The 144,179-nt window shown below is 38.4% G+C and overlaps 4 protein-coding genes and 2 long non-coding RNA genes across 14 annotated transcripts; 4 read left to right on the top strand and 2 right to left on the bottom strand.

Moving 5' to 3' along the window:
* The first annotated feature begins 40,444 nt into the window (after positions 1 to 40,444).
* LOC110895293 lies at positions 40,445 to 49,218 on the top strand. Of its 9 annotated transcripts, XR_004874223.1 has the most exons (11): positions 40,450 to 41,666; positions 41,839 to 42,088; positions 43,638 to 43,711; positions 43,964 to 44,055; positions 44,415 to 44,482; positions 44,567 to 44,941; positions 45,317 to 45,423; positions 45,776 to 45,832; positions 47,385 to 47,615; positions 48,530 to 48,586; positions 49,050 to 49,211. It is a non-coding gene; the product is annotated as an uncharacterized LOC110895293 (long non-coding RNA). The 9 variants fall into 9 exon arrangements; XR_004874220.1 differs by having other exon boundaries at positions 40,445 to 41,666; positions 47,385 to 48,586; positions 49,050 to 49,218; XR_004874222.1 differs by lacking the exons at positions 48,530 to 48,586; positions 49,050 to 49,211 and adding an exon at positions 47,726 to 48,523.
* Positions 49,219 to 53,431: 4,213 nt separating this feature from the next.
* LOC110896836 lies at positions 53,432 to 55,952 on the top strand. Its single transcript, XR_002568207.2, has 3 exons — positions 53,432 to 54,085; positions 54,914 to 54,970; positions 55,788 to 55,952. It is a non-coding gene; the product is annotated as an uncharacterized LOC110896836 (long non-coding RNA).
* A 24,826-nt stretch (positions 55,953 to 80,778) lies between these two features.
* On the top strand, positions 80,779 to 83,200 carry LOC110895295 (transcription factor HHO6). The gene is made up of 5 exons (XM_022142581.2): positions 80,779 to 81,170; positions 81,604 to 81,860; positions 81,972 to 82,365; positions 82,457 to 82,533; positions 82,619 to 83,200. The coding sequence occupies exons 1-5, from the start codon at positions 80,951 to 80,953 to the stop codon at positions 82,868 to 82,870; spliced, it is 1,200 nt and encodes a 399-aa protein (XP_021998273.1). The 5' UTR covers positions 80,779 to 80,950; the 3' UTR covers positions 82,871 to 83,200.
* Positions 83,201 to 96,664: 13,464 nt separating this feature from the next.
* On the bottom strand, positions 96,665 to 100,321 carry LOC110893084. The gene is made up of 2 exons (XM_022140204.1): positions 98,764 to 100,321; positions 96,665 to 98,565 (listed from the first exon to the last, which is right to left on the bottom strand). Exons 1-2 carry the CDS (start codon positions 100,319 to 100,321, stop codon positions 96,665 to 96,667), a joined length of 3,459 nt encoding a protein of 1,152 aa, XP_021995896.1.
* A 23,101-nt stretch (positions 100,322 to 123,422) lies between these two features.
* LOC110895297 lies at positions 123,423 to 127,856 on the bottom strand. The gene is made up of 4 exons (XM_022142582.2): positions 127,700 to 127,856; positions 124,831 to 125,250; positions 124,226 to 124,459; positions 123,423 to 123,779 (listed from the first exon to the last, which is right to left on the bottom strand). Exons 1-3 carry the CDS (start codon positions 127,841 to 127,843, stop codon positions 124,253 to 124,255), a joined length of 771 nt encoding a protein of 256 aa, XP_021998274.1. The 5' UTR covers positions 127,844 to 127,856; the 3' UTR covers positions 123,423 to 123,779; positions 124,226 to 124,252.
* Positions 127,857 to 134,422: 6,566 nt separating this feature from the next.
* Positions 134,423 to 135,523, top strand: LOC110893085. The gene has a single exon (XM_022140205.1). It carries the CDS (start codon positions 134,423 to 134,425, stop codon positions 135,521 to 135,523), a length of 1,101 nt encoding a protein of 366 aa, XP_021995897.1.
* Positions 135,524 to 144,179: the final 8,656 nt, after the last annotated feature.

Below are 144,179 nucleotides of genomic sequence, written 5' to 3'. Positions count from 1 at the left end.
AACCCAATGGGAGGTAACACTTTAAATAATTATCCTACCACTAACCATGGATTCATACAGGATACAGGTACCAATCACGCTATGGCCAGGGAATTACAGAAACTAAAGGACATGATCTCAAGTGTTCCAGGGGTAGTCAAGCCTATCCCAGAGATTGCAGATGGAAGCCACAAGGTATCTCGCTTTGCACCACCAATTTGTGATGCAGAGGTGCCCAAAAGGTTCCATATCCCTACCATGAAGCTGTATGATGGCACAACGGATCCAGAGGAGCATATAGCACAATACAGGGAAAGGATGGAAATCAATCCTATCCCAGAAAAGTTGAAGGAAGCATGCCTATGTAAAGGATTTGGATCCACTCTAACTGGATCAGCTCTTAAGTGGCTGCTAAGTCTTCCCCCTTACTCTATTACTTCATTTGCTAATTTAGTTAATTTATTCAATAACCAATTCTCTTGTAGTAGAAAATTTGAAAAATTAACTAGTGATTTGTACAGGATAACTCAAAACAATAATGAATCATTAAGGGATTATATAACTAAATTTAGTAAAGAATCCTTGGATATTCCCAACTTGGATATGGCTACGGCTGTTGAAGCCTTCAAAATGGGACTTCTTAAGGATTCATTATTCTATGATGATCTTGTTATGACACCTTGCAGGAATTTAGATGAAGTAAGAACTCGAGCACTCAGGTTTATCCGGCTAGAGGATGACAAGAGGATCCAGGAGAGACAAGTAGGATCCTCAAAACAAGATAAGCAAGGATCCTCCTTCAAAAACAACAAGTTCAAATCCTACCATAGAAACGAGAACAAGAATGTGCATGCTGTCGACCAAGAAGAGGATGATGAAGAATATCCTCCAATCTCAGAATATTGTTTTTCCGTTGATAATCATGAACTAATCCTTGCAATGCAGAATCTAGGTGAAAAGGCTAGGTGGCCCAGGAAGAATGATAAACCATCCGGGACTAAAGACAAGTCCAAATGGTGTGCATACCATGAGGATTTCGGCCATCTGACTGAAGATTGCATAGCCTTAAGAAAGGAAATTGGATACCTGCTAAGCAAGGGGCATCTAAAAGAATTGCTGGGGAGAAAAAAGCAAAGGACCCAGGATCCTGAAAGGATCCCCGAAAAAGCCCCAGCACCTCCGGCAAATGCACAAGTGATCAACTTCATATCCGGAGGATCAGACATTTGTGGTACATCCTTTTCAGCGGCCAAAAGACATGCAAAAGAATCAAAAATGGACAATGGAGAAAGGCCTATTAGAACATCAAGTGTTTCAGAAGGGAAAACGATAACCTTTGATGAGGATGATCGCATCAACATCCAGGATCCTCATCATGATAGTTTAGTTATTACTCTCTTTATTTCTAACCATTTTGTCCGCAGGATCCTTATCGATGGAGGAAGCTCAGTGAACATTATCCAGCTTGATGTACTGAAGAAAATGGGCATCCCAGAATCAGACATCACACCAAGATCCTCCGTGCTTGTAGGATTTAGTGGAGAAACGAAGAAAACTCTGGGGGACATCAAACTCCCAATCTACGTGGAAGGATTACATAATTACCAAAAATTTTGTGTTATTGACTGTTTATCTTGTTGCAACGTTATCCTTGGCAGGCCTTGGATACATGACATGAAAGCAGTTCCATCTACCTACCATCAATGTGTGAAGCTCCCTAGCCCATGGGGGATAATCAAGATCGACAGTGATCAGCAAGAGGCTAAGGATTGCTATACCTCATCCATGAAGCCAACCTCGAAGCCAAGAGAGCAATAGCAATTACAGTATCCTCCGAGGAATGTCTTGGAGGCAAGGGAACAAGATGTAGATGAAATCCTCTTGGATCCTAGTGATCCAGAATCAAAAATCTATATCGGATCAGGGATCCTTGGCAACATGAAAGAAGACATGATATCCTTCCTCAAAAGAAGAAAATCTACCTTTGCTTGGAAACATGAAGATATGACAGGTATATCTAAGGATATTATTACTCACAAACTTGGCATTGACAGGTCTATCAAACCAATCCATCAAAAAAGGAGGAAGTTTGCACCAGAAAGGAATGCCATTATCCAAGAAGAAGTAGAGAGACTACTTCGAGCAGGTATGATCAGAGAGGTAAAATATCCTAAATGGTTAGCCAATGTGGTTGTTGTCCAAAAGAAAAACGGAAAGTGGAGGGTATGTGTCGATTTCACTGATTTGAATAAGGCATGTCCCAAGGATCCTTTCCCATTACCCCACATTGACTCCATGGTGGATGCAACAGCGGGGCATGAACTGTTAACTTTTATGGATGCATCATCCGGATTCCAACAAATCCAGATGGAACCATCTGACCAAGAGGATACAGCCTTTATGACCCCAACCGGTTTATATTGTTATATTGCCATGCCTTTTGGACTAAGAAATGCAGGTGCAACATATCAAAGGCTGGTAAATATGATGTTTAAAGATCAAATTGGAAAAACTATGGAGGTGTACATAGATGATATGGTGGTCAAGTCAAAGAAAGCTGAGGATCACCTAAGGGACTTGGAAGAAGCATTCGATATCCTTGATAGTTACAACATGAAACTTAATCCTTCAAAATGCCATTTTGGTGTTAAGGCAGGAAAGTTCTTAGGATACATGGTAACCCAGAGGGGCATTGAAGCAAGCCCGGAACAAATCAAAGCATTAATAAATATCAAGTCTCCTGCCAATGCCAAGGATGTTCAAAGACTAACAGGCAGGATAGCAGCTTTGAACAGGTTCATATCGAAATCCTCAGAAAAGTGCAAAGAATTCTACGATATCCTAAGGAAGAATAAGAAGTTCGAATGGACTGAGAAGCATGAAAACGCTTTACAAGCCCTAAAAGAGTATATGTCCTCAGCACCAGCATTAGCAAAACCGGAAAAAGGAGATGTGTTATCCTTATATCTGGCGGTATCCTCAACCGCTGTAAGTGCTGTCCTCGTTAAGGATCACGAAGGTATACAATATCCTATCTACTATGTAAGTAAAAGTCTACTTGATGCCGAATCCAGGTACTCACACCTCGAAAAACTCATCCTTGCATTAATCATGGCATCCACGAAGTTAAGGCATTATTTTGAAACTCATACTATTATTGTTAAAACTAATTTTCCAATTAAGAATGTCCTCAGGAAACCGGATATGTCAGGGAGAATGGCTAAGTGGGCAGTGAAGCTTAGTGCCCATGATATAAGATACGAACCAAGAACAGCCATTAAATCTCAAGCACTAGCTGACTTTGTGGCTGATTTCAGTAGTGATCTACAAAAGGAAGCAGAATTGGAGGTCCAGCAGCTGGATGAGACCAAGGATCCTTGGATACTACACACCGACGGATCCTCAAATATCAAAGGCACAGGGCTAGGGATCCTACTAAAATCGCCACAGGGGGACATAATACCCCACTCCATAGCTTGTGAGTTCCAGTCAACTAACAATGAGGCTGAGTATGAAGCCTTAATTGCTGGCTTACAAATTGCTAAGGATATGGGGGTAAAGTATCTCGAAGTATATGTAGATTCATTATTTAGAGATAGTCAAAAAATTGGCACTTTCTTTTGTTTCTTTTAGCTTAACACAGGTACCAAGGGAGGATAACACGGAAGCTGATGCATTGGCCAACCTAGGATCATCCTTAAAAATTCCAGAAAATATAAGTATCCCTATCATCCACATCCTGGCTCCTGCTATTGAAAACCAAGTAGCCATGGAAATAGAAGAGGATACTGCAGTAATCCCTAGTGAAGAAGCTCGATCTTATTCAGGATCATGGATCCCACCAATCATGAAATACTTGCAAAACGGAGAGATCCCGATGGGAGAAAATCCTAGAGCTTTCAGGATCAAGGTATCTCAATTTACAATCCTAAATAATATGCTATATAAACGATCCCTTGCAGGACCATATTTAAGATGTATTGAAGATCCTGAAATCGAAGAAGTATTGAGAGACTTCCACGAAGGAGATTGTGGAAACCACACTGGGGGCAGGGCATTATTCTCAAGGATCCTTAGAACAGGATACTACTGGCCAACCATGAAAAGGGATGCTGTAGAGTATGCTAAGAAATGTGATCCTTGCCAAAGACATAGCAATATCCTTCACCAACCAGCTGAATTACTACACCCCATACCATCCTCTTGGCCATTCATGAGATGGGGAATGGATATAGTTGGCAAGCTCCCTAAAGCACCTGGTGGAAAAGTATTTATGCTTGCCATGACTGACTATTTTTCCAAATGGATAGAAGCTGAAGCCTTCGCTCAAGTCAGAGAAAAGGAAGTCATATCCTTCATTAAAAGAAACATTATAACCAGATTTGGCATCCCCTCTGAAATTATATGTGATAATGGTTCTCAATTCATTGGAAGGAGAACCACTAACTTTTGTGACAGTTGGGGAATCAAGATGATAACATCAACACCAGTTCATCCACAAGCCAATGGTCAAGCAGAATCATCCAACAAGATCATCATCAACAATCTGAAGAAGAAGCTAGGATCCAAGAAAGGAAAATGGGCAGAGGAGTTACCTTATGTGCTATGGGCTGATAGGACAACTCCCAAGAATGCCACTGGCCAAACACCTTTCTCTTTAGTATTTGGGGCAGAAGCAGTGATCCCAACAGAGATGGTGATCCCAACTGCTAGAACAAGTGCTCGTGATCCTGAAGAAAATGCTACAATCCTAGCTCAGGATTTGGATACTATTGAGGAAAACAGGGATCTAGCTAGGATAAGGATGGCAAGCTACCAACAAAGGATGGCTGGTGCCTACAACAAGAATGTCAGGATAAGGAAGTTCCAAGTCGGAGATATGGTGTTGAGAAAAGCATTTCAAAACACCATCAATCCTGCTGACGGGAAGCTAGCACCAAAATGGGAAGGTCCCTACTTGATTGAAGCTGAAGCAGGAAAGGGGGCATACAGGTTGCTAACCATGGAAGGAAACTTGTTACCAAGAGCCTGGAATGCTGTTCACTTAAAGAAATATTTCATGTGAACATGATCCTTCCTGCATGTGATCCTTACATTGAAATATCCTTGAAGGATCCTGGAGGTATCGGTGATCTTTACTCAGGTAATATGCTTATCCTAAAACTATTGCATTTTCTTACTTTTTGCCTAAGGATAAGGATCATGTATCCTTCATCCTCTACTCACAAACCATTTGAGTTATGATAGTTCAGGTATCTTCAGCATATCATCAAAGATCTTCAAAAGCATCACAGATCCTCGGGTCCAACCCCAGTTATCCTTGGGATTATCCCCAGTTTCCGCCAGCAGCGCACGATGATCCTGATATAGTTCACGTCTTTGGGATCAGTACCCACTTTCGGGGCTGGCGACCTCATCGTACTGGCTATACTTGGGATCCTACGTATAATGGTGGACGCACCATACATCCGTTCCTAAGGTTTCTAACGTTTTCACGTTAGCTAAGGTTTTGACATTTTCATGTCACTAAGTTTGGATAGTTGCCAGAAAGGGCCATACTCCAGTTTACATACGATCCTTTGGGCTTGTCCCCAGTTATCCTTTGGGCTTGTCCCCAGTGATCCTCCGGGATCATCCCCAGTTATCCTTTGGGCTTGTCCCCAGTGATCCTCCGGGATCATTCTCAGTTATCCTTTGGGCTTGTCCCCAGTTACTAACTTATCTTTTATATTGGCTTAGTCCCAAGTTATATTCCATTTTTTCAGGTTTTCGAAGTTAAACGATTAAGGATCCTTAATCCTTATTATCCATTAAAGTTTTACCTACGGTTGTTCCAATTAAAGGTTAGGATCCTAACGTGGATCCTCAGGTATGATCCTTGACTATTTTTGATTATACTCTTTATCCTAACCAACCCTTATACTTTGACAACCGAACCTATGATCCTTGAACTAAAACACTTTGAGAATTTTCAATATAAGGATATTTGATCCAGGATCATATCCTAAGTTTATTAAACACTTTGTCAACTCTTGTTATTTTAACAAATATAGCAATTGAGAAATAAGAGGATTATTGAAGGATAACAACACAAAATAAGCCAGAAAATTTAAGTTATATTAAACAAAAGGATCATTAACCCTTTCAAAAAAGTTGTCAAAATTGCCAACCCACATTTCTACCAGCAAAACGTGGCCCGTCCACATGGGTTGGCAAAGGGTGTCCATTGTCTATGCGGTCTTAGCATTTTTGCAGGAAAGTAGAAGCGGCAGGATCACAAAGGCTTCATCCCCCAAACAGAGGATCCCTCCACCTTTTGTAATCCTACCTATTGTTCAAAGGATCCAGGATCCTCAACCCTAAACTATTGTTCAAATACAGACCATCATTGTTTTAAAAACATCACAACCACTAAACAAAAAAATTGGGCTCCGGCTATGTCTAGAAGTTTCCATCATTGCCCAATCTTGCAGCTCAAACCTTCGCTGCACCATCACCACCAGCTCCACTCGCTTCACCCTGATCCTTGCCAGCATCACCACCTTCCAGCATGGGGATCTCCTCAGCCTCATCCTCGTCCTCCAGGTCTGCCAGCCTTGCCTTCCAACCTTCAACATCCCACGAGCCTTTGTCAAAGGTAGGATCCTGAGCTTCCTCGGCCATCTGAAGTTGAATCTTATACATAGCAATTGCCGCGGAGACCTTAGCATCTTGGGTGATCTCCTGCTTCTCGTTATCCATATCAATCAACCTCTGAGCAGCCTCAGCCTTCATGACCCGGAGCTCCTTCTCAAGATCTCCTATCTTGAGATCCTTAAGCACGCCCATTTGTTGAAGATCAGCAATCTGGCTCTCCTGGTCCTCAACATTGCCAAGATAAGTTTCGATCTCAGCAAGTTTCTGCAAACAAGAGAATAAAGACAAGCTCAGACTCAGGTGATCCTCAAGAGAAGCAGGATACATAAAATATGATAGGCGGATAACCTACAGGGGCAGTGATCCTTACCTCATTCACGTAATCAAGAAACTGCTGGCGAAGGAGAGGGAATCCTTGGAGTTCATCAGAAGCTTTCCTCTTTTTTCCTTTGCCCCGAATGGACGCTTTAGGAGCTGAGACTGAAGGGCTAGCAGCGGGAGCTTTCTTCTTTGAGGAAGTGACGTTGGCAAGGTCACTGATCCCAAACTTGGAGGCAGACTTAACGGACCTGGCAGACTTTCCGGCACCTACACCATTCAAAAACAAGATAAGTTCCCTTGTTAAATTAAATACTTTCACATAAAACTTATTTTCTATGAGGATACTTACTTGACATTGTGGCAGATGCAGAGGATATCTCTTGAGAATCTTGGATAATAACCTGGAAACTTCGAACTTCAGGGTCAAGCTTCTTGAAGGCTAACACTCTCTCTCTTTGGCAGCAGGGGTCAAGTTTAAATGAGCAACGGAGATAGCTGCATAAAAAGACAAAAAAGAAAAGACATCAGTGATCCTCATCATACGAGACAGGACTGATAGTGATCCTTCAAGGATCCTCTACCCTACCATGAGTGACCCATTCCTCGGGCAGATCCTTCCCATCCGGGATGGAATCCCTCTTAACAAAGAAAAACCGACGTTTCCAGTTTTTATCATTCTTGGTAACTTTGAAGATAGGGTGATCCTCCCCAGATTTCCGTTTCAACAAGTACCGGTGAGAACCAAAGGTGGTGAGATCATAGAGCTCAGCTAACTCTGACATCCCCAAATCAATCCCTTCTTGCTCGATGATCCTCTCAAAGGTATATAGAACCCTCCAGATCATCGGCATAGCTTGGATAAATGAGATGCCGGTAAGAGAAAAGAAAGATTGGGTAAATGTCGGAAAAGGATATGAATACCCGATGAGGAAAGGAGTAGCAGGAAAGGCCACCCAAGTGTCCGAAACAAAATCACTCAGAGCAGTAGGGTCAAAAGGCTTAAAAACAACATTCGCCGGGAAGCAATGGCGAATCTTGTCTATCTGGATATCGGTAAAACAGCACCTCTCCATAGGGGAATCCTTGATAATCCCCTGGCTTTTCAAGGGACTATCCTTCTTAGAGCCTTTGAGCGGTGAATTCCGAAGAAGCATGTTCGAGACAAAAAACAGAGTAAAAGCAAGAAAGAACAGAGCAAAGAAGAGAAAGAGGAGGATGATACCTGATCAAGAGTCTTCAATGATGGTTATAAAGGGAGATACTTCGAATTTAAATACAAAATGATCCTAACCCTATCTCCTATTTATAATGATGATTTGCAGGGATCGTCACATCAGTGACGTAAATATCACAACGGCTAGTCCATATGTAACGGCTAGTAACCCGGAATCGTCCGTTAGAGATAAGCTCAAAACAAAATATAACTCATCTATTTACAATTAACTCCTTATATTTTGGGGGCAATTGTTGGGGCTGGATTTTACTATAAATGATCCTTATACGTGATCCTGACAAGTGATCCTTGTTTCTTTGGCAGATAGTGATCCTCAGCCAGACTTCAGGATCAGGATCATGGGACGATATGGTGATCCTTATACTAACGGTCATTTTCGATTACTACAATATTATTTTGCAGGAATATCTAGCAGGATATGCCCTACATATCATGATCCAGGGACGCGCTTTTACAAATATGGCAAGAGCTGAATTGAAGATGAACGTTGTGCCGGATATGGAAACATGGCTTGATCTAAGGGCAGCAATTTAGGCTAGATTATCTTTATTCCTAAAGGGGTAATGAGCTGATTAGTGGTCTATCTACCTAAAATAAGTTACCTACACATGTATAAATACCCATCTTCCTCATTCGGAAGAACACACACAACATACGACACAACTCTCAACACTTAGACACTCAGTGATCCTTGTACTCAGCTCATTATCATCCGAAGTTGTAACTACATTTTTATTATATTGAAGTTGGTGATCGGTAGTTGCCATCACCCGAGGTTTTTTATGCCGGAGATCATACATTGATCAAGGGCTTTTTCCTCGTATAAATCGTTGTGTCTTTGCATATTCATCACAGAAGTGATCCTTTACTTTCATAGCTAACCAAGCATCATACCCCGTTTACATATAGTTTGGTTACATTATCCTTGTGTGATTTTTGACCAAAACACCTGCCTTAACACCAAAATGGCATTTTGAAGGATTAAGTTTCATGTTGTAACTATCAAGGATATCGAATGCTTCTTCCAAATCCCTTAGGTGATCCTCAGCTTTCTTTGACTTGACCACCATGTCATCTATGTACACCTCCATAGTTTTTCCAATTTGATCTTTGAACATCATATTCACTAGCCTTTGATATGTTGCACCTGCATTTCTTAGTCCAAAAGGCATGGCAATATAACAATATAAACCGGTTGGGGTCATAAAGGCTGTATCCTCTTGGTCAGATGGTTCCATCTGAATTTGTTGGAATCCAGATGATGCATCCATAAAGGTCAACAGTTCATGCCCCGCCGTTGCATCCACCATGGAGTCAATGTGGGGTAGTGGGAAAGGATCCTTGGGACATGCCTTATTCAAATCAGTGAAATCGACACATACCCTCCACTTTCCATTTTTCTTTTGGACAACGACCACATTGGCTAACCATTTTGGATATTTTACCTCTCTGATCATACCTGCTCGAAGTAGTCTCTCTACTTCTTCTTGGATAATGGCATTCCTTTCTGGTGCAAACTTCCTCCTTTTTTGATGGATTGGTTTGATAGACCTGTCAATGCCAAGTTTGTGAGTAATAATATCCTTAGATATACCTGTCATATCTTCATGTTTCCAAGCAAAGGTAGGTTTTCTTCTTTTGAGGAAGGATATTAAGTCTTCTTTCATCTTGCCAAGGATCCCTGATCCGATATAGATTTTTGATTCAGGATCATTAGGATCCAAAAGGATTTCGTCCACATCTTGTTCCCTTGCCTCCAAGACATCCCTCGGAGGATACTGTAATTGCTATTGCTCCCTTGGCTTCGAGGTTGGCTTCATGGATGAGGTATAACAATCCTTAGCCTCCTGCTGATCACTGTCGATCTTGATTATCCCCCATGGGCTAGGGAGCTTCACACATTGATGGTAGGTAGATGGGACTGCTTTCATATCGTGTATCCAAGGCCTGCCAAGGATAACGTTGCAACAAGATAAACAGTTAATAACACAAAATTTCTGATAATTATGTAATCCTTCCACGTAGATTGGGAGTTTGATGTCCCCCAGGGTTTTCTTCGTTTCTCCACTGAATCCTACAAGCACGGAGGATCTCGGTGTGATGTCTGATTCTGGGATACCCATTTTCTTCAGAACATCAAGCTGGATAATGTTCACTGAGCTCCCTCCATCAATAAGGATCCTGCGGACAAAATGGTTAGAGATAAAGAGAGTGATAACTAAACTATCATGGTGAGGATCTTGAATGTTAATGCGATCATCCTCATCAAATGTTATCATCTTCCCTTCTGAGACACTTGAGGTTCTAATAGGCCTTTCTCCATTATCCATTTTTGATTCTTTTGCATGTCTTTTGGCCGCCGAGAAGGATGTACCACAGATGTCTGATCCTCCGGATATAAAGTTGATCACTTGTGCATTTGCCGGAGGTGCTGGAGCTTTTTCGGGGATCCTTTCAGGATCCTGGGTCCTTTGCTTTTTTCTCCCCAGCAATTCTTTTAGATGCCCCTTGCTTAGCAGGTATCCAATTTCTTTTCTTAAGGCTATGCAATCTTCAGTTAGATGCCCGAAATCCTCATGGTATGCACACCATTTTGACTTGTCTTTAGTCCCGGATGGTTTATCATTCTTCCTGGGCCATCTAGCTTTTTCACCTAGATTCTGCATTGCAAGGATCAGTTCATGATTATCAACGGAAAAACAATATTCTGAGATTGGAGGATAATCTTCATCATCCTCTTCTTGGTCAACAGCATGCACATTCTTGTTCTCCTTTCTATGGTAGGATTTGAATTTGTTGTTCTTGAAGGAGGATCCTTGCTTCTCCTGTTTTGAGGATCCTACTTGTCTCTCCTGGATCCTCTTGTCATCCTCTAGCCGGATGAACCTGAGTGCTCGAGTTCTTACTTCATCTAGATTCCTGCACGGTGTCATAACAAGATCATCATAGAATAATGAATCCTTAAGCAGTCCCATTTTGAAGGCTTCAACAGCCGTAGCCATATCCAAGTTGGGAATGTCCAAGGATTCTTTACTAAATTTAGTTATATAATCCCTTAATGATTCATTATGATTTTGAGTTATCCTGTACAAATCACTAGTTAATTTTTCAAATTTTCTGCTACAAGAGAATTGGTTATTTAATAAATTAACTAAATTAGCAAATGAAGTAATAGAGTAGGGGGGAAGACTTAGCAGCCACTTAAGAGCTGATCCAGTAAGAGTGGATCCAAATCCTTTACATAGGCATGCTTCCTTCAACTTTTCTGGGATAGGATTGATCTCCATCCTCTCCCTGTATTGTGCTATATGCTCCTCTGGATCCGTTGTGCCATCATACAGCTTCATAGTAGGGATATGGAACCTTTTGGGTACCTCTGCATCACAAATTGGTGGTGCAAAGCGGGATACCTTGTGGCTTCCATCTGCAATCTCCGGGATAGGCTTGACTACCCCTGGAACACTTGAGATCATATCTTTTAGCTTCTGTAACTCCCTGGCCATAGCATGATTGGTACCTGTATCCTGCATGAATCCATGGTTAGTGGTAGGATAATTATTTAAAGTGTTACCTCCCATTGGGTTCAAGTTAGGGAACCCATATTGCTGGGATTCTGGAACAACGGAGGGACCAGTGGAAGCAATGGTCTGCATTGGAATGAAGTCCCCTTGACGGACATCTAGACTTCCTGTTTGCAAACTTTTTAGGGATCCTGGCATCTGGGAGGATCCTGGTATCTGGTAGGATCCTGGTACGAAGGAGGATCCTTGAACCTGGAACGATCCTGGAGCAAAGGAAGATCCTTGACCCTGGGATGATCCTGGAATAAAGTAGGATCCTTGAAACTGCTGTGCTCCCGGATAGGCTCCCGAATTTATGAAGGATCCCATATGCTGGGGATAGGATCCTGCTGGCTGAAAGTGTGAGGCTGATGCCTGAGTCATTGATGTCGAACCGAGGTGCAATCCTCTTGATTCTCCCATAATTTGCACGTCTGGAATTCCCGATGGCTGAGAAGTGATCATTGGAGTATTAAAGCTCAAGGATTTGGGCATCAGTGGGGAATGATCCTCTGCCGTCCTTTTTTGTCTTTTGAGATCTCCAATTTCCCTGAGGATCCTGTCATTAGTCTCATCCTGCCGCTGCATACGATCCTTCATCTGCAAAATTAAAGCAAACACATCACTAGTACTGGGAATAGAAGAATTCATAGCAGAAGAAGATAGAGGTTTAGAGGAAGTAGGAGTTGGTCTCTTTTCAGTATTTTTCTGAGATCCTGCCGGTGGAGGAGGCAGAGTGGTCTGTGATGAGGTGACTGCAGACATCGCCGTGGACGTGTTCTTCAATGATGAAGCCATGTAATTCTTTGAAATGATTTCGAACAAAGAGGTTTTCTTATGAATGAAGCACCAATTGCCCCACGGTGGGCGCCAAACTGTTTTGGTCAAAAATCACACAAGGATAATGTAACCAAACTTCATGTAAACGGGGTATGATGCTTGGTTAATTATGAAAGTAAAGGATCACTTCTGTGATAAAGATGCAAAGACACAATGATTTATACGAGGAAAAAGCCCTTGATCAATATATGATCTCCGGCATAAAAAACCTCGGGTGATGGCAACTACCGATCACCAAACTTCAATATAAGAACAAAATGGTTACAACTTCGGATGATAATGAGCTGAGTACAAGGATCACTATTGTTTCGAGTGTCTAAGTGTGTGAGAGTTGCGTTGTATGTCGTGTGTCCTCTTCCAAATGATGGAGAGTGGTATTTATACAAGTGTAGGTGACCTATTTTAGGTAAAAGGACTAATTATCAGCTCATTACCCCTTTAGAAATAAAAGACAATCTAGCCTAAATTGCCGCCCATAAATCAAGCCATGTTTCCATATCCTGTGCAACGTCTATCTCCGATTAAGCTCTTGCCATAATTGTGAAGACGCGTCCCTTGATCATGATGCTTAGAGCGTATCCTGCTAGATATTCCTGCAAAAATAACATTGCATTAAGCGAAGATGATCGTTAGTATGAGGATCCTATAATGTCCCATGATCCTGATCCTGAAGTCCTGCTGAGGATCACTGTCTGTTGGTGCAGTTGTCTGTCGACTACATCTTAGTTCGAGTCTTACGGCAGAGCTGATTGTATAGTGATAGGAAAATGAGAAAGCTTGTATAGAATTGAACTTGTTGGACCGCTCATTAGTCCAACTAGGTTTAGGATCGCTCGAGTGTCAATTAGATTAGGACCGCTTTTAAGTGCATGTTGATGGACCGCTTATGTGGTCATCATAGTCCGCTTATATGGTAGTCACTTGGATCGCTCATATGGACATGTCCATATGAGCGGCCCATAACTCCTATATAAGTGGTTCTAATGAGCGGTTCCAGAGTTAGTCAGATCAGAGTACGGATGAGTGTGTAAGCATTAGGAGTACGGATGTGTGTGTGAAAAGGCGAAGCTCTGTCCGTTTGTCTCCACAATCTTGTAACTTGTTAGCGGATCAATAAAGGAGACAGTTAAATAGTGAAATCAAGCTTTACGAAGACTAATTCAATGAATTCCGCCTCTGAACTAGTCTAAGTGCTCTTCTGATCGACTCATCGGGTCAGCAAACGATCCTACATGTGGTATCAGAGCTCAGAAGGAAGAGTTCTTGCCGTTTAGCTCGATTTTCGCTTGAAGTTCTCACTTCTACACCTTCTTTTCTGGTTCGATAAGATTTCACGGTCGAAATTTGTTCAAAATCTCAGGGATTGTGCGCAATAGTACTGTGACAAACCCTGGAAAGTTTCAAATCAAAACTCGAAGTTTAAGTGGGTTAAAATTGGAATTGATTGTGGACCGTTCGTTCGAATGACCTTGGACCGCTAATTCGGACAGTTCTGAATCGCTCATTCATACATTGATTGAACCGCTTATCCGGACGGATTTAGAACCGCTTATTCGGTCGAAGTGTTCTTGGACCGCCCATTCGGATATATTTGAATCGTCAATCTGTACATCAGGAACCGCTCGAACGAACAGTTGAAACCGCTCATCCGAACAAGCTCAAACCGCTTGAACGAACAAACTCAAACCGCTCGAACGAACAAGCTCAGATCGCTCGAACGAACAGCTTGGACCGCTTATACAAACGGTTGAATTCGCTTATTTGGATTAGTGATTTGAACCGCTTATTGGACAGTTTGTTTAGACCGCTTATTCGACAAACTTGTCTGGACCGCTTATTTGATTGAGTAATCTGGATCGTTCTTTCGGTAGATTGAGTTTCGGTCTGCTCATTCAGTTCGCTTGTTGGTCAGACTGTTTGATTGCTTATTGGACATCCGTTTATCCGAACAGTATTTTTGAAAACATGAAAAGAATTCCGATATTTCCAGATCTCGGAAGTGATGTTGATACTGATGATGAGGAAGAGTATCTCAACAAATGCAGAAAAAGCACTGATCCTAACAGTTTTAATTTTTTCTATGCAGACAAAGTTGAGATGCTGAATCAAAAGAAGATTGCTCGATTGCAGAGAGAGCTTGATGCAGCAAAGTCACTGGCTGATGAAAAGGTGAAAACTGAAGCTGTAGAAAAAGTAGTGGAGAAAATTGTTGAAGTCGAGAAACTAGTTGAAGTTGAAAAAATAGTTGAAAAAGTAATTGAAGTTGTTAAGCCTTGCGTGAAGTGCTCCAAATCTTGCAAAGAATGTGATGAGAAAGACAAAAGATTTGTTGAGTTAAAGAAAGCTGAAGGACAGAAAACAGAAAAAGAATTTGTGAAGAATGAATCTTCAAGTTCTGCCTCAGTGTGTTTCGAATGTGACAACTTGAAAACCTACAATGACAAACTTGTCAAAGATGCGGAGAGTTTGGCACTGGAGATCGAGAAGTTGAGAAATGAGAAACAGACTGATGATAAACAGATTCGTATTCTGAAGGAAAATAGTGCGAAGTTGAAAGCTGATAATGACAAACTGTTGGATGGTTTGAGCAGTTTGACTTCAGAAAACAAAGTTTTGATAGAAAATATAAATGGTTTTGAAAACAAACAGAAATCATCAGAAAATGAAGATTTCTGGATAAAATTGGAAAACAAAAATCTGAAAACAAATGAATCAAAGCTTCAGGAACAGATAAAAGTTCTGACGAATGAAAAGTCTGTTCTTGAAATTTTGAAAAATGAAAATGAAAATTCAATCAAGTCTCATCTTGAGAGAATATCTAAGCTTGAGGAAGAAGCTAAGAATTCGAGGATCAAGATTGATGAACTTGAAAAGAAGTTGATTGGTTTTGTGAATTCATCTGACAAGCTGAATATTCCTTGTCCAAAACCAATTAACTCAGTTCCAATAAGTGACGATGTCACAAACTTTGACTCTGTCAAAGTTGAAGATTGTGATGAGACACCTGATGATGAAAATATTAAAAAAGAAAAACAAAAATTGTTTTTAAATTTGAAAGAAAAATTTCAGAAAACTGTTCTACAATCGACTGAAAAAGGTGAATGTTCTAAACAGAAACCTTTGAAGAAGAAAGTGGAACAGAAACAAAAAGATAATAAAAGTTCATCGGGTCGATCGTCCAATCAAAAGAAAAAATTAGAAAAAGTAAAAAATGAAAATTCTAAAATTGTTGGTAATAAGTGGTGCAGATCGGACCACAGTGCGTCAAAGCCAAATCCAGCAAATTGGAGGAGAGAATATCACCAGGCCAAACAATGTTACGACTTAAATGTTTGGTACAATAATGGTGATAGGTACGATAACAGGGTATGCTACAGCTGCGGCTATCAAGGGCATATTGCTGTTAACTGCCAGTATTGGAGGTATGAGACCAGAAGGTGCTTTAATTGCAATATCAAAGGTCACATTGCCAGAGATTGCCCGAGGAGATCAAGTGAAAGATTGAGGGCTAAGTCTCAGAAATTGGCAACAATTCCAGTCAAAGTCAAGCCTCAGGAACAGAAGGTTCTGAAACCTAAAGTTCAAGATAAGTCAAAGCAAGAAAAGAAAGTCAAGCTTTCACAAGGGCAGAAAGACAGACTGAGGAAGAAAAGGAAGAAGGCAAGAGAGTATTTAGAGAGAATTTTGTCCTCGGGTTCACCGGACAGACAGAATAACAGTTCTGATGAATCTACTCCCTCAGTTGCAAAGACAAGCAAAAAGAATTCATCAGATACAAATCTGGGGACAAAAGAGGAGAAGAAAAAGAAGAAAGTGAAGTTTTTACTTCCTGGCGATGAATCTGTTTCTTCGGAAACAAAGGAGCCACGTGTCGGCGATGAATCTGACAGGTCAAAGTCAGACAAGCCACATTCAGGCAATGATTCTGGTATGGTAAAACCAGAGGAGCCTTTGGTTGAGGTAAAAAAGGAGAATTCAGGTTTAGCAATGGATGATGCAAATTTTCCACCATTGTTGAACAAGAATTCAAAATCACCCAAGAACAGTCAGGCTTGGGTGAAACTGTTTAAATGAAAAACCTGACTTGCCGGAGATCCCAAGATGGTATCGTGGATCATGAATCGGCACATTTCTTGAGAAATTTCACTTTGGTGATTGTTTCGCCTCGTACGTGGTAAATCAGGGACATTAATTTGTACTTGATTTTCTACTGATGGTTTATGATCAAACTGGAAATGATAAATCTTTAAAATGTTTGAAGAAAACAAGATGAAGAGATAACCCCGAATCTACAAATGATTGTTACACAAACTAATTTTTCCGGAAAAACCATTCTGATTAAAACAAACTTAAGTGTTTTGAAATCATTATGGGAAAATAGTTTGTTGTGAGGGGGAGTTCTGATTGTTTATGCCAGGTGGATGGAGAATTGATGTGATTCTCATCATGTTGTCATTTTTTTTTGTACAGTTTGTTTCAAATTTTCCCAGAAAATCAAAATTGAAACATATTTTGATTTTAGGGGGAGTAAAATTTTAAAAAAATTAGAAAATTTGAAAATGTCAAAAACATTGAAAAATTGTAAAAATGAGTTTTTGTTGCAAAACAAGAGGAAATGATAGTAAATCAGTTAGAATATCACAGCACGCTAAAGAAATGTAATGCAAAAGGTGATAAACGATCTCACTAAAGATGTGATGATAGGCTCTGCTAGACTAGTAGATTTGCGATAACGATACAAACTTAAATGTAAAAGCCTAGTTCTAGTGGGAAACATGGTTGAAAGCATAGTACTTAGTTTTGTCCTTCTTGACTGTGTGCCTACTCGGTAATCGCTGAATGCCAAAAAGCATAAAACTGGTTGAGTTTGTGAACTTTCACAACTTTGCTGAAAAGTCGCTGTGTTTGTGCATTTCATTTTGCAAAGATTTAAACTTGTTTGATTTCTTTATTTTGTTTAAGCATCGGACATCCTCTGCGTATACGGGAGTATCGACCTGGATGTTGTTGCCTAAACGTTCTGCTTTATTTTCTTTGGTGTTTCGTTTAAGCTTTGGACCTCCTCTGCGTATACGGAAGTATCGACCTGGTGGTTAAAGCCTAAACAACTTCAACTTGTTTTATTTTTCTTATTTTGTTTAAACATTGGACTTTCTCTGCGTATACGGAAGTATCGACCTGATTGTTAATGTTTAAACATTCTGCTTTGTTTTCGCACAAATCACAGTTGATGAAAGTTTAAAGGCATTACTTGAGTTAGTGTATTGCATGATGAGGGGATATGCTGAGATCGTGGGGTCCATAAGAACTTAGTGCATAATTAATATACCTTAACGTATCGGTAAACATTTCGAAAGTTTTAGATTGAGCTTAAGTGGACAACAATATCGTCAATCAACGTGAATCGTTTAGAACTTAAAACGATTAAAAGCTTAACGGTGCTTGTGTTATGTTTCAAAAACTGATATGATCCTCGTGCACAAACTCACAAAAATATGTTTGTTTGCATTTAATTTCTGTTTTTGCATTTATGTTTCATATTTTCAAAAATCCAAAAAGATTTTCGACAACTGATGGTGAAGAGCTGATTTTCAAAATCTCAAAGGTTAAACTTGATGAACAGTCAGTTTGGCTTGGGAGAAAGTGTTAGATTGTGAAGATTTGAAATGCAAAAGTGGTTCATTAACTTGATGACTATGGTTAATGTTAATCAACAGTTTGATCTTCATAATTTTTCTTATATGATTTGCTGATTCATTAAGTTGAATTGCAAATTGTATTAGTTTGTGATAGTGTGGTTAAGTTTTGCAGGTTTCTGATCCTGTTGCTACGAATAGCCAGGAGACACATCAGAACCAGAGGAGAGCTTAAACAGAGAAAGCCAGGAGTTGATTTCAATGGTGATAACGATTTCCAGACAGAGATCCCAGCATGATGATAGGGGGAGTCTGATGAAAGTTAGAGCCAGAGAATGATCCAGGCATGTGATTCCAAGAAGAAATTCCTGAAGAAAAGAGTTAATTCCAGGCAGAGTTCCTGAAGAAGATCGAACAAGAGTGAAGAGCTGGAAATGATTGAAGACTCTCACTGAAGATTCCGTCAACATTCAAGGGGGAGTCTGTTGGTGCAGTTGTCTGTCGACTACATCTTAGTTCGAGTCTTACGGCAGAGCTGATTGTATAGTGATAGGAAAATGAGAAAGCTTGTATAGAATTGAACTTGTTGGACCGCTCATTAGTCCAACTAGGTTTAGGATCGCTCGAGTGTCAATTAGATTAGGACCGCTTTTAAGTGCATGTTGATGGACCGCTTATGTGGTCATCATAGTCCGCTTATATGGTAGTCACTTGGATCGCTCATATGGACATGTCCATATGAGCGGCCCATAACTCCTATATAAGTGGTTCTAATGAGCGGTTCCAGAGTTAGTCAGATCAGAGTACGGATGAGTGTGTAAGCATTAGGAGTACGGATGTGTGTGTGAAAAGGCGAAGCTCTGTCCGTTTGTCTCCACAATCTTGTAACTTGTTAGCGGATCAATAAAGGAGACAGTTAAATAGTGAAATCAAGCTTTACGAAGACTAATTCAATGAATTCCGCCTCTGAACTAGTCTAAGTGCTCTTCTGATCGACTCATCGGGTCAGCAAACGATCCTACATGTGGTATCAGAGCTCAGAAGGAAGAGTTCTTGCCGTTTAGCTCGATTTTCGCTTGAAGTTCTCACTTCTACACCTTCTTTTCTGGTTCGATAAGATTTCACGGTCGAAATTTGTTCAAAATCTCAGGGATTGTGCGCAATAGTACTGTGACAAACCCTGGAAAGTTTCAAATCAAAACTCGAAGTTTAAGTGGGTTAAAATTGGAATTGATTGTGGACCGTTCGTTCGAATGACCTTGGACCGCTAATTCGGACAGTTCTGAATCGCTCATTCATACATTGATTGAACCGCTTATCCGGACGGATTTAGAACCGCTTATTCGGTCGAAGTGTTCTTGGACCGCCCATTCGGATATATTTGAATCGTCAATCTGTACATCAGGAACCGCTCGAACGAACAGTTGAAACCGCTCATCCGAACAAGCTCAAACCGCTTGAACGAACAAACTCAAACCGCTCGAACGAACAAGCTCAGATCGCTCGAACGAACAGCTTGGACCGCTTATACAAACGGTTGAATTCGCTTATTTGGATTAGTGATTTGAACCGCTTATTGGACAGTTTGTTTAGACCGCTTATTCGACAAACTTGTCTGGACCGCTTATTTGATTGAGTAATCTGGATCGTTCTTTCGGTAGATTGAGTTTCGGTCTGCTCATTCAGTTCGCTTGTTGGTCAGACTGTTTGATTGCTTATTGGACATCCGTTTATCCGAACAGTATTTTTGAAAACATGAAAAGAATTCCGATATTTCCAGATCTCGGAAGTGATGTTGATACTGATGATGAGGAAGAGTATCTCAACAAATGCAGAAAAAGCACTGATCCTAACAGTTTTAATTTTTTCTATGCAGACAAAGTTGAGATGCTGAATCAAAAGAAGATTGCTCGATTGCAGAGAGAGCTTGATGCAGCAAAGTCACTGGCTGATGAAAAGGTGAAAACTGAAGCTGTAGAAAAAGTAGTGGAGAAAATTGTTGAAGTCGAGAAACTAGTTGAAGTTGAAAAAATAGTTGAAAAAGTAATTGAAGTTGTTAAGCCTTGCGTGAAGTGCTCCAAATCTTGCAAAGAATGTGATGAGAAAGACAAAAGATTTGTTGAGTTAAAGAAAGCTGAAGGACAGAAAACAGAAAAAGAATTTGTGAAGAATGAATCTTCAAGTTCTGCCTCAGTGTGTTTCGAATGTGACAACTTGAAAACCTACAATGACAAACTTGTCAAAGATGCGGAGAGTTTGGCACTGGAGATCGAGAAGTTGAGAAATGAGAAACAGACTGATGATAAACAGATTCGTATTCTGAAGGAAAATAGTGCGAAGTTGAAAGCTGATAATGACAAACTGTTGGATGGTTTGAGCAGTTTGACTTCAGAAAACAAAGTTTTGATAGAAAATATAAATGGTTTTGAAAACAAACAGAAATCATCAGAAAATGAAGATTTCTGGATAAAATTGGAAAACAAAAATCTGAAAACAAATGAATCAAAGCTTCAGGAACAGATAAAAGTTCTGACGAATGAAAAGTCTGTTCTTGAAATTTTGAAAAATGAAAATGAAAATTCAATCAAGTCTCATCTTGAGAGAATATCTAAGCTTGAGGAAGAAGCTAAGAATTCGAGGATCAAGATTGATGAACTTGAAAAGAAGTTGATTGGTTTTGTGAATTCATCTGACAAGCTGAATATTCCTTGTCCAAAACCAATTAACTCAGTTCCAATAAGTGACGATGTCACAAACTTTGACTCTGTCAAAGTTGAAGATTGTGATGAGACACCTGATGATGAAAATATTAAAAAAGAAAAACAAAAATTGTTTTTAAATTTGAAAGAAAAATTTCAGAAAACTGTTCTACAATCGACTGAAAAAGGTGAATGTTCTAAACAGAAACCTTTGAAGAAGAAAGTGGAACAGAAACAAAAAGATAATAAAAGTTCATCGGGTCGATCGTCCAATCAAAAGAAAAAATTAGAAAAAGTAAAAAATGAAAATTCTAAAATTGTTGGTAATAAGTGGTGCAGATCGGACCACAGTGCGTCAAAGCCAAATCCAGCAAATTGGAGGAGAGAATATCACCAGGCCAAACAATGTTACGACTTAAATGTTTGGTACAATAATGGTGATAGGTACGATAACAGGGTATGCTACAGCTGCGGCTATCAAGGGCATATTGCTGTTAACTGCCAGTATTGGAGGTATGAGACCAGAAGGTGCTTTAATTGCAATATCAAAGGTCACATTGCCAGAGATTGCCCGAGGAGATCAAGTGAAAGATTGAGGGCTAAGTCTCAGAAATTGGCAACAATTCCAGTCAAAGTCAAGCCTCAGGAACAGAAGGTTCTGAAACCTAAAGTTCAAGATAAGTCAAAGCAAGAAAAGAAAGTCAAGCTTTCACAAGGGCAGAAAGACAGACTGAGGAAGAAAAGGAAGAAGGCAAGAGAGTATTTAGAGAGAATTTTGTCCTCGGGTTCACCGGACAGACAGAATAACAGTTCTGATGAATCTACTCCCTCAGTTGCAAAGACAAGCAAAAAGAATTCATCAGATACAAATCTGGGGACAAAAGAGGAGAAGAAAAAGAAGAAAGTGAAGTTTTTACTTCCTGGCGATGAATCTGTTTCTTCGGAAACAAAGGAGCCACGTGTCGGCGATGAATCTGACAGGTCAAAGTCAGACAAGCCACATTCAGGCAATGATTCTGGTATGGTAAAACCAGAGGAGCCTTTGGTTGAGGTAAAAAAGGAGAATTCAGGTTTAGCAATGGATGATGCAAATTTTCCACCATTGTTGAACAAGAATTCAAAATCACCCAAGAACAGTCAGGCTTGGGTGAAACTGTTTAAATGAAAAACCTGACTTGCCGGAGATCCCAAGATGGTATCGTGGATCATGAATCGGCACATTTCTTGAGAAATTTCACTTTGGTGATTGTTTCGCCTCGTACGTGGTAAATCAGGGACATTAATTTGTACTTGATTTTCTACTGATGGTTTATGATCAAACTGGAAATGATAAATCTTTAAAATGGTAAATCAGGGACATTAATTTGTACTTGATTTTCTACCAAAGGTACCGTGATGACCTACTCATTTTTATCGACATTTCGATAGTTGTCTTGGTTAGTATTGTTGTGCGGATTAAAATGTACAAGTAGATGATGCATTAGTGTACAAGTGATTAAAACGATGTGTCCTATCACGTTTTAAATGCTCAAGACTTTCTACGTTGTTGTCATTAGTATCAGTTTAATAATATTCTAACCCTTTTCACTCCGATTTTCGTTGGATTAAAATCGTTCACCAATTTGTTTCGACGACTAGATTAAATTTCGAAACCTCGCACCTACGGGTTTGATATGAGCTTTGTTCATATTCTGTATGTTTGTGTATTTACTTGGTTGCGTGCACACACTTACATGGATTAGTAGGTAGTAAATTGACATCAAATAAGCTCACTTGTTTATCTAATTGGTTGTATTAAAAAACTTTATATAATACCATATTCAGTAAAATGGAATTTTAGTTTTCATTAAAAAAATTATAAAAACGTTTTTAGAAGCATTTTCGTTTTCATAAAACTTTTTTTATAAAAACGTTTTTTTAGAAGTTTGGTAAATAAGTTTTCCACCAACAAACTTTTAGGAAATAAAAACGTTTTTTTAGAAGTTTGGTAAATAAGTTTTCCACCAACAAACTTTTAGGACAAACTCCATAATCTAAACATAATACATCTCAAAAACTGAATACCAGATTCTGTTGCATTTTTTAGGGATTATAAGTATATAAATAGACTTATAGATAATATTAGTTAGTTGAAAAAAGATACAGGTTATTCAATTCGTTGGTTTTTATGTTTTATATATAGTATAATTCATTAATTTTTTTTCATTTCAAGAAATTTTTTGTTCTTTAAAATTTTTTGTTTACATGTATTTCAATTTTCTGTTGTGTATAACTTTGGTTTTTTCTTCTATGCTCACACTTAACATTCATTTTATTTATTATTCAGTGGTTTTGGAGCTTCAATATTCATCCTTTCAAATCTTTACACATGTAGTATGTTTCTAAAACGTGATATACTGTTTTTTTTATATTATGTTTAACTGTGAATGTTGTTTTTATATTAATTATAGATAGTAACATGATAAAATATGTAACTAAAATACTTAACATTTTTTTTTCAGTTCCCCAAATTACTCTAGCTACTACTGTTGTATCAGTTAAAGAGGAGAACAGAGAAGAAACTTATCATCCAAAGGATGTAATAATCAAACAGGAAGAGATACAATAAATTCCGGAGGACGTTGATCTCGATGATGACAAATGGTGGTGTCACAATATAGATGACATCCTTGATATGTTTAAGTCGTATGATTACTCAATTGATCTCATCATGATGCAAAGTACTTGACACTTGAGCTTTTAGTTTTCAACTTTTATATTTAAGACTTATATTTCCTTATTCATGTACTACTTTATATAACTTTTATTTATGTTTAAAACTTATTTTTTTATTCATGTGTTACTTTATTGCGTCAATGGTTTCTTGAAATACTTGATAATTTAAATTCTAAATTTAATAATTACTAGACATGTGTAATACTTATGACATATATCCACCACAATAATGCTACCATAAATATTATACGAATAAGAAAACTACCAAAAACGATTACTGCAATGCAAAGTGTCACCCCCGCCGCATCGCGCGGGCACCCTACTAGTATATATATATATATATATATATATATAGGGTTAGGATCATGTGAGAAGCATTAGGCTAATTAAGAAACTTGAGAAACATTCTGAACCACACATTTTCTCTAAGCTTTTCGCAATATACACATATGTATAGTTGAAAACTGACTATATACATATGTGTATAATTCAAGATTTGACAATATACATATATCTATATAGTCAATTTTAAACTATACATATGTGTATATTAAGGTAAAGTTTAAGGAAATGTATATGTATATATATATATTAAAGGGGAATTGGCCTGTAATAATCCCAACTACACGTCATTGGCCATTTCCAGTCCCACCTTTGAATATTCCCCATGCCAGTCCCACCTTTCACCTATTTTTCCTCCACCGGTCATCAGTTAAAAAAACTTAAGTTAAGTTTTTTTCTGAATTACAAGCTGACGTTTTAGGGCTTTTGATCAGAACGAAGATACGAGTCGAATGATGTAAAACTTACCTTGAAATTGTGCTCCAAGCGATGAAAACGGTGCTTCAATTCGGGTGTTTAAATTTCCAATTAACAAAAATCAAGTCGTTTGGTGCTTTTGAGGTAAGTTTTACATCAATAGACTCGAATCCTCTTTCTGATCAAAAGCCCTAATACGTCAGTTTGTAATTCGGAAAAAAACTTAACTCCGTTAAGGTTTTTTAACTGATGACTAGTGGAGGAAAAATAGGTGGAAGGTGGAACTGATATGGGGAATATTCAAAGGTGGGACTAGCAATTGCCAATGACATGTAGTTTGGATTATTACAGACCAATTCCCCTATATAAAATCTATATGATTTTTTAATAAATAATAAATGAGCCAAACTCGTATTTAAAGAACTACTTATGAGCTGAACTTGAGCCATTGTAAGTTAAATATAACAAGCTTGGATTTGACTCGGCTTGCTTAGGGTGGAAGGGGCACCATTCGGTGACCCCTTCGGTGAGTGTATATGCCGATCGGGGAGGCACCTCTTGGGTGGATTCGGTGTTCGGTGAAAACTTATTACGGTGAGTAGTCATCGAGTGGGGAAGAGGAGAGAGAAGGAAGAGAGAGTGGGTTAATGGTAGGCCCACCCTCTTTCAACAAATCACAAATTTATCTTTTAAAAAAATTGTTTACCACTCTCTATATGTTTCAGCACCCCTAGTGTTTGAGTGCAAAATGAGAAGTGAAGGGGAAAGTTGAGATGACATGATATTATTGGTTAAAGAAAAAGTTTACCACTCTCCAGTTGGAAAACACCCCTTCCACCCTTACACCCTAAAAATAGACCAATGCAAAAAATATAAAATAATAAACAACAATCCCTAAATTTCTAAGTCAGATGCACCACAACATTCACCCTACAGTCCCAACCTTTAAATTATAGATTTTATCACTTTACCATCCGGATGTTACACTAAAACTCCATAATATACTTCTACGAAACACTCGAGCACATCTAAACTTTCCTAACGTTTTAATGCCTGTTTGTGTGGTCAGGCGATCCACCACCAAATACTACTCGGCTAGTGTTCCCACTATTCCACAATCTCAAAGGTATAAGTCAAGAATGGACAACCATAATGGAACCTTTTTAGGTTTTGGCCATTTCTAAATAGTTTTAAGGTCATTTTCAAATTTAAATTTTAAAAAGTAGAAACTCAGATTTTTGACAAAGATGTCAACGATTCTCAGCGTCGTCCATATTAAAAAGTATAATCATTAATTAAAAAATAACATATATATAAACTTAAATTTTAATATTTATTTATTTATTTTAAATTAATAGATCAATTATAACATAATCTGGTTATGAAAACATTGACATAAGTTTAGAACCTGCAGTTCTAGCAAAAGAGAACCCGAAGTTCTCATACAATATACATTTCATTGGAAGGCTTATTTTAAAATGCCTTATTCTTTCCTTTGTAAATAATATGTCGAACTTATCAAAACTTGAATTTACCGCACTTGACATCTCGGGTAACAACTACCTCCCGTGGACTCTTGATGCTAAAATCCATTTGACGGAAAATAATTTGGGGGAGACAATTATTGATGGTAATCAAACTTCGCCTCAAGATAAAGCGAAAGCTATGATATTCCTCCGCAAGCGGGAATATCTAACTGTTGAGGACCCCCTTGAATTATGGACAACCATCAAAGAACGTTTTGACCACCAGAAGTTGGTCTTACTCCCCAAAGCCCGCTATGAATGGCTTAATTTACGACTACAGGATTTTAAAACTGTCAGTGAATATAATTCTGCCTTGTGCCGCATCACCTCTGAAATAAAATTATGTGGTGAAAAATAACCGATGAAGACATGCTTGAAAAAACTTTCTCAACGTTCCATGCCTCAAATATGCTCCTGTCGCAGCAATATAGAGAACGCCAATTTACTAAATATTCCGAACTGATATCATGTCTTCTGGTCACGAAGCAAAACAACAAGCTCCTACTACAAAACCATCAATCGTGACCCGCCGGTGCAAGCCCATTCCCTGAAACGAGTGTGGCCAATTCTCAAAGCGGACGAGGTAGAGGTAGAGGCCGCGGCCCCAGCAGAGGTCGTGGTCGTGGTCGAGGGCGGGGATGTACATGGCATCTAGAGTCCCAGAACACTAAAAAAAATAGCGGTGGTTAATCGAGTCGACATAATACGGGGCGACATTCAAAAGGGAAAAGTAGCGGGAACCAAAGCAACATTTGTTATAGATGTGGGATGTCAAATCATTGGTCCCGCACATGTCACACCCCTAAACACCTCATTGAGGCATATCAACGCATTTGTTATAAACTCTTGCAATGTTTCATTTTACTTCTTGAATTAACTTTTATTTATTTTTATTTCCTGAAGAAATATGTATACTAGCTCCAGTAGAGCTATTATTGGTGATGAATGTCTGGTAGATAGCGGTAGTACTAACATTATTCTCAAAGATATGAAATTTTCCTCTGAGTTGTCTCCGGCAGAGACACCGATTTGTACTATATCTGGTGTCAGTAACCTTATCGAAGGCTCCGGCAGAGCACACATAACATTATCTTCGGGTACCCAACTCATTATTGATAATGCATTATATTCAAGTAAATCCAGAAGAAATTTACTTAGTTTTAAAGATATTCGTAAAAACGGTTACCACCTAAAAACAATATCTGAAAATAATATTGAATCTTCAAATTACTTCAAACAAAAATGGCAAAGAAACAATTGTTGAACAATTAGAAGCCTTATCCTCTGGATTATATTGTACTAATATCAATCCTATCAAATCATACATGGTGAGTAACCAAAAGCTATTAGATAAAGAAACATTCAATATATGGCATGACCATCTAGGTCACCCTGGTAGCATAATGATGAGACGAATAATCAAAAGTGCAACCGGGCACCCTCTCAAAAACTTAAAAGTTTTGCTACCACAAGACTTATCATGTGCAGCATGCTCTCTGGGCAAACTTATAACTCGGCCCTCACAAACTAAATTGATACATGAAACCCCATCAATTTTAGAAAGAATCCAAGGGGATATTTGTGGGCCTATTCATCCTCCGTGTGGACCATTCCGCTATTTCTTGGTCTTAATAGACGCATCCTCAAGGTGGTCACATGTGAGCCTTTTAGCTACTCGAAATGTAGCATTTGCCCGACTTTTAGCTCAAATCATACAATTGAGAGCCAAATTCCCCAATAATCAAATTAAAAACATCCGGATGGATAATGCGGGAGAGTTCACATCTCAAGCTTTTAATGACTATTGTATGTCAATTGGGATCAATGTTGAACATTCAGTACCTCATGTTCACACACAAAATGGTTTAGCTGAATCTCTGATTAAAGGATTACAAATAATCGCTAGACCACTCTTAATGAGATGTAAATTACCATCTTCTGCATGGGGTCATGCTATTTTGCATGCCGCTGCACTGATTAGATTGAGACCAACTGCTGATCACGAATACTCCCCATTGCAACTGGTCTCCGGACGAGAACCAAGTTTATCCACCTTAGAATTTTTGGTTGTGCGGTATATGTACCAATACCGCCACCACAACGTACTACAATGGGACCCCAAAGAAGACTGGGTATCTATATTGGTTTTAACTCCCCATCCATAATTAAATATTTAGAACCAATGACGGGAGACATGTTTACAGCACGGTATGCTGACTGTCATTTTATTGAAACAATATTCCCAGTCTTAGGGGGAGATAAGGACAAAGAAAGACTAGTAATACAAGAAATAACATGGAATGCATCATCGCTATCAAATCTCGACCCCCGAAGTGGTCAATGTGAATATGAAGTCCAAAAGATTATACAATTGCAAAGAATAGCGAATGAATTACCAGGTGCATTCACAGGCACGAATATAGTGACAAAGTCACATGTACCAGCATCAAATGCACCTGCTCGAATTGAAGTAATCCCAGAAGCGATTACTATACAACGAAAGCGTGGGAGACCAATCGGTTCCAAAGACAAAAACCCACGGAAACGAAAAGAGCAAAGTAACGCAGTTGGTGAAAACTCACAAAAGATTATAAGTGAAACCCCGGTAGAGGTAAATGTCCCAGAAGAGACAACTATGAATCCAGAGGAAAATGAAGTTTTAGAAGAAACACTGGCACCGAACGAAAATGAGATCTCTATCAATTATGTACAAGATAGTCAATGTGGAACCGGAATAAAACAGGTGTTGATGATATATTCGCATATGCTATAGCAACAGATGTAATCAATGAAAATGATTACGTACCAAAAACTTTAAAAGAGTGCATGCACAGAAATGATTGGCCAAGATGGCAAGAAGCCACAAACGCCGAATTGAATTCGCTCGAAAAGCGACATGTTTTCGGACCTGTAGTCCGAACACCCATAGACGTCAAACTAGTAGGTTATAAATTGGTGTTTGCAATAAAAAGAAATGAAAAGAATGAGATTGTACGATATAAGGCTCGACTTGTAGCACAAGAGTTTTCCCAAATCCCAGGAGTTGATTATGAGGAAACGTATTCCCCTGTAGTGGATGCGATAACCCTTAGGTTCCTTATCGGCCTCACAATCTCTGAAGGACTTCATATGAGACTAATGGATGTCGTCACCGCATACTTATACGGGACACTTGAAAATGACATCTACATGAAAATCCCTAAAGGATTAAAATTGCCTTAAGCATTAAAATCAACACCTCGAGATATGTGTTCTATAAAGCTCTAGAGATCTTTATATGGTCTCAAACAATCTGGTCGTATGTGGTACAATCGACTTAGTGAATATCTCGAAAAAGAAGGATACAAGTCTGATGTAATCAGTCCATGTGTCTTTATAAAACGATCACTCTCAAATTTCACTATAATAGCAGTTTATGTTGACGATATCAACATCATCGGATCTCCTGAAGAGATAGAGAAAGCTGCTCAGTTGTTAAATAAGGAATTTGAGATGAAAGATCTTGGTATGACAAAAGTATGCATGGGACTACAATTTGAGTGTCTGTGCAATGGCACATTTGTCCATCAATCAAACTACATCCAGAAGATGTTAGTTCGTTTCAATATGGATAAAGCACATCCGTTTAGCCTACCTAATGTTGTCCGACCGCTAGATCCACACAAGGATCCTTATCGCCCTCAAGAAGAAGGCGAAGATGTACTTGGTCTAGAAGTACCATACTTAAGCGCGATCGGTGCCCTTATGTATCTCGCAAATAACACAAGACCTCACATTGCATTTGCAGTACATGTACTAGCGAGATACAGTTCGAATCCAACACGTAGACACTGGAATGGTGTAAAACATATATTCTGGTATATTTGCGGGACACAAGACTTAGGTCTTTTCTATCAGAAAGATCAAAAGTCCCAGCTTGTTGGGTATGCTGATGCCGGATATCTATCAGATCCTCACAAAGCAAAAACTCAGACAGGTTATGTATTCACATACGGTGGCACAACAATTTCTTGGAAGTCAACTAAGCAAACACTTACCGCAACGTCATCAAATCATGCCGAATTGATAGCACTATATGATGTTGGTCGAGAATGCGTGTGGTTGAGATCAATGATTAATCACATACAAGAAGCATGCGGATTAGAACAGATCAAGAAGGAGCCGACAATTATTTATGAAGACAACGCTGCTTGCATAGCTCAGATCAGAGAAGGTTACATCAAGGGTGATCGAACAAAGCACATCTCACCAAAGTTCTTCTCAACGTATGACTTGCAGAAAGAAGGGGAAATTGATGTTCGCCAGATCAAGTCAAATGAAAATTTAGTTGACCTGTTCACAAAATCTTTACCAAGAAGCAGTTTCGAGCAACTATCACACAAGATCGGTCTCCGCAGATTAAAAGATGTTTGTTGAATTCAAGGGGAGAATTATACACATTGTACTCTTTTTCCCTTAACTAAGTTTTGTTCCAATGGGTTTTCTTAGTAAGGTTTTTAATGAGGCAGTACAATTGATCCAGTAGTATCAATTTATTTATTCAGGTCCTGAAGTACCTATTTAACATCATCCTGAAGTATGTTGTTAAACTGTGTATAATTCTAAATGTCTGAGGGGGAGTGTTATAAACCAGACATTTTAGGCCCAACCCAATACTTATGGGTTTTAGGGTTTACACTTGTGTTTATCTATATATTGTAATGTTGAATAGAATGAATGAGTAGAATTCAGTTTTATCTCTATTTCTCTTTGGTTTTTATCAAATGTTCTTTTTTAGACAATAATTTACTATACCTAAATAACACCTAACTTATATTTATAAAGGTTTGACCTCACATCACTTTATGAGAGAAAACACCATATCACTAGATCATTAGACCACAAGGTTATGAGTAAATAACGTATTGATTTAATTGCACGTTGTGTCCCTTTGCTTTGCAAATATTGCACTTTTGCTCCAATTGCTTAATAATTACACAATTGATCCCAGTGGTTGCAAACTTATTACCTAGGTGGTCCCGATGATATGGATTTAAAATTATGGGGATTTGTACCATGAATGGCCGTTAAATTTCTCTGTTAAGTAGATGTGAAATGTCTATTTTACCCCTGCTAAAACTAAAATAATTAAAAAAGAACATAAAATTAATTAAATCATTTATAAATTAAAGTGAGCCCCCTTTTAATTTTTATATAATAATAGGTTACCCAATACCCCCCCCCCAACAACCACCACTCCTTACACCATCACCCACTCTGATCACCACCACCCCACCTTGTAAGATTAAATATATAAGAGAAATTGACCTATAATAATCCCTAGTAGACGTCATTAGCCATTGGCAGTCCCAATTTTGAATATCCCCCTACTAGTCCAACATTTCATCTATTTTTCCTCCACCAAAATAATTAAAAGAGAACATATAAATTAATTAAATCATTTATAAATTAAAGTGAGCCCCCTTTTATTTTTATATAATAATAGGTTACCCAATACCCCCTCCCCCCATCAACAACCACCACTCCTTACACCATCACCCACTCTGATCACCACCGAAAACCACCACCCCACCTTGTAAGATTAAATATATAAGGGAAATTGGCCTATAATAATCTCTAGTAAACGTCATTGGCCATTGGCAGTCCCAATTTTGAATATCCCCCTACTAATCCAACATTTCACCTATTTTTCCTCCACCGGTCCCCGTTAAAAAAACTTAAAGGAGTTCAGTTTTTTTCCGAATTACAAACAGATGTTTAGGCCTTTTGATCAGAACGATGATACGAGTCCATTAATGTAAAACTTACCTCGAAACGATGCTCCAAACGACAAAAACGGTGCTTCAATTCGAGTGTTTAAACTTCCAGTTAACAAAAATCAAGTCGTTTGGAGCACCATTTCGAGATAAGTTTTACATCAATGTACTCGTATGTTGGTGCATACATCTGTCGACTTCGTCTTGTATCGAGTCTTGTACTAGATTGATTAGATCAGGGCACGTTGTTCGAGAAAATAGAAGTTTTAGGTGTAAAATAGGTTGATTCCGCTTGAAAGTGTTCATGGTAGTTTCAAGCGAAATCAAGTGATGTTATTCCACTTGAGTGGTTAATTGTGGAGATTTCGCTTGAACAAGAGATTTCGCTTGAACAAGTGATTCCGCTTGAGCATGTTCAAGCGAAATCAGAACTCTATAAATAACCTTTCAAGCGAGATCATATGTAACTGTTCATGTTTCCGGTACCGAAGTGCTGCTGAAGTGTCGTCTTATTGTAAACTAAATTTTATCAATATACAAGGCAAATTAAAGTGATTTCAAGCTGATTTCAAGTTTGTTTCTTAGTTTCCACATCTAAAACAGATCAAGATCTCTTCTGAACGACTCGTTTGGGTCATGAACCGATCCTACAAGTGGTATCAGAGCTCAGGAGGAGGAGTTCTTACCGATTCAGCTTAAAATTTCTGTTTTCTACACCTTCTTTTCAAAATTAACAACTTTTCACGGTTAAAATCAGCTCATTTTCTCACGTAATGTGTAAAACTGTGTTTTAACAAACCCTTGAAAGTTTCAGAACAAAATTCGGATTAAAAGTGGTAAAAATGGACTAAAAAGGTAATTCCGCTTGAACGAGCACTTTCTGATTTCGCTTCAAAGGTGTTATTCCGCTTGAGATTTTCAAGTGAAATCAGTGATTTCGCTTCAAATAGCCTGATTCCGCTTCTAATTGTTATTCCGTTTGAAATAACTTGGTTATTTCGCTTGAAAGTACTAATCTCGCTTGAAAAGTTTGATTCCGCTTGAAACAGGTGTTTCCGTTTGCACTGGAATTCCGCTTGAATTTCTGATTTCGCTTGGAAGTAATTTAGCTTGAAACTTAATTTCGTTTGAAAGTGTTTGTTTGTGAAACTTGTTACCGAATCATGGAAGAAGAGTTCTATAACGCATTTGCTACATCTTCAAGTACTCTGGCTGCCATTGCTCAAAACATAAACTTGGAAAACGAAACTGGAACTTTACAAAAACCCCCGAGCTTATGGGAATTGAAGAGTATCATGGCTGGAAAAATCGTTTTGAGAACTGGGTTCAGGCAAACCATTTGAGAGCTTGGGAAAGCATTGAAACAAAGTATGTTAGACCTCAGACTGCTTTGAGAGTTGATAAAATCATCTCAGAATTTACAGATCAAGAGAGAGATAGTTATAAAGGAGTGAAAATGATGATTAGTCTTCTACAACAAGCTGTCAAAGAAGACATTTTCATTTTTCTTCAGCATGATGGTAGTGCATTTTCGATTTGGGAGGCACTTGAGAAGAAATTCGAAGGAAGTACAGAAAAGCTCAAGAGTAAAGCATCTTTGCTGAAAAAGGAGTTTTAGTTGTTTACTAGTATGCCTGGTGAAACTACAAAGACTCTCATCGAAAGATACTGTCATCTTGTGCGTACCATGTCTCAGTTGAAAATTACTAAGACTCCAGCAGAATGGGTTGAAAAGCTAGCTGACGCGTTACCACAGAAAGAATGGGGTACTTATCTCATGAGTTTGAAGAATTCTGGAGAGTTTAGTAGATTATCATTTGGATAGTTTATTGAAAAGCTTGAGGCATTGGATCTTGAACAACAAAAGATTGCCAGAATGAACAGCTCGAGCAATCAAAAAGATATCAAATTGTATTACAAAGGAAATGTTAAACAATTGAAACAAGTCCAAAGATTCAAACTGCTTTTAGTGCAGGAAATTCATCCGGATCAGTCAGTAAAGTTCAGTCAACACTAGTGGATTTTCAAGTGTTAATCCTCCAAGTGTTCAAAGTGCAAATGTTGGTAATGAACATATGATTCAGTGCAATATGGCATTGCATCTTCAAAATGGACAGAATTTTTCGAAAGAAGTTGTGAAAAGTCATATGGCATTGCTGGTTACTGCGTCGGAATCTTACGAAGGATTGATTGCTGGAAGAATTGGCAATCCGATGTTAACAAAGGAAGATTACGACCAGATTGATGCAGAGGAATTGGAGCTTATGGTTATAAAATGGGCTTTAGCAAGTGTTCTGAGAAGAGCTGAAAAGTTCAAAATGATTATAGGAAATGATTTTTTGGATGCTCATCTTTCAGCTTTAGGTTTTGATAAATCTAAAGTTACTTGTTTTAAATGCAGGGAGAAAGGTCATTTTAAAAGAGAGTGCAAAAGTCAGGAGACTAGTGGAGCAAAGAATCCTTTTGGAAAGATGATTACCATAGAAAGGCTATATATCAACAAATCACTAATCAACCGCATCAACAAAAGGATTCACAAACTGCACATGGAAAAATGATCGAAGAAGCAAATAAGAAAGCTTATTATGGCATTATTGATCAAGATGATGAGAAAGTGGCTGAAGGTTTTAGCTGGGACAAGTACATTCCAGCTGATACCAATCTTAAAGCTTTTATTGCTCAAATTGTTCAAAAACCAGATTTGATGAAAGAATGGATAGTAGTGTTATCTGATGAAGAGAAAAGAGAAGATGAAGAATCTGTTTCTTCAGAAAACAGTTCAACAGAAAGCAGTGATGATGATGAAAAAATTGAACACATAAATGTTGGAAAAACTCATTTATCTTCTGATAGTTTTGAATTTTATTTTGCAGATAAACTAAAGAAACTCAAAGAGAGAAAAGTTGCAAAAGAAATGAAAGAAATCAAGATTGTTGAGAAGATAGTTGAAGTAGAGAAGATTGTGGAGATCGAAAAGATTGTTGAAGTCACAAAACCTTGTCTTACATGTTTGGAATCTTGCAAACAATGTGAAGAAAAAGACGAGAGGTTTAGTGAATCAGAAAAGTTGAAAGAAAAGTTGTTGTTTGAGGTCAAGAATTTGAAAGAGTCGTATAATGAATGCAACAATAATGTCGAAGCAACAATGATGTCGAAGCAACAATGATGTCGAAGCAAAAAGAGATAAATTTTTATATTGAAGAATGTGCAAAATGGAAGCAAGAGTTGGAAACTGAGAAAGCAGAAAATGAAAGAATCAGACGTTTATTGAGAAGTTATACAAGTTCTGATTACTTAATTGACATAATTTATCCAACTGTTGCAGGTTTTGAAGCGTTTGAAGACGAACAGCCAAAGAAGAAAAAGGATACTGGTAATAAACAGAGTGTCTGTTATAATAAGTGTCCGCCTCCAATTTGGGAAGGGTACTCGCCTAGAAAACCAAATGAGGAACAATTAAAAAAGGCAGTTAATATAAAGTTAGAATCCGAGATAACCGATGTGTTGCCAGACAATATTGACGTCACGTTCACAGCGTCCGACACAGATCACGAGTCCGAATTAATAAAAAGAGTGGTCGATCAGGTGTTGGATAAGGATGAGGAGTCAGAGTCAAAGTCTGAGTCCGAAAGTTCGTGTTTGTCAGTCAGGAGTTCGAGTTCGTCTGGAAAAAGTTCAAAAACGTCGGGAAAACGGGTTTATAGTAAAGAATTTTTGTTCTCAAAATCTAATTTGAATGACGAAACATTTGAAGTTGCATATACTTTGAATGATTCTGACAAATTATATTTTGATAGAGAGTTTTCAATAAGAGGTGTTAAAACTAAATTGATCAAAAAGGTTTTCAAGTTAACAGAAATTAATATTTCTGAAATAAAAGATTTAAATCTTTCTGAAAAACCAAAAAAATACACCTCAAGAGTTCAACAACGGATAAACAAGAAAATGGGTTACAATTATGGTTTAGATTTTCGAAAGAAACCAAACCATAATGGTAATTTCAAAAAGAAAGGTCTTGGTTTTATTCCTCCAGAAAACTATAGAAATGAAAAATTTTCTAAAAATACAAAATTTGTTTCAGGTCCATCTGCTGAGGAAGAAAAGAAGAGTTCATTTTGGAGACAATCAAATCAAGAATTTCTTGCTGAAAAGAAGAAAAATGAAGTTCAGAGGAAAGAAACAAGAACCTGTTTTAGATGCAATGAAATTGGTCACATTGCATGGAATTGTCCGTTGGCAACAAAGACAAAACAGGGAGTCTCAGAAAAACTGAAAGATATTGTTATTGATAACTCCGAACCACCAACTGAGAAATTTAAAATGTTTAAAAGTTCAACATATGAAGTTGGTGAATGTTCGAAAAGGTTTTACAGGAGAAGTGTGAAGCTTGACAACCAAAAGTGGGTTGTTAAGAAATCTGAGACGAAATCTGGTGATGAATCTGATTCCACAAAATCAGAGGAGCCACAAGTTGTTAAAAAGAGTGAAAACTCAGTTCCTCCAATGGATGATGAGAACTTTCCACCATTGAGGACTGAAAATTTTAAACAAAAAATTGGGAAAGTTGAGATCTCTAATCAATTTTATTCTGAAAAGAATGAATTTGATGTTGAGAAAGCGTTTAATGGGAATGTAAAGAAAATTATTGGAAAAATGATCGATAGGAAGGTTAAAGGGGTAAAAGATTTTTATGCAACAAAGAAAGCAACCTACACCCCAACTAAAGAGGAGTTGATATCACCCAAGGCTGGTCAGGCTTGGGTGGACATTTTCTTTCATTGAAAAACCTGACTTGCCGGAGATCCTAAGTTTGTAATTGCGGATCAGGAATCGGCATCATTCTTGTTAAAATAGATTTTGTGAAAAAGTTTAAAATTGTTTTAAATTTTACAGGTTGTGACTTGCCGGAGCTTCCAGGTAGGTAAGTGTGAAGCAGGAATCGGCATCTTGATTGGTAAAATGATTTTGTGTAGATGTTTTATTCCTACATGTGGTACAGGTCATAAGTTTACAAGTGATTAGTCAAGGTCATTAGTTTGAACTTGATGTAATCCTCATACAACCGATTGAATGAACAAGATGATGAACCCGAACCTACAAGTGGTTAAAACAAAACTTATTTTTCGGAAAAACCATTTTGATTAAAACAAACTTGAGTGTTTTGAAATCTTAATGGGAAAATAGTTTGTTGAAAAGGGGAGTTCTGATTGTTTTTGCCTAGTGAATGGCGAATTGAAGCAATTCGATATAAGTTGTCATTTTTCTTGTACAGTTTGTTCTAAATTTCTTTAAACGTTTTTGCATTTTAGGGGGAGTAAAATTTTCAGAAAATCCAAAAACATTAGAAAATTTGAAAAAACCAAAAACATGATAAAATTCAAAAATGAGTTTTGTTGTGAAAAAGAGGAAATGATAGTACATCAGTGGACTATCACAACATGCTAACGAAATGGAAAGTCAAATGTGATAAACAATCTCACTGCGGATATGTAGGTTTTTATACATTTAGTAAATTGTGACGAGATATAAACTTAAATTCAAACTTGCTTATATCGTGGGGAACATTTCTTGGATATATAGGTAACCCCCGAAATCTTGTTTGAAAGGTCCCTCTTTCTGAGATACTAGGTCTTTATGCTTAGTGATATCTGGGGTATTATCCCGGGACTTCTGCTGAATGGAAATTCTGACCTAGTCCCCGTATAATACTTTCTGCAAAATGCTTGAAATCTAGCATCGCCCTCAGCATAAAAAATGATGAAACATTGAAAAATGCTAATCATGTGCTGTTGAAGAAAGATCCTCTAAAGGGGACACACCAAAAGTCGAGCCGTCATCTCTCTGCTGAACGGAAGTTCTGACCTGAGCTCTCACGGTTTCGCACCTAACCCCTTACACATATATCATCTAGGTATACTCACCTGTAAGACTGAATATTGGGATCTGGATACGGGAGTATATTCAAGTAGTGGGACATGCGGATAAGTTTAAGTCATTAAAACATTAATCCCGTATCTCAAAACAGTTGAACTTTGTGTGAAAATTTAAGTGGACCAGTATACTGACAATCTAAGTGAATTGTTTAGAACTTAAAATGAAATGAAGCTTAACGATGTTGGTGATTTGTCTCATAAACTAATATGATCCTCTTACACAAACTCACAAAAATAGTGTCTGTAAATATTTCTTTACTGCATTTTCTTTTATTATTACAAAAATTCCAAAAAGATTTTCAGTGTGTTTTAGCATAACTTTTGAAAAATTCAAAAAGATTTTCGACAACTGATGTTGGAGAGCTGATTTTCAAAATTCCAAGTGCTGAACATGATGATCATTTTAAGGGGGAGCCTGTTAAATCTAAAGATGGTTGATTATTTTTTCTGCAAGTGGTCACAAATATTTTGATTGTTTTGAAAAAGAGAGTCTGAATTGGTGCATACATTTTTAATCTTAAATTGTTATGGAATTTATTGTGTGGTAGAGAATGTGCAGGAAAGCAAGTTTCCGATATCTGAGTAGAATGAGAGACAGGTTATGATCATGGAACTGATGGTGCTGATGAATTTAAGGAATCAAGAGATCTGATCAAGAGAATTAGAAAGCTTGAGAGCAAGATCACGATCCTGATTCTGTGCAAAATCAGACTGTAATTCCAGCACATTGAAAGGGGGAGTCTAAAGACATCCGAGAGAAGGATTCGTTCGTAGGGAGCATGTTGATACTGATAGAAAGAGTAAAGCCCAAAGACTGATAAAGATTGAAGATGAGAAGACTCGACACTGAAGACTCGTCAACATTTGAGGGGGAGTCTGTTGGTGCATACATCTGTCGACTTCGTCTTGTATCGAGTCTTGTACTAGATTGATTAGATCAGGGCACGTTGTTCGAGAAAATAGAAGTTTTAGGTGTAAAATAGGTTGATTCCGCTTGAAAGTGTTCATGGTAGTTTCAAGCGAAATCAAGTGATGTTATTCCGCTTGAGTGGTTAATTGTGGAGATTTCGCTTGAACAAGAGATTTCGCTTGAACAAGTGATTCCGCTTGAGCATGTTCAAGCGAAATCAGAACTCTATAAATAGCCTTTCAAGCGAGATCATATGTAATTGTTCATGTTTCCGGTACCGAAGTGCTGCCGAAGTGCCGTCTGATTGTAAACTGAATTTTATCAATATACAAGGCAAATTAAAGTGATTTCAAGCTGTTTTCAAGTCTGTTTCTTATTTTCCGCATCGGAAACAGATCAAGATCTCTTCTGAACGACTCGTTTGGGTCATCAACCGATCCTACATCGTATCGTCGTCCTAACCAAAAGCCCTAAAACATCTGTTTGTAGTGTTAAACGATTTCGATGCTTTTAATGATGATTTCAAAAATGAATACTATGGTTTATATTAAACAAGAACAATTTTAATAATGTGAACGAACTTGTTGGACGTATTTACATAACGAATGACATTCATTATCTTTGGCCAAGCCGACCAGTATTAGGTTATGGTACCATAGGATATGACAAATCCCGTTATTGGACTGCACCCATGGTTATGTGTGGGGGTTATGTGGGTAACGACTGAACCTGTTGATTGTTAACTTACCATTTGGTGGTTTGTTAATACGAGTTGAACGATGGACGAGTTACGAAGGTTTGAATGTTATAGGAGAGACGACTAAAAGTAGTTTTCACAATTAAAACGAGAACGATTTGAACGATTTAAACAAATGAACAATGGTCTATAACGAGAACGAGTTAAACGATTTACACGATTTAAACAATGGGTTTTTGGTTAGTGTTTAGATAACGGGACGGGTTTAATGTGATAAAAGCATGGTAGATACGCTGCTGGTACTTCTTATATATAAATGTTTTTATCATATTACATTCCGTGGTGTTATTTAGTTCACTTGGGCGAACGATTTTCAAACGAGACACACAACGATGTTTACTAAACAATATAAACCATACAAGTTTTATTACGAGAACGATTTACGATTGGGTTTACATAAACAAATGTTTTGAGTTAAGATTCATGGCATCGAGGTTTCATAAACTATAACCAATTTGTTTTGAGTTGATTATTCATTTTACAACAGAAATGTTTTACAAAACAAGGTTTTCTAATATCGATTAATGAAGTTGTACTGTAACATCCGTCAAAATGGATTCCCAAAATCCTACCCGTTATGAAATTCGGGTCCTAACCTTGAAACGACGGAAATTTTTCGCAAAATAAATAATCGTTAAAGAGTTTATTCTTTAATCTAATTAATTAGGTTATCTAATTATTTATATTTTTAGTTAAATAATTTAATTAATTTTAACAATTAAATTTTTCTTCCCTTCTATTTTAACTTCGTTAGCCATGTTAGATGGTAAGGTTAATTTTAAGAAAAATCCAACTTAAACAAAGTTAGACTAATAAATTTATTGAATCCTCAAGATTGAGGGACCTAAGGCTATAGGGTGTGGTCATGACCCTCATGACCACCATGACCCTCCACATATGCACCACATCATCTATCTTTAATCCATTATTCAAAACCACTACCCTAAGGGTGTGGTCATGACCCAAACCACTATCCCCTTTATTTTTGTTAATTTGTTTTTGTCTTAAAATTATCAAATATGAGGGTCGTGGTAATCGTGGTTTAATCCATGAGAACCACCATCAATCAAGGAGGGGGATGGTATACCATTTAATTAATGATCCTATGTGGAAATAATGTTCCAATCCATGACCCCCACACCCCATAGCCTAAGTGTAAGCTTTCAAAATTTATGTCAAAAAAATAAAATATGTATGTAGGCATAGAAATCCATTCTTTAAAAAGGAGTCAGAGAACACAGCTACCAAAGCAAAAAGAAAGAGTGGTTAAAAGTGAACCATCAAAGCACAATTAAAACTTTGCCGCCCAAAATGACGTTGTCCTTCCATCTTCATCTGATTTCTTGCACACATACAAATCAACCACACAACTGGTTTCGACCATCTCTATCTCTCGACACCCCTACAACCCACCTTCACTTCCATGGTTAAACACCACGATGTAGTTCGCCACCCGCAATCAGTATCGGACACCTTCACAACACCGTAACACCTTTCGTTAAGCCTTGCACCCCGCCGGAGAAGGACCGCAACACCTCGGAGTAATCGAGGTGCCTTCGAAGAATAACAAGCCTTCCCGGAACGTGAAGACGACACTGAAGACTTTCGGAGCTTACGACGGAACTCAACCCGTCACCGTCTTGCCGCCGGAACTCGAAGACGTCACGGAGCACGAGTCGGAGACGACCGAGGTTCACAACGGGAATCATCTCGTCATCTCATCGCCGAAGCTGTTCGAATCACGTTGAAGCTTACTGTTCGGTATACATCTCCCAACGATATCTTTTCCTGTGTTCATTCGTTTTGGCATTTAAATTATAGCATCATGCCTTGTTATATTTATAATTTTCTTTAAACATTCTTTGATGCTTTATTATTTTGGTGAAGCATGTATTGGTGGCTGGCCCTTTTAATTCCTTGACCAATAAGTCGTTGATGTTTCATTCATCTATAAACATCTAGAACTAAACAAAAAAACATAATAAAAGAAACAATAACAGTGTTTGTGCGGTTTATTTGTAATGAAGAAGAAGGCTAAATAATCTAATCTAATCTATATATATATATAAATGAGATGGATTTGGGCTATGTGTCCTTTGTCTTTGGCCATCTAGGCTGATGTGGCAATTTGGTTTAGGAGGGAAATCCCAATTTGCTTTGTACAATCACGATTCCAAAGAAAAAAGGCGGGATCCGAATTGAGTTGGGTCGGGTTTTTCGAATTCGGGTCATAGTATATATTTCCTTTTTTTTCTCATTCTTCTTGCACACACTTTACAAACCCTAAAAAACTAAGTTGCATCCTCTCTCCTATCACCACCACCAAGATCCTCAATTCTAAACCATAGCCAAATCTCTGCAACATCATCTTCTTCACACAAATCAATCCTATTAACCAATCAAAGGTATGTTTCTATGTTTTTGATTTTATTGTTTCTGATTTCTTTGTTTTACGATTGTAATCTACACAATCGATCCTAAATCTACTTTATTTATGTTATTCAATTCTATAGAAACTTGATTTTATAAAGATTGTGTCGAATGCTATTAACTTCTTCGTTGTCCTAAACTTTGTAGATCTGATCATAAAAATTGAAGGTATGTTGTTTTAATTTGTTGTTTATCTATTGTGTATCTTTAATCTAGCGATTGAACATTTATCTTTCTGTTTTTTTTTTTTTTTTTTTTGCAAACAAAATCAAGATCAGAGGTTTTATTATCATCATCTACATATATCAATGTTACTGATTTTTGTTGATTTTGTTTTTCATGTGGAACCCTAAATCTTGGATAAAATCGGACTCCGATCATTCGTGAAACAACAGAGGTTAGTTAAATGTTATAGCTGTTTTCTTTTTTTTTAAGTTTGTGTAGGTTTGGTTTTATCCTTTCTGTTCGGTATTTCTTTTTTTTTTCGTTGTTTGTTGGTTGTTTGTTGATGATGATTTTGCATTATCCGATTCCAATCATATGAAATGATATTTTGTTGATGTTTTGATTTTGTTCTCATGTTACTCATATTTTTATTTACAGTCTTTTAGTTTGTTGTTGATGATGATATGTTTTGATTGTGTCCGATGTTTTTTGATTGTGTTGATGAAGATTTACAGTGGTCTGATATTTTTTCATCCGGTATAATGTTTTTGTCTTCGGAATATTGATTTTGGTTCTAAAAAATAAATATTTTTTATTTTTTTTAAATCGTTTCTTTTTATTTTTGAATTTGGAAGTTTCTCAATTGATTAAATTATCTTTTAAAGCTTATTGATTGTTGATCTAGGAATATTGATTGTTTTTCTATAAATACTTTACCGTTTTATTTTTTAAAAAACCTTCATATATATTTTTCAGATATGCATCCCTTGCACAACAGTCCTTCATTTTTAAAGCTTATTGATGAAGATGACCCGATATTTTTGGTACGTTTATGTGTATTCTAATTACTAATCATATTTTAAGTAAACTGATATTTATCTTTTTTTATTTTGTTTTAAACTTATAGCAAATAAATGGTGATTTATATTTAGTATGATAATTTATGGCATTGAATGTTAGTGATATAATTTTCAGAATTCAAATTTTAAATTTTAAATTTTGAGGTTTCTAATTTAAATTTTAAATTTAAAATTTTGAGCAATTTTAAATTTCGTTAGTGATTTATTTTTAGTATGATAATTTTGCGGAATTAAGGTTTCTGTTTCTATAAATAAATGGTGTTACGTTTTTTGAAACCTCAAATTTAAAATTTTAAGGTTTCTATTTATATTTCCGGAATTTAAATTTTAAATTTATAATTTTGATCAATTTTAAATTTCGTTAGTGAATTATTTTTAGTATGATTATTTTCCGTAATTAGGGTTTCTATTTCCGGAATTCAAATTTGAAATTTATATTTATATTTTTGAGCAATTTTAAATTTTGTTAATGATTTTTTTTTGAAACCTCAAATTTAAATTTTAGTGATTTATTTTTAGTATGATAATTTTTCCGGAATTAAGGTTTCTATTTAAATTTTAAATTTAAAAGTTTTCCATTAATGTGTTTCATTTTAAATTTCGAATCTGTAAATTGAATTTAAATTTGAAAGGTTAGATTTTCCTAATAAGTTTGCTTGATTTACGGGATTGGATATTAGTGATTTGATTTTCAGATTTTAAATTTTAAATTTTGAAGTCAATCATTATTTTAAATTTAAATTTTGAAGTAAACCATTATTGTGTTTGATTTTAAATTTTGTATGCTTTGAAATCTTGATGTTTTTTTATGAGATGCTTTGACTATATTATTTGTAATTTTAGGGATGCTTCGAGTCTTTGACTATTGTTTTTGTACTCGAGTTGCATATCTCACAAACTTTTTGTGTTTTGTAATTTTAGGTGAAGACCTTCTTTCAGACTCCTTCCCCTACAAGGAACTATTGAATGGGTTCCTATGAGAAGTTGAAGAAAAGGTATATCTTGCACTGTTTTGTGAGTTATAATTTTTTGTATTTTAGTTATAATTTTTGTATTTAAATAGTTTTTAATTCTTTAAAGATGTCTTTAATTTCTTTTTAAATCTGTTTTTGTTTCTATAAATAGATTAGTGTTGTTAAAGATGATTTTTGTATTCGAAATTATGATTCGGTTTCTGTAAATAGACTTTGTTTCTATAAATAGATTACCGTTATATTTTTTTTAAACAATGGTTACTTCCTTTGCAGTTATGGATAATGAAAACAATGCTCCTTCGTTATTAAAGTCGATTGAGGACTATGATCCTATATTTTTCGAATTGTTCGTCGACCAAAAACAGGTTAGTTCAGTTTTGTTGGTGTTGTTTGTTTTTTGATATGTATAGTCTTTCTTTTTTATTTTTGTCTTTAGGTGTTAATTTGAAATTTTATGTGATTATCTTTTGAAGTTCTTATGGTTTGTTTTCTGAGTTATAATTTTTTGTATTTAGTTATGATTTTTGTACTTAGTTAATTGTTAATTCTTTAAAGATGTCTTTAATTTCTTTTTAAAGTTGTTTTTGTTTCTATAAATAGATTAGTGTTGTTAAAGATGATTTTTGTATTCGAAATTATGATTCGGTTTATGCAAATAGACTTTGTTTCTATAAATAGATTACCGTTATATATTTTTTTTAAACAGTGGTTATTTCCATTGCAGTTATGGATCATGAAAACAACGCTCCTTCGTTGTTAAAGTTGATTGAGAACTATGATCCTATATTTTTGGTATGTTTCTTAAGTTTTCAGTTTTGTGCACACAATAAGTTATTGCAACTTATATGTTTTTTTTTTTTTTGTTTCGATTGATAGGAAATACCATATGATTTTGCAACCTTATTGTGGGGAGAACAACTTCCATATGTCAATGTCTTAAAATTAGTGATGATGATTTATCGTGAGTCATTGAGTTATAATTTTTGTATTTAGTTAGTTGTTAATTCTTTAAAGATGCCTTTGATTTCAATTTTAAAGTTGTTTTTGTTTCTATAAACAGATTACTGTTGTTAAAGGTTATTTTTGTATTTGGAATTATGATTCGGTTTCTGTAAATAGACTTTGTTTCTATAAATATATTACCATTATATATTTTTTAAAACAATGGTTACTTCCTTTGCAGTTATGGATCCTAAAAACAACTCTCATTCGTTGTTAAAGTTGATTGAGGAATATGATCCTATATTTTTGGTATGTTTCCTTAGTGATTTGATTTTTAAATTTTAAATTTTGAAATCAATCATTATTTTAAATTTAAATTTGAAAGTTTTCCATTAATGTGTTTGATTTTAAATTTCGAATCTGTAAATTGAATTTAAATTTGAAAGGTTAGACTTTCCTAATAAGTTTGCTTGATTTACGGGATTGGATATTAGTGATTTGATTTTCAGATTTTAAATTTTAAATTTTGAAGTCAATCATTATTTTAAATTTAAATTTTGAAGTAAACCATTATTGTGTTTGATTTTAAATTTTGAATGCTTTGAAATCCTGATGTTTTTTTATGAGATGATTTAACTATATTATTTGTAATTTTAGGGATGTGCTTTTATTTTGATTCATTAGGTGTTTATTTTGGATGGTCCGGAGTTTTTGGCTGCAACTATGTTGGACAGAGATATGCTTGCTATTGCTGTAAATTGGTACCATGTCGGTTGGTTTTGCTTGGTAAGGTTAGACTTTCCTAATAAGTTTACTTGATTTACGGGATTAGATATTAGTGATTTGATTTTCAGATTTTAAATTTTAAATTTTGAAGTTAATCATTATTCTAAATTTAAATTTTGGAATAAACCATTATTGTGTTTGATTTTAAATTTTCAATTTCAAAGTCAATTATTATGTTAAATTTAAATTTTAAAGTTTGCCATTAATGTGTTTGATTTTAAATTTCGAATCTGTAAATTGAATTTAAATTTGAAAAGTTAGTCTTTCCTAAATAAGTTTGCTTGATTTACGGGATTGGATATTAGTATACTTTGTTTATTGGGTTTTAACTAATAATTTGATTGATTCGGTTGTTAGATTTGTGACGATGCGTCGGACAAACAACATTGGGAAAATATACAGCCTTGAGCCTTGGTAAGTTAACACATTAGTTAAGGTTATGATGTTTTTTCATGGCACCGACACATTATTGAGTAGTAGCGCATTAGGTTAGTGATATTAAAATTTGTGCCTTGAGAAATTTTGTATATTGATTGATGTTTGAAATTGATTGTGAGGTCTTTGAATGTGCATTGTATTGCTGATTGATGTATGAGATTTTGTTGATTGGCATAAGGTATTAGATAAGATGTGTTTGAAGTTGTGAAGATGAATAAGTGAGACATGTGTAGCAGATATTAGTGAGTGCACAACACATTAGTTAGGGTTTTGAATTATTGCTACAGGTTAGTGATGTTAGAGATTATGAGAAATGTGTAGATTGAATTATGTCTGTGTTTGATTGTGACACCTTTGATTGTGCATGAAATTGCTGGTTATATGAGATTTTGTTGATTGTAGACAAATAAGTTTGAACAGAACTTATTAGATTTGAAAGTTTGCCATTAATGTGTTTGATTTTAAATTTCAAATCTGTATATTGAATTTAAATTTGAAAGGTTAGACTTTTCTAATAAGTTTGCTTGATTTACGGGATTGGATATTAGTGATTTGATTTTCAGATTTTCAGATTTTAAATTTTAAATTTTGAATTCAATCATTATTTTAAATTTAAATTTTGAAGTAATGGCAATCTGAGTCTGATTTTTTTCGTGATTAATATCCGCTTGAGTAACCCAATCTGAGTCTGATTTTTTTCGTTAACGATTCTGGTAAACTTTCCCGATTTGGGTTTTCTGCAAGGCTAATAATCTAAATTAATTTGTTATTTTTATGGTTTACCATTGCATAAGTTAGTATAATTTGTTGACAAAGTTTTGTTTTGTGGGATAGTAGTCATAAATTGAGTAATATTCAAGGTTTATGTGTTTTTATTTTGATTCATTAAATAAGATGTGTTTGAGTAATATTCAAGGTTTATGTATATATGAGATTTTGTTGATTGGCATAAGGTGTTAGATAAGATGTGTTTGAAGTTGTGAAGATGAATAAGTGAGACATGTGTAGCAAATATTAGTAAGTGCACAACACATTAGTTAGGGTTTTGAATAATTGCTACAGGTTAGTGATGTTAGAGATTGTGTTTTGAGAAATGTGTAGATTGAATTATGTTTGTGTTTGATTGTGACACCTTTGATTGTGCATGAAATTGCTGGTTATATGAGATTTTGTTGATTGTAGACAAATAAGTTTGAACAATTAGATTCACATTTAAGTATAAAAAATGAGAGGTTGTTATAATCTGAATTATATTCTGAACGAAAAACTGAAAGGAAAAGGAAAAAAGAATAATTTAATACAGAGAAAAGAGGATAGAGAGAGAGTTGCCACATTTTTAAAACAAAAAATATAAGGTAACCATGCTTCTAAAATCTACTATACTTTTTAATAATATTTTGTGGAAAATGGACTATATTGGGTAGGTAGTCAAACATGGTTTTTAGGGTCAAAACGGCTGTGTTGGGTTGACTCGGGACACTTTTATGAAAAACTTGATGTTTCTGACCTTAATAAACCATTTTTGTAGATGACCAATGTATATCTCTATTTGAGGAATTCTCCAAAGATCCAGAGCCGATTGTTTCATAGAGCTGTGAAGTTGCGTTAAACATACTGGATTTTGAATGATCCGACAAACCATTCGAGGTACTTTGAAGATTAAGTCTCTTATCTGGGTGGTTGTTACAGGTTTAGGATGTTAAATGATTTTGGATGTACTCTGCGATGTCGATGATGCAGAGATGTTGGTGAAGCTCAGGTTAACAACTTCATGTGTATATTTTAATGAATAAAGTTTTTGTTGTTTATATTTTCTAATTTAAACTTTTAATTAACTTCTAAATTTAATTAAATGAGTTTGTTTTGCAGGTTCGAACAACTTCATGTGTATATTTTATTATAAAAAAGAAAAGTTTTTTTTTTGTTTCATGGGTCGTTCAGAGAGGCAAGTTTCTGCCTCCGGTTCTTGCCCGAAGTTTCTGACCTTACTCGCAACCCATTGACTAAACTTTCAATTCAAAACAATTATAAAAAAATTACGTTTGAAAACATGTATTTTTATTTTATTTAATGACATAACTCGATTAATATAAAGTAAATTTTTCTACCCGCGAAGTTCGCGGGTGATAACCTAGTTTTCATATAAGACAAAAGCCACAACTTTAAAATGGCTTGGTTGCTGGTTATTCAAACATAGAAGGTCTCGGGTTCGATCCCCAGACTTACCTGGTTTTGGGGCGACCCTTTTTGAACTTTAATTCATTTTTTTATGTTATTTTCTTTTATTTTTTCTCTGTTTTAAAACCAAATGATTATTTTCCTTAATTTTAATTGCTTTTCTGTGATAATATAGATCATGATACATACAAAACGAATCCATAGTAATTAAATCTTACTAACCTTTTTTTTCGTTCTTTTTCATTATATTCTCAAACTTTAAAAAAAAAACCAACAAATAATCCCCTTTATATATTTCCTTGCTATCCTATAATAACTAATTACCAAATTATTTTTAAACCCTTTTGTAATACTAAAAGTTATTAAGGGGATAAATTATAATTAGTCGAATTGTAAATCATAAATATGAGGAATACTATCTAACTAAAATATTAGGATTATTTATTTTACCAATAAATAATAACAAGTTCGTTATGTGTTACTTTAAATATCTAGGATAACCATTACGTTCGTTCTCTTGGAATTCTCCATCCTTACTCGTACGCAATCAATGTGAGTATACTCGAACCCATTTTTACTTTTAAACACTTTGGGTGCAACATGTATTCTATATTAAACGCACATGACACTTGAAACTTATTTGAAACATACTCTATCTATTTAAACATGAAACATGAAACTTGTGATACTTGAGACTTTTATGCTATGTGAACGTTTAATCCCTGTGTGTAGTTCCGCCTTAACAATAGTAGCGCTATAGGGGTAATGCACCTCCCCGTTAGTCTTTGGGGTATTGTTAGGAGGAGACATATTAACCTCCCGTGAAACTTTGGGTTAGGTACTTTAACGCATTGGAAACTTGGGCTATCACTTGGACTGCGTAAACTAGCATAGTTGAAACTATTTTAATAAGTTCATGTTGGATATGAGTTTTTATTCTATTATGCTATGTAGACAAACTTGTATACTCGCTCTTTGCTTTTGCATTGAAACTCTATTTTAATACATGTTGTAGGTTGATTATTGAAGTATGGATGATTGATGAAACAAGTTTAGGGTGGACTAGATACACACCTAAATTTATCTATCTTTTTTTGTTATGTTATTTGTTGAAACAATGTTGATATTTCCTTTTTGAATTTGTATGACATTTAGTTTTGAAATGAAATTTGAATTTAATTAAATATTGTCACATAGTGTTATGACGTCTCTAGCAATCTTTACACACTTCGTCTCATCCCGATGTTTCCGCTATCGGTTGGGGTGTGACAGATTGGTATCAGAGCCATAACTATAGGGAATTAGGAAAAGTAGGAATGCTTTAACCTAGTCTATAGTTTAGAGCTTTATTCTCATGTCTTGCTTGAAACTACTTGCATGTTATCTTATTTGCCTTTATTTATTCTCTTGCCATCTTTCAAACATATATGTCACTTATGCGTTAACACTTGACATGCTAAACTTGTTTTATTATGTGTTAATACTTATTCCATCGTTCGATTCTTTATGTGTATTCTTGATTTCTTGGCATATTCCTCTATGTGTTGGTACTTGTTTTATTGTCCTATTCTTTATGTACCGTTCTTGATGTGCATTCTTATGTGTTTATACTTGTTTGCGTATTCCTTTAACATACTCCCCTTTTCTAAAGCATTTTACTCGATTTTTCTTAAACTCGAAAACACTCGTATTGTACAAACGAGACGAGTTTACCAAAATAGGCGTGGAACCCACAATTTGGTAAACGACTTTCATTCTGTTTGATTCTATTTTTGCACGAAATTACACCATTAAGTTAGGAGTGAAATCCACATCTTAATGAAAATTTCAAATTTCAAATTTCAAATTTCAAATCCAATTTCTAGTGGACCCTCGTTAACGTGTCGAAATTAAATTTCGGCCCAACGAGTACCAACCACACTAAGGGTACGAACTCGTCAAGCTAGGGGTGAAACCCGCATCTAGTCGACTAGTCCCACTCCTTGATTTTACATAAATCTCGCCAAGTCTCGAATTTTCGATTGAATTGGGGCATGTAGTAACCGGAAGGGTGAATACCGTTAACCGACTTGTCGGCGAGAGTATACCACCTATTAGGCCAAAGCATGCTCTCAGATTCAAAAGACCTTTCGACCACTTTGGTTAGTCAACGTTCCGTTTTGGAACCACCCAAGTTTTTTTTTATCAGATGTACGCTTTATTATCTTCGATCTTTTATGATGAAACTCTTTCTTGTCAATTTTGAACCGTTTTGAGATTTCACTTTTACGCATACATCATACTATTACTTTTCATATGGTTATACATCACTAGCATGCATAATTTCTCGTAATTTTATTTACATTTTTCTTTTGTAACAACAAGTGGAGACATATCGTCGAGATAGGAGTGATTTCCTTACCTTGACGATTAACTCCGCTTCTTTTTCTCATCTTACAACGACCTCACCAATGGGTTAGGGGTGATTCCCTTACCTTTTCTTTTAATAGACTATGTTATGTAAACACGATCATTTATACATCTAAATCGTTTATCATTAGTCAAATCTCTAATTATTTCAAAATGCATTGTTTATATGAATGAACTTCTTATCCTACAATCTATATTTTCATATAGCTTACACACGTGAAATTTTAACTTTTCCGTAGACACTTGTTTCTCAATATTCAAAATTTCACGAAATACTACTCGTCAACTTAGTCGGTCTAACAAATCCATTGCCTACGAATTTTGTATTCAACATAACTAATAAAACAAGCTCATCACATATCATTAAACTAGAGATTTTCTATTTTTAATTGAGAATCAAATCAACTTCTTCGCACACACCTATAAAATATTACCAGTATTATTTAAGCATTTACTAAAACTCCTTTTCAAAACCAATGAAACATTTTTCAACAATCACTAAATTCATGTGCCAAATTCCTTTTTCTAAGGATCAATTTTTTTTTTTTTACAAGAAGCTGTAAGTTTCAAAATTTTCTAACACAGATCATTTAAAACGATGCAAACTTATCTACTTCTAGAACCTTTTCAACCATTATTCAATACGTCAATTTAATTTAAAATGTGTGGGCAAGGAAACTTCATAAGAACCAACCATCTTCAACGAATGTAAATCCTTTTTAAAGCAAGAGTAGCATTTCCTTTCTTTCACAAAGTATAACACACATAACCAATAGATATTTTATACTCTCTTTACATTTATGAACTAGATTCTATATTTCATGTCAACTCAATCTATTTTGATTCAAATTAAACTTCACGCTTTACTCAAACAACTATACATACATACTATCTTACCGTGTTTTAGTTTATATCTCGCGTCAATTTCGCAAATACTACTCATTTTTGTTTTCTTTTATATTCTCCTTACATTCATAAACTAGATTTTACATTCCATGACAACTCAAACTATTTTAACTTCACGTTTTGCGCGAACAACTATATATGCATATCATTTTACACGTTTTAGTCAATATCTCACAACAATTTCACGCGTGTCACTCGTTCTCTTTTTCTTTCATACTCAAAACTTTTGATCTTTCACGCACATAAATTTATGTATTTCGATTTATACTATAAACAAAATCATTATTTCCTACATCCATACTTGTACATTTTATGCCTTCACTTATGTTCACACTTACACATTTATGTTATACTCATGATTCAAAATTCATACGTTTTACGTTTATACATACACTCACAATTATACATTTACGTTGTACTTACATTCATGTTTATACCACATTCATATTCATGTTCAGACATTTTATGTTTTCATTTACATTTGTACAACTTTGTTTACACATATATTCATACACATATATTTTATTCATTCTTAAACCTTCATGTTTTACACCTATATTCACGTTCACATCTATGCTCATACATCTCATGTTCACACTGATACTTGTATTCATACTCATACGCTTTGTGTTTATGCTTATACTCATGTTCGTACTCGCATTTATACTCACTTTCATACACGTTATGCTTATACTTATGCTCACACTCTTGTCATACGTTTTGTGATTATGCTTACATGCGTATTCATAATTAAACTTATACTCTGCTCATGCTTTTTACTCAAAATTTATACTTTCGCACCTATACGCGAGCGAAACCCGAGGGATTCGCTTACGATTGGTCTTATACTATTTGGAACACAAACATGATTATATGTTACATATCTATACACACGCAATCTTATTTTCAGAACTTATTTATACCTTGATTCATACGCAACTAGTACAAGCTATGCGGATCATGCGACGATTGGTATAATCACGGGTGCACACGGGATTATAGTAATGGGCGTGTGAGAATCATAGAGTGTACTACTGCGTATGGAAAGACACGGGACGTAACATGACACCGAATACGAGACGGGCGTAATATGGTCAAAACATGGTGGATACGCCGCTGGTACTTCCTATATATAAGTGTTTTCACCATGTTACCAAACTTTCGTAAAACGTGCCATGGGACATTCAGTGTTTTGTAGACTTTTGGACCTAATTCGAACTTTAAACAACTCACAAACGCATTATATCCGATTATCCACGGCGAGACCTCATTCTTAACATCGCCTTCGTTCATTCCGTACTTATGCTATTCTTATACTCGTATTTGTGTATCAAAATCTATCGTTCGCTTTTATACTCCTCTCATTCTCTGTTATTCTTTGCCTTTATACAAACCCCATTCGCTATCTAGTTTGTTAAAACATTCGAATCCTAAGCTACCTCCTTACTTTTAAAACTATCGTTCTATTCCTTAGTCATGTGCAAACACTTGTAACCGTTTCGTACAAATTTTTCCTTCTTAAATACGACACATTCTAATACATCCCGAATTTGGGTTATTCAAAACTTGTTTAAACTTACTTTACCTATAAACGTACTTACACGTTTTACTTATGCTTAACGCCTCAACCCATTTAGGCCAAACACACTCCTTTTACAAAACCTATCATTCCGTCCTTCGAATTTCGTACTTTTCAAAATGTTTCAGAACTTCCAAGTCTCAATTTCAGGCAACCATCCTTCTAACCGAAATGCTTTTCTCCAATATCTTTCTCTTAAATAAATTTCGGGACGAAATTTCCTAAAGTAGGGGAGACTGTAACATCCGTCAAAATGGATTCCCAAAATCCTACCCGTTATGAAATTCGGGTCCTAACCTTGAAACGACGGAAATTTTTCGCAAAATAAATAATCGTTAAAGAGTTTATTCTTTAATCTAATTAATTAGGTTATCTAATTATTTATATTTTTAGTTAAATAATTTAATTAATTTTAACAATTAAATTTTTCTTCCCTTCTATTTTAACTTCGTTAGCCATGTTAGATGGTAAGGTTAATTTTAAGAAAAATCCAACTTAAACAAAGTTAGACTAATAAATTTATTGAATCCTCAAGATTGAGGGACCTAAGTGTAAGCTTTCAAAATTTATGTCAAAAAAATAAAATATGTATGTAGGCATAGAAATCCATTCTTTAAAAAGGAGTCAGAGAACACAGCTACCAAAGCAAAAAGAAAGAGTGGTTAAAAGTGAACCATCAAAGCACAATTAAAACTTTGCCGCCCAAAATGACGTTGTCCTTCCATCTTCATCTGATTTCTTGCACACATACAAATCAACCACACAACTGGTTTCGACCATCTCTATCTCTCGACACCCCTACAACCCACCTTCACTTCCATGGTTAAACACCACGATGTAGTTCGCCACCCGCAATCAGTATCGGACACCTTCACAACACCGTAACACCTTTCGTTAAGCCTTGCACCCCGCCGGAGAAGGACCGCAACACCTCGGAGTAATCGAGGTGCCTTCGAAGAATAACAAGCCTTCCCGGAACGTGAAGACGACACTGAAGACTTTCGGAGCTTACGACGGAACTCAACCCGTCACCGTCTTGCCGCCGGAACTCGAAGACGTCACGGAGCACGAGTCGGAGACGACCGAGGTTCACAACGGGAATCATCTCGTCATCTCATCGCCGAAGCTGTTCGAATCACGTTGAAGCTTACTGTTCGGTATACATCTCCCAACGATATCTTTTCCTGTGTTCATTCGTTTTGGCATTTAAATTATAGCATCATGCCTTGTTATATTTATAATTTTCTTTAAACATTCTTTGATGCTTTATTATTTTGGTGAAGCATGTATTGGTGGCTGGCCCTTTTAATTCCTTGACCAATAAGTCGTTGATGTTTCATTCATCTATAAACATCTAGAACTAAACAAAAAAATATAATAAAAGAAACAATAACAGTGTTTGTGCGGTTTATTTGTAATGAAGAAGAAGGCTAAATAATCTAATCTAATTTTCATATAAGACAAAAGCCACAACTTTAAAATGGCTTGGTTGCTGGTTATTCAAACATAGAAGGTCTCGGGTTCGATCCCCAGACTTACCTGGTTTTGGGGCGACCCTTTTTGAACTTTAATTCATTTTTTTATGTTATTTTCTTTTATTTTTTCTCTGTTTTAAAACCAAATGATTATTTTCCTTAATTTTAATTGCTTTTCTGTGATAATATAGATCATGATACATATAAAACGAATCCATAGTAATTAAATCTTACTAACCTTTTTTTTCGTTCTTTTTCATTATATTCTCAAACTTTAAAAAAAAACCAACAAATAATCCCCTTTATATATTTCCTTGCTATCCTATAATAACTAATTACCAAATTATTTTTAAACCCTTTTGTAATACTAAAAGTTATTAAGGGGATAAATTATAATTAGTCGAATTGTAAATCATAAATATGAGGAATACTATCTAACTAAAATATTAGGATTATTTATTTTACCAATAAATAATAACAAGTTCGTTATGTGTTACTTTAAATATCTAGGATAACCATTACGTTCGTTCTCTTGGAATTCTCCATCCTTACTCGTACGCAATCAATGTGAGTATACTCGAACCCATTTTTACTTTTAAACACTTTGGGTGCAACATGTATTCTATATTAAACGCACATGACACTTGAAACTTATTTGAAACATACTCTATCTATTTAAACATGAAACATGAAACTTGTGATACTTGAGACTTTTATGCTATGTGAACGTTTAATCCCTGTGTGTAGTTCCGCCTTAACAATAGTAGCGCTATAGGGGTAATGCACCTCCCCGTTAGTCTTTGGGGTATTGTTAGGAGGAGACATATTAACCTCCCGTGAAACTTTGGGTTAGGTACTTTAACGCATTGGAAACTTGGGCTATCACTTGGACTGCGTAAACTAGCATGGTTGAAACTATTTTAATAAGTTCATGTTGGATATGAGTTTTTATTCTATTATGCTATGTAGACAAACTTGTATACTCGCTCTTTGCTTTTGCATTGAAACTCTATTTTAATACATGTTGTAGGTTGATTATTGAAGTATGGATGATTGATGAAACAAGTTTAGGGTGGACTAGATACACACCTAAATTTATCTATCTTTTTTTGTTATGTTATTTGTTGAAACAATGTTGATATTTCCTTTTTGAATTTGTATGACATTTAGTTTTGAAATGAAATTTGAATTTAATTAAATATTGTCACATAGTGTTATGACGTCTCTAGCAACACTTCGTCTCATCCTGATGTTTCCGCTATCGGTTGGGGTGTGACATGTACGAGTTATTTCAACATGCAAACAAGCCATGAATCTGACACTCTCACAAAACCTATGTGCTCGCCGACATTTCTTTGCTGACTTATTTTTACATATGTTTCAGGTGGTGTTGAATGATGTCGATTGCTAATAGGATGCATGCTCACTTAGGGCTGGACAAGGCCTTAGTGACTTAATAACGATGATAGTCAAGATGTGAACTTGTTTGTTTTTAACTTTAAGACAACGTAAATATTCAATAATTCAATAAAATGAAACTTTTTTAATCCATGGTTGTGAAACAATAATTCTGTCGCTCCACTCCCCGACGTTTCCCCCGCGGTTTCGTTGTTTTACGCGGTCGGGGTGTGACACCGGAGATTTTAAAACTGTTTTCCATAACGGTTTTTGGGTTTCATTCTTTGATGAGGGCAGTTCTTTGTGAAACAAAAATAATTATTTCATTTATGTCCTAATTCACAAAAAATAGGGCAATCCTAATTTGTTCTAAAGTTCAAAAGAAAATTGCAGAAAAATTGATAGTGTACCCGGATTTGATGAACGACAATAATCTGAATCCAAGCCGGTAAATTCCCTGATGAATAGAACGAATCGTGCTGATAACGTGACAAGGATTGACGGAAATCTTTATTGAATGTTTAGGAGTAATCAATCCCCTTTGATACAATCACAAGAGTACATATAATATACATATGTATGTTAACTGTCGTATGTTAACTACCAAGCGGTTGTTTGGGGAAGTTTGTATATCTGGTTTTATAACAGCCATATCATTTATAAATTCTTATGTGGTTAGTTAGTTATAAAGTATATTCATGTGATTATGATTTATACCAAAATGATATTCGTCTAGAGGAACTTACGACTATAGATAATTTGGCTTCTCTAGATTTTGCATTGTCTTGATGTTCTTATAGAGCTTTTATAGTTGTTCTACGGTTAAACCATAACATCGACCTTGGTGATCTTGCTCCTTTGATTCCACATGTCTTTGTTAGTTTTTACAAGAATGTTTGCCATTAATCTACGAACGCATAGGGGATCAGCCATTCAGTTACTTGAAATTTTATCTTCCTTATGTTGCATTGAGGTTTGAATTTACCAAATGGTAGAAATACTTTATAAACAAATAGGTATCTTAAAATAGCGATTGACATATATGTTTCGATTTTGAACATCATCAATAAATACTTTATAATGAGCATGTATATACTAACAACTATAAAGATGATCACTACCTTAATAATAAAATGGTATTGCATATAGATAAATTCTTAATGGACACCAATGAGTGAACACAAGGTGACTTATTTAACATCTACAAGGTGACTTATTTAACATCTACTCAAACCACTATAAATCTTATGCTAAGTTCTTATTTATCTTAAACTTGTTCAAAACGTTTTTAAACCTTTTAGTTCCTTAAGAAATATTCTATAAAATATAAATATACAAAGAGTTTTTAAAGTGGCCACTAGATAGAAAATTACATATCCCCTCCTCTACATTCTTACCAATTTTACTAACATATTATTTTAAATGTAGTGTAAAAGCACTCAGCTGTTTTATAAACTATTTAAGTATATACGTGTATAAGATATACGCTAAAACACCTAATCACTAAAGACTTATACTAATGTTCGTGCCAAAGGAACTCACACACACGAAATGAGTTACGCAACCATAACTAAGTATATGTTAAATACTAGTAACCAAAGTTACGGTGCTTTTATGATGCGACTGTGCTTTTTTTTATAATTTCATAATGAGTTCTTGGTTTTTTTTTTTCATATGACAATAGAGATTGTGAAGCTATGGATTAGTAGAATTGCGAACACGCCCTTGGTATGATGCTTAATACAATAGTTATGGTGGTCTCGAGATATGGGTTAGTAGAGTTGTGGACATACTCTTGGTTTTACCTCCTTTTTAATTTTGAAATGCTTCTTTCTAAAAAAATTCTTCGATATTTTGACTTTTAGCACATTTTTATAAATTTTTTAGTTCTTCCACAACAACTTAGGTTGCCCAAAAATTAATATAGAATTTACAAAACAATTTTCTTTTGACTTAGATCTTTAAACTAAAATAAAAAATAAAACAATCGAAGACTGTAATTTTAAACTGAGGGAAAAAATGTAATTTGTCAGGGCAAATGAGCACTGCTTGACACGAATGAAAATTACATCTGGTCAACAAATTAAAACAAAACACTACCAGAGTTTTGCCAAAAAAAGAAAAACTAAAACGATAGCATTACTGTAATTTTAAATTGAGGACAAAATCGTAATTTTTAAGGATAAAAAAAACGTTGGAAAAATTGTAAATTTAAATTGGGAACAAAATCGTAACTTTTCAGGAGAAAAAAAACGAAAACAAAAATTATGTATTTATATATGGTGTGAATTTACCTTTGCAACTAGGCCCCACCCATGCCCCAAGATTCCATATTTATCTCCAAAATTATTTGGTCACGTGCTTTAGTCATGAATGTCCAACTACCCATTCACATGCACGATAATGTACTCTTGTCTTGGCTTAACATTTTTGTTTTTCCTTTCTATTTTATTTGTTTGTCCCACTTTCATTTCATACAATTCTAACATTTCATGTTTCTCCTTTATAAGCTTAATAATTTTATATGTGATTTTTTAAAAAAACTGAATCGGTTATTAAATCGTTACTTTATCGGTTAACGAGTTCAATTTTTTCTAAACGGTTAACAAAAAATCATTTTATTCATAATAAGGATTAACAACAGTTAACCTAACGACACCAAACAACATCAAGATTTTTACATTCCAATACACAATAAATTAAAATTACACCAATTTTTCCACGTGAGCCCAGTAGATCTGGACCTGTTTTTACACCAAAGAAAAGACAGTATTCAAACCTCCTCCTTGATGCTTCTTATGTTCGCTTGCTTTCCGTTGAAGACCAACTTAATTGTAAATTGAATGATGTCATAATTAATTAAACAACTTAGGAATATAGAAAACATACACAAATACTATACTTTAGTTAGACATGAAAGAAAATAATTTAAAAGTTCATGGAAACTAAGTATGATTTTCTTTTCTTCTTAAGCAAATAAACAATATGAATATGACTATATGAGTGTATATATGTGTATATATGAATATGACTATATTAGTGTAATATATGTGTATATATAAGTATAGGTAGAGGATCCTGTAAAAAGTGCTCAAAGTGTGAGAAGTGTATTATAACACTATATATAATACTATATAACACCATATAAACACCGTATAACAATATGTAACACCATATAATACCATATAACACTATGTAACACTATATATCATTATATAACAAATATAACACTATAGGTTGTCTGATAGCATGTCTATGATAGATGTATAGTGTTATATTTGTTATATAATGTTATATAGTGTTACATAGTGTTATATGGTATTATATGGCGTTACATATTGTTATATGGTGTTTATATGGTGTTATATAGTATTATATATAGTGTTATAATACACTTCTCACACTTCTCACACTTTAGGCCCTTTTTACACTATCCTTACCCTATAAGTATATACCATCATCTTACCTTATCATAGTTAGGGTTAGGTTCATTTGTGAACAACCCCTTTAATAGTGAACTGTGTGAATTAATTCTAGCCCTTGATTATTAACACATAAGTGTAAATCAATGGTTAGGATTTGATGATGAAAATACACTAGTGTACTTTACGATTTGATGATGTAAATCAATGGTCAGAATTTGTTCACTCAGTTCACAAATAAACTAGTGTTCATTCTAGAAACCCGCCCGTCATAATTATATATAAAAATCCAATAGTTATTATAAAAATTTACAAATTTATATATATTATAGTCACATATATAAAACATAATTAAACGGGTGCATCAACAACTAGTTAAAGTTTAACTTCTAAACAGAAAATCCATTTAATTTTAGAAGTTCTACTCTAAATATATTGTAAGTTAGACCGCTTAAAGAGCCGATGGTATTATAGCCTAATGGCATATTAGGGATGGGATAAGGCTTATAATCATTAGGTCATGGGTTTGATTCTCACAACATACTGGTGGCACGATAATACAGTAATCCAAATTTGCCTTAAAAAAAAGACCGCTCCAAGAACCTTGGCTTTGTATGAGATCATAAATGGGCACGGAAATACCACATGTAACAATGGCAAGTATAATTAGACTGTTGTAGATAGTTGTGCGTATATTATTTACAAGTATTCTAATGAGTTGAATAGATCAATTCGACACTAATTATTGAATATATGGAGAATTTGACATATTAATTAATATTAAAGACATTCATTAATATGTGTGTGGTTTTTTTTTTTTTTCTTATTTTGTAGATTAAGGATTGGGGGAAAATAGATGATTATATCATCATTTCTTTAATGTAATTGAGATTTATGTCACTAATGGGGTGGTGGTCCATTAGCAAAGGTAAAGCCTTTAAACATCTTGGGAGAGGGAGGTTTTGGGTTCAAGTCCCACAGACGACAGTAATAAAAGAAATTCGCCGTTAAAAAAAATTGAGATTTATGTCCAGCTCGTTAATTCGTTAATTGATAATCACCAATCCTTGATCATGCATTTTTTTTAAGGTAACTATTATTCACAACGCCAAAACCTTAAAACGAGGCGGCAACAACACAACAAGCCTTACACAAAATTGAAATTACACCAATCTACCCATCTAAGACACCTATCCTTGGACCGATTCCTATACCATAAGAACCCGAGGGACTTAATACTAGCAATTATCTCTCCAGTTCTAGCATCGACATTTGAAAACCTTTTTTTATTCCTTGCTAACCAAATACACCAACACGATATCATGATGATACCTTTAAGAACCTCTTTCGTTTTAGCGCTTAGACCACAAAAATCCGGAAACTCAATGAGGTCCTTAACAGAAAATACAAACATCCGGCTCACCTTGCACCACCTCTCTATATTGCTCCAGACTCGAGTCGCGATAATACAGGAACACAACAAATGCTCCGTTGTTTCCTCACTATCTTCACACAGGCAGCATATATTATCCCCAAAAAAACAGTTCCTAGCTTGAAGATTCGACAATGTTGGAAGACGATTCAAGACCGCTCTCCACACAAAGATGTTATTATTTTTTTGGAACCCACTTCGACCACGCAAAAACATACCTTTCGCTGAAGTCTTTATCACTAATTAAATAATTTTTGACCGCCTTCACCGAAAACATCAAATATTCGCCTCCCAACCACGACCACCTATCCTTCCTATCCGTGAGATGGAAGGATGTTCCATTCATCAAGCTCAGCACTATTAAACGGCTGTCTCAACCACGCCCAAGCGTCCAAAAAATTTCTCGACTCCACATTAAACATGTCCTTGACGCTACACCGTTTCTCTGATTCTAAACCGAAGAGAAGGGGAAAACGATCATCTTTTAATGATGATAAAAATATTTAGTTTTTTTTAATAACAAAGAGAAAAATGCCCGGATAGTCCCTGTGGTTTCGCATTTTTTCACCTATAGTCCCCAACTTTCTAAAATTACCTGAATAGTCCCCAACTTTTCATTTTTTGTTCCCGGATAGTCCCTGGGTCTAACTTCAGTTTGTTTTCTCTGTTAAGTGGGTGTGAAATGACCAATTTACCCTTTCCTTTAAAAGGCCAAACCACAGGGACTATCCGGGCATCTTCTACATTTTTAGAGAAAAACCCCACCACCACACTTCATCTTCAACCTCCACCCACCATCACCCTCCTCCACCCTCCACCATCACCTTCTTCTCGGCAATTTTCTTTGAAAAAACCCTAAAACACCCAAGTCACCTCACACCCAAGTCACCTCACTTTTTCTATCGGTTTCTCCATCTCTCTCAAACTCAACTCCAGACACATACAAACAACAAAGACATCATCTTATTCATGAAGAAAATTGCAACGGTTTGATAATATTGTAGCAAGCCAAATCTTCATGTATTGATAACCAAACACATAAATTAAATGTACTGATACGAATGAATTGGCAGTTTGGGTCTTGGTTGAAACCGATTTGGTAGTGCAAATTTATAAGGTAGTTCGAGTTTAATATAACTATGTAGGTGTCTTAGCTTGATCCTAATTCAGTCAAGGTTACTAGTATGCTATCACATTGCCTTTTCACTTCTTCTGCTCAACCCTTTAGAGTACTGCACGCAGGTACTGTTGCTGAGATTAAAAAAAAATGCATACTATGGATTTTATCAGGTATCCAAATCGTTATGTAGCATAATAAGAGAATCTGCAAATAGGTATTTGCTCCTTTAGTGTTCTTTTGATGTGATAATTTCAGCAAGATGCTTCTTAAAGATGCATGATTGATGAGAGTTCAGAATTGTTTCTTCTCAATTTTGATGTGCCCAGATTTCTTTACCAATAACTGACCAAAGTATAATTTGCTTGTCAAGTTTCACAATTGACTTCTTGCTGGGCCATAATGCCAAATTGATGGTTTCTATGTGGTATCTTTCATTATGAAACAAATTGTATGTTTATTTTTTTTAAATAGAGTCACTATGTTCTTGAGTGTTCTTTTGATGCGTTAGTTTCAGAAAGGTGTCTGAAAAGAAAATTGCAGAGAAGAAGGTGATGATGGAGGGTGGAGGAGGGTGATGGTGGGTTGAGGTTGAAGTTGAAATGTGGTGGTTGGGTTTTTCTCTAAAAATGTAGAAGATGCCCGGATAGTCCCTGTGGTTTGGCCTTTTAAAGGTAAGGGTAAATTGGTCATTTAACACCCACTTAACAGAGAAAACAAACTGAAGTTAGACCCAGGGACTATCCGGGAACAAAAAATGAAAAGTTGAGGACTATTCAGGTAATTTTAGAAAGTTGGGGACTGTGACAACTCGAACTTTAGACTTGCTTTGATGTAACGTTACGTGCTTATGAGAACTGAATTATATGATTTTAAGTGAATATTTGTTATGTGCGTATGTATGTTATGCGTTGCACGAGCCCAAACTACACAAACCGGCCACACAAGCCCATTTGGGCCACACTTTGAAATCGGACCCCACTAGGTAACCGAGTTGGGCTCGGCCCACTCCCCACTCGCAAACACTAAACCCTTTGGTAAGGGTTGATTCTCATTGTTGTTACAATTTTCATAACACACACACACACCCTACTTGCTCTCTCTCTCTCTCTCTCGGCTCGCTTGGAACCCGACGGCAAGAACACCCCTACTCGGATCACTCTCTTCTCCTTCTTTAATCCGGTTAGTGATTATGTTATTGATTGTGTGTTATTGGTTGTTTATTGATGATTGCTTAATACTCGAAGGATTCTTGTTAACATGCTATGAATAATAATATTACTAATCAATGATAGATAATGATCATGTAATTGGCTTGTGCACGAATCGGATATATATGAATGTATCGGCTGTTATGTATTGTTTGATCGGATATGATTAGTAACCGAGATCTATGTTAGAATGTATAATTATTGATGAGTTGTTAAGGGTTGTTCATGTTGTTCATACGAATTAAGGTTTAGAAAACCCTGTTTGATCGATAATTTCTGGAATGGTAAACTGTTAGTTGTTAATTGATTTTTGGAAACTGATAATGTGAATTGATTTGCATAAATGCGTATAACTAAATTGCATGAAATCAGGAAAAACTGTTACACACGGTTGCGACTCAGATTGCGAGTCGGAACCCCACTCGAGACCACAACAGCACAAGCCGAGACCATGGTTGCGAGTCCCGTTGCGACTCGTAACCACACCATGAAGAGCCGAAATCACCAGTTGCGACTCGCAACCTCCTATTGCGACTCGTAATCTCCGGCTGTGACTCGTAACCGGGCCATGATGAACCGAGACCGCCTGTTGCGACTCGTAACCACCGGTTGCGACTCGAGATCGCTGGTTGCGACTCGAGACCTCCTTTGCACGTACACTGTTTTGGGCCTCCACTGTCACGGGCCCAACCTTATGACTGTTATGTTATTGGACTGCTTATGTTAATTGGGCCGACTACTTGGACTCGTTATTTGATATGAACTGCTGATACTGTTATGTGATTTGCCATGATTATACTTGATACCATACGTGATACAAATGTGCTACATACGAACCTAACTTGCATAGTAACCATGATAGGACGTGGTTGATTCCTTACTTGTATACTTGAGCATTATACTGTCTGCCGAGCAAACCCAGGTGAGTTCACACTTCTACTAAGGCATGGGATTCCCGGGTCGTGGGAATGGGATAAAGGTTAAAATTGACTAAGAACGTACATATGCTTTTCCTAGACTATCACCTACCATGATCCTCGGATGTCAGGACGGTTCCGTAGGTTAGGATAACACCTACGTGGTCATATGCCAATTACTGCCTCGGATGTCAGGCACGCACGTAAAACCTACGTGTACGCATTACTTACTTCTATCCTCGGTACAAAGGATACGTACGTGAAACCCACGTACACCCCCGCGTCTCCTATCCTCGGTTGTGAAGGATACGTACGTAAGACCTACGTACACCCCATACGCGCTACTGTTCTCGGAAGAAGAACAGGGATGATACTAGTAGTTGATACGAATAGTCTAGTGGTCACATAACATGGGAAGCCCCCACCTATATAACTTACTATCGGCCAAGTAGAGCCACTCTTTACTTACTGTTACGCACTTACTTACTGTGAACTCGCTCAACTAGTTTGTTGATCATTCTGTTACATGCCTTGCAGATCGTTAGGTACTTGGAGCTTGCACAAAGAGGAGCCGGTCGTTGTGGACAAGGATCGTAATACTTTGTTGAACACTTATGACACTTCAGTATATTTAATTTGGGTTTATAACAATGCTTCCGCTACTCAAAACAATGCTTGGTTTTAAAACATCGATCATGTCATGATAATCTATTTTAATGACTTTTATTATTATTTAATGCTATGTTTGATATGATTGATGGCTTGATCCTGGTCACGTCACGCTCCCAAGCGGTGGTACTCCGCGTGTGGATTTTTGGGGGTGTGACAGATTGGTATCAGAGACATTGGTTATAGAGAACTTGGTTTTAATATGGGAAAACGTTTTTATTAAAACCAGACTATAACCAGAACAGTGCTCTCAACGATCCACAACGACGCTTCGCTCCACGTGCAAGGCTCGACATTTTAGGTAATAAGGTTTATGTTTATTGCCTACTTGCTAGAATTACTTAGGACTTTGCTCGTTGTATGCTTAGACTACAATGCTCACTATTTGCTATTGCTTAAGAACCTTTACGTGCTTACGCTTTTCTGTCATCGCACTATTCGCGAACTTTTCTCACCTATTTCGCCTTTGACATGAAGATCAATGGCTGGAAGAATTAACATGACACAAGCCCAGTTAGAGGCTCTTGTTCAAGCCCAAGTTGCTGCGGCAGTTGCAGCAGCTCAAGCAGGTCAACAAGCGCAGCAGCCTGTCTGCACTTTCAAGAACTTCATGGACTGTCGTCCAAACTCTTTCAGCGGCACAGAAGGAGCGGTTGGACTCCTCCACTGGTTCGAGAAGCTAGAATCAGTATTCGAAATGTGAGAGTGCCCTGAGGCTCGCAAGGTCAAGTTTGCTACTGGCACCTTGGAAGGAATCGCGCTAACCTGGTGGAACGCACAAGTGCAGATTCTTGGGTTGGCAGCTGCTAACGCCACCCCATGGAACGATTTTAAGGAACTCATCAAGCGTGAGTACTGCACGCGTGAGGATATTCACAAGCTAGAAGACGAGCTGTACAATCTGAAAATGGTTGGGTCAGAGATCGAAGCGTATACTAAACGGTCGAACGAGCTGGCCGTTCTGTGTCCTACTATGGTGGACCCTCCATACAAGCGCATTGAGTTGTATCTCAAGGGATTGGCGCCAGAAATTCAGAGCCACGTTACGTCGGCTAACCTCGAAAACATCCAGGAAATCCAACGCCTCGCTCATCGCATCACCGATCAGGCAGTGGAACAGAATAAACTGCCTAAGCGTGTCAGCGCTACTACTACAGTCACTCCTTCAGCTACTCCCGTTACCCTCAGTGACAACAAGAGGAAATGGGAGGGGGATTCAAGCAAAGCATCAGTTTCGGTTCAGTCCCAGAATCAGCAGCGAAAGACTGACAACTATCAAAGCCCTAACCAGCAGTCGTCAGGTAGCCACAGGCAGGGTGGATATCGCGGAAATCTTCCAAAGTGCAACAACTGCAACAAACACCACAACGGTCAGTGTAACAAGGGTCGTTGTCAAAGATGCCTCAAGATGGGTCACGAGGCCAAAGACTGTAGAAGCCTTCGTCCTGCGAACCAAAATCAGCAGCAGCCTCACGCTCAGCCCAACCAGCAACAGGGCAACAAGGGATGCTACAATTGTGGTGCTGAAGGCCACATCAAGAGACACTGCCCACAGCTCAACAGGAACCAGAACAACAACAACAACAACAATCAGGGCAATGGCAACAACAACAATGGGGGAAACAACAACGACAACGAGGCAAGGGGCCGTGCATTCGTACTAGGTCGTGGCGACGCAGTGAACGATCCCAACGTTGTTATGGGTAAGTTTCTCCTCGACAATATTTACGTTACTGTTTTGTTTGATTCGGGTGCGGATACAAGCTATATGTCTGTGAAAATGGGTCAACTGCTAAAACGTGCACCAACACTTTTACCCACCAAACATGTAGTAGAGTTAGCTAACAGTAAAAGTCTAGAAGCCACGCACATAGTTCAGGGTTGTAACCTTATTCTAGCTGGTCAAGCCTTTTCTATTGATCTCATTCCCATAGTTTTGGGAAGTTTCGACGTCGTGATTGGGATGGATTGGTTATCCCAACACCAGGCAGAAATCCGATGCAGCGAGAAGATTATTCGCATTCCTCGTTCTGGTCAGGAACCTCTTGAAGTTCAAGGCGACAAGAGTGGTGCAGTGGTTGGCATCATCTCATTCTTGAAGGCTCAGAAGTGCTTACGTAAAGGTCACACAGCCATTTTGGCTCTTGTTTCAGACGCATCAGTAAAGGAAAAGAAATTGGAGGATATTCCAATCGTACGCGATTACCCTCAGGTGTTTCCTGAAGATTTACCTGGCTTACCGCCTCATCGTCAGGTCGAATTTCAGGTCGAGCTCGCTCCGGGAGCAGCACCCATAGCTCGCGCACCATATCGTCTAGCTCCGTCAGAACTGGAAGAATTGTCAAAGCAGCTACAAGAGCTCTTGGAAAAGGGCTTTATACGTCCAAGCTCTTCGCCTTGGGGAGCTCCAGTACTTTTCGTGAAAAAGAAAGACGGTACGTTCAGGATGTGCATCGACTACCGTGAACTCAACAAGGTGACGGTGAAGAACCATTATCCTCTTCCACGCATACACGACTTATTCGACCAGTTGCAAGGGTCGTGTTACTATTCCAAGATCGACCTACGGTCAGGTTATCATCAACTGAGAGTCCGCGAGGAGGACGTCTCTAAGACAGCATTCAGAACTCGCTATGGTCACTACGAGTTCTTGGTTATGCCGTTCGGACTTACAAACGCGCCTGCTGTATTTATGGATCTTATGAACAGGGTGTGTAAACCCTACCTTGACAAGTTCGTCATTGTATTCATCGACGACATCCTGATTTACTCCAAGAGTCAGGAGGAACACGAGCGACACCTACGCCTTATATTGGAACTCCTTCGAAAGGAACAGTTGTACGCTAAGCTCTCAAAATGCGACTTCTGGCTTCGTGAAGTCCACTTCTTAGGCCACGTGGTAAACAAGGATGGGATTCACGTCGATCCATCCAAGGTAGATTCGATCAGAAACTGGCCTGCACCGCGTACACCGACAGAAATACGTCAATTCTTGGGTTTGGCGGGTTACTACAGACGGTTTATTAAAGACTTTTCAAAGATCGCGCAACCACTTACGCTACTGACACAGAAGGGTGTCACCTACCGTTGGGGCAACACGCAGGAAACTGCTTTTCAGTATCTAAAGGATAGGCTCTGCAGCGCACCTATTCTTTCATTGCCAGAGGGCACAGATGACTTCGTGGTGTACTGTGACGCATCAATACAGGGTCTGGGTTGTGTATTGATGCAACGTGATAAAGTGATAGCCTACGCTTCTCGTCAACTCAAGGTTCATGAACGCAACTACACGACGCACGATCTAGAGCTGGGAGCTGTTGTTTTCGCGCTTAAGATATGGCGACACTACCTGTACGGTACCAGGTGCACGATTTACACCGATCACAGGAGTCTCGAGCATATCCTTAAGCAGAAGGATTTGAACATGCGTCAACGACGATGGGTCGAGTTACTCAACGATTACGAATGCGCCATCAAGTATCATCCAGGCAAAGCCAATGTTGTGGCTGATGCCCTTAGCCGAAAGGACACCTTACCAAAGCGCGTGCGAGCGCTACAGCTTACGATTCAGTCTAGCCTTCCTGCTCAGATATGAGCTGCTCAGACAGAAGCACTAAAGCCCGAAAACATTAAGGCTGAAGCCTTACGCGGCTCGCGACAACAAATGGAACAAAAGGAATACGGCGCCTACTATGTAACGGGCCGGATTTGGGTCCCTCTCTATGGCGGTTTACGCGAACTTGTGATGGATGAAGCTCACAAGTCTCGCTACTCGATACATCCAGGGTCAGATAAAATGTACCACGACATCAGCACTACTTATTGGTGGCCTAGTATGAAGGCCCACATTGCTACGTACGTTGGAAAATGCTTGACCTGTGCGAGAGTCAAGGTTGAATATCAGAAACCAGCTGGTCTACTTCAGCAGCCTAAGATACCTCAATGGAAATGGGAAGAAATTTCCATGGATTTTGTTACCGGCTTACCTAGATCTCAGCGTGGGAACGATACAATATGGGTCATAGTTGATCGACTCACCAAGTCTGCACACTTCCTGCCGATTAAGGAAACAGACAAGTTCTCCACTCTCGCAGACGTCTATCTCAAAGAAGTTGTTTCGAGGCACGGAGTGCCCACCTCTATTATTTCGGATCGCGATGCACGATTCACGTCAGAGCTTTGGCAAGCAATGCACAAGTCTTTCGGCTCACGATTAGACATGAGCACAGCATATCATCCTCAGACGGATGGGCAGTCTGAGCGAACGATCCAAACTCTTGAAGACATGCTTAGGGCATGCGTTATAGACTTCGGCAACGGCTGGGAAAAACACCTCCCTTTGGTGGAGTTCTCGTACAATAACAGTTACCATACCAGCATTCAAGCCGCTCCATTCGAGGCATTGTACGGACGTAAATGCCGGTCACCTCTCTGTTGGGCAGAGGTGGGGGATAGTCAAATTACGGGTCCAGAGATTGTAGTGGACGCCACAGAAAAGATAGCACAGATACGGCAACGCATGGCGGCAGCACGCGACCGTCAGAAAGCCTACGCGGACAAGCGTAGAAAGCCTTTGGAATTTGAGGTCGGAGACCGGGTTTTATTGAAAGTTTCACCCTGGAAGGGTGTGGTACGTTTTGGCAAACGGGGCAAACTGAATCCGCGGTACGTCGGACCATTCGAAATCTTAGAAAAGATTGGCAAGGTAGCCTACAAGTTGAACCTACCAGCTGAACTCGGAGCAGTTCACAATGTCTTTCACGTATCGAACTTAAAGAAGTGCTTATCAGATGAAAATCTCATCATTCCTTTTAAGGAACTCACTATAGACGAGCGGTTGCAGTTCGTCGAGGAACCAGTAGAAATCACGGACCGGGATGTGAAGGTCCTCAAACACAAGAGAATCCCTCTTGTTCGAGTTCGTTGGAACTCCAAACGTGGCCCAGAGTACACCTGGGAACGCGAAGACAGAATGACAGAAAAGTACCCCCAGTTATTTGAAACCAATGCAACCACTACTGAGGCTGAAGCTACTACTTCGGAATTTCGGGACGAAATTCCAGATCAACGGGGGGAGGATGTGACACCCCAGGAAAACCAGTGAATGCTATAACTTACCTAGCTTCCTCAGTGAGTGCATACCAAATTTCGGGACGAAATTTCCAATTAGTTGGGGATAACGTGACAACTCGAACTTTAGACTTGCTTTGATGTAACGTTACGTGCTTATGAGAACTGAATTATATGATTTTAAGTGAATATTTGTTATGTGCGTATGTATGTTATGCGTTGCACGAGCCCAAACTACACAAACCGGCCACACAAGCCCATTTGGGCCACACTTTGAAATCGGACCCCACTAGGTAACCGAGTTGGGCTCGGCCCACTCCCCACTCGCAAACACTAAACCCTTTGGTAAGGGTTGATTCTCATTGTTGTTACAATTTTCATAACACACACACACACCCTACTTGCTCTCTCTCTCTCTCGGCTCGCTTGGAACCCGACGGCAAGAACACCCCTACTCGGATCACTCTCTTCTCCTTCTTTAATCCGGTTAGTGATTATGTTATTGATTGTGTGTTATTGGTTGTTTATTGATGATTGCTTAATACTCGAAGGATTCTTGTTAACATGCTATGAATAATAATATTACTAATCAATGATAGATAATGATCATGTAATTGGCTTGTGCACGAATCGGATATATATGAATGTATCGGCTGTTATGTATTGTTTGATCGGATATGATTAGTAACCGAGATCTATGTTAGAATGTATAATTATTGATGAGTTGTTAAGGGTTGTTCATGTTGTTCATACGAATTAAGGTTTAGAAAACCCTGTTTGATCGATAATTTCTGGAATGGTAAACTGTTAGTTGTTAATTGATTTTTGGAAACTGATAATGTGAATTGATTTGCATAAATGCGTATAACTAAATTGCATGAAATCAGGAAAAACTGTTACACACGGTTGCGACTCAGATTGCGAGTCGGAACCCCACTCGAGACCACAACAGCACAAGCCGAGACCATGGTTGCGAGTCCCGTTGCGACTCGTAACCACACCATGAAGAGCCGAAATCACCAGTTGCGACTCGCAACCTCCTATTGCGACTCGTAATCTCCGGCTGTGACTCGTAACCGGGCCATGATGAACCGAGACCGCCTGTTGCGACTCGTAACCACCGGTTGCGACTCGAGATCGCTGGTTGCGACTCGAGACCTCCTTTGCACGTACACTGTTTTGGGCCTCCACTGTCACGGGCCCAACCTTATGACTGTTATGTTATTGGACTGCTTATGTTAATTGGGCCGACTACTTGGACTCGTTATTTGATATGAACTGCTGATACTGTTATGTGATTTGCCATGATTATACTTGATACCATACGTGATACAAATGTGCTACATACGAACCTAACTTGCATAGTAACCATGATAGGACGTGGTTGATTCCTTACTTGTATACTTGAGCATTATACTGTCTGCCGAGCAAACCCAGGTGAGTTCACACTTCTACTAAGGCATGGGATTCCCGGGTCGTGGGAATGGGATAAAGGTTACAATTGACTAAGAACGTACATATGCTTTTCCTAGACTATCACCTACCATGATCCTCGGATGTCAGGACGGTTCCGTAGGTTAGGATAACACCTACGTGGTCATATGCCAATTACTGCCTCGGATGTCAGGCACGCACGTAAAACCTACGTGTACGCATTACTTACTTCTATCCTCGGTACAAAGGATACGTACGTGAAACCCACGTACACCCCCGCGTCTCCTATCCTCGGTTGTGAAGGATACGTACGTAAGACCTACGTACACCCCATACGCGCTACTGTTCTCGGAAGAAGAACAGGGATGATACGAGTAGTTGATACGAATAGTCTAGTGGTCACATAACATGGGAAGCCCCCACCTATATAACTTACTATCGGCCAAGTAGAGCCACCCTTTACTTACTGTTACGCACTTACTTACTGTGAACTCGCTCAACTAGTTTGTTGATCATTCTGTTACATGCCTTGCAGATCGTTAGGTACTTGGAGCTTGCACAAAGAGGAGCCGGTCGTTGTGGACAAGGATCGTAATACTTTGTTGAACACTTATGACACTTCAGTATATTTAATTTGGGTTTATAACAATGCTTCCGCTACTCAAAACAATGCTTGGTTTTAAAACATCGATCATGTCATGATAATCTATTTTAATGACTTTTATTATTATTTAATGCTATGTTTGATATGATTGATGGCTTGATCCTGGTCACGTCACGCTCCCAAGCGGTGGTACTCCGCGTGTGGATTTTTGGGGGTGTGACAGATTGGTATCAGAGACATTGGTTATAGAGAACTTGGTTTTAATATGGGAAAACGTTTTTATTAAAACCAGACTATAACCAGAACATTGCTCTCAACGATCCACAACGACGCTTCGCTCCACGTGCAAGGCTCGACATTTTAGGTAATAAGGTTTATGTTTATTGCCTACTTGCTAGAATTACTTAGGACTTTGCTCGTGGTATGCTTAGACTACAATGCTCACTATTTGCTATTGCTTAAGAACCTTTACGTGCTTACGCTTTTCTGTCATCGCACTATTCGCGAACTTTTCTCACCTATTTCGCCTTTGACATGAAGATCAATGGCTGGAAGAATTAACATGACACAAGCCCAGTTAGAGGCTCTTGTTCAAGCCCAAGTTGCTGCGGCAGTTGCAGCAGCTCAAGCAGGTCAACAAGCGCAGCAGCCTGTCTGCACTTTCAAGAACTTCATGGACTGTCGTCCAAACTCTTTCAGCGGCACAGAAGGAGCGGTTGGACTCCTCCACTGGTTCGAGAAGCTAGAATCAGTATTCGAAATGTGCGAGTGCCCTGAGGCTCGCAAGGTCAAGTTTGCTACTGGCACCTTGGAAGGAATCGCGCTAACCTGGTGGAACGCGCAGGTGCAGATTCTTGGGTTGGCAGCTGCTAACGCCACCCCATGGAACAATTTTAAGGAACTCATCAAGCGTGAGTACTGCACGCGTGAGGATATTCACAAGCTAGAAGACGAGCTGTACAATCTGAAAATGGTTGGGTCAGAGATCGAAGCGTATACTAAACGGTCGAACGAGCTGGCCGTTCTGTGTCCTACTATGGTGGACCCTCCATACAAGCGCATTGAGTTGTATCTCAAGGGATTGGCGCCAGAAATTCAGAGCCACGTTACGTCGGCTAACCTCGAAAACATCCAGGAAATCCAACGCCTCGCTCATCGCATCACCGATCAGGCAGTGGAACAGAATAAACTGCCTAAGCGTGTCAGCGCTACTACTACAGTCACTCCTTCAGCTACTCCCGTTACCCTCAGTGACAACAAGAGGAAATGGGAGGGGGAGTCAACAAGAGGAAATGGCGGGTTACTACAGACGGTTTATTAAAGACTTTTCAAAGATCGCGCAACCACTTACGCTACTGACACAGAAGGGTGTCACCTACCGTTGGGGCAACACGCAGGAAACTGCTTTTCAGTATCTAAAGGATAGGCTCTGCAGCGCACCTATTCTTTCATTGCCAGAGGGCACAGATGACTTCGTGGTGTACTGTGACGCATCAATACAGGGTCTGGGTTGTGTATTGATGCAACGTGATAAAGTGATAGCCTACGCTTCTCGTCAACTCAAGGTTCATGAACGCAACTACACGACGCACGATCTAGAGCTGGGAGCTGTTGTTTTCGCGCTTAAGATATGGCGACACTACCTGTACGGTACCAGGTGCACGATTTACACCGATCACAGGAGTCTCGAGCATATCCTTAAGCAGAAGGATTTGAACATGCGTCAACGACGATGGGTCGAGTTACTCAACGATTACGAATGCGCCATCAAGTATCATCCAGGCAAAGCCAATGTTGTGGCTGATGCCCTTAGCCGAAAGGACACCTTACCAAAGCGCGTGCGAGCGCTACAGCTTACGATTCAGTCTAGCCTTCCTGCTCAGATATGAGCTGCTCAGACAGAAGCACTAAAGCCCGAAAACATTAAGGCTGAAGCCTTACGCGGCTCGCGACAACAAATGGAACAAAAGGAATACGGCGCCTACTATGTAACGGGCCGGATTTGGGTCCCTCTCTATGGCGGTTTACGCGAACTTGTGATGGATGAAGCTCACAAGTCTCGCTACTCGATACATCCAGGGTCAGATAAAATGTACCACGACATCAGCACTACTTATTGGTGGCCTAGTATGAAGGCCCACATTGCTACGTACGTTGGAAAATGCTTGACCTGTGCGAGAGTCAAGGTTGAATATCAGAAACCAGCTGGTCTACTTCAGCAGCCTAAGATACCTCAATGGAAATGGGAAGAAATTTCCATGGATTTTGTTACCGGCTTACCTAGATCTCAGCGTGGGAACGATACAATATGGGTCATAGTTGATCGACTCACCAAGTCTGCACACTTCCTGCCGATTAAGGAAACGGACAAGTTCTCCACTCTCGCAGACGTCTATCTCAAAGAAGTTGTTTCGAGGCACGGAGTGCCCACCTCTATTATTTCGGATCGCGATGCACGATTCACGTCAGAGCTTTGGCAAGCAATGCACAAGTCTTTCGGCTCACGATTAGACATGAGCACAGCATATCATCCTCAGACGGATGGGCAGTCTGAGCGAACGATCCAAACTCTTGAAGACATGCTTAGGGCATGCGTTATAGACTTCGGCAACGGCTGGGAAAAACACCTCCCTTTGGTGGAGTTCTCGTACAATAACAGTTACCATACCAGCATTCAAGCCGCTCCATTCGAGGCATTGTACGGACGTAAATGCCGGTCACCTCTCTGTTGGGCAGAGGTGGGGGATAGTCAAATTACGGGTCCAGAGATTGTAGTGGACGCCACAGAAAAGATAGCACAGATACGGCAACGCATGGCGGCAGCACGCGACCGTCAGAAAGCCTACGCGGACAAGCGTAGAAAGCCTTTGGAATTTGAGGTCGGAGACCGGGTTTTATTGAAAGTTTCACCCTGGAAGGGTGTGGTACGTTTTGGCAAACGGGGCAAACTGAATCCGCGGTACGTCGGACCATTCGAAATCTTAGAAAAGATTGGCAAGGTAGCCTACAAGTTGAACCTACCAGCTGAACTCGGAGCAGTTCACAATGTCTTTCACGTATCGAACTTAAAGAAGTGCTTATCAGATGAAAATCTCATCATTCCTTTTAAGGAACTCACTATAGACGAGCGGTTGCAGTTCGTCGAGGAACCAGTAGAAATCACGGACCGGGATGTGAAGGTCCTCAAACACAAGAGAATCCCTCTTGTTCGAGTTCGTTGGAACTCCAAACGTGGCCCAGAGTACACCTGGGAACGCGAAGACAGAATGACAGAAAAGTACCCCCAGTTATTTGAAACCAATGCAACCACTACTGAGGCTGAAGCTACTACTTCGGAATTTCGGGACGAAATTCCAGATCAACAGGGGGAGGATGTGACACCCCAGGAAAACCAGTGAATGCTATAACTTACCTAGCTTCCTCAGTGAGTGCATACCAAATTTCGGGACGAAATTTCCAATTAGTTGGGGATAATGTGACAACTCGAACTTTAGACTTGCTTTGATGTAACGTTACGTGCTTATGAGAACTGAATTATATGATTTTAAGTGAATATTTGTTATGTGCGTATGTATGTTATGCGTTGCACGAGCCCAAACTACACAAACCGGCCACACAAGCCCATTTGGGCCACACTTTGAAATCGGACCCCACTAGGTAACCGAGTTGGGCTCGGCCCACTCCCCACTCGCAAACACTAAACCCTTTGGTAAGGGTTGATTCTCATTGTTGTTACAATTTTCATAACACACACACACACCCTACTTGCTCTCTCTCTCTCTCTCTCGGCTCGCTTGGAACCCGACGGCAAGAACACCCCTACTCGGATCACTCTCTTCTCCTTCTTTAATCCGGTTAGTGATTATGTTATTGATTGTGTGTTATTGGTTGTTTATTGATGATTGCTTAATACTCGAAGGATTCTTGTTAACATGCTATGAATAATAATATTACTAATCAATGATAGATAATGATCATGTAATTGGCTTGTGCACGAATCGGATATATATGAATGTATCGGCTGTTATGTATTGTTTGATCGGATATGATTAGTAACCGAGATCTATGTTAGAATGTATAATTATTGATGAGTTGTTAAGGGTTGTTCATGTTGTTCATACGAATTAAGGTTTAGAAAACCCTGTTTGATCGATAATTTCTGGAATGGTAAACTGTTAGTTGTTAATTGATTTTTGGAAACTGATAATGTGAATTGATTTGCATAAATGCGTATAACTAAATTGCATGAAATCAGGAAAAACTGTTACACACGGTTGCGACTCAGATTGCGAGTCGGAACCCCACTCGAGACCACAACAGCACAAGCCGAGACCATGGTTGCGAGTCCCGTTGCGACTCGTAACCACACCATGAAGAGCCGAAATCACCAGTTGCGACTCGCAACCTCCTATTGCGACTCGTAATCTCCGGCTGTGACTCGTAACCGGGCCATGATGAACCGAGACCGCCTGTTGCGACTCGTAACCACCGGTTGCGACTCGAGATCGCTGGTTGCGACTCGAGACCTCCTTTGCACGTACACTGTTTTGGGCCTCCACTGTCACGGGCCCAACCTTATGACTGTTATGTTATTGGACTGCTTATGTTAATTGGGCCGACTACTTGGACTCGTTATTTGATATGAACTGCTGATACTGTTATGTGATTTGCCATGATTATACTTGATACCATACGTGATACAAATGTGCTACATACGAACCTAACTTGCATAGTAACCATGATAGGACGTGGTTGATTCCTTACTTGTATACTTGAGCATTATACTGTCTGCCGAGCAAACCCAGGTGAGTTCACACTTCTACTAAGGCATGGGATTCCCGGGTCGTGGGAATGGGATAAAGGTTAAAATTGACTAAGAACGTACATATGCTTTTCCTAGACTATCACCTACCATGATCCTCGGATGTCAGGACGGTTCCGTAGGTTAGGATAACACCTACGTGGTCATATGCCAATTACTGCCTCGGATGTCAGGCACGCACGTAAAACCTACGTGTACGCATTACTTACTTCTATCCTCGGTACAAAGGATACGTACGTGAAACCCACGTACACCCCCGCGTCTCCTATCCTCGGTTGTGAAGGATACGTACGTAAGACCTACGTACACCCCATACGCGCTACTGTTCTCGGAAGAAGAACAGGGATGATACGAGTAGTTGATACGAATAGTCTAGTGGTCACATAACATGGGAAGCCCCCACCTATATAACTTACTATCGGCCAAGTAGAGCCACCCTTTACTTACTGTTACGCACTTACTTACTGTGAACTCGCTCAACTAGTTTGTTGATCATTCTGTTACATGCCTTGCAGATCGTTAGGTACTTGGAGCTTGCACAAAGAGGAGCCGGTCGTTGTGGACAAGGATCGTAATACTTTGTTGAACACTTATGACACTTCAGTATATTTAATTTGGGTTTATAACAATGCTTCCGCTACTCAAAACAATGCTTGGTTTTAAAACATCGATCATGTCATGATAATCTATTTTAATGACTTTTATTATTATTTAATGCTATGTTTGATATGATTGATGGCTTGATCCTGGTCACGTCACGCTCCCAAGCGGTGGTACTCCGCGTGTGGATTTTTGGGGGTGTGACAGATTGGTATCAGAGACATTGGTTATAGAGAACTTGGTTTTAATATGGGAAAACGTTTTTATTAAAACCAGACTATAACCAGAACAGTGCTCTCAACGATCCACAACGACGCTTCGCTCCACGTGCAAGGCTCGACATTTTAGGTAATAAGGTTTATGTTTATTGCCTACTTGCTAGAATTACTTAGGACTTTGCTCGTGGTATGCTTAGACTACAATGCTCACTATTTGCTATTGCTTAAGAACCTTTACGTGCTTACGCTTTTATGTCATCGCACTATTCGCGAACTTTTCTCACCTATTTCGCCTTTGACATGAAGATCAATGGCTGGAAGAATTAACATGACACAAGCCCAGTTAGAGGCTCTTGTTCAAGCCCAAGTTGCTGCGGCAGTTGCAGCAGCTCAAGCAGGTCAACAAGCGCAGCAGCCTGTCTGCACTTTCAAGAACTTCATGGACTGTCGTCCAAACTCTTTCAGCGGCACAGAAGGAGCGGTTGGACTCCTCCACTGGTTCGAGAAGCTAGAATCAGTATTCGAAATGTGCGAGTGCCCTGAGGCTCGCAAGGTCAAGTTTGCTACTGGCACCTTGGAAGGAATCGCGCTAACCTGGTGGAACGCGCAGGTGCAGATTCTTGGGTTGGCAGCTGCTAACGCCACCCCATGGAACGATTTTAAGGAACTCATTAAGCGTGAGTACTGCACGCGTGAGGATATTCACAAGCTAGAAGACGAGCTGTACAATCTGAAAATGGTTGGGTCAGAGATCGAAGCGTATACTAAACGGTCGAACGAGCTGGCCGTTCTGTGTCCTACTATGGTGGACCCTCCATACAAGCGCATTGAGTTGTATCTCAAGGGATTGGCGCCAGAAATTCAGAGCCACGTTACGTCGGCTAACCTCGAAAACATCCAGGAAATCCAACGCCTCGCTCATCGCATCACCGATCAGGCAGTGGAACAGAATAAACTGCCTAAGCGTGTCAGCGCTACTACTACAGTCACTCCTTCAGCTACTCCCGTTACCCTCACCAACCCGTGTAGCTAAACGGGTCATGTTCGGGTCAACCCGGTCGGGTTGGCGGGTTGACCCATTTAACCCATTTCTATTATATTCTTTTTTACAATATGTTTTATGTTATAAATTAAATTGATTGTGTATTTTATGCTATAATTATCACTTAAAAATAGAATCTGACATAAGATTTATGATTTTAATATAATTTATTATATAAATTTGTGTTTTTTTAGTAGATGTTAATTTTAATATATATTAATTTGCTGAAAAATAGAAAAATAAATTTTTTTGGGTTGAATGGGTCGGGTTCAGGTTCATATGTATGAAACGATTTTCGGGTTCGAATCGGGTTCGAGTTCGTATAAAATTTTTGGATTCGGGTCGGGTTAAACCCACAAACATGATCCATTTAGCACTTCTAAACTCTAGCCGGAAGGATTTTGAATTATGAAGTTGACCATTGTTGTCCAAGTTTGCTAATTTCCTATAAATTGTAAATTTTGTTTTTATACATAATGCAAATTTAAAAAGTCCTCTTTCTAACTTCTCAATAAAATACACTAGGATGAAAAGATTAATTTATGACCTTTAAGATGTCACCACTCACCACTAGTAAAGCTTGTTTAAATAACAAGCTAACCACTTTCAACTTGTGTAAATAAAAAAGGATACTTTAATAAGTGTGAGTTGAAAACAAAAATTGAACTTACAAATGAGGAAAAAAATAAATAAATTGGTGGACCTATTTTTTTCTTGAGGGGCAATCGAGGAGCTTAACCAAATATTTAGTGGGCACAATAAAATTTTTGCTTAAAAATTACGCTATTTTAAGAGGGACGACTGCCCTCTAAGTAATTACCTTTGTTCGCCTCTAATTAGATGGTTATATGGGCTCTTAAAGTCTAAAAGGAAAATAAAGGGGTTTTTTGGATGGATTTGTAAACCATCAAATTAAAAAGAATAAAGTATAATATCATATTACTATTTTGATGGATAAATCAAGGATGGCATGCATAAATTCTCTGTTAAAACAAAAGGTGACGTTTTAGAACTTTGGAGGGGGTACATGTAAACACCAAGGGATGGTGGAAATGCTACCACTTTAGTGGTAGAGAAATCACTTTGGAATCTCATATTTAGCCCTTACAACTTGACATTGTGACATTACGGTCCTTATCATGGATTCATTCACTTGTATGTTTCTTTCATGTTTAGATGAGAATTAGGTTCCATTCTCTAGATTCATTTTCTCGTTTCTATAGAACTTTATGTACTTATGATTTTGCATCAAAATTAAGCAAACGTTGTTATATTATATATAACTTTGACCAATGGAGTATATCATCTTCTAAAATACCATCAATAATAGTTTTTTCAGTTTTTGTAAAACTTTGTTGCTTGCTAAGATGAAAGATCTTTTGTAGTAGCACCCTTCTAGTCATTTTGGCAACCACCACCACTCTTAAATTTTCTTAGATGTTTCATGATCATATAGCATATATGCATTTACTTTTAAGGTCGAATGGTGTGGGTTAACGCCCACCTCCACATCACCTTGCTAAAGCCCTCAACCCGCCTCATGCTAGCTAAAGGGGGCGCCATCATCACCATCACCATGTTCTTGGCGAGCGTTAACCATTTCATGTGTGGGGACCACCCGTATTCAGCCAATCCCATTTCTTTTATTTTTTTAACCTTTAGCTAAACCACACCAGGTTAGTTAACGGTTGGGCTAGTTAACTCTCCACTGCCTATGTGGCAGTGATGTGATGTCTTAACTAGCACCATTTAGCTAAACCAAACCACATACCCTAAGGGCAAATTCTAAATAATCAAATTCGTTGTTATTCGTATACAACTAACACCCCAGTCGCGTAAAACAACAAAACGCGGCGGAAACGTCGGGGAGTTACGTTATAACAAGAAGAGAGAAAACTATAAACTTAACCTAAGAAAGGTTTAAGGGTAGTTTAGAGAAAAGAGTTAATTACTGTTTTCGTCCTTGTGGTTTGTTAAAAATCACTATTTCAGTCCATTAGTTTAAATATTGTGATTTCATCCCCTGTGGTTTCACTTTCGTAACCATTTCAGTCTCTGTGGTTTCACTTTCGTAACCATTTCAATCCATTTATTCTGTAAGTACAGGGACTGAAATGGTTACGAGGTGGACTGAAATGGTTACGAAAGTGAAACCATAGGGACTGAAATCGCAATTTTTAATCTAATGAACTAAAATTGTAATTTTTAACAAACCACAGGGACGAAAACAGTAATTAAATCTTAGAGAAAACTATAAACTTAACCTAAGAAAGGTTTAAGGGGTAGTTTAGGTATTAAAGTGACAAATCACGAACCGGGTTCAATGAGTGGGTGTGAGCCAGTTTACGCGACGAGCCGAGGGTGTGACAGATAACCCCTCATCGCTTAATAGAATCTTGCATCTCTCTCTCTCTCTCTCTCTCTCTCTCTCTCTCTCTCTCTCTTCATCTCTCATTCTCTCTCTCTCCAGATTCCCATGTTCTTTCATCTGTATATGACATAATCACAACAACTATACATATAGATCCTTCACTCCCCACTCTTTCTCTTCGTACCATCAAATTCACGATCAAATCCAAACATTCACAGAGATGGGGAGCTTCAATCCGATTCCTGAGCTTACTTTGGATTTCAAACCCACTTTTATCCCCAAAACTATCGCTCAATTTCTTCGTCAAGTTTCCTCAATCGGTAGCGTGCCTGACAAGATATTGAAACTTGATGATTTTGTTACCCGATTAGAGTCCGAAATGCGGAAAATCGATGCCTTTAAACGTGAACTCCCCCTTTGCATGCTCCTTATTAATGATGGTTCGTTATTCTTCTTCAATTTATTCAGCTTTATTACACATAAAGTTTTGATTTTTTTTTTTTTTTTTTTGAGGTGGGTTTTTGTAAATGGGATGTGGGTTGTTGATGGTTTTGATGATAATGTATTGTGTAAAGTTTTATAATATTTGTACACCAACTGTTTGATGAATTGTCAAGGTGAGACTGTAGGTTTTAAAAAGGATGATTTTAAAGATGAATTTTGACTTTTTTTTAGGTTGGTTTTTGTAAATGGGAATTGGGTATTTGATGGGTTTGATGATAATGTATTGTGTATAATTTTATCATATATGTACACCAACTGTTTGATGAATTGCCTATGAGAGACTGTAGGTTTCAAAGGGGTGATTTTGGATATGTTTGTTAGTTGATTAGTGCTAGTGAAAATGATGTGTCTAACAGTGTGTTTCGGCAGCTATTATTGCATTAAAAGAGGAGGCAATGGTGTTCAGGAAATCATCTAGTGTTGAGCCAGTGCTTGAAGAATTTATACCACTTAAAAAGAGTTGTGATGAAGAGGTAGAAGTGGATTTGATCAGGGAAGAAAAGGGTGGAGGAGATAAGAAGAATTGGTTGAGCTCCACACAGCTTTGGAACACCAATGAAAACAGTCCAAACATGAATCAAATCCAAAGTCATAAACCAAATTCAACAGATAAAATAACCAAAAAGGTAAAAACTAAAAAGGGGTGCATCATCTTGTACCACCATTCACTATTTTCGTTATATTATAATCAAATAAGAAAAGTGTTTGTTAGATTTATATGATTAATATCCTTGTAGAGAGCTGTGGAAGAAGATGACCGAACGATCGACGGATCACATCGGTCATTCGGAAACCATCTTGGAAAAGCTTTTATCCCATTGAAGGGATGTTATGGATTTACAATGGTGGGAACACCAGGAGAGAAAGATAGGGAGGAATTACCAATTCCTGGGCTTTCTTTAATTACTCCCGGAATCGGAATCAAGAATTCCATGAGGGGAAACAATTTAGTTACTAAAACTAGTCCTGATGCCAAACTGACCCCTTGTTTTGCGACGAATGATCAATCGACCGGTGTCCCTCGTGGTCTCTCGCCTCAGCAGCAATCGTCTAGAAAACAAAGAAGATGTTGGTCCACTGAGTTGCATAGACGTTTCGTCAATGCCCTGCAGCAACTCGGAGGTTCACAAGGTTAGCCCTTAAAACTTCAACATCTTCTTATTTAATTTTTTGTCGGTTTTAAGCAAATAACTAATTTATGAATTGTTCGAATCGTTTGCAGCTGCTACCCCTAAACAGATTAGAGAACTTATGCAAGTTGACGGCCTTACCAATGATGAAGTAAAAAGCCATCTGCAAGTGAGTTTTACTGTTTTAGTGTTCGATTCGTATAAAGCTCTCAACTTCTATTCATATGTTATTTTGTTTCGCCTGTGAATTGTAGAAATACAGACTGCACACGCGAAGATTTCCATCTTCCAACACCTCAACCGTGAATCAAACTGGCGGTGTTTTGGGAGGAGGCACGTGGACCCTGCCCCAAGATCAGTTTGTTGAATCGTCGAAGCACGGTATTTCTCAGTCGAGTTCTCCTGATGGCCCGTTTCTTACCGGAACCACCACGACCACCGGTGGGGACAGCATGGATGATGGAGAAGATGCTAAATCTGAGAATTACTGCTGGAAAGGTGTATAAATTTTGATATAATTTTTTTTTCGAAAAATAATCGGTTAATTATATAGGTGAGTTTATATATAAAATAGACAACCTAAAAAAAAAATAACTTATACATAAAGATTGATGAAATTTTGCAGGATTAGTTTTCCTATTTTTTTTTTTTTTTTTTTTTTGGAACTTTTACAAATTTGAGTTGTTACAATTTTCTTGGATTCTTTGTCCAAGTAGCTTCATGTGAAGCACATCTGTATTTGAGATGAGAAACATGATCATTGAGGTATGCAGTATTTTATGCATATTATTCCCTTCATACTATCTTTATGAAATCTTGAATCTTTTTGCCCTTGAGATTTACTTTTTTTCTATTAACTTCTTTACTTTGGGATGGTAAAAAGTCTCCTTTATTTTGGGTTTAAATTCTAAATTTATGTCTGTGTAAGATTCCCTTTTGGCAAACACAAACAACAATACAAACCTATTTTATGTTTGTTTTCCTTTATAAATAAAAAACATGGAATTTGCAAACCATCCATTTTTTGTACTTTTCAAGATGCCTTTTTAGTTAGCACTCAACATTTATCATTAAATAGAATCTCTATCAATCACCATGTATGGTATAAACTCTTTTAAAATAAGATATTAATTTACACAATCATTTTCATTGTCATGTTAAATAAATGTATACAAAAATAAAAATAAATATATTTTGTACATAAAAACAATGTTGTAGAAGTCGCTAGACGCTCCTAACTCGATTGGATGGAGAGTTGCGAGTACCCAGCTTAGACGGTGAGTACTTGAAGAGTACTCAAACATAGTAAACTATAAAGAAAATTAATTATCAGGAGATATATATACATGTCATAGATTCATAATATATTCATAATACTCAAACATAGTAAATTATAAAGAAAATTAATTATCAGGAGATATATATACATGTCATAGATTCATAATATATTCATAATTTGCATAATTTATGTCAAAATAAGCATAATTTAAAATGATATGCTTAAAGTTCAATTTTGGGGAAGGTGGGCGTGAGTGTAGGTACTCGGTGGTAGACTAGTAGGGGTGAGCTACGATTCTCCAGACGTGAGTTGGTTGTTGTCGTCGATAATTTTGGAGATAATGTGAATCGGCGTTGCCAAGTTAGAGTTTTAGGATATTAGTTTTTTTTAAGTCAAACTTGGCCCAATGACCAAGTTGGTAGTCGCCTGATTCGGTCCCATTCCATTCGATTCCACTTGATTCCCCTGAGTTTGACTGATTCGGTCCCATTCCATTCGATTCCACTTGATTCCCCTGAGTTGGTGAAAATCGTTAAAAAGGACCCTCGATTCCTTGCTGTTCCTAGGCTGAGTCGGCCAAGTTTTACCAACACTGCGTAAAAATAAAATTAACAAGTTTTACTGATAGGGCCTCTCATAATATCAACATCAAATATTCATAAAAGAATATTTGGATTCGAAATGAATTAATACTTATATTAAATAATATGCCTTAATTGATAAACAAAAATATTTGGATTAGAAATGAATTAATACTTATATTAAATAATATGCCTTAATTGATAAACATAACATCAACATCAGTATTTCATAAAAGAATATTTGGATTAGAAATGAATTAATACTTATATTAAATAATATGCCTTAATTGATAAACAAAGAATATTTGGTTTAGAAATGAGTTAATACTTATATTAAATAATATGCCTTAATTGATAAACATAACATCAACATCAGTATTTATTAAAAAATATTTAAGTAAGAAATAAAGTAATTACTTATTGAATGTTTAAAATATATAAATTTAATTGAAAAACAACCTTATCTTTTGTCCTAATCCCGGAATCTATGCCTCAAAAATGCATAGAAAGTATTTGTTCAAAGATTTGATGAAATCAAGAATCTTTGAATTTGTTCAATTCAACCCTAAATATAAATATATTTGCTGTCAACTGAGTTATATCTTTTTCTTTGGGTTATCTATATTCCTCCTGTCTTGATTAAGTCAAATTAGATGATATGTTTATTCCTTTCTTTTTTGGTGATAAAAAGGTATATTAATTAAGGGAAAAAATCAAATAGGAAGTTAATTTTCGCTAGAAAGGATAGGAAGCCATAGGATTATGACATGTGGGAAATTTTAAAATAAAGAGAAAGGGTATTTTAGTCAATCTCATCATTTCTTTTTCCTTCTTCTCTCCGGTTACTTCAAAACCCACCATTTTCAAAACCCACCATTTTCAAAACCCACCATCTCCATCCTTTTCTTCACTTACTATCTCAATAATCACTACATTATAGTGTGATTTTCGTCATCAATCAATGATTCAACCATCCGATCAACGTGTTCTTCAGCTTTTTTCGAAGAAAACCCAGTTTAATTTCATTCAAAATCTCGTTTTTCTGATGATTTTGAAGATAATCACTTGATTTGTTCGATTCAATCGCTGATAAGTGTTTCTATCATTCAAATTTCGTCAATTGATGAAGAAACCGGCTTCGATTCATGTAAGAAATTCTTTAATTTCATTTTCACGATCTGGGTTTTTATTTAGTCATTGCGTTTTACGATCTTGGCGGGGGTCCGGGGGCGGCAGCCCCTGGTAGCACATTTTTATGTGCCCATTGCGTTTTAGAAATAAGAGAGTTTTATGTGTTTTCTGGCTATTGCGTTTTAGAAAAAACACATTTTTAAGTATCTTTAGTCATTGCGTTTTAGGTAAAACACATTTTTGAAGTGTTTTTAGTCATTGCGTTTTAGGTAAAACACATTTTTAGGTGTTTTCAGTCCATTGCGTTTTACAGAGAACACTTTCTTTTGTTTTTTTAGGTCATTGCGTTTTAGAAATGAGACATTTTTAAGTGTTTTCTGGCATTGCGTTTTACAAATAAAACATTTCTTTGTGTTTTCTGGCCATTGCGTTTTACAAATAAGACATTTCTTTGTGTTTGTTGTGCATTGCGTTTTAGGTAAAACACTTTTTTATGTGTTTTCAGTCCATTGCGTTTTAGAAATAAGACATTTCTTTGTGTTTTCTGGCCATTGCGTTTTACAAATAAGTCATTTATTTGTGTTTTTGGTGCATTGAGTTTTAGAAAAATGTCATCTTTTAGGTTTTTTTCATTGCGTTTTACGTAACTGGTGGTTTTTCTATTGCGTTTTACAGAACTGGGTTTAAATTTTTTTTTAAATATAGCAATAGTATACTCGTTTTAAAGATAAAAAAACGCTCGTTTTTTTGGTGCAACTTTTATAAAAAAATAATGTCGTATGAAAGAGTTATTAACGTTTAAAAAATGGGGGGGAATTGAAGGAGAGAGAAACTATTGGCTTGGATTGACTAGAATGCCATTGAACAAACTCACGCGCCTCTTTTCTTCCTTTCAATTTCCCTGATTTAATCTTAGCCCTTGATTAACTTAATGGATGATCAAGATCACTTCCTAACCTTCCTAGCCAAATAAACTTTCTATTGTATCTCCACCCATTAATTAAATACCATTATATCAAATTACCATAAACTTCTTGCCATGTGAATATCATACACAAAAATCATAATGATTTTTGATATAATAAAAATGTCACTCAAACTTTTTTTAACGGCTAATTTCTTTGTAACCCATGTCATAGGTGGAACTTGATCTTAACCTAATACATTCTTCTTTTTAACCCAGGTGTTTATAGGCTTTGACTTTGTCTTTGCTAACAAACCATCACTCTATTGGTATAAATGTCAATCAACTTATATTATTTGTTTCATTAAAATCATTAAAATACTAAAACTGTTTTATAGGCTATTAAATCACGAATCTAATTTGTTTATATCAAAACCGCGAAGATAGACTGTTATTGGTTATTTGCTCTATTGGGTGGTGGGGGGTTTAGGTTTGGGGTGGTGATGTAGTGGGTTTAATTTTAGGTTATTGTACACTTGTCACTCTATAAATCCTTCTTACACTTCTTACAATTAGGAGCCTTTGTAGAATAACTTGACCCTTTAATTATATATTATGTTTATTTATGTATTATTCATATAATAAAAGATAGCTACATTCAAGTGCGTTATACAATAGCTTTAATATTTAAACAGATTTTTTTTTTTGAAAGGAAAACTTCATTAAAACACAAAACTCGCAAAGTCCTCAAAGCAAGGACTTACGAGAGAACAAACGAGAAAACTGTCACACCCCCAAATTCCACCTGCGGATAACATCCGCTTCGAGGGCGTGACTGACCAGGATCCAGCCACCAATTATACTGAGCATTTAATTAATAGTAGAAATATTTAATATCCGAAGTAATTAGCAACATTAGAGTTTAGGTTCGGTAATTAGTTTAATCAAAACAGCGGAAGCATAAACCAGAATAGTTTTAAAGGCAGTTCATTGTTCAAAACAGTTATCCCAACACACGGGTTTGACGAACACTACACATCCCCAAGCAGCAGCTCCTGAATCATTGGTTACCTGCAAAGCATGCAGTAAGGAGTCAACAATAATGCTGAGTGAGTTCACTAGTTGTCCAGTTTTAATTACCAAAAAAAAACTTGTTTCACCGGTTAATTTACCCGTTTATACATGCCCTGGGGAGCTACCCCAAAAAGTTAGCGACTAAACTGTTTTTCCAATACCGAACACTAAGTAACCGTTGCGTATCCGCAGGATGCCCCGATGTCAATGTTCTATCATCATTGACGGATGCCTGAGTACATTAGTTCACGACCGATCCCAAACCAGGGCACGGTGTGAGGCTGGTAAACACCTAAATAGCGCTATCAACTAATAACCCGTTCGCCTGGCCCCGGCGACTAATCGGTATTATGTAGTAGGGACTTGAGTGATAGAGTTTCGTTTAGTGCCGTTAGTTGCAATCCGTATAAACAGTAATTAACCAAAAGGTTTCCCAATACCAGGGAAAGAAAAGTAGTTTTGTTCCCAATAACCAGGGAAGGAAAAGCAGTTTTGTTCCCAATAACCAGGGAAGGAAAAGTAGTTTTGTTCCCAATAACCAGGGAAGGAAAAGTAGTTTTGTTCCCAATAATCAGGGAAGGAAAAGTAGTTTTGTTCCCAATAACCAGGGAAGGTATGTAAATGGTATCCCCTTTTACCAGGGGATAGGGTTGTTTTAGTCTCGTGTCCCAAACCACCGGGACGCATGCTTTTAAGTTGTGAACTCACCTTGGGTTGCTCGGTAGATTTAGGTTACTTGTCAAACACGCTGGTCACCACGTCCTAACATGGTTACCGGTATAGGTCAGGTTTGGTGCACAAGCAATCACGTAAAAAACTATACACATAACTGGCACGTAACATGCAAAACAATACAAACAGTCATGGGGTTATTGGGCCGGCCCTAACATTCACACATTCAAACAGAACACAGTGACACATAGTCCATTTAACAGATAGCCCATGATACACATAATGGCCCAATAACCAAAGTGAGCAGCCCACTCGCAACCTGATGGTCTCGAGTCGTAACCAGGAGATCTCGGTTTGTCACGTTATGGTTGCGAGTCGCAACCGTGCGGTCTCGAGTCATCATGCTGTGGTTGCGAGTCGCAACCGTCGTAGTCTCGAGTCGCAATCATGAGGTTTCGAGTTGTCATGATTGCGAGTCGCAACTATGTGGTCTCGAGTTGTCTTGCCTTGGTTGCGAGTCGCAACGACGCAGTTGCGAGTCGTAAGCTGTCCCTTTCACGTACACGTGATGATGCAGATGCAACAGTCCGAAATTGTACCATGTATTCAGACCCAGATTAGGAAACTACCAATAAGGTTTCTACAAACACTTTTCCTAATCTGCCTATAATAAAATTTGGATCAAACTTTGCCATTTTAAATCTTCAAACCATCTTCAACTAGTTCATCAAATGTTCATAGTTTCTAGGGTTTTCATGCTTAAACAAAACCATACCTTTTGAACCGAAAATCACAAATTACAACAAGATTGTCATGCAAGAACTAGAAACATGTATTTTGTAGCCGAAACTTATGTTTAACAACATCATTTTTGCAAGAAACTTTAAAGCATAGTATAGTTGGCTATGAACACTTGTAAACTACCATTATCAAGTCATTTTAAACATGTTATCATATATTTCCAATCTTTACAAAACCACCTAATGATCATACATAAACCTACTAACCAAACATTTTTCTAGTTCATACACATATCATTCAAGCAAGAATACAAGGCATATATTACACACTAACCGGTTAAGAAGAAGGAGAAGGAGTCGAAACAAAGGAAAGGAACCGAGAAGATGGAATGTCCGAGTGATAGTCTTGACCGAGTTTCTTGTCCGGGATCCTTGCTTGAACCGAAAATTGGAAGGGATTGGGGTGTGTTGTTGAGGGTTTCTAGTTGAGAGAAAAAATAGTAGAAGTGTGTTTGTGTGTTGTGTATGAAATGAGGGAAAGTGGGGAAAGGTGGGGTATATATACCAAGGGATGTTTCGGGTTGGGCTTGGGGTTTCGGCCCAAACCGGTCACGGCCCAAAGGCCCACTCGCAACCGCCCGGTTGCGAGTCATGGTCTCGACTCACGTACATTTATATATAATACGTACATTCAACACACATTAAGCAAACAAAGATCACGTTTTCATTTAATAATAATTATATACACACAAAATATTACAAGGTGATCGTTCGGAAAAACCTCGAGTGTCACATTATCCCCAAGTTTTAAGAACTTTCGTCCCGAAAGTTAAGGCAGTCACTGTCAAGCTAGTGTGTTTCAACGGGGTGTCACATCATCCCCCCGTTAGTTTGGAATTTCGTCCCGAAATTCGGTTGTAGCTTCAGTGCTGGGGTTTTCGTTTGGGAATAACTGGGGATACTTAGACTTCATCTGGTCTTCCCGCTCCCAGGTAAACTCTGGGCCGCGCCGTGAGTTCCAACGAACTCGAACAAGAGGTTTTCTAGTGCTCTTGAGGACCTTAACATCCCGGTCCGTGATTTCGACAGGTTCTTCGACGAATTTCAACTGTTCGTCGATCGTGAGTTCCTTCAGAGGAACTACGTGCGTCTCATCTGACAGACACTTCTTCAGATTCGACACATGGAAAACGTTGTGAACTGCACCGAGTTCTGCTGGTAAGTTCAGTCTGTAGGCCACCTTGCCTATTTCTCAAGGATTTCGAAAGGTCCAACGTACCGTGGGTTGAGTTTGCCTCGTTTACCAAAACGAACCACACCCTTCCGGGGTGAAACTTTGAGTGATACCCGCTCCCCATCCTGGAGCTCAAGTGGTTTCCTGCCTTTATCGGCGTAGGCCTTCTGACGGTCACGAGCGGCCGCCATGCGTTGTCGTATTTGAGCAATCCGCTCAGTAGTGTCTACCACATGTTCTGGACCAGTGATTTGACTATCCCCCACCTCTGCCCAACAAAGAGGTGACCGGCATTTACGTCCGTACAATGCCTCAAACGGAGCAGCTTTAATGCTGGTGTGGTAGCTGTTATTATACGAGAATTCCACGAGTGGCAGATGCCTTTCCCAGCGGTTGCCCAAGTTGTTTACACAAGCGCGAAGCATGTCTTCTAATGTTTGAATAGTGCGTTCGGACTGCCCGTCCGTCTGTGGGTGATACGCTGTGCTCATATCTAAACATGAGCCAAAAGACTTGTGCATTGCTTGCCACAGTTCCGAAGTAAAACGTGCATCTTGATCAGAGATGATAGAGGTGGGCACCCCGTGCCTCGAAACAACTTCCTTGAGGTATATCTTCGCCAGAGTGGAGAATTTATCTGTTGTCTTTGATTGCCAAGAAGTGTGCGGATTTCGTGAGTCGATCCACGATCACCCAGATAGTATCGTTTCCGCGCTGTGATCTAGGTAGGCCAGTAACGAAATCCATGGAAATTTGCTCCCATTTCCATTGTGGTATCTCTGGTTGTTGGAGTAGGCCTGAGGGTTTCTGATATTCCGTCTTGACTTGCGCACAAGTCAAACACTTGCTGACGTAAGTTGCTATGTGGGCCTTCATGCTAGGCCACCAATACGTAGTCTTAATATCGTGGTACATCTTGTCCGAACCCGGGTGTACTGAGTAGCGAGATTTGTGCGCTTCATCCATCGCAAGTTCTCGTAAGTCGCCATAGAGTGGGACCCAAATGCGTCCTGTTACATAATAAGCACCGTCTTCCTTCTGTTCTAAGCGTTGCCTTGACCCGCGTAGGGCTTCAGCTCTAACGTTCTCTGGTTTCAGTGCTTCTATCTGAGTAGCTCGTATTTGCGAAGGTAGACTAGAATGGATCGTGAGTTGTAAAGCTCTTACGCGCTTAGGCGTAGTGCCCTTCCGACTGAGGGCGTCTGCCATTACATTGGCCTTGCCCGGGTGATACCTGATAGAGCACTCGTAATCATTTAGCAGTCCGACCCATCGTCGCTGTCGCATATTCAGTTCCTTCTGCTTGAATATGTGTTCTAAACTTCTGTGGTCGGTGTAGGTGGCGCACTTGGTTCCGTATAGGAAATGCCGTCATAACTTAAGTGCGAAGATCACTGCTCCCAGTTCCAAATCAAGCGTTGTGTAGTTCCTTTCGTGCGTCCTAAGTTGTCGAGAGGCGTAAGCAATAACCTTCTCGCGTTGCATCCGTGTGTAACTGGGATCCTGATTCGAAGCATCATGGTATACCGCTAGATCACCCGTACCCTAGGGTGAAGATGATGCTCAGTGCATTACAAAGTTGGGATTCGAAAGCTGAAAAGACGTCCTCCTGTCTTGGTCTTTCACGAACACAACACCCTGCTGTGCCAACGAGACTTAAGCTGTGCGACCTTCGAAAATCTTGTGATTAAGCTGCGATAGTATCTAGTGGGACCAAGAAACTCCTGTATCCTCGAAGGGATCTTTGATGTTGATCAGTTCCTAACAAAATGGATCTTAGCGAGATCCATGTGTATTCCCACTTCGTTGTTTGATAAAAAGAAAATGTGTACTTCCCGAATCCTGAAGTCATACTTAGGTAGACTTCGCACGTAGACGCTCCTCCCCTAGAAGCTCTACAATGGAATACAAGTGTTGTTCAAGGTGCCCCTTTCTCCTAGAAGTGATTCAAAACGTACTAGATAAGCACAGTTGCAGTGTGATCCATAAAGCAGCTGGTGGGTTGTTCACCCCAAAAGGTCATGGAATAATTCATCCGGTGTCTCCTGGAAATGGCCTTATTGCGTTCACTATGCCGTTTTAGGAACATCCTCCCTTTGGACTTCCATCTGATGTTAGTTCGTTCGCTACTCAATCTTCACATAGGAGCATGACCCATGTAACTGGTTAACAGGTTGTCAATACAGGATCGAGACAAACGGTTATGGGCTGTCACCTTGATGAGTTCTTAATAGTCAGTATACACACGAAAAGGCCCATCTTCCCTAAGATAAATGGGGCTCCCCCAAAGCGAAGAACTAGGCCCAACAAAACTCCTGTCCAACGGTTCCTATAGTTGCTTTGATAGTTCTTGCGACCTTCCGGGTGCAAAATGGTAAAAGTACAAGTAATCAGGGCTGCCTCAGACGTGAGATCAAACTGAGATTCCGCCTAACAAATTTTCGGAAGAAAAACTGAATGTTCCTCGGATAGCACGCCGAGAGAAACAACGAACAACTGGTGGATCCTCGATCCACTTTTCCTTAGCCTTAACATCCGTAGCGGTTGCTAACACAGCGGAGTAATCCCTCTGTAGACACTTCTGGCCTTCACAGCTGAAATGGCGCTAACTATTGAACTACTCTGATGCTTTAGAACAAATGCCGATTCTCCACACAAAGTTTTCTCCTCACTGGGTATATTCGCGTGATCCCTGGGTAACCAATTCACACTAACTACTGCGTTGTAACCATCGAGTGTGGTAGAAGGAAGGTCGACATCGGACACTCGTCCCACAAGGTCGTGTTTACATCCTAACGAACTTTTGAGATTCTATTTGACTTGCCATCAGTCGATTCCACATCTGGTTCGGTTTCAAGAAGTATCAGGGTCAAGCAGAATAGAGATGAAGCAAACAACTACCCATACAAGCTACCATGTTGCTACTATGCCTGGCGTTGCCTGCGCCAATCCTAAATGCCCTTCCACGAGCATCATTTCCAATGTTGTTGTTACGGTTGCGAGGATTCCCATTACTATCATCATTCCCCTGGTTGTTGACCTTGATGTTGTCGCGACTGTTGTTTCTGATGTCGTTGCTTGAAATGGTGCGCTACGATCCTTCACTGACAAGTCCATCCTGTCACGTTTCCGTGCCGCGTCCCAAGGTGTACTTATTGAGCTGGCCGTTACGCATTTCCGCACCATTGTCAATTGTCATCGCTTATGGCCCGACTGATTCGTAAGAGCTGGCTCCTATGAGCCGCTGACTAGGGTTAAGGGTTCGATTGGAGTCAATTCGCTGATGCTCGTTGTCGGTGACTAGGGTCGTTCAAATGCTGAAGCCAGTAAGGTACTACGTCTACCCTCTTGACTGAGTAATACACGGTATGTTGAGATAGTGTTGCAGAAGTGATCGCACTTCGGGATTTAAGACGTCAACACGTTAAGTTGAAGAAAGGTGAGAAGGATATAGACCAATCATTGTCGTTTCAACATCCATCCCGGGGATGTTCGTACAAGCACCTAATGTTCTACACAGTTCGCTAGGCGTTCATATGGGTGTTCAGGTAATACTCGATAGCATCGAGGTTCGAAAGGGGTGCAGTGAGAAGTGAAAAGATCGCGTTCGAGTAGGAGACAATCACTGCTACGGCTCCTATGGACTGTTGTGTTTCTCATCATACAAATAACGAAACGGAACCCCTTTTTCACTTGTTAAGCCTCACTGGGACTCACATCCACCCCACTATATTATTATGTGTGCACCCACAATAATATTGTGATTTGCATGTTCATCTCAGCTCCTCTTAACTCATGTCAAATGGTTCCCCACACTCGAGTAGATTTCAAGGAGTATCAAGTAGTGTAAGTCATGGAGGTTTAGGGAATTACCACCCTATCAATCACATGATACGAGAAAGTGTACATGAATTCATATTGGTGTGCTAACGTGCAATCACATGCAATATCGTATGTGGGCGTTCACTAGTTAGGCATACTAGTACGTATAGCGAAACAGGAAACATAAAGTAAGCAAACAAGTAAACACTGGTCCGAGCTATGAGGTCAAAAGTGTTGAGCCTTGTACTTGGAGTGTAGTGTCGTCACGAGTCACGGGTTATAGTCTGGTTTTCTCCAAAAAGATTTTCCCCTTTTTAAAACCAAGTTCACTATAACCAATGGCTCTGATACCAATCTGTCACACCCCCAAATTCCACCTGCGGATAACATCCGCTTCGAGGGCGTGACTGACCAGGATCCAGCCACCAATTATACTGAGCATTTAATTAATAGTAGAAATATTTAATATCCGAAGTAATTAGCAACATTAGAGTTTAGGTTCGGTAATTAGTTTAATCAAAACAGCGGAAGCATAAACCAGAATAGTTTTAAAGGCAGTTCATTGTTCAAAACAGTTATCCCAACACACGGGTTTGACGAACACTACACATCCCCAAGCAGCAGCTCCTGAATCATTGGTTACCTGCAAAGCATGCAGTAAGGAGTCAACAATAATGCTGAGTGAGTTCACTAGTTGTCCAGTTTTAATTACCAAAAAAAAACTTGTTTCACCGGTTAATTTACCCGTTTATACATGCCCTGGGGAGCTACCCCAAAAAGTTAGCGACTAAACTGTTTTTCCAATACCGAACACTAAGTAACCGTTGCGTATCCGCAGGATGCCCCGATGTCAATGTTCTATCATCATTGACGGATGCCTGAGTACATTAGTTCACGACCGATCCCAAACCAGGGCACGGTGTGAGGCTGGTAAACACCTAAATAGCGCTATCAACTAATAACCCGTTCGCCTGGCCCCGGCGACTAATCGGTATTATGTAGTAGGGACTTGAGTGATAGAGTTTCGTTTAGTGCCGTTAGTTGCAATCCGTATAAACAGTAATTAACCAAAAGGTTTCCCAATACCAGGGAAAGAAAAGTAGTTTTGTTCCCAATAACCAGGGAAGGAAAAGCAGTTTTGTTCCCAATAACCAGGGAAGGAAAAGTAGTTTTGTTCCCAATAACCAGGGAAGGAAAAGTAGTTTTGTTCCCAATAATCAGGGAAGGAAAAGTAGTTTTGTTCCCAATAACCAGGGAAGGTATGTAAATGGTATCCCCTTTTACCAGGGGATAGGGTTGTTTTAGTCTCGTGTCCCAAACCACCGGGACGCATGCTTTTAAGTTGTGAACTCACCTTGGGTTGCTCGGTAGATTTAGGTTACTTGTCAAACACGCTGGTCACCACGTCCTAACATGGTTACCGGTATAGGTCAGGTTTGGTGCACAAGCAATCACGTAAAAAACTATACACATAACTGGCACGTAACATGCAAAACAATACAAACAGTCATGGGGTTATTGGGCCGGCCCTAACATTCACACATTCAAACAGAACACAGTGACACATAGTCCATTTAACAGATAGCCCATGATACACATAATGGCCCAATAACCAAAGTGAGCAGCCCACTCGCAACCTGATGGTCTCGAGTCGTAACCAGGAGATCTCGGTTTGTCACGTTATGGTTGCGAGTCGCAACCGTGCGGTCTCGAGTCATCATGCTGTGGTTGCGAGTCGCAACCGTCGTAGTCTCGAGTCGCAATCATGAGGTTTCGAGTTGTCATGCTATGATTGCGAGTCGCAACTATGTGGTCTCGAGTTGTCTTGCCTTGGTTGCGAGTCGCAACGACGCAGTTGCGAGTCGTAAGCTGTCCCTTTCACGTACACGTGATGATGCAGATGCAACAGTCCGAAATTGTACCATGTATTCAGACCCAGATTAGGAAACTACCAATAAGGTTTCTACAAACACTTTTCCTAATCTGCCTATAATAAAATTTGGATCAAACTTTGCCATTTTAAATCTTCAAACCATCTTCAACTAGTTCATCAAATGTTCATAGTTTCTAGGGTTTTCATGCTTAAACAAAACCATACCTTTTGAACCGAAAATCACAAATTACAACAAGATTGTCATGCAAGAACTAGAAACATGTATTTTGTAGCCGAAACTTATGTTTAACAACATCATTTTTGCAAGAAACTTTAAAGCATAGTATAGTTGGCTATGAACACTTGTAAACTACCATTATCAAGTCATTTTAAACATGTTATCATATATTTCCAATCTTTACAAAACCACCTAATGATCATACATAAACCTACTAACCAAACATTTTTCTAGTTCATACACATATCATTCAAGCAAGAATACAAGGCATATATTACACACTAACCGGTTAAGAAGAAGGAGAAGGAGTCGAAACAAAGGAAAGGAACCGAGAAGATGGAATGTCCGAGTGATAGTCTTGACCGAGTTTCTTGTCCGGGATCCTTGCTTGAACCGAAAATTGGAAGGGATTGGGGTGTGTTGTTGAGGGTTTCTAGTTGAGAGAAAAAATAGTAGAAGTGTGTTTGTGTGTTGTGTATGAAATGAGGGAAAGTGGGGAAAGGTGGGGTATATATACCAAGGGATGTTTCGGGTTGGGCTTGGGGTTTCGGCCCAAACCGGTCACGGCCCAAAGGCCCACTCGCAACCGCCCGGTTGCGAGTCATGGTCTCGACTCACGTACATTTATATATAATACGTACATTCAACACACATTAAGCAAACAAAGATCACGTTTTCATTTAATAATAATTATATACACACAAAATATTACAAGGTGATCGTTCGGAAAAACCTCGAGTGTCACAAAAACATCAACCCAAAGGGCAAATACACCAAGTTTTCCAATCTATATCTTTCCATCTAGTCCTATTTCGTAACAAAAAATAAGCCGTAGATTTAATATTCTCCACAATCTGAATAGGACTCCGCTTCTTGTCGTTGAAAATCCGGTCATTGCGCTCAATCCACAAAACCCACATAAAAGTGTAGACTATACCCCTTAAGATGTGCTTATTATCTTTGGACATAGACGTCGATTCCGGCACACGAATAAGATCCGTAACATCAAAAATAAAGGTATGATTCAAGCGACACCACAGTTCGATTCGAAACCACACCTCGTGGGAGAAAATACACCCTGTGAAAAGGTGTAAGGTCGTCTCCAAATCACTATGACACAACGAACAAGCGGTATCGAGAATACTGACTCCACGTTTGATAAGCTCTACAACGGTAGGAATCCGATTAAACAAAACTCTCCAAACCAAAATTTTGCACTTGAGTGGCGTCCAATCCTTCCATTTAACCATCGACCTGCAAGTACCCGTAGTGTCATTTGACATCAATCTTTTAGCCGAAGAAACCTTGAACAGCCCATCCTTCGTATCCTTCCATTTCCAATTGTCAACTCCACCCTGCCACTCTAGATTATGAACATCATTAAGAAGTTGAAACAATTCCGAAACCTCCTCATGAGAGGAAGGCGTTGATTTCCAGTCCCAAGTCATAGTCTTGAAGCCGTCCACACAATGCATCCGATCCGCAACCTTAATCCATTTATCCTTTTCAAGTCTAAAAAGGTTAGGGTAAATAATACGAAGCGGAGCATCCCGCAACCAAACATCTCCCCAAAAATAAATCGATCGACCATCTCCAAGGTTTCCAACAAAAAAAGAGTGAAGGGGCATACCATTAGCAACTTTGATATCGCCCACTTTAACTATATATTTCCAACAACCACTCGACGACGCATTACAAGGTAACATAGCCCAAGGTCTACTCGAACCATGGCACCCCATAATAACCTTCTTCCACAAGCAACTATCTTCGGTTTTGAATCTCCAAGTCCATTTTAACAATAAAGCATCGTTCACCTCTTGTAACTTAGAAATACCCAAACCTCCTTGATTTTTTGGTAACGTGACAATCTCCCAAGCAACCCAAGATATTTTCTTCTCAACATAAGAATCGGCCCAAAGGAATCGCCTCATACACATCTCAATAGAGTCAATCACGGCTTTAGGGGCCTTATACAAGGAAAAATAATACACGGGAAGGCTTTCAAGAACCGATTTAATAAGAGTTAAACGACCCCCTATCGATAAATGTTTAGCTTTCCAGGAAGCTAAACGTCCTTTGATGACATCAACAACCGGCTCCCAATTAATAATACGCGTCATCTTAGCCCCGACTTTGATTCCAAGGTAAGTGAAGGGAAAATCTCCACGCTTACAACCTAAGACTTCCATCATATTGTCCACCTCCAAGTCATCCGTACAAACACCATAAATATTTGATTTATGGAGATTTATCCGGAGACCCGAGCATAAATAGAAAATGCGAAGGACCCGGGCAATGCTCTTAATATTCTCGCACGTCCATTCCCCCAAAATGAGAGCATCGTCCGCATACAAAAGATGCGTCAAATCCGTTCCGTCTTCAGAAAAATTAATACCTTTAAAAACGCCAATATCCTTGGCTTTGTTAAGGATCCAAGAAAGAGCTTCCATAACTATCAAGAATAAAAAAGGCGACAGTGGATCGCCTTGCCGAAGACCCTTCTCGCACCGGAAGTCAAAAGTAGGAGAACCATTAACCAGTACCGCGGCTCTTGAGGAGAGACAAATACCTTTAATCCAGTCGCACCATCTCTTGGGAAAACCCATTTGAGACATAACAGAGAGCAAAAAATTCCAGTTGACATTATCGTAGGCTTTTTCAAAATCAATTTTTAACAAGAAAGATTTCTTTTTGTTTTTCTTCAACCAAGCCAGAATCTCATTCACCACAAGGGGCCCATCAAGAATAAAGCGGTCAGGCAAAAAAGCCGATTGAGCCTCAGAAATCACCTGACCCATTACCCTTTTGATACGATTAGCTAGAATTTTGGAAATAACTTTACTAATCATACCAATAAGAGTAATAGGCCTATAGTCTTTAAGCCCCATAGGAGATTTAACCTTTGGAATCAAGGTAATAAAGGAGGACCCGCAACCAGAATTAATAATACCTGAACCGTGAAATTCTGTCATAATCTTGTGAAAATCCTCCTCGAACAAGCACCAAAAGCGCTTGAGAAACCGAAAGTTGAAACCGTCGGGTCCTGGCGCCTTATTAGAACCACACTCAAAAACCGCATCTTTAATCTCTTGTTTTGAAAAAGAATCAACCAAGAAAATACGCCCCTGCTCATCGATAGTCTTTATACCCGAACAACACAAGGCCGGCCGAACTGAAATCGTCTCTTTAAAATGGCTTCTAAAAAAGCGGAAAACCTCTTTCTTTACAAGCGTTGGTTTTGTAACCCACTCGCCGTTAATCATTAAACCCGGGATAGAGTTACGCGCCTTTCTACCGTTGACCACGCAATGGAAAAAACTAGAATTTTCGTCTCCCAAGGAGGCCCATTTGACACGCGACTTTTGTCTAAGATCACGCGCCTTATGGCCCTCTATATTTTCCAGCGCGACCTTACATTCTGACCATATCCACAAATCAGTTTCATCCAAATCTTGATTCTCCATCTGCCTCTCAATCTCTTCTTTCTCTAATCTGAGCCGAGCCTCCTCAGAATGTTCCGAAATGCTATAGGCATGGTACCAATCTTTCAATCTACCACGCAAACATCCAAGTTTTCTCAACAGGTTCAAATCGGCTGGGCCATGGTTAAACCAATTTTCACAAACCGAATTAACCACTTCTATACAACCGGGTCGATCAAGCCACGAATCAAATAACCTGAAAGGCTTAGGGCCGAAGTTTAAGTCTTCAACAGTGAAAAGGATAGGAGAATGATCCGAAAAGTTCCTATCCAAAGCCCGGACACACGCATTAGGCCACTTATTAAAGACGTTTTCGCAAACCAAAAATCTATCGATTCTACTCCATGTACAAACCCCTCTTCTATGAGACATATAAGTATACCTCATCCCTTTCTGGTTATATTCATGCAGACCCGAATTGTCTATAAAATCGTTGAAATCCCGGGTGCAAACTGGATCAAAATTTGAATTTTTTCTCTCAACCCGATCACGCACCGCGTTAAAATCACCAAAAATAATCCACCAGCCTTGATTCGATCGGATAAGATTATCAATTCTAGACCATAATTGCCTTTTCTCAATATTCTGTTGGGGAGCATAAACATTCAATACATTAACACGAACCGCTCCTCCCAAAAACGTACCCGCAACATGAAGAAAATTACAGTCCTTAGAAACCTTATCTTTAACGAACAATTTAGGATCCCATATACTCACTAAACCTCCTGAATTACCATTCGCGTTCACTACCTCGAACTCAAAACCTGAGCCTCCCCAATAATTAGAGACCACAGCCGAATGTACATTACAAGCCATAGACTCTTGCAAGCCAATAAAGGAAACACCAAAGTCGTTTTTAATTTTCCTAATCCAACCCGGTTTACCACAACCCCCTATCCCTCGAATATTAATCGAGAGACAATTCATTTTTTCACCCCTTGTAACCCTTCTTGGACGATCGAATTCTGAACTAAAACAAATGACTCTGAAAAATTGGCACCCAACTTTTTCCCCAATTCGATGGTAGCTTCTACTTCACAGGCAAAAGGAGGTATAACATTCTCTTCCAATACGCTTAAGAAAGTGTTACCTGTCATGTGATCCTTACGATTAACTTCATAAGGGTTGGAGTTCAAGTCAATCTCACGAGAAATAACAGTATCCACACTCTCAGCTTCTTGAGCATCGTCTTGGCCAATAGAATCTTCGTGAACAGCAGCAAAATTACCATCCTGGCCCAAAATCTCTTCCAGATTATTACTTTTATCCAGGCCCAGTAGTGGGTCCAAACCAAATAAGTCTTCATCACCTTTGGGCTTTTTCCCCACTCTAGTTTTTTCCAAACTACTAGAATAGGCTGGATTACCTCGGCCCATTAAATCCAAACCTTTTTTTTTTCTTTTGTTTAATACGTGTGTTTCCAGCTCCAAGTCAGCCTCCGCATTTAAACCAGATTCAAAATCGAAAAGGTTGCCAGGGATAAATTCCTCATTTTCTGGAAACTCCTCCACATTTATTGGAGAGTTATTGTCAACATTAATGTCATTAGAAGTTTCCAAAGTTGGCACCTCCTTGCCTGTTACCGAATCATCCTTGCCGGATTCCGAGTTGATTTCCGGCGTCTTCATTAGATTGGCATCATCATCTAAATCCTCATGATTATTCTCGGCGTCTTCCATGTCACCGTCCTCCGGTACCGGCGATTTCTCAGGAACCTTGTAAAACTCGGGAACCCAAACCCCGGCTTCTTCCGAAACCCAAATACGATATTTCTTATCCTTCCAAGACAACGTAACCTCTTCATCAATCCTCTTCCCGTCTCCGACAAGGACTCCGATAACTATATTATAATTGACAATTTTTTTTATTATAACTATATTAGATCTTGGTTATGGTTATATATGTCAAACTAGATGACACGATTATTTAATTCTTAAGATAACCAGGAATGCAGTAGTAATGTTATATACCCCTATAGCAATAGTAATGTGATAAAGGAAATCACTTTTATTGTAAGACGTTGCACAACATAATTTATTGATGTGTCTCCTCTCCTTTTATGTATGTATCACCCATTAATATTTAGACTATCCATAGTGGTAAGAGTTTTAGGCGTGTGTTTGCCCAATAATACCATAAAACGTCCGCACACCACATCCGGGGCGTTTTTTGTCCAAAAAATGTGCCTGGTACACCACATGTTAATTCATGCCCAAAGAAGGAGCATTAGTTTCAAGTCCCACTATATATGGTCTTATTATACTACTCATAAATAGACACTTTTCTTGATTTCGTGTCATGTATCACCTTTTAGTTGTGTAACTTTTAATTCTCTTTCTTTTAATGATAAATAAAGTTGACAACTTGACATCATGTTTTAATTACAAGTTTCATGATTTTATCTTAAACTTTATTGCCTTTTATTTTGCTGATAAAAAAAATTGGTTGCTGAAATAAAAAGTTCTTTAATTTAAAATGCCACAAGTGAGATTTCATCGTACGATGCGTCAGAAATTTAGTGTTGGCTAATATCAAGTCAATATGTTATGATACTGGTAAGGTAAGGTATTGAGACTTAATATATTTTACGATACCAAATTTGAATACAACTTCAATCTAAAGTTGACATATTGTTTTGTTACAAGTTTCATGATTTTTTTTTTCTAAAACTTTATTGCCATTTATTTTGGTGATAAAAAAAGTTTGGTAATTTAAAATACCACTCGTGAGATTGCCTCGTGCAATGGGATGAGAATTTGGTTTTGGTCAATATCAATTCAGTTTGTTATAGCACTGGTATGATGTTGGTACTTGGTATATTTTTTAATACCAAGCTTGAATACAACTCCAATTTAAAGAGATAACAAAAAAATGAAGTCGTTATATGACTAAAAGGATATTGATAACCACTTTATATGGGCGTATTATGTCGTTAAAACCTTGCATATATTATGTCAATTTGTTTAGGATTTAGTTATGGGGTTTAGTTTTAGCATTTAGCTTGGTTGGGGTGGGTGGGTGTGTGTGTGTGGGGGGAGGGGGGGGGGTTAGATTTTTTTAGGTGTTGGTGGGTGAGAAGTGGGGGGAGGGGGTTAGGTTTTTGAGGGGTGGGTGGAGGGTTAGGTTTTTTAGGTTTTTGTGTGGTGTGTGTGTGTGTGGGGGGGGGGGGGGGGGAGGGGGTGTTTAGATTTTTGGGTTGTGGTGGGATGGGGTGTGGGTGGGTGTTTAGGTTTTGGGTGGTGTTGAATGAGTTTATTTTGTTGTGTTTATATTGATTCTCGTGGTTCTCACAATAAGAGTGATTCTCAAATGAATGCTACTATTTTTATTCTGGAAAATTAGACTGTAATAATCCCACCTAGAACTTATTGGCCAATAATAATCCCACCTTAGGATATTTCCCCCACCAGTCCCACCTTTCACCTATTTTTCCTACAATGGTCTACCGTTAAAAAAACTTAACGGGGTTAAGCTTTTTTCCCAAATTACAAACAGATTTTTTAGGGCTTTTGATTAGAATGACGATACGAGTCAATTGATGTAAAACTTGCCTCGAAACGGTGCCCCAAACGATGAAAACGACGCTTCAATTCGGGTGTTTAAATTTTCAATTAACCAAAATCAAGTCACTTGGAGCACCATTTCGAAGTAAGTTTTACATCAATGGACTCGTATCGTCGTTCTGATCAAAAGCCCTCAAAAATCTGTCTGTAATTTGGAAAAAGCTTAACTCCGTTAAGGTTTTTTAACGAGGGACCATTGTAGGAAAAATAGGTGAAAAGTGGGACTGGTGGGGGAAATATTCTGAGGTGGGATTATTAATGGCCAATAAGGTATAGGTGGGATTATTGAAGGCCAATTTCCCTTTTATTTTTCATTCAACTTGACTAATAATTTGGTTTTGCTAACTTTCCAAAATAATTTAAATAGACAACTATAATATTTTTTCCCTACATCTCGTTATAAATTTTATTGAAAAATGATACGTACCAAACCGAAAACCGAAGGAACAACGCTGGTATAGGTCCTAGTGTTAGTGCAATAATGTCTGTTGACTTCGTCTTGTATCATGTCATGTAATAGGATTGATAGATCAGGGCTCGTAGTACGAGAAAACAGGTTTTATGTGGATTGAGGTAATTTCGCACGAAATTACCAGATGGTAATTCCGCACGGAATTAGGTAATTCCGCATGAAGGTTAATTCCGCATGAAATGAACAAGGTTAATTCCGTACGAAATTAGCTTAGCTAATTTCGTATGAACCGACACCTTGTTAATTCCGCACGGAATTACATCTCCTATAAATACCTTGATCTCCAATTCATTTGTAACTTTTCTGATTCGGTAACGAAGTGCTGCCGAACTGTCTCCAGGTGCTGTAACACTATCAGATTAATACAAGAGACAATTATAAGTGAATCAAGCTGTTATCTTGTCCGTTTCATTGATTCCGCCTTTGATTCGGATACAAAACTCTTCTGAACGTCTCATTTGGGTCATACAACGATCCTACAAGTGGTATCAGAGCTCAGGAGGAAGAGTTCTATCAAATTCAGCTTGATTTCATCAGACTTTCTTACTTCTACACCTTCTTTTCTAAATTGAACAAGTTTCAACGGTTAAAATGGATTGAATTTCATACATATCATGCGAAACAGTATTTTAATGAATCCTTGAAAGAATTGGACTAAAATCTGATCTAAAATTGGCAAAATCAGTAATTTCGCTTGAAAATCTGATCGGACATAATGACATCAGCATAATTTCGCTTGAAATTGGTTCTTAATTTCGCACGAAATTAGATACTTTGGATTAATTTCGCTTGAACTTGTAGTTAATTTCGCACGGAATTTAATTTCGTTTGAATTATTTCATACGAAATTATAATTTCGTACCATAGGACCTAATTTCGTTTGAGTGCAATTTAATTCCATACGAAATCATATTTCGTTTGGGCAGTCCACGCGAAATTAGGATTTCGTTTGAACCTACTGATTTCGTTTGAATCGTTATTTCGTTTGAAAGTGAACATTTCGTATCAAGATCATTTCGCGTCAACGGAGTGTTAGTTTGATTCAAGATTGTTTGATATTGTGTAAACTGATTGTGTTTGTTTGTTTGCTGTCTCCAGATAATTCAAGAAGTTCACATCATGGCCGAAGAGTTCTACAATACGTTCTACAACGCATTCACATCTGAATCGTCTGATACGTCAACTGTTACACCAAAAACCATAACAAAAGCAATCAATGAAAATATCAAACATGATAATTTCTATGGAACACATTCAAAACCACCAACTCTTGAAAGTATTGAAGACTATACGTGGTGGAAAGAAAGGTTCATTAACTGGGCAAAGGCTTATGCTCATGAAAGTTGGTTCTGTTTGGAGTTTGGGTATAAAAGGCCGGTTGATGATAAAGGAGAAAATCTTCCACTTAAAAGCTTATCCAAAGAAGATAAATCTGAATTTGCAGCCGAACAAAGAATGATTGCGTTAATTCAATCATCGATTAAACATGATATGTTTGCTTTATTACAACATGATGGAACCTCAAAATCAATTTGGGAAGCTCTAAAGGTTAAAGCTGAGGGGGGTAAACAAATCAAAAAGAACAGAATTGCATTATTAAAGAAAGAATTTGATTTGTTTGATAGTTTGAGTGGTGAATCAGTTAGGCAAATGATAGAAAGATTTGGTCATTTGAAAATTGAGCTTGATCGTTTTGGAATTGTTAAAACAAGAGAGGAAATCATTGATAAGATCATAGAAGCGTTACCACGAGCTGATCAGTGGCAAACGTTTGTTTTTATTCTGAAAAATGATGCTTTGTATGATGAAATTTCTCTTGATGTCTTGATAGAAAAAATTGAAAGTCATGAACTGGAGTTGCAGAAGCAAAACAAAATGAGCAGTTCTTCACATCAACAGAATGTTGGTCTGTATTACAAAGGTAGTTTACCTTCGGTGAAAGCTGATGGTTCACCAAAGACAGCATTCAGTGGTGAGAAGATAAAAGAACCTCAGACAAGCTCATCAAACTACAATCCGGGTTATCATTCATTCTCTTCAAAAGCTAAGTCTGAAGAAGCAGAGGAGATGTAACAACCCGCACCTTCGTGCGTTGTTACTACTCGATACACTCGTTACGCCTAGCACCAGAGATTCGGATCATAATGAAACTATATCAGATATATCGCTAAATCGAGGTATAATCCAATAATTACGCATATTCTATCGCTATTACAAACCTATTTTCATAAATTGTAACACTCACGATGATGTTGAGTGAGGACTTAATCTACCCTCCTCGATAACCGTGAGGTGTCAAAACGTAAACAAGCAACGCTAACAAAGACTATCGGGTGAGTACCATGTCTCCAGCCATCGTGACGATGACGGCAACACGAGCAAGTAGTGCCCCGATAATCATTGTGGCTCATCACATCGAACAACGCACTCGAAGGCACGCGTAACTCGATCATCACACCGAATATTGGATATATAGATGCGTATATGCGACCTTTTGTGATTAATTAAAATAAATAATTAAATAATTATATAAGTATATGAAAATATGGCCCAAACAGTCGAAAACATGCCAAAAACGAAGACTAAAGGCTTCCGTACGGACGGGCCAACCAAACGGGTGGGCCAGCCGATCGGCTGGGCCGGCCGATCGAACGGGCCAGCCGATCGGCTGGGCCGGCCGATCGGACAGAACAGCCAACCGGCTGGGCCGCCCAATCGAACGGACCAGCCGATCGGCTGGGCCGTCCTATCGGACAGGCCAGCCGATCGGCTGGGCCGGCCGACCGAACGGGCCAGCCGATCCGGCCCGCCTTTCCTCCTTTTCTCTCCTTCCTTGCCTATAAATACCCCGTCTTCACCCCCAAACACTTGTTGTTGCTGCTGCTACTCGACCAAGACACTCCAGCCCCTTAATCTTCCGATTTCTCGCGATTCTTGTAAGTTTTCCATTCGAATCTTATACCTCCTTGATCGATATGCATTCTTTCATCTTTCTACCTTTGGATTTTCGACTTTTGACCGTGAAATCAACAGATTTGGAGTGTTTTAGGGTGATGTCACCATGGAGTTCTTCAAGAGTGATGTCATCCCATGAAGAACAACCCAGATCCGAATGATTTCTATACGATTTTGCATAAAACTCGTCTAAATCTATGTTTTCCAATCAAGAAGTACAGATTTGAGATGTTCTAGGGTGATGTCATCATAAAGTTCTTATGAACTTCAAATGTTGGCCTCATTCCACCAAGAACAACTCAGATCTAAGAACTTCCGCAAGAATAATCAAGGTTTTCACATCAGATCTATACATAAAAACGGTAGAAATAGAGCTTAGACCGACCTCCTGCTCATTCTTAGTGTCGTGTTGGTCAAGGATCTGATTCCTGCCAAAGAGACGATCGGTTTCGGGGTAAACACGGAAAAACCGCCAAGAACGGCCAGTTCTGATGAAACGGGGTGATTCCCGGCCGTTAGAACAGGTCGAAATTGATGGGGTTTCAGTTGTTCAACACGTCACGACAACGTCTCGATCAAAACCACCGAAGAACACGCGAAAATCGCCGAAAACAACTGGACAGGCTGGCCGATCGAGCGGCCCAGCCGATCGGCTGGACCAGCCGATCGAACGGCCCACTCGATCGAACGGCCCACTCGATCGAGCAGCCCGGCCGATCGAGCGGTCCATCCGAATGGGCCAGTTCCAAACCAATTTTCGTCCAATTTCATGTAATTCGATACCATTTAACGCGTAATCCAATACTCATGTAATTAGTTTGAAATCAGGACATTCTCAGGCACCATCCCGTCAATCCAACCGAATACGCACTGTGAGTATACTTGACCCCTTTTTATCGAATTTTGGGTGTAACATACGTTCCTTATAAATCGAACTTATCAAACGAATGATTCAAATTGTCAATTTATCACTTGCGAATAACTGTTTGCATAGATATACGTGATGCTAGTTGCATGTATGCTAGGACTTATACTCGTGATGTCCCACCACGACTAGTATAGTACTATTGCGCCCGACAGGGTCTAGTTATGCCATCGAAGAGTCGAGCATCGAGGACTTAGCTGGTAGTATCAGTTTTGTGAGTATATATGTCGTGTATTACGTTTATGCATATGGAAATTCGCAGCACTTCTTAATCTATTATTCTATTACATATCAAACCTGTATACTCGCCAATACTTTTGTATTGACATTATTTTAACGTATGTTGCAGGACTAGTTGAAGGCTACATCAAATCAAGCTAGGAAGTTTAGAAACTCACCTAAAATCTAGGTTGTCGGATTTGAATTGTTCGAGAGGGCAAGAAATTTGTGATGACTTATGTGATTGTATTATTTGTTAGTATGGGATAACGAATGTAATAAATATTATCGCAATATAGTTGTTATGGATTCTCTTGAGCAATCTGATTCGCCTAGTGCAGCGCCCCGATGATTCCGCCATCGGTTGGGGTGTGACAGATTGGTATCAGAGCCATAACTATAGGGAATTAGGCGAGACTCGACCTAGTCCGGGTCGACGTCTTAGAGAATGACCTAGTCTATAGTCTAAGCACCCACAGGCTGCCTCGTACGAACCCAGTAGGGTTTGTATTGCGCCTACCTGATGCTTCTGATCGAAATTGCAAAAAAAAACTATGACTTTGTGTGAACCCCGCATACTACAACTTCACACGAAGAAGCCTTTCCTAAGGCTGGAATACTACTAGCCTTTCCTAAGGCAGACATAATACACATGTTTTCGAAAATACTCGCATCTCACAACCGAGCGATCCAGTCGAGACCAGGTGTGAAAACCAGTAACTCTCGATAGGATTGCTCACTCAGCGCATTTTTCTAGCACGAGAATCTTTCGTTGAGTAAGGAGTGACATCCATACCTCGACGAAAGCCTCCTTTTTAAAATTCTAGTGAAGCTCTCGGATTCATTCGATGAGCGTAACAACAATTTGGGAACGAAACTGTTAAGTCAGGGGTGAAACCCGTACCTTAGTGAACCGTTCCACTCCCTAAAATGTTTTTCAAAAGCTCTCACCAGGGACCCGACCATTACAATGACTCGAGCCACGCGATGACTCGGAGGATGAATGCTATGAGCTGCATCCCAGTGGAAGCATAAACCTCCAGAGTCAACGCGTGAGCACGAACTTGTTGGGTGTGATTGAGTTACCTTGGGTAGCCGACGCCTAAACACCCGAGGCACTCCGAGTATCTTACTAAGCCGACAACTCGCCGGATTTTACGATTTGATGAACTCAGTTACGTTTTATGTGTTTAATTGCGATTATCAATTTTCGCTCCCTGTTTTACAAAGTGCACAACTCGCACAACCATCGTAATCCAAAACAAAGGCCGAATGATCACAACAAAACTAATGTCCAAATTGTCCGATTTCCCTCGCATATCCTTCTCTCAATGCGTCCTCACGCATTCTAAACCACAATATATGTGTGTAAGTATGAACTACAATTACTTATATCTAAGTACAATCAAGACATTGTGTGAATATCTAGGAAGTTTCGTGTCTCCTATGTGGCTCCTATGTGAAGTCTATTTATATTGCACGTTACAAGTTTCGACTGCGCTCAATCGCATCGTAAACTCGAAATCATTATGATCGAATCTCATTCCAAATCTCTCTCTCTGTCTAGATGCCTTCCAACAACTCTATCTCGAGACGAATAGCTAGGAGAAGAGCCAAACGAAGCGCCGATAAGAGGATTGCCTCGCTTGTGACCAAGGAAGTGGTCAAGCTCATTCCTCAAATTGTCACTCAAGTGCACTCTCTCAGCAACATTCGAGCCACGAAGGACTCTACGACGAGAGCGCCGCAATCTACTTTCCTCTACAAACACTTCAAAGCCTGTGACCCGATGGAATTCACAGGTGAAGGAGGTGTGACCCAACTGCTCCAGTGGTTCGATTCTATCGAAATCACCCTTCGACAAAGTGGGTGTCCCGATAGTTTCCGTACTACTTATGCTACCGAAGTATTTCAATCGCGAGCACTCGACTGGTGGACCGCCGAACGCAACAAACGTGGGATCTCCGCAGCTTACGCCCTCTCCTGGGACGAGCTGAAGGAACTCATGAAGGAAGAATATTGTCCTCCTCACGAAGTCCAGAAGCTAGAAAACGAATTTTGGGAAATCAAGCAAACCGAAGGTGGCAATGCTGGCTATACAGCAAGGTTCAAGCAGCTTAGTGCAATCTGCCCAAGTCAAGTTGACACTCCAAGGAAAGCCATCGCGAAGTACCTCCGCGGCTTACCTGAGAGTGTGGGTGATTTTTTCGAAGCTGCAAGACCTGCTACTATCGAAGAAGCCTACCGTTTAGCCGCAGAGATCAACAGTAATCGAGTCTTGGACGGGTTCTTCTCCAAGAAGCCTGTCAAACAAGCTCATCAAGCAATCATCATCAACTCCTCTGACGATTCCTCTGGCGAATCGGTCGATGGATCATCCTGCAACTCCTCTGAAGGGTCTTCTAAGGATTGCTCCGACAATGCCTCCGTCAAATCATCAGGCGAATCCGGCAACGACACTACATCATCACATGAAGCTCAACCTGGCCGCAAACGAAAGACCGTGAGCCCAGACTCTTCAACAACTGGACTGCCGCAACCAGAACCTCTCCGATCAGTCCTAGTTCAACCGAAACGTGTTTACAATGGGCCCCATCCCCTGTGTTTCACGTGCACGTATCATCACCCGCCAGAAGCAAATTGTCACTATTGCACAAATTGCAACTGGTATGGTCATCATACACAGCGCTGCCGCGCAGGACCACAACTCTGAAGGAAGTCAGCAACAACCACAGTCTCCGCAGGTGTCCTCCACAGCAACGTTATTTTGCTTCTAATGTTGTTGTAAAAAATACGACTTATCGCTATCGTTTTCTTTTATGTGTGGAACTTATTTCACCTATCGTCGCATGTGGATTCTATTTCTCTTATACTCGAGCACCATCTAAACGCTAGTACTATGTACTATATAACATATTTTACCCTTACAACACTCTTAGAATGAGGTACGATATACGTGCAAGGAACAACTAATCATGGGTGCACACAGGATTACCTTGGTCAGTGCACGGAGATCGTAGTGAAGTTCTAATGGTGCCATAACGTTAAAAGCATGATCAAGGGTCTTGGCCATGTCAACAAAGCGTGACACCAAAGCACGGGGCATAAGTAGTATGGGTAACGCAAGGTGTGCTTTACCATACTACCGAAGCTTCGTGAAGAAAGTGCCATGTGGAGTTGGACGTTATTAGACCTATTATATTATAATGGTTATTTTCGGCACGATAACAAATCGATCGCAAGGCGTAACAAAACTAAAATCGCGTCACTGCGAGACTTTTCGTAAGTCTGCGTACGCAACGCAATTGCCACATCGATGGACTTAGGTAAGTTCACCCCCGAAGAGCAATTGGAGCAACGCAAGACTGGTCATAAGTCTACGTCGTAACTCAATCGCAGTTTTGCTAGATCTATCTCGCAATCAAAATCACTCGATAGATGGCTCGAAATCGCAATCGCATCTTGTGTTATCTCGCAATCTCTGACGCTGGTTATTGACTATTGTGTGAACCTCTATAATTTGGTGTGGATAGCTTATTGTGGATCGCTAGACGAGTATCGAAAATCACTCGCCGCTTTTCGCTTTAACGCATTTCGCGCCTATTTCATCAACTTGATACTCTCATCGCGTGCCACTATCACTCATCGATACTCGTGTTATCTGTGTTATGTTAGCATGCACGACCTTGTTTCACGAGACAAAAACTAATAGGGTCGAAACATGGTGGTGTTTCAACCATATTAGCAGACTTTCATGGAAAAAGGCCATGTGGGCTACCATTAGTTACTGTTTGTGGTGTATTCAACTCAATCGAATCGCATATCGCTCGCAACGCAACAATTGTTACGTATCTTTTACTTGGGGTCGAATTGCTTATCGCTATTCACATCATTGTTCATCGCTTGGAAGTCATCGCAGTTGTGTAAAATTAGGGTACCTGACATCTCTTCACGAGACGAAACTAATATGGGAAACGTGGTGTTTTCCATATTAGCAACTCTCGTGGAAACATGCCATGTGGGTTTTATGTGGGATCGAATCGAAGTCGCATCTAGTCGAATCAAAATCGCATCATTAGCAATCGAAATCGCATTAATCGAATCAAAAATCATGTCATTCGCTATCGCTTATCAATCGTCATCTAACCCAGTGTACCATATCAATGTTTCGTATGATCGAACTACTCGCACTAGCTATCTATGCTTGGTTTGCATCCAACTCACTTCTATTCAAGACTCGGTCTACACCCTATCGCTTGGACCGAGGGATCGAAATTCTATCTGTGTCTTATCGGCACGCGTGACACCGCCTCACGAAACAGAGGTAATATGGGTAAAACATGGTGGATACGCCGCTGGTACTTCCTATATATAAGTGTTTTAATCATATTAACAAACTCTCGTGGGAAAGTGCCACGTGGGGCCCGATGTAAATTATTTTCCCATATTATTAAAGAAAACCAATTTTTATAAAAATTTTATTAAAACCGTTGGACAAGTGAAATTTCCGTACAACATGGAGAAAACATCGAATCGGTTTAGCCCCGTGCCCAATGGAAATTTCATGAGCCCAGTTTTCCTTAAAAACTTTTGCAATGACAAAAAGAAATCTTCCCGAAAACGATGGTTCGACAATCGGGTTTCAGCTCGAACCAACGTTGTAGGAAAATTTTCTTAAAGCTTATTTTGCCGCCGAATTCTTTTAAAAGGTATAACTCAGAATCTGTTATCAAACTAGCAAAAACCCTTCCCATAGCGCGGGTGCGAACATCGATGCAGATAGCGCCGCGCCATGAGGGGATTTTACTAAATATCTTCAAAGATTAATCGATTATCGGTAAGTTTAAAAACGTTATGGAATCGCTTTTGTGTGTGTGTGTCATCGCTTTTGGTCATTCGAATCGTACCTTCTCACCGCTCTCGCTCGCAGAATCGTTAATCGATCGCTCGCTTATCTAGACGCTTTCAATCACTACTCTCATTCGCATCAACTCTTACGACCCTACTAATGGATTAATTTCGGGACGAAATTTCCTAAAGCAGGGGAGACTGTAACAACCCGCACCTTCGTGCGTTGTTACTACTCGATACACTCGTTACGCCTAGCTCCAGAGATTCGGATCATATGAAACTATATCAGATATATCGCTAAATCGAGGTATAATCGAATAATTACGCATATTCTACCGCTATTACAAACCTATTTTCATAAATTGTAACACTCACGATGATGTTGAGTGAGGACTTAATCCACCCTCCTCGATAGCCGTGAGGTGTCAAAACGTAAAGAAGCAATGCTAACAAAGACTATCGGGTGAGTACCATGTCTCCAGCCATCGTGACGATGATGGCAACACGAGCAAGTAGTGCCCCGATAATCATTGTGGCTCATCACATCGAAGAACGCACTCGAAGGCACGCGTAACTCGATCATCACACCGAATATTAGATATATAGATGCGTATATGCGACCTTTTGTGATTAATTATAATAAATAATTAAATAATTATATAAGTATATGAAAATATGGCCCAAACAGTCGAAAACACGCCAAAAACAAGGACTAAAGGCTCCCGTACGGACGGGCCAGCCAAACGGCCGGGCCAGTCGATCGGAGGGGCAAGCCAATCGGCTGGGCCGGCCGATCGAACGGGCCAGCCGATCGGCTGGGCCGGCCGATCGGACAGAACAGCCAACCGGCTGGGCCGCCCAATCGAACGGACCATCCGATCGGCTGGGCCGTCCGATCGGACAGGCCAGCCGATCGGCTGGGCCGGCCGACCGAACGGGCCAGTCGATCCGGCCTGCCTTTCCTCCTTTTCTCTCCTTCCTTGCCTATAAATACCCCCTCTTCACCCCCAAACACTTGTTGTTGCTGCTGCTACTCGACCAAGACACTCCGGCCCCTTAATCTTCCGATTTCTCGCGATTCTTGTAAGTTTTCCATTCGAATCTTGTACTTCCTTGATCGATATGCATTCTTTCATCTTTCTACCTTTGGATTTTCGACTTTTGACCGTGAAATCAACAGATTTGGAGTGTTTTAGGGTGATGTCACCATGGAGTTCTTCAAGAGTGATGTCATCCCATGAAGAACAACCCAGATCCGAATGATTTCCATACGATTTTGCATAAAACTCGTCTAAATCTATGTTTTCCAATCAAGAAGTATAGATTTGAGATGTTCTAGGGTGATGTCATCATAAAGTTCTTATGAACTTCAAATGTTGGCCTCATTCCACCAAAAACAACTCAGATCTAAGAACTTCCGCAAGAATAATCAAGGTTTTCACATCAGATCTATACATAAAAACGGTAGAAACAGAGCTTAGACCGACCTCCTGCTCATTCTTAGTGTCGTGTTGGTCAAGGATCTGATTCCTGCCAAAGAGACGACCGGTTTCGGGTTAAACACGGAAAAACCACCAAGAACGGCCAGTTCTGATGAAACGGGGTGATTCCCGGCCGTTAGAATAGGTCGGAATTGATGGGGTTTTAGTTGTTCAACACGTCACGACAACGTCTCGACCAAAACCACCGAAGAACACGCGAAAATCGCCGAAAAAACTGGACAGGCTGGCCGATCGAGCGGCCCAGTCGATCGAGCGGCCCAGCCAATCGGCTGGACCATCCGATCGAACGGCCCACTCGATCGAGCAGCCCGGCCGATCGAGCGGTCCATCCGAATGGGCCAGTTCCAAACCGATTTTCGTCCAATTTCATGTAATTCGATACCATTTAACGCGTAATCCAATACTCATGTAATTAGTCTGAAATCAGGACATTCTCAGTCACCATCCCGTCAATCCAACCGAATACGCACTGTGAGTATACTTGACCCATTTTTATCGAATTTTGGGTGTAACATACGTTCCTTATAAATCGAACTTATCAAACGAATGATTCAAATTGTCAATTTATCACTTGCGACTAACTGTTTGCATAGATATACGTGATGCTAGTTGCATGTATGCTAGGACTTATACTCGTGACGTCCCACCACGACTAGTATAGTACTATTGCGCCCGACGGGGTCTAGTTATGCCATCGAAGAGTCGAGCATCGAGGACTTAGCTGGTAGTATCAGTTTTGTGAGTATATATGTCGTGTATTACGTTTATGCATATGGAAATTCGCAGCACTTCTTAATCTATTATTCTATTACATATCAAACCTGTATACTCGCCAATACTTTTGTATTGACATTATTTTAACGTATGTTGCAGGACTAGTTGAAGGCTACATCAAATCAAGCTAGGTTGTCGGATTTGAATTGTTCGAGAGGACAAGAAATCTGTGATGACTTATGTGATTGTATTATTTGTTAGTATGGGATAACGAATGTAATAAATATTATCGCAATATAGTTGTTATGGATTCTCTTGAGCAATCTGATTCGCCTAGTGCCGCGCCCTGATGATTCCGCCATCGGTTGGGGTGTGACAGGAGATACTGTGCAACATTGCTCTCAAGTTGAAAAATTCTCCAGCTATGAGCATCAATGCAGCTAAACAGCAAATGAGCTTTCTTGCATCAGTTCAGGAATCGTATGAAGGTCTAGTTGCAGGCAAAATTGGAAATTCCGAATTGACCAAAGAAGACTACGACCAGATGATCCAGAAGAAATGGAGCTCATAGACATTCGCTGGTGTTCGGCAAGTTGCATTCGCAGAGCTCAGAGATACATGGAGATTACCGGGAAGCATTCATTAGGTGGTCCGTCAACAAATCTTGGATTCGACAAATCCAAAGTGACTTGCTTCAGATGTAAGCAAAAAGGTCATTTCAAAAGAGAATGTAGAAATTCTGAAGTTGCTGAAAGGGAGAAACCTTTCAATGATGATTATTATCGAAAGGAGATTTACCACCGTAGTAGAGAAGAGCTAAAGATGATTGAAAATAATCCTAGAGAAAAATCAAGAGCACTTGCTATATTCCATGATGATGAAGGGTTTGATTGGAGTCAGATTCTTCCAGAAGAAGATCGTGTTGTAACAGCTCATGGCAGAAAAACATCAAAAAGCCAACATTATGTTTTTGTTGCTGAAGTCAAAGAGAAAACCAGAGAAGAGATTCTGCGTGAGAAAACTTACAGAGAAAGAAGCATTGCTGGAAACAGAATTGATGAGATGCAAGAAGAATACGAAGATGCTGTCAGTTACAAAATATGGGATAAAAAGAGAGAATGTTATGTCAACAGGGTTGGTGAACCGGTTGTTCCCAAGAAGGACATAGTTTATAATGATGTTCTATTAGTAGTTCCTCGAGCCAGTGAATATTATTCAAATGTTCAAAAAGATAAAGCTTATCCGAAAAGGCTTGAGAAAATCATAAGAGATGTTATGATATCAGGCTTGTTGAAGAGAGATGAAGAAAGAATGAAGAAAGATGTTGATGGTATAGTAGAAGAGTTGAAGAAGCTGTTATTGAAGAACAACAAGTTGAAGAAGCTGAGAAGAAGCTGGAAAGTTCGGTTGAAGTTGAAGTGGAGGTTGTTGATGCTGGTGATGAGAAGAAGGATGAAGCTGATCAGACAGGAACTGAAGCAAACACCAAGGTGCCGATCACTGAGGTAAATTCTGATTCTGAAGCCTTAATTGAAACTGTTGAACAGTGCAAGAAATGCATGGAAACGTGCAGTGCTTGTACTAAAAAAGACGAAAAGTTCAGAACAAGAGATCTTGAATTTAATAAAATCGAAGAAGTTTTCAAAAATAAATGCAAAGAAACGTTAGAAAACGAAAAAGTTTTAAAATATAATAATGAAACGATTTCAGAAAAATGTAAAAAGTTAGAGAAAGAAAATGAAATCTTGAAAGAAAATGTTTTAAAAATGACAGAAGAATGTTCACAAAAAGAAAATGTTTGTCAAGAAATGAAAAAAGAGTATGATTCAATAAAATTGGCTTATCATATTACAAAAGAGTCATATGAAAAGGTGAAAAGTGAAATGAAATTTGTTCAATCACGACTGAATTATTGTTCTGAAACAACTAATACGCTTAAGCGATAGTATGAAATAAAACAGCAAGTTGTAAACTCTTACATTGAAGATGTTGCTAAACTAAGCGTCAGATTGCTGACTTAGAACAGGATAATAACAAGTTAAAAAGTTATCATGCGTCGTCATATGTGCTTGAAAGAATTTTCAACATAAAACCGGATGGGAAAGATTCTGAGCAAAACAAGAAAGGTATTGGCTCAGAGTTTCATCAAGTTCCACCACCGGAAAAGTTTGTATTTTATGATGATGAAAAGGTCGAAAAGCTTTCAACATGGTAGATCAATTGCTAGAAAACATTGACGTAACCTATTCCAAATCTGATGATTCTAGTGATTCAGATGTGGTAGGTAAGGTCGTTGAAAGTGTGTTGAAAGAAGAGTCGGTTGATACAGGTAAATCTTAATCACAGGATGGAAATGAAGGTAGTTTTCATGAAGAATATCTGAAAAACTCAAAATCTGAGAAAAATTTGAATGAAGATTCAAAAGGATTGGTTTATACCATGATTGGATCAGACAAATTATTCTTAGATATTGTATTCCCAATTCAGAATGTGATTTCAGAAAAGATTGACAAAGTTTTCAAAATGGTTGAAATTGAACAATCTGAAATTTCAAAGTTTGTTGGAAAAGGTCACAAAACTTTTTATAACAAACCTGGTTTCAAGAAGAAAAACATGAAGGCTGGGTTGGGTTATAAGAAGAAACGAAGTTGGAATAAAAATGAAAATTCAAATTATCAGACAAAGATGAATTTTGTTCACGGAACAAGTTCGGAAGAAGAGAAAGAACTCCAATTTAGGCGTCAGTCTAATGAAGAGTTCTATGCTCAAAAGAAAAAGCCACAACCACAGGTCAAAGATGTGTCCAAAAGAACATGTTTCAAATGTGATCAAACAGGACATCTTGCTCGCAAGTGTCCAAATCTGAAACCTGTTGATGTTGAGTCAAAAAAGAAGTCTGAAAATGTTGAGAAACAAAAATCTGAGGATGTGAAACAAAGGTCAACCAAATTTGATTCCAAACAAACTTGGGGGTACAACACAAACAAGTTTGCTTCGAATCAAAATTGGAAATCAAACCCGAACAGGTTTGATTCAAAACAGACCTGGAATTCTCACACACCCAGATTGAGAACAACGCAAAGTTGGAAAACATCAGTTGATATGACAAAACCCCAACAGTTTTGGAAATCAAATGTTGTTCAAAATCAAAATGTTCAAAAAGAGTCACATTTTTACAAACGAGGTACTCCTAAAGGTCAAACATGGAGTGTTAAGAAACAAATGACTTTGGCAAATGATGAAAAAGTTGAAGTGAAAATTTATAAAGTCTTGTTCAGAATGACAAAGATTTTCCGAAGTTAAATGATGCATATTGTGTTGAAATGCCTAAGGTCAAACAGATCTGGGCTAATTTGTTCAAGTAATTGAGTAAGTGTAAATGTGCAAGTACTTCCGAAGATAATAGAATGTCAACAAGAGGAGTGTCAGAGCAGCCTGGCACAATGGGAAGAGGAGGCTGCTGAACCCTGTGTTGGTTGAAACAGGGAGTTTGTTTGATTTTTGTAAATAAATAAACAATATTTCAAAAACCCTAAAAATTGAAAATTTAAAAACCAAAAATATGTTTGTTTGTTAAATTTGTAAAAAAAAATTCAAAAATTCAAAAATATGTTGATTGAATATGCCGAAACCCTCACGGCGGAACAAATATGATTAATTTCACAAGATTGAAAAACGGTTTTCAAACTGTAAAATATCAATGTGTTGTAAATCATGGGGGTACGTTATAATTTCTGCAAAACAGAGCATGAGATGCAGAAAATGGATGGCGAGACAAAGCTATCTACATCGGTTATCAACTTTTCTTTAAACGGTTTTGCATTTTAGGGGGAGTAAGAATAAGAATATGTCGGAAAATACAAAAATATTTGAAAATTTGAAAAAAAAAAAAAAAACATGATAAAATTCGAAAAAGAGTTTTTGTGTAAAAAGAGGAAATGATAGTACATTAGTAGACAATCACAGTACGCTAAAGAAATGTAATGTTATAATGTGATAAACGGTCTCACTGATGATATGCCAGTAGGTTTTTACACGCTTAGTAGATTGTTTTCGAGATATAAACCTAAATATCAAATACTTTACTTATCTCGTGGGGAACATCTCTCAGATATATAGGTAACCCCTGAAATCTTGTTTGAAGGGCTTTCTATTTCTGACATACTAGGTCTTTGTACGTGATGATATCTGGGGTATTATACCTGGACTTCTGATTTTGTGGGAGCAATAGCCTAGTCCTTGTATAATGCTTTGCATTGCTTTATTCATAAAGCTAGCCCTCAACATAAAAAATGATGAAACATTGAAAAATGCTAATCATGTGTTGTTGAAGAAAAGATTCTCTAAAGGGAACACACCTAAAGTCGAACCGTCATCTCTCTGATTTTGCGGAAGCAATAGCCTGAGCTCTCACGGTCTCGCATTTAACCCTTTACAGATATCATCTAGGTATACTCACCTGTAAGACTGAATATTGGGATCTGGATACGGGAGTATATTCTGAGGTGGGACACGCGAATAAGTTAAGTCCTTAAAATACTAAATTCGTATCTCGAAACAGTTGAACTTTGTGTGAAAATTTAAGTGGATCAGTATACTGACAATCTAAGTGAATCGTTTAGAACTGAAAGTGTTTAAAGCTCAACGGTACTAGTGATTTGTCAAAAACTGATATGATTCTTTGACATGAACTCAAACAAAAATATTGTCTGTAAATATGTTTGTAAATATTTCTTTACTGCTTTATATTTCAGAAAATCCAAAAAGATTTTGATTTCACTTTAGTTTCGACAACCGATGTCTGAGTGCTAAGTTTCAAAATCTAAGTATGCTGATCGTGTCTCTGAAAATAAAACAAGTTCATTAATTTGAAACATGAAGTTTTAAAATCAAAAATCAAAATAGTTTGTGAGATCGCCAAGGTCATTAATTTGGACTTGGATGATTAACTGTGAGGGAGTTGGATGCTTAGATTGTTAAAAATCTGTTAAAAGAGCTAGAGTTTTTGTTAATGGATATTCAAAACATTGTTACTTATAAATGTTTGAGTATTGCAGATGTGATTCCAGATTACGATCCCGACAGCTGAGTCTAAGGGGGAGTCTGAAGACAAGCTTTAAGCAAGGGGGAGCTTGTATACGGAAAGCAAGGTGTCGATCCCAAAAGCACGGAAGCTGATCGAAAGGGGGAGCCTGAAGACTTGAAGAAAGATAGTTGGATGCTTACAATGTTAGACAATTCGGAAAGAGCAAATAGACTGATCAAGACTAAAGATGTGTCATGCTGAAGATTAGACACTGAAGACTTCGTCAACATCCAAGGGGGAGTCTGTTAGTGCAATAATGTCTGTTGGCTTCGTCTTGTATCATGTCATGTAATATGATTGATAGATCAGGGCTCGTAGTACGAGAAAACAGGTTTTATGTGGATTGAGGTAATTTCGCACGAAATTACCATATGGTAATTCCGCACGGAATTAGGTAATTCCGCATGAAATGAACAAGGTTAATTCCGTACGAAATTAGCTTAGCTAATTTCGTATGAACCGACACCTTGTTAATTCCGCACGGAATTACACCTCCTATAAATATCTTGATCTCCAATTCATTTATAACTTTTCTGATTCGGTAACGAAGTGCTGCCGAACTGTCTCCAGGTGCTGTAACACTATCAGATTAATACAAGAGACAATTATAAGTGAATCAAGCTGTTATCTTGTCCGTTTCATTGATTCCGCCTTTGATTCGGATACAAAACTCTTCTGAATGTCTCATTTGGGTCATACAACGATCCTACACCTAGTATACATTTTTACAGTTTCTAACTTTGATAAACTAACACTGTATCGTTATCGTACAATACCGAGTTGAACCAAACAACATCAGTACTTGTATCCGTATTCATTTTTATGGTTTCCGGTTTTGATAATATTTTATTTATATAACTCTGTCCGTGACAATAAATGAATACCAGTAATGATACCAATACCATGATAAAAGGAACCAATACCTTCTAAACAACATCGGTACCAGTGTTCGCTATTATGGTTTTTAATTGATACTTATACCATGACGAAACTAAAATAATACCGTCCTAACAATATCGACGCTGATGTTTGTTACTATTGTCTTTAATTGATGTAAAATACGTGTTGATTGTTATACCAAGTGTCTGTATCATACCAATAATTTAACAAACCAAACCAATGTCATCGAAAACTTGTCACGATACCACGGAAAATGCCACTAGTTTGTTATAAACATAAGAAAAGAAACTTGGTGATTTATTATATGATTCTAATAGTTAAATAAATGTAATAAATATAACCAAATAGGTTGATATTCTCCTATTGTATGGTAAGAAATTTGAGGTTGATGGACTTAGGTTAAGTGTAATGGGTTGATGCCCATTTACATATCAACAATATTTGAGTGTTACCCAACGCGTCATGGGAATCAACGGCAGGAATGAAAGAGAGATGCGTGGATATGTGTGAGAATTTTTAATTCTATTCCAACCAATGAAAGCCCCAAATACTCAGAGGATATTTGGGATTACGTTTTGAAGTGATTATTTGATTATTGCATATGTAAAACATAAATAATCTAAAAAATGTTTGGATGAAAAAGTGATTATCTGCCTCTAAAACGCAGTTTTAGAGAAGCATGTACCTACCTGTTTTTTTAAAACGCAGTTTTGAAAACGCTAAATCTATTTTGAAAACGCATAACCTATTTTGAAAACGCAACACCAAACACCCCACTTAGTTTATTAGAAAAAAAATTCACTTATTAATAACCATGATCCCTATATTTTTCATTTTTTAGAAACTAATCTATATGTAAATAATTACTAAAGTTAAATGCGATTTTAATCCCTATGGTTTGGGTCATTTTGTCAGTTTAGTCCAAAGTTTTCATTTTTTCGTTTGTGGGTCCAAAAAAGTTTCACCATTGTCATTTTAGTCCGCTAGGTTAAATTAATCCATTTTTCTGTTAACGAGAAGGGCAATTCAGTCATTTTATATGGCCGAATTGCCTTTCTAGTTAACAGAATTACATAAAAAATGACCGAATTGCCCTTGTCGTTAACAGAAAAAATGGATGGAGTTAACCAAGTGGACTAAAATGGCAATGATGAAACATTTTTGGACCCACAGGTGAAAAATGAAACCTTTGGACTAAACTAATAAAATAACCAAAACCACAAAAACTAAAATGACATTTAATTCTGATTACTATTACAAAGGATTGAACCACCTAATGGAAGCTGAGTAACCTTAAGGAAAAAAAAACTTAGTGGAACAGTTGAGAAACACGATTATTGTTGGGTGAAGTTCTCATTGACATAAATCATACTACAAAATCTCCACCGAAAAACAACCCACCTCCATTGATTTCTCTCTCATTCATCATTTCTCCTTGGATTTCTACATCAGCTTTGTCACTCCGATTTAGATTTTAATAATAGGAGGAATAAAGGAGGAACATCTCCTAAAAAGTGAATTTTTGACTTTGTAGGCTAACATGATATGTGATACTCCTTGTAACCAGTATTAAAGGGTATTTTGGTCTTAAAACACAATCTCTCACCTTTTGTTTTCTTAAAATACAACACAAAAAATTCTAGCACAAAAAATCTAGAATAAAAAATCCGGGTATTTTGGTCTTAAAACACAATCTCTCACCTTTTGTTTTCTTAAAATACAACACAAAAAATTCTAGCACAAAAAATCTAGAATAAAAAATCCAGTATACAAAAATTAAACACAAAAAAAATCAGCACAAAAATCTAGTATAAGAAATCCAGCATAAAAAACATGTTATACAACACATCTTTTGGGTTCTTTTAGTTGCCGATTTTTATGTAGCAATATAGTACTTAAATTAAAGATAAAAAATTCTCGATTTTATGGTGCAATTATTTTTGTAAAAAAGGATAATGTTGTATAAAAAAAAGTTACAAACGTTTAAAAATGGGAGGAATTTGAAAAAAAAAATCAACATAGTGGCTATTTCAAAAGTATTCTTGCACCTTTTTCTCCGGCACTTTCGTTTTTTAACCATTGAATTGAAAATGAAAGACGTTGAGTTGAAAATGAAAGATAATAAATAAGGGTAATTATAGATCTAATCTTTTATTTGATTACACACCCAATAATAAATAAGGGTGATTATAGATCTAGTTTTGATTGTGTATGTTTGTGTCTTTGATTTTCATGGTTAGTTTATATCTTAGGGTCGGTTTAAACTTGATGGCGGTGGTTGCTTTTTATGCTCTACGCATTTCAAGTGAGGTGCCCAGACTTTATCCGAGTCAAGCTCATTAAGAGTTTTCAAGCTAGGATGACTTGTTTAATTTCGAGTCTATGTCTAAGCTAAAGTTGGCTTAGCTCTCATTAACCCGTCCTATTTCCGGTGACCACTTTAAACAACCGTATCTTAAATCTTAAATTGATTATCATCTACAACATAGTGAACTTATCTAGTTATTTTTACAAATTACAAAAACCAAATTTAATTTTTAAACAAATTTACTTTTGTGTAAAATTATAAAAAAAAAACTTATCTTTAAAAACCAAGTATTAATACCCGGACCCATACCCAATTCCAATACCTGCTTATACCCGAACCAGATCATACCCTACATAGATACATAAGGTATGGTTTTTCACCTCAATACCCGTACCCGATCATACCCGGAACCGGGTATTAAAAAAAGCCCGATTTGAGCACTCGATTGGCAGTCATCGCAAACAAGCAGCTCAGCCTATTTGGAAGCATCACTAATGAAACAGGGTCGTAAAGATCAAAGCATGCCAGATTGCTTACAATGGAAAAAGGGCGGCCTGTTTTAACGGGTTTATCGTTAGGTCTGAAGCTCAAGTTGTGTCGGTTTTAGTTGTATTATACACTAGAAGCTCCTTGAACAACAATCCAGGAGTGTTAAAAGTTAGCATGCTTTTGAGACAGACTAAAATTTTTATCCTCACTGAAGATACACACCACACCAATCTGCTTAAGAAACAAAAATCCTGATAATGCTGCATGCGGCCCTACTAATATAACAAACATGTGACTTCAACGCTTGCAAGAACGTTTCTTTCATGCTGACCCGAAACAGTGAGTTTGGTCTTTAATGGTAAAAGTGTCGGTGTGACATATGATTTAGAGGACGAGAAGATCTGTACAAATCAAAATTCAAGAATCAAATACTATTAGAAAAAGAAAAAAAGATGCAGGAAATATAAACAAATGGTCACAGATTATAATTGACTATAGTTTCGAATAACCATTATATAAAAAATACAAAAAAATAAAAAACCCGCAAATTTAGATATATGTCCTCAACGGCTCAACTTATCAAACTCTTGTTTTTTACTTTTCACTTCTCTAAGAAAAATTTTCAACTTATAGAAAGAACTTTTAAAAGGTAAAAAAGAAAAATTGTACCGCAACTGATTATACTTGGAATTATAACTCATAAATCATATTATATAATAACAGAAGGCAAAAAAAAAAAGAGCATGGGGTGACAAAATGAAAGCTAATTTAAAACCGTAATCTGAAACATTCAGTACATAAGCCTAAGAGATTAACGGTCAACTCGTAAAGGGTCTGAAAGTTTTACCTTTTACAAATATTTGAGAGCATCAACTTATGCCGCCTTTTGTTCAAGATCATTGTGCACATCCTTCTTAGACATCCTGTACCATAAAAAAAGAAACCATAGAGTCCTAAATAACCCTCCATTTGCAAAGTGCGGGATTAAAATACGTCCCCAATATGGATAATACGGTCCCGGCAACTTGATCAACGTGAAAAAAAGCATATTGGCATACAAATGCCAAGGAACTTTCGCATCCTGAGACATGACACAAAGAAAACAAATGTCAAAATTTTAAAGAGTAAAGTACACGCATGGTCCCTATGGTTTTTGGATTTGGTCCCTAGGTTTCCAAAAGTACACGGATGGTCCCTGTGGTTAGTCCTCCACTTTTGCCAAAAGTACATGGATGGTCCCTGTGGTTTGTACTTTGTAGCGGATTTAGTCCCTAACTTGGACCTGTTGAAACCTTTAGATTTGTTAGCTGGGGACTAAATGTGTTACAAAGCGCAAACCACAGGGACCATCTATGTACTTTTGAAAAGCTAGGGACCATACGTGTACTTCACTCAATTTTAAAACATTATGATGCTATTAAAAGAATTTTAGAACGTTATGATGGTAATCACCTTGAGATATGGAGATAATTTCAACGCTCTGTTTCTCAACATTCCCGCTACAGCAACACCAATAAGAATCGGGATAGGAATTAAAACCAGCTTTCGTTCATGAGCACAATATGACATCTCGCTAACGGAAGTAACTGCCATTACGGGTAGATATAAGAATTGGGTGACTACCAAAATAATGTCGATAATAAGTTGTGTGAAATTCTCCAAGGCGGTAGTCCACGGAAAGCTCTTGACTTCTTGGGGAGAATTATCCCACAATTTTCTTGCTTTGTTTATTACAAGGTCAAAAGTTGACTTTCCGTGTGGGTCTGGCTGTGATGCGTCCATTTTCATAGTACACGAGATGTTTGGGCAAGGTTTTCGGTATGTTAAGGCGTTTGGTTTAGAGGTTAACATGTTTGATTGACAAGGCCAACCCTGTGTGATAAGGAGATGTTTGTTAGTCCAAATATGCAAAAAAATTATTAAGTCAGTAAACTTTACAACTACCACATAACGAAAAAATGTTATCATATGAAATGAAGGGAGTACTGCTTTCTCAATGCTATTCTTTAGCATAAAACTTAAAAAACAATAGCAATATTCAAATACAACCATTTTCAGAACTATATTTAAATATAGAGCACAAAAATAAACATAGACCTAACTTGCAATTAAACCAAACACCTATTTTTTAATACAAAGTGAAACAAATTGCTACAAAGTGTAATATTGACTAATGATGACTTATTTGCAAGTAAAGCTTAAGAACTTCATATTGCTTCCTTTAATTTTTGATAGGCAATAGATAAGACTTTCTTATGCTGTATGTTTTACAGCATCCCATACGGGCCCCATTGAATGAGCTGCGAGCGTTAGAATCCATTTGGGTAGCTATTTGTTTCTCTTGCGATGGCATCTCTCGCTCACCAGAAAGAAAAAAAAAACTATCCACTTGGAATTCAAGTGTTTAGTGATGATGTATTCACTTGAAGATTAACGGCTTGGACTTCAAGAGTTCATGATTACATGCTAGATTATATCTTTAGAGATGTATGTGGTTGTTACTTTGCTAGTGTCTTTGACAAGAGACCATTCCTCATTTCTTTTCTCTCCAAATTTTGGTGATGACTAATTGAACTCTCCTCACATCTTATAAAATTCTCTTAGACTAATTGTTAGTTTGTTACACTCTAAGGGTATTTATATTATTATATATTATAAAACTATACCATATTATTAAGAGTTAACTGCCATTTTCGTCCCTGTGGTTTGGTGGAAAATGCCACTTCAGTCCAAAAAAAAAAAAAAAAAAATTTTGCGCCAGTTCCGTCCTCAACATTTTTGAAACGTGCCACTTCAGTCCAAAAAGATAACGCGCCGTTAAAAACGTTGAGGACGAAACTGGCGCAAATTATTTTTTGGACTGAAGTGACATTTTCCACCAAACCACAGGGACGAAAATGGCAGTTAACTCTATTATTAAACACATCTCCGAGCTTGTGTGAATCTAAATAAATAGAAAATTTTTCTAGGCTAAGCTTTGTATAAATTACGTGATTCCATTGTTGTTTCACAACGATTTTGAATAGATAATACCGATTTAGTTTCTTCTTTGGCACTGACATGGAGAGACAACCTTAACGACTCAACAGATTGTTACAGCCCAAACAGAAGAACTCATCCAAAATGACTAGTTTGGTAAGTGAGGGAGCTCATTTGGTCTATAAACCATAGTTATCAAAAGCGGTCGCTTTTCCCGCCTAGGCGATATTTCTGGGCGAGTCGACCTGTATGCGCTTTTCCCGCCTAGGCGATATTTCTGGGCGAGTCGACCTATAGTATAAACCCCACATTTGTTGCCCATACAACCATTGTGGGATAAGTGGTACCTTGCAATGGTTTCAGTCTGTAACATAAATGCCTTAAGTGATTGCAATTAAGGCTGCAAAAGAACCGCACGTTTATCGAACAGGTCGTGAACCGTTTGGCGGGAAGTTCATTTGTGTTCGTTCGTTTAATAAATGAACGAACACGAACAAGAAATTCCGTTAGTTTAGCTTATTGAACGAACATGAACAGATGCTGCGTTCGTTCATTTACGTTCATGAACGTTCGTTGGCGTGTTCATTAACGTTCATTTGAGTTCGATAGTTTACTGGGGTTTTTAATATTTATATTTTTATTACAATAACTTCGAAATTCTCACTAAAAAAATATTTAATAAATATTAGTGTATCGTATATTACATACATACCTTTTAATATATGTTCGCTTGTGTTTGAATATGTTCATAATAGTTTGTTTGTGTTCATTTGCATTCGTTTGTTTTCGTTACCTAAAATTAACGAACGAACACGAACTCCTTCATTTCCTCAAACTCTCAAAGAACGAACATGAACAGTATATCTTGTTTGGTAAGTGTTCACGAACAGTGGGTGAACACATATATTTCCCTAACAACCGAACGAACACAAACAAGGCCGTGTTCGCATTTGTTCAGTTCGTTTGAAGCCCTAATTACGATAACGAGACACCTTAGAAACTATCATCTAATTAGTTATACCAATTATTATGGTCACTACCTAGAGACACCTTAGAAACTATCAAATAATAAGTTATACCAATTATTATGGTCACTACCTAAAAATGTATTTCACTAACAGCTACAAATTTGGAATCAGCTAAGAAATAAAAAAAAAAAACAAAAATCTTCCAACTCGAAGGAATTTTTCAAATTGTAACAGGAATCAAAATCTATCATAACTACACACAAATTTGAATATTCAATTTACTAATACAGTCGCAGACTACAGGAAATATAAGAGAACAGGGATAATTGTTGGGATAAATCGCTAATTTCGTATTAATAGAGTTTGGAAAGTACCTTGAGGGCCATTAGAGAAGAAGAATTAGGTCTGAGGGCCATCCGAGATGACGGTTGGAGGTTCAGGGGGAAAAGGGTCGCCATTGTTACAAGGGTGAAGAAGGGTTTTGGTTGAAGGATTAAATGATTAAAACTTGTTTTCATTGCAATATACTACTCAAGGTTTGATAGTGTTGTTTTCGGGTCCTTGTGGTTTATGTTTTTTTTTTCTGGATTGCATGAGTAATGAGTTTGAGGTAGGAGTGTTCGGTTTTTTGGTAAAATAAAAATCGTAACCGAAAGTTCGGTTTTTGGTTTTGAAAAACGTTTGGTTTCGGTTTTGGTTATTTCGGCAGTTAGGTTTGTTTTTTTTTTCGATTTTTGAAACAAATTACGTAAGATTAAAAAATAAAAAGTATAATTTAAAGTTTAAGAATCTTTCTTATGCGTTTAATTTAAGCTAATACATTTAGTCTTTTTTAATTAATATTGTTCACATAAACTCAACTTTCTAATTTATTTTAATATTTCTCCAAAATTTGTATTAAGACATTTTCTTTTATAATACTTTAATTAATATCATTAAATTTTTATGTTAAATTTTGTTTTTTCTTGTATAAAGTGGATATATCATTTCAATGATAAATAAACATGTTAATGTTTATACGATAAATATTTAATAATAAAGAATAAAATGAATAATTTTAAATAGCATGGGTTAAACACTCTGTTTTTGTGTTGGTTTGGTTTTTCGTTCGGTTTTTTCAGTTATGGTTCACTTATTTCAGTTTTCTGTTCACCCCTAGTTTGAGGGGATATGTGATAGGTCTATGATGTGCCTTTTTATTATTTGATTCGTTTCAAGCTTTAACCAATACTTCAAATTTTCACTCAAGAAATTTTAGATTTTCTCCTAATGACATAAATTCTTTCTTACGTTGACCGTTAGAAGTCTCACATTCAATGCTATACCATACTTATATCACCCTTCGTTTCACTCATAAGTACTATTCAATCTACACATTCTTACTCATTAGTCATGAGCTAAACATTTTACTAACCTTGATTTCGTTGCATAATCCAACGATCCGCGACCCGGATTGCCCGCTCCTTCACAAGTCCATACAATAACTAGCTTGACCCCATCCATCTATGTGATGAGCTTCCGCTCGTGAGCATCCTTTCGTCCACTCCACTAGCTTTATCACTTCAAGCATTCTACCATTCTCATTCGCAAAAGTTAACGGTTAGCAAATTTCATTTAAATATTCATCCTATTTGGTGTTTATTCACCTATATTTCTCTCGCAGCTTTTACTTACATGTTATACCACATTAGACATTTCATTTCTTACATACAATCTTTACGGTTCATTAAAATTTTGTCAAATTTTTGCGGTAACAGACTTCTCAAGGTCAAACTGTATATTCTCACTTATTGCATTCATATAAATGGTGGTTCGCGTTTGTACTTTCCTTCAGCTCGAACCTACTTACGAAAACGACATTTCATCATTTTAACTTTTTTTTTGCGAAAATTTCCCTCGATCTTTCTTACCCGATCCTTACTCTTTTTTTTGAATTCGATCTCTCATTCCTGTGTGTTTGGTTCACATTTACTTATAATTCAATCTTTTTTTTGTTCAACTTTTCTTTTTTATTTGTTCAATCCATATTAACCTACGGGCTTAACTTCCCATTCATACTTTTTGTTCATACATGTTTAATCCGAACTCACCTACGGGTTTATTATTTCATTCATACTTGTCATTCTTGTATGTTTAATCCGTACCCACCTACGGATCTAACTTTTCATTCCTAACTTTCATTCTTATAAGTTCGATCCGTACTCATCGATGTATTCAAGTTTTTTAATTCTCACCATTAATTCTTACTTATTTGATCCGTACTTACTTACATGTTCAAACATTTTTATTCTCACCATTGATTCTTAGTTATTTGATCCGCACATACTTACGGGTTCAAACATTTTCATTCTCACCATTCATTCTTATTTGTTCGATCCGTACTTACTTACGGGTTCAAACATTTTCATTCTCACATAATACCTTCATTTTCTTGAGAGTCTTACAACTTCTTTCACCTACACATCCACCTACTTCCCAATTCTACCAGATATATATGTGACGATTATCATTGTCTCACGAGTGTCATATGCTTCTTGCGCACTGGCCATGTGCGCAATCCACATACTAGACTCGTGCCTTCATGTAATCATCAAGTATAACATTTTTACGCATGTTAGTATTTTCATAAGTTCACATGTAGTATATCTTATACTTAGCTAACTCAACATCATTCCAATTTCATCCCTTTCTATTGATCTCATATTCTTCACATTTAATATATATTACTTCTCAATTTCAGTTAAGCAACAATTCAAATTTCAAACATATGGTGAACATCATACCACTCCAACCTTATAACGCACACTTTTTACCAAATCACATAACCAACCAAAATTCTTACATGTATTCCATCAAAAATACATTTTACATGTTTAATTACCTAATGGTTACATCCTATACTCGTTCACCCATCAATTACATACAATTTCACCACCATCTATATAAACATATTTACATTAGCAAATTGCATTTTTCATTACTCCACACCTCAATCCAATATATTATTACTTGCTTCTTGATTATTATTTTATCATTATGGAACAATAACGGGTCCCAACGCACCTTTGTTCTATTGTAGGGTTGGAGGTCTTGTTATCTCTATATTCACAACTTTTAATTTAAGCCATCTTTATTTCCCAGGCATTTTAACAATAATTCGATTCACATGCTTTTTTACTACGGAATGGCCAAAAGCGGCCACGAAGCTCCTATGTGCCATCATAAAGTCGGAGAAGTTATTATTTCATACATTCTCAATCTTCCTTACGAAACGTTTGTTCCCGAAACATCTTAACATAGCACAATTAATTTACACGACTTCTTATCAGTTTTTACCACTTTTCGGGGGTCTATAGGGGTCATGGAACAGTTTTAGGAGGTATGGAGCTCGTGATATGAAAAACCATAAAAACAGTGTTACAGGCTTACAAGCGGCGTTGGCGACGGCCTGGGGCCGCGTCAGCGACACACCGAGTAAATCTGTGTTGCCAGGTTTTCGTGTAGGCATACTTTTAGCACGTCGGAGCAGAAGGCAGCATCGGTGATGGCCTGGGGCAGCGTCAGTGATGCCTTGCCTATTCTGCCGACGCTGTTCGTTCTTGTTTTCGCTTGTATGACCTGTTTTCAAGTCCCGTTCCAACCCGAACTGACCCGTAACATCCCATAACACCTAGTAACACCCTTAGTCTAATAATTCTAGCCATACTCTAAAAAATTCCATCCCGTTCCATTTCCTATATGCGAAATCAATAAAATCATAAAAGCACTTACTTGCATTGCGCCTTGGAACGAACACACACGATATGCACGAGCTTTCGGTTTGAGTTCAAGCACTTCGACTTGTACTTGAATCTCTCAAACCTTGGCTCTGATACCAACTTGAAACACCATTCTTTCAAGCGGTCAAACCAGTAGTTTAAGAAATGAAAATAAACGACCGAATTTGAACTTTACACATTTCTAAAGAAACCTTGGTTATACTTATAAAGTTAACCGTTTTTAGCTAGTTACATACCATCCAACATTTACAAAAGATATAGAACATATATCTTTGGTTAATATTTAACGACTACACTTTAATTCACATAACACAAAAGTTTAACCCGTTTGCTACATTTAGATCGGAAGCGTGTTGAGGGCGAGAAGTGCTAGTGTGTTCGTTCCAAGCACCACGATACACCTAAAGTTGAGCTTTACCTAAAACATGACAGTAAGATTTAAGATCAATTACATGAATTTATATTATACTAACTTTCAACAAACATGATAAACAATCTTTTATCTTATTCGCATACTATGCTCTTTCAACATTCTTCCTTAGTTTGATTACAACTATCACTTATTTGACCTGTTCGCAACGGGTCAAATACATAATCGTTTCCATGCCTAACATACTAGTCAATTTGACCCGTTCATAATGGTTCTCATAATCGTTAACCATAACCTTCTAATTCGTTCGACTCGTTCATAACGGTTCAATTACATGACCATTCTTAAACAATACATTCTTATTTTGTATGACCCATTCGTAACGGTTCAATTACGTGACCATTCTTAAACAATACATTCTTATTTTGTATGACTCGTTCGTAATGGTTCAATTACATGACTGTTACTACAATTATAAAACAAGCATTACTACTAATAAATTCGAATTGTACAAGTAACGTACCTTGATCTTGAACACCTTGTGCCTTCTGGTTACTCGAGCCTCCTTCTTTCACACCTACACAACGCATTCATTATTAGTTCTCATGAATTCCCTTTTCATTATCAATATAATTTCTCGCGTTCTTAGCATACCAATTGCTAACAATTATCAAAATTTACATTTAATGAATTTATCGAACACTTGGTGTGCATCATAATTTGACACTTAGTGCTATTATCATGTACACCATTTTACACCATTTTTCGCATTCATGGATTTCCTAATTACACCAATATCATAATAGACTTAAACACAAATCATAATTTCCATTTTCATGTCAATTAACTAACATCACAATCATAGCCCAAACCCTATTTTGTATGATCATATCACAAAACCCACTTCATCTTACATGACAATTTCCACATATCATCAATACAAACACTAATTCAACATCAATTATCATTCTCATGATGATTTTAATCAAAATTTCTATCTTAATTCATATCCTATCTGACGAGGTATAACCCGCATCGGTCAACCCGGCCCGGTCATTACCTATTATTTTATTATAAATAAATAATTATAAATGATTATTCTAGAATATTCCATCTCCGCATGGAAGTTACACAACCAAATCTCCAACTTTTTGGGAAGATCATGCAAATCCCTAACTTATCGAAATCCATCCTAAGTTAGGAGAAACCCTAATGGTAAAACTATAAATAGAGGTAAACGTATAAGGTATAGATCATCTTGTTCTCATACAACTTTCTCTCTTAATCTTTACTCCCATAAACCGAGACTTATTCTCACGCCGGAGGGTGGTTACAGGAATAACCCCATTCCTGTAACGAGTCCTAACGGTGTTTCTGTTTTGCAGCCAATCGTTCGGGTCACTGATCATTGAAGTCCTAGCCAGATACTACGGTTTAGGTCAGTGTTTCTTCATTGGCGCCATCCGTGGGACCTATTCGGTAACAATCAGATAGAACCCCATGGCAAGTGATCAGAACGTAGCAGTTACTCCGAATCAAACAACGACAGACAACAACCTGGTGTTGGGAACAAGCCCTGTTACCACTGCACCGTTTTCTCCGGCCATTACCAGGTCGCTTGACCTGGAGTTTGAGGCGGAAGGACCACCGCCAGGTTTTGGCAGCACCACCGCTGTCTCTTCTGGGACCGTGGTGGGAGATCCGTTTCCTTACGCGCTCTCACGGTTGCAATCGGGGGGGATCAGGTATAACCAGTGGTAGCATGTTCACCCCAGTGGCAACCACTAGTACACAGATTCCACGCCTTAGCTCTATGCTTGTTACTACATCGGCAAACCCCAACACCATTACACCACAGGCCAGCACGCCCCAATATTATCAACATTTGGTTACTTGCTCGATGCCGCCGTTGTATTCTGTAGCACTAACAGCGGCACTGTCAACGCCACCTCACCAACCGGTTGTCATGCCGGCCGGAATTATGAACGCTCCCGTCACACCAGGAAATTAGGCATATTTCCACGGGTACTGTTACGCACCCCCGTATGGATATTTACCCCCATACGGAAACTCAATATACACACCTCAGGGAACCACACAAGGCAACACTCAATCACCATACGCGGCTTATATGCCGCCTTGGTGGGCTTTTCCAGCGTAACAACCGTTTTACACTCAGACTCCGCCAACGGCGGAACCAGTTTATGATAGAGGAAACGCGTTTAGACCCAGATTCTCTTCAGGAGGAGGTCCCAATCCCATGCCGAACATTACTTTGGCACAACCCTCGGTCACTCAAGGTGTAAGTCAGAGCAGAAACACTCCTCCAGTACAGCCTATCAATGTAGAAGAAGACGAACTTACCAGACCTTACAAGCCGGTGGACGCGACTTTCAAGTCTAAGTTCACCAGAAGAATAGCAGAAGCCCCTATCAAGGAAAAACCCAAGATGCCTCAAACGGTAGGCAAATATGACGGTCTAGGTGACCCTGATGACCATCTTAACCTATTCAAAAGTGCCGGTGAGGTAGCCTGTTGGTCCATGCCCCTATGGTGCAAAATGTTTGTGCAAACGTTGGTAGGCGCGGCCCGGGTCTGGTGGGATAGTCTGCCCACCGGCGAGATAGACAGTTTTGAAGATTTAGAATCCAAATTCATCCTACAGTTCAGCCAGCAGCGCAGACACACGAAGGATAGAAACGAGCTCCTCCACATCCGCCGGCGAGACAATGAAACGGTGGAAAATTTTATTGTCAGGTTCAACAAGGAAAGCCTGGCAATCCGGGGCGTGACGAACGACCTAGCATGTGGAGCTTTCCTACAAGGAGTAAACGATGATGAGTTGTTAAGAACACTTCATGGAAGGGATGGCGTGCCCCCCACAATCGACGAAATACTTCGAATAGCTAAAGTTTATGTCATACAAGAGAAGGCAGTGGCAGCCAGTCATGCGACCAATAGGAAAAAAAGAAGCTTTAAAAAACCAGGAAGAGAGGGAGCACCGGGGATCTAAAGGTAAGGGTAGAGGAGACCGATATCAAAGGAATGATAAGGCGGACGCGCGGTATGACAGACACCGAAACACCTATTCAAGGAACGAGCCTTCGAAACCTCGATCCGACTACCCCAACCTGAGCAAGACACCGGCAGAAATCTTAGCTTCGGAGAATCTCAAGTTCAATCCTCCAAAGCCGCTGAAAGATAATCCCAACAAAGACACAAGTAAATACTGTGAATACCACAAGGGGAGCGGTCATGACACTAACGACTGTTTTCAGCTAAAATTGCAGATCGAATATTTCGTAAAGGCGGGAAAATTGGCACACCTAGTAAGAGATATCAAGCAGGGCCCACCCGTCGTCAAGGAAGAAAACGATAAGGCGGCGGGTAAGAGACCGCGGGAATTGAATATGGTACACGCGGATAAGGGAAAAGGGGTAAAACGGAGTTTCTCCACGCTCGAACCCTGGATGCTAGCGACAATGACTATCGAACCTCGCATGGAGGATTTACACCTCACAACCGATGCCCTAATTATATCCGCTGCAGTAGGAGATTACCGCATGAGGCGAATCCTGGTCGACACCGGGAGCTCAAAAGACATTATCTATGAGCATTGTTTCAATAGAATGCAACCAGAAGATAGAAAACTGCTCGAATCAGTGCATGCCCCCATTAAAGGATTCACAGGCGAAAAAGTTGACCCTATTGGTCAGATCACCTTCCCGCTTACATTTGGACAAGAACCCAGAGAAAGAACCATACTCCTAACTTTCCTTGTGGTACGCGCTGAGTCATACCACAATGTGATTATTGGAAGATTCACTCTGGGGAAGTTGGACGCTATAGTTTCTACAGCGCGAGGATTCATGAAGTTCCCTACCCCGCGAGGCATTGCAACAGTATGCCGTGACAAACTAGGGGAGGTACTAAACGCCAAAAGATGTCGGCAAGGCCCCACCGGAGCCATTGGTCCGGAAAGGTGGGTACTAAGCACGCCACCCAGATCTGACGGTTATAATCGGAGACAGCCTGTCTCCCGAAGTTAAAAATGATTTGAAACAACTGCTGAGAAGGAATGTCGATGTCTTCGCCTTCGAGCACTCTGACATGACAGGAATACCCCGCGACAAGGCTGAGTATAAGTTAGCAACACTTCCGGGCATTAAGTTGGTCGCGCAAGGTAAACGCAGTATGGCTCCGGATCAAAGGGCAGCAGTTGTTAGAGAAGTAAGGAAATTGGTAGAGGCTGGAATTCTCAGAGAAACACAGTACCACACATGGGTATCAAACCCGGTGATGGTAAAGAAACCAGACGGTACATGGCGGATGTGCATTGATTTCAAAGATCTGAATAAAGCATGCCCCAAGGACGCGTACCCACTACCTGAGATGGACCTCAAGGTCGACTCCCTGGTCCCTTACAGGTACAAGTGCTTTTTAGACGCGTATAAAGGATATCATCAGATCAAGATGTCCAAAGAAGACGAAGAAAAAACGGCGTTTCACACAGACGTCGGCATTTTCTGTTACACAAAGATGCCGTTTGGCCTACGAAATGCCGGGGCTACTTACCAACGACTCATGGACAAAGCTTTCGAAACACAAATCGGCAGAAATTTAGAAGTATACGTCGATGATCTCGTGATCAAAAGCAGGGAAGAAAAACAAATGTTGGAAGATATTGAAGAAACTTTCCGAAAGCTTAGAGAATACAACATCAAGCTCAATCCCAAAAAATGTTCTTTTGGGGTAGAAGAAGGGAAGTTCTTAGGAGTGATTGTCACCCGGGACGGTTTTAAAGCTAATCTGGAAAAGGTGGCCGCAATAACCCGGACCCCCTCCCCAAGAAATTTGAAAGAAGCGCAAGCATTAAACGGGCCGATTAGTGGCGATTAACAGATTCTTAGCAAAGCACGCTGAGAAGTCTTTGCCATTTCTCAAGACGTTGAAAGATTGTCTAAACAAAAAGAATCTCAAATGGACCGGTGAAGCGGAAGAAGCCCTGCAAGACATGAAACGTTTCATAGAAAGATTACCCATGCTGACAGCACCACGGCCAAACGAGGTGCTTAAAATGTACTTGGCAGTCGCTCACAACGCGGTAAGCGTGGTACTCATGGTGGAAAGAGATGGGAAGCAAACACCCATATATTACATCAGTCGAGTATTGGCGGGACCCGAGACGCGGTATCCAACCTTGGAAAAACTAGTGCTAGCACTAGTTCACGCCACCGGGAGGCTAAAAAGGTATTTTCAAGCACATCGTGTAGAGGTCTTGACAAATTATCCGCTACAGCAGATTTTGCACAAGCCAGAGATCTCCGGAAGACTAGCCAAATGGGAAATCAAATTAGGTGCTTTGGATATCGAATACCCAAAAAGAACAGCAATCAAAGGGCAGGTAATCCCCGACTTCCTAGCTGAAATCCCTGAAGGAGAAGCTATAGCGGACCCCATCATCCAGGACATCCCAGAATCCAGCACTGCCCGGCAGACCTGGAAACTATACACAGACGGGTCATCAAGTGGAAAAGGGTCTGGGGCTGGTTTAATGCTGATAAGCCCAGACGAGATCAGGCTGATGTATGCCTTACGATTTGATTTCGAATGTTCTAACAATGAAGCAGAATATGAAGCACTACTAGCAGGCTTAAGAATGGCAAAATCTATGGGAGCCACAAGGGTAGCTGTCACACCCTGGCTTTGCGGAAGCGTGGTTAATTTGGTGTGACTTCTTAATACCATAGCTTAATCATAACAAAGCTATATGAAATAAAAACATGCAAGATCATCCATTAAGTTTTGAAAATCAAATACAATACCATTGTCTTAACGGGAAAACACCCTAACAACCATAACATTGTTCAACAACACAAACATGACATAAACACAGTTTAAGGACTGTGACTTGTCCAGGAAAGAGTCACATTCCCTAAACCCCGGATGACCTCGTACTAGTGCAGCGGGAAAACATGCCATACCGTGCCAGATCCTTTAATTCCCTGAAATACATGTAAGTTGAAAAATCAACAATAATGTTGAGCGAGTTCATGTGTAAGTGAGTAAATAAACCTTTGTATTTATCAAAATCCTGGTATGTAGCAAATAAGGAAAAAGAGATCACCAATGGTTTGCAAGGCCATTGATATGTGTGAAATGCAAGTAGGAAGGCTCAAACCTAGCAGATTTATGCGCCGGGTACAAAGTCATCCCGAGGTCCGTTATGCTGGGCCTGGGACTGGGCTCGCTACACCCAAATAGATCTATCGCTCCTGCCCCTCTGTCCTACCCTGAGGATTAATGACCTCAAGTTTCCGCCTACCCATTCACATGATCTAAGTAACAAACCTCCTTACGCTAACCATACCATGTATAAAGTATTCATAATCATTGTAACATGTATTTCACCCCCGCAGTTTAGAAAACTGAAAACAGTTAAGAGAAAAGGGGGACATGAACTCACAGTCAGTGCGTCTCTACCAAGTATACTCCAAGTCAAGCAGCTGTGCAACGACCTACATGTACTAACTCTATTAGACGGACGGCCGTGCCTTAGCTTTATGGTTTACGTTTTAGGAAATAGTTAGACAACTATTTCGTGTTTACGTTCTGTGCATACTTGGTAATTATTTTCCTTCCCAAGGATGGAGGATTTAATACATGTGTGTTCGTAAAATTCGAAATATATTATTAAGTCTCACTTAAAATATACTTTAATCCTTTCTTCAAAATATAAGTATTTTTCTCAAAAATATTATATTTTAATACACATAATTTTCCCAAAATAATACTTTTAACGAAATACACACTTATGAGTATTTTCTGAAAATACGTAAGTTACGTTGTAAGGTTCGGGTGGTATAAATAATACCGGTGTATCTTAAATAATTATCGTGAAAGCGTTCGTATTATTTTGGATTCGTTATCGTTCGATAATATTATTTTCACCCTAAAAATAATATTATATACTTCACAAAATAATCACAAATAATGTTGTGAAAATATATTTACTAAATATATATTTATCACGTTTAATTTTGTGAAAATCCCACCTCCGATATTTTGTAAATAAAGTCGTGGCGAAACTTATATATTTTGAAAACATGTCAAAAAGTATTTCTAACACTTATGGTGAAAATAATTCTAAGTGTTAGGTTTTTGGAAAAATTTCGCCAGAGTTTCCTCTGTAACTGGAGGTGGCCACGCTTTCAAGCGTATCATTTTCTTTTACAAATCAATTCAACAATTTCTTTATTTGATCAAAACAATATTCAACACACAAACTAGTTAACAATTATGTAAATCGCATAAATCACATGAACTTGTAGTTTTCTAAAATTATAGTGTAAATCTCATCACTTTTAGTGGATCTTTATATAAATTAGTCCGGTTTCGTAAAAACCCCGTTTTTATAGAAATTCCGTCTTTACAACTTCTCGTCATCTTTTACAAAAATTGTTATTTTGTCGAAACTTTTGTGTTACACAAGTGCTTACACACTTGTGTGTTCTAAAAATCATATTTGTAAGTGTAAGATCCGTTTTTAGAAAAACATGATTTCTTTGATACGTGGTTCTTGGAAAATACCGCTTGCAGATACGTAGATCTGCTAATTTTAAACACTATTTCATAAGTAAAACACTTTTACACAAGTTCATGATTCGCGTGTGGTAGAGTTTCACCTTTTAACCCTTGTTTCATTCAAAACAACCTTATGTCATGATCCATGATCATGACCAAACCGGGTTAAACGATGATCCGAGCTACCACAACATAGATCGGGTCCAAATAACCACACAATCCAATTACTACAACATTTACACATCACATGAGCTTTTAACCATCTTTTAAGTGCTTTTAGTAAACTTTAAAGCTTCATCTTGCAAGATTTTCGAGTTTTAATCGTTACACATCATATTAACCACTTCAAATTAGTTCAAGAAGGTGTTTTAAGTAACATACCACTAGCTCGAGGCTAGGGAAGAATCTAAGCGCAAAATGAGAGGATAAAAGCTAGAGAAAGAGGTCCTTCGAGCTCCGAGTGCACCAAGCCTCCTAATACGTGACCCTTAACACTTGTATGATGTTGGAATTGGATGAACAAAATCGAAAAATGGTGGGATGGCCAAGGGGGTGTTCGGCCGAGATATAGAGCAAGAGGGAGAGAGTAATTTTTTTGTGTGTTGGAATGTGAATGTTCTAATGTGCAACTCTTAGTTTTTATAGACAAATATTAGAGTTATGGACCAAAGGATCAGGTGCCTATTAGATACTAAACAACCTTGATTAAAATAATCAAAAGGAACAAAGTGTGTCCCCCTTAGTTGGGGCCGGTTAGCAAAGGGGGGGGGGGGGTTCTAGTTGGATTTTAACTAGTTAGTTGGTTATTAGTTAAGTTAAGTAGGTTAGTTAAGTAGTTAACCCGGTTAGTTGTGTGTAGTGTTTTATAGCGGGTGTTAGGGTGTTCGGGGACCCTAACTGGCTCAGAAAAAGACAAATAATGTTTATGGCCATATTTTCATGTCCCGGGTAAAGTCCGGTTGTTCGGTTGGATAGTAATCCGTTAAAGCGCTTAACAAAGCTTTTAAGTGTCGTTAATGCCCTTTTTAGCGATACAACTTATTCCCGACACTTTGGAAAGTGTCTAGTAATATTTTTCTCATGTTTTGGCACTTTATTAGTTAGCTAAAAGCTGAATTGTTTATTAAAGTGCTGTGTTTTGTGCTCAGTGTACGTTTTAGGCACATCCAGTCACTGTAACTTATCCCTAGAGACGTAGTTCTACAACCCTTGTATCCCTACACTCACTATGGGTGTAGTAAAATATTTTTGGCTCATACAGGCCTTAGAGGCAGTATCTGCCTGATGCTGGTTTTATCAGCATGTTCAATAGGTTATCCGTTCATAGTGCTACTGTGCTTTTGTGCATCATGTTTGTCACTAGAGTTCAGTATGTAAATAATGTAGTGACGGAAATCAAAGTATGATGCAGATATGTACAAGTATCAGAAATCAAGTAGCAGTTCATCAGTAATTTCAAGTAAGCACAGTAATTAAGCAACAATTAATTATTAATTAAACCGTACGGATGCCTGGTTTAGTGAGGGTTGTCACATTCTCCCCCTGTTAGAAAAATTTCGTCCCGAAATTTTAAGTTCTGCTTCTAGTCGCAGGGTTCTTGGGAAATAAGTGGGGGTATTTCTCTTTCATCCGGTCCTCACGTTCCCAGGTGTATTCAGGACCATGTCTGGCATTCCAACGAACCTTGACAAGCTTGACACTGCTCCGGCGGGTCTTGTTCACTTTCCAATCTGTAACCTCAACGGGTTCTTCAACGAAGTGGAGCGTGTCGTCAACATGAATTTCGTTAGTAGGAATGACAACGCTATCTTGCGTTGGACTCTTCCTCAAATTTGATACGTGGAACGTATCGTGAACTCCATTCAGTTCGGCAGGTAGATCCAACTTGTATGCTACGGACCCAATTCTTTCCAGAATTCTGAACGGACCAATATACCGCGGATTCAACTTTCCACGCTTCCCAAAGCGTGCTACACCCTTCCAGGGTGATACTTTCAACAAAACCATATCTCCTACCTCAAATTCCAGAGGCCTTCTTTTTCGATCCGCGTAGGCTTTCTGACGGTCACGAGCCGCACTGATGCGATCTCGGATCTGTGCAATCTTATCTGTGGTTTCCTGGACCACATCAGGACCAACCAACTGTCTGTCACCTGCGTCAGACCAACAAAGCGGTGATCTGCACTTGCGGCCATAAAGAGCTTCGAATGGCGCAGCACCAATACTGGCGTGGTAGCTGTTGTTGTATGAAAATTCGACCAAAGGCAAATGCTTATCCCAGCTACCGCCCAAATCCATCACACATGCTCTCAGCATGTCTTCCAAGGTCTGTATCGTTCGTTCGCTTTGCCCGTCGGTCTGCGGGTGAAACGCGGTGCTCATATTCAATTGAGAGCCAAAAGCTTCTTGGAAGGATTGCCAAATCCGTGATACGAACCTTCCGTCTCTATCAGAGATGATCGAGAGAGGTACTCCATGGCGTGTAACAATTTCTCTCATGTAAATTTCGGCCAACTTGCTCGTATTATCCTTCTCTCTGATAGGTAAAAAGTGTGCTGACTTCGTCAATCGATCCACTATTACCCAAATAGTGTCATGGCCTTTTGGCGTTCTTGGCAACTTTGTAACAAAATCCATTGAGATTTGTTCCCACTTCCACTTGGGAATTTCCGGTTGTTGCAGAAGTCCTGAAGGCTTCTGGTATTCCGCTTTCACTTTAGCGCATGTTAAACATTTGCTCACATAAACAGCAACATCGCCTTTCATCCTAGGCCACCAATAATAATTATTGAGGTCCTGGTACATCTTATCCGCTCCAGGGTGGATAGAGTACCGCGACTTATGAGCTTCATCGAAAATAACCTTCCTTAAACCTCCAAACAAAGGAACCCAAATCCTTTTCTCAAAACATAACGTTCCTTCCTCGTTTGGCACTAATTGCTTCTCCATCCCACGGAGATATTCCTCTTCAAGGTTTCTTTCCTTAAGAGCTTCTTTTTGCGCGGCACGAATGCGCAAGGCAAGATCGGTTTGGATAATCATTTCCAAAGCCCTAACCCTTATGGGCTTGATCCTCTCCTTTCGACTTAGGGCATCGGCGACCACATTCGCCTTCCCTGGATGATACTTTATCTCGCAGTCGTAATCATTCAACAGCTCAACCCATCGTCTTTGCCTCATATTCAACTCCTTCTGGTTGAATATGTGCTGGAGGCTTTTGTGAGCTGTGAAGATTGTACACTTTGTACCATAAAGGTAGTGCCTCCAGATCTTTAAAGCAAAAATCACTGCGCCAAGCTCCAAATCGTGAGTGGTATAGTTCTTTTCATGTACTTTCAGCTGGCGTGACTGATGCGTGTTAGTGTATATATGTTTTTAGATATATATTTAAGCCCTTTTTACACTTTTAGCCAAGTTTTAAATTTATAAAACACGATATTTACTAACACTAAACACACATATGGGCAAGTGCACCCATCGTGGACGTAGTATAGTGTTGGTAAGATACCGAGGTCGTCCAAGGACACAAGAGCTTTTAATACCGGTTTATCCTCAACGTCTAATCAAATCAAAAAGGTTAGAAAAATGTTTTAAACTAAGAAAAATAAAAACTAACTAAATGCTGAAAATAAAAATAAAATAAAAACAGATAGACAAGATGAATCACTTGGATCCGACACGTGTATTAGTATAACCTTTGATTATTTTCGCACTTTTGCACTTGTTTAAGAGATTATCTTAGTTATTGTAGTAGGCCCCTCTTTTGAAGGCGACGTTACCCTCAACCCAGTAGTTTGAGTCAGCAAGGATACAATCCTAAAGGGTCGGATTATTGAAAGATAATGAATTAAGTTATTAATGCAAATTATGGTAGGCCCCGCTTTTGGCGGCGACGTTACCCTCGGCTAAGTAGTCTGAGTCAGCAGGGATACAGTCCTAAATAGCCGGGTTATAGTATTAATAGTAGTTAACTTATGAGGGGGTCAAAGAGTTTGGATCCCCGCCATCCAATACCTATGGGCATCGAAGGAGATCCTACTAAATTTGACCCAGGTCCCAAGCAGGACCTCTAAACGCTGAACAAGGGCAAGACCCTTACCAAACCGTTCCCTTAACCCCCGACCAGGTAGCCAACATACCTCCATATAGACCGTGGAGATATGAATGATGAAAATCTTTTATTTTATATAGACAGTAAAATAACGCCAAGACACCACGGACAAACGATAAGGAAAGATCACCTTCAACATAAGTAACTAGTTATTAAAGTCATTAATACAAAACCAAATAAAAAGTGCAAAAGATTAAAAATAAAAAGTATTATACTAAACACTTGTCTTCACCAAGTGATGTAAGAGACTTAGGCAAACATGGCCTTGATTGTCAAGAACTCTTACGATCAATCTTGGATCCCGAGACGACTCACACACTCTATGATGGACAATGGATGATGGTGGTGGATGATGGTGTTATGGTGGTGGTGGGTGGTGGATGAAGTGTGAGAGAGGTGGTGTGCCAAGGGATGAGAGAGAATGAAGCCAAGCTCCTCTATTTATAGGCTGAACAGAAGGCTGGACACGGCCCCGTGTCCGCTGGACACGGCCCCGTGCCCGCCTGACACTCTCTCTCTTCATTAATTGTAATTGCGAATTACAATTAATGCGCCTGCTGTACTTTCACCACGCCCCCGTGCTCGCTGGACACGGCCCCGTGGTGGGCAATGGAAGCTTCTACTGGTTTGTCTTTTCTGCTGCTTCCTGGGCACGCCCCCGTGTTCGCTGGACACGGGGCGTGTTCAGGCTCTGTTTCTTCCTTTTTGCTTTGGGATGTGCCGTTGAGGGTCCGGGCAGTCTACTTTTGTTCCTTTTCTTGTATTTATGGTAGAATTAGTGGTCTTTTTGCTTCTTTTGTGATTTTGAGCTCATTTCATCCTGAAAATACAAAAGGAAGACAAAAACACTCTTTTTCCAACATTAGTACTTAAAAAGGGTTAGTTTTATGCCTTAATTGATGTGTTTTATATGTTGCATTTTACACACATCAAATACCCCCACACTTGAACTTTTGCTTGTCCTCAAGCAAAACTCTTTAAATGTGGCTTACACTCCCAAATGGAATAGG

The sequence above is a fragment of the Helianthus annuus genome, chromosome 12 (assembly GCF_002127325.2).
Source record: "Helianthus annuus cultivar XRQ/B chromosome 12, HanXRQr2.0-SUNRISE, whole genome shotgun sequence".
NCBI classification, from domain to species: Eukaryota; Viridiplantae; Streptophyta; class Magnoliopsida; order Asterales; family Asteraceae; genus Helianthus; species Helianthus annuus.
The sequence above is the reverse complement of the archived record's forward strand: the minus strand, read 5'-3'. Positions and strand labels throughout refer to the sequence as shown.

Excerpts from the sequence above, each read along its gene's own strand:
- LOC110895295 (XM_022142581.2), top strand. The coding sequence starts at position 80,951 with ATGGGGAGCTTCAATCCGATTCCTGAGCTTACTTTGGATTTCAAACCC. Across the intron at positions 81,171-81,603 it reads CATGCTCCTTATTAATGATG|CTATTATTGCATTAAAAGAG; the intron begins GTTCGTTATTCT and ends GTGTTTCGGCAG. Across the intron at positions 81,861-81,971 it reads CAGATAAAATAACCAAAAAG|AGAGCTGTGGAAGAAGATGA; the intron begins GTAAAAACTAAA and ends ATATCCTTGTAG.
- LOC110893084 (XM_022140204.1), bottom strand. The coding sequence starts at position 100,321 with ATGAATTGTCTCTCGATTAATATTCGAGGGATAGGGGGTTGTGGTAAA. Across the intron at positions 98,566-98,763 it reads TAGGCCTATTACTCTTATTG|CCTACGATAATGTCAACTGG; the intron begins GTATGATTAGTA and ends ATTTTGAAAAAG.
- LOC110895297 (XM_022142582.2), bottom strand. The coding sequence starts at position 127,843 with ATGAAAACAAGTTTTAATCATTTAATCCTTCAACCAAAACCCTTCTTC. Across the intron at positions 125,251-127,699 it reads CTTCTCTAATGGCCCTCAAG|GGTTGGCCTTGTCAATCAAA; the intron begins GTACTTTCCAAA and ends CTTATCACACAG. Across the intron at positions 124,460-124,830 it reads AATTATCTCCATATCTCAAG|GATGCGAAAGTTCCTTGGCA; the intron begins GTGATTACCATC and ends GTCATGTCTCAG.
- LOC110893085 (XM_022140205.1), top strand. The coding sequence starts at position 134,423 with ATGCGACCAATAGGAAAAAAAGAAGCTTTAAAAAACCAGGAAGAGAGG.